Genomic DNA, 120,434 nt, shown 5'->3' with positions numbered 1-120,434 from the left:
ACATGTTGATAAGTTCCAGTCCCTCGTTCAAGTCTCCGTTTCTCCCCTGCTCTCCTTGCTGCTTCTCGGACTCGCCGCGCCTTCCGCTTCTTCCATTGTTTCTTCTTCCCCTCCTCGTCTTCGTCCGTCGTTCGCGTTTCGGCGATTCGTTCTGTCTGTTCCTCCCCCGTTCTTCAGCGCTCTTCGTCGCTGCGTCTTCCTTTCTCCGTCGCTTCCCTTCGCTTCGCTGACGATGATGGTCGGTGGCGTTTTCGGGTGTTTCATCACTCGACAGGGTCTGGAGGAGCTCCGGCGCTACGAGTACCGCGGGGGCGGCAGCACTCCCATTGATCGGTTGATGAATCCTTGGTGGGATTACGTCGCGGGCAAACTTCCTCTTGTAAGAAACTGCAGAACCAGACTCCGCTTCTCTCTCTTTGAGTCTCTTCTCACAGGCCCCTCTCGTCTTTTTCCCTCTTTTCTGTTCGCTTCTCCTCTGTCGCTCTCCCGCGTCTTCTCTCTTCCTCGTGATTCGCTGTTCTTCTCGGTCGAAGCTTCTTGTTTCCCTCCCTCTCTCGACTTCGTCTCTCTCTCTACTTCGTCTCTCTCTCTCTCTACTTCGTCTCTCTCTCTCTCGACTTCGTCTCTCTCTCGACTTCGTCTCTCTCTCTCGACTTCGTCTCTCTCTCGACTTCGTCTCTCTCTCGACTTCGTCTCTCTCTCTACTTCGTCTCTCTCTCGACTTCGTCTCTCTCTCTACTTCGTCTCTCTCTCGACTTCGTCTCTCTCTCTACTTCGTCTCTCTCTCGACTTCGTCTCTCTCTCGACTTCGTCTCTCTCTCTACTTCGTCTCTCTCTCTCGACGTCGTCTCTCTCTCGACTTCGTCTCTCTCTCTACTTCGTCTCTCTCTCTCGACGTCGTCTCTCTCTCGACTTCGTCTCTCTCTCGACTTCGTCTCTCTGCTCCTCTCCCTCTCTCGTGCTTCCGCGTTCGGCGCTTCCCTCCGAGGCGAGTTCCGCCTCTCATCGTTTTCTGGGCAGACGCTGAACTGAGGAGCTTCCCTGCGTGCGTCGTTCCTCCTGCAGTGGCTCAGTCCGAACCTCCTGACCGTCTTCGGCTTCGGCTGCACTCTCTTGTGCATGCTGCTGGTCATGAGCTGGATGCCCCACTTGAGAGAGGCCGCGCCCCGCTGGGTGTACTTCGCCATGTGCCTCCTTCTCTTCGTCTACCAAGTAGGTCGTCTCCAGGGACTTGCTGCCCGTCGCGCGCGCCGTCCCTCTTCAGTGTCGAGAGCCAAACTTCTCTTCTCTCGTTCCGCGCCGGGGGCGAACGTCTCTCTCTCCAGGTCCTCGCTCGTACACACAGGACCGCCTCCCAATCTGCATGCATGCAGAGCGAGGCATACGAGAAAAAGAAAACAGACGCGAGGGGCTCTAACGCGTCTCCACAGGTGATGTGCATGGACGCAGATGCATGCAACCATATACATACATATATACATATACACATATATACATATTCACATATATACATATGCATATATATATATATATATTTGTACATGCATATGTATATATTCGTGCGTGAGTGCGAGAGTCTCTTTGTGAGTTGTGTGAGAAGTGGGACTGGAGAGAAGGGCAGAGTTGAGTCTGTGACTTTTTTCTACAGACTCTGGACGCTGTTGACGGGAAGCAAGCGCGAAGAACAAATTCGTCGACGCCTCTGGGGCAACTGTTTGACCACGGCTGCGACTCGTTCAGCACAGTAAGCAGCTCTCGAGTCACACTTGGGGGAAAAAGAACTTCATCTCGCCGCCTGGGTCTCGAAGCGCATGCGCAGAAGAGGCCGGACTGGCATTTGGGCCGGGAGCGTCTGTGCTTCACCTTGAGGGGTCTTCAACTTTCTGCCGTTTCGCTCCGAAGAAGAGGGGATGTCGTGGAGAACGAACTTTCCTAGACAGCGCTTCCGTTCAGACCTACGTTTCTCTTCGCAAGCTCACCCAGGAGTATCCCTTGGTTCCGGTGGAAGACGCGCGAAAGCTTTTCGAGGAAGGCGTCGACCTTTCAAGCACAGTGAGCTTCACTGCGTGTGGGCGAAGTAGAGAGCGGGGGACCTCCCGAACCTCCGAGGTCCGTTTGCCCTCAACTGGGCTCTCCTCTCCCCTCACAGGAGTCCAGGCGTTCGTTTCTGAGAGGTCTCGGGACTTTGCAGGTATTCGCTGTCTTCATCAACGCCGCGACCGCGCGCATGGGCGTCTGCATGTTTTCCTACGTCCTCTTGGCCATTCTGCAAATGCAAATGTTCATCTATTCGGTGAGTTCACATCGGGGCAACAGAAACGCATCGAAGCCAAAAGCGCCGTCTCCAGAGCCGACGCCAGTGCCGAACCGCTTTCCATCTCGCAGATCTCTGTCCTCTCGCCGAGACACAGCAACTTTTGTGATCACTGGCGTGTGGTAAAGCGTTAACCCATTCATCTGGATTTCTACGCAAGCATCCCTACATACATGCCTGTGTGTCAGCGCATGTATAAATATATATATATATATAAATGTTATATATATATGCATATATGTTGTATATATATACATCTATGTATATATATGTATATATATGTATATATATGTATATATATGTATATGTATGTATTTATACATGTATACATGTGTGTGTACGCAGATATTTGTGCAGGTATGAACCTGTGTGTAGAAGAGTGGGCGTTGATGTTTTTGGAAGTTGTGGAGGGAAGCCTTGTCTGTTTTTTGTGCATTCCTCGCATTCGATTTCTTTGATTCTTGGATTTCTGCAGTGGTGGGAGATCCACTTCCACGTTTATCGCTGTCACACAGGCGTCACCGGCGTCACGGAGGGCCAGCTTGTCGTAAGTTCACGACGGAAGAAGCAATTGTAGTCGGAGTTCCGACAGTTGTCCCTGTGTATCTGTCGAAACTCTCGATTGTGTCGAATCCCTACGTCATACTCGAATGCGCAGACGCACAGAGGTATATGCTGCGTAACACTGTGTAATCTCTTCTACCTGCATATATCTGTTTTCTTGAGTTGTATGTGACCAGGAAGTGCATACGCTTCTCTATATGCATGTCTCCATACATGCAGTTCATCCCGTGCATGAGCCTAGATCGCCATGAGAGGAGCGCTGTGGCCTGTTCCTCAATGTTGTATTTGTGTGTTTTTCTGTTTTTCTGTAAATGCATGCTTCCAGACGATGGGTGTGAATCTGCTCGGAGCTATTTTCGGTCCTGACATTTTTCTCCTCACCTTCGGCCAGTGCCTCGCCCTCACTTATAGGTAAGTCAAGGCTCTTCTTGACCGACGCACATCTGCACATATCTTCGTATGTTTGTTTACACATACACTTCTTTATTTATTTACGTATTTACACATACCTACATCCCGTATATAGATATACATATATACATGCATTTATGTATTTATATGTTTATGCACATACAGTTGTCTATGTGCATTTCTAAATGTGAATCCATGTTGATCCCTGTATTTATGTAAATGGATTTACAGAAGCCTTCTGTGCGCACACCTGCAAGCAGTTTTCCAGCTGTCGATGCGTTTCCTTGTTCACATGTCCGCATGATGTGTACGTCTTTCTCTGTATTGTCTCCACATGTAACCGCGGAAGTCTGCAACGCACGCGTCTACTGTCTGTACACGAGATTGGAAACGGAAAAGTTCGTCGTATGCTTCTGCAGAGTTATTTGCGTAGAGACAGGCAACTAGAGACATGGACAAAGATACGCAGGCACACACAGCCATCTTCAACCATGTGTGCAAATATTTATGTAGATACGCATTTCTGCAGGTAGACAAGGAGTTCCTTCCCTACGTCTGTTGATACGTTTTTTTGTGTTTTCGCTTGAAAACTGAGAGGTTCCTCGAGCGTCCGCTGTCGGTGAAGGTCTCCCGCCGAGGTTGTGTCTCTTCATCTCACGAAGCGTTTGTCGATGTATGTGTGGATCCTCGGATGCAGCTCAGCCGCTGCTTTCTTCCCCGACTGTCTGTTGAACACTCCGATGCAGTACATCATATCCTTCCCCTTCTACCTTCTGTAAGCTCAAAGGAAGACGCTTTGTTTGTTCACACTCTCACTTCACGAGATGAAGAGAAAGAGACTTCAGTTCCGTCCTTTATCGTACACGACGAAAAGAGAGACACTGCAGTCGCGTCGATTCTCTGTCTGTCTCGGGAGAAGAAGGTAGCACACGGAACTCCAGATGCCTGCAGGCCGTTGTTTCATTTGGACGGCCTCACACATCACCCCGCAACAGTGCGGCCGCATGCAGACTGTCGGTCCAGGTGCTTTACCGCTGCCGATTTGGAGGTTCCTGTCTCTGCAACTCTGTTTCGAGAGATGCTGTTGTGTGACTGTCCCTTAGTTTAACCTACATGCTGGTGTCCGACATCTTCAATGGGTGCCGACTCGTCAACGACAAAGCGCTTGCCATTCGTGAGTTTCGTCTGGTCCACGACTGCCTCTCCTCACCAAAGTTGAGCACAGAGGGGAGCTGGAGTTGCCCCGTCTCCTGCGTCGTCGAGTGTCTTCCCCAAAGAGAGAGACGAACGCAAGGACTTCTCAGCTCTCTCTCCCCACGGCTGCAGGTCTCTCCCAAGAAGACAGCTAGACGTAGAGAGGCGCATCTACGTCTAGCTGCATGTGCATCTACATACACACGCATCTATGTGTGTGCGTCTTCATGCATGGATCTGGAGATAGAGCTCGACGCGTTTCTCGGGCAACAACTGCATGCAGGCAGATGTGTGGCGCCTAGACAGAGAAGATCTTTGACAGGGGTCTCGACCTTTGTCTTTTAGACATATATAGAACCTATATATATATATATATATTTATATATAACATATATACATATATACATATATATATAGATATATGCATATACACATGTTGTGTTCTATATGTGGATGGGACGGTGTGGGGGCGCGGAGGGCAGAGGCAGGTGTGGGTTGTCAGTGGGGCAGTGTGAATTGCGTTTTTCGTTTTTCCGGCGTTTCCTTGAACTCTGCAGCGCAACTGATTGGCTGCTTTTCGCACGTACTCTTCCAGTTCGCTTTCTTCTGCTCGGGTGAGTCTAACAAGCGTCCATCGGACAGAATTTTCAGACAGCAAAGCTCGAGGCGGGATAGAGGAGGCGGGGTCTCTAGGGTCCACGGCGTGAGAGAGAATGGGCAGAGGACGCCAGAGAAGCTGCGCGTCTTTGTGCGGTGTGCTGAACTTGACGGCTTGAAAAACGAAGCAGAGAGGAGGGCAGGGGGAAGAAAACTGGGAAGGTGAGAGGAGGAAAAGCAAGCGGAATCTGGCTGCCGAAGGGTCGGCGCTGGAAACGAATCATCCGGACCTCGTGCCGTTCGCTCCCTTGACTTCGCTGTTCGTTGCATGCATGATCCATAGGTCTTTGGTTTCGAACCGCTGTAGAGAAGAATCCAGCAACGTCTTGGCGCTCTACGTTTTTGCTGCACAGGTCTCATGCAGACCCACCCTGCGGTGTGCTACTCCCTCATCATCATTAATTCGTCAATCGTCGTCCTGCGCATGAATATTGCAGCGACGTGCAGGGTGAGCGAGACTCGCTTTGCCTTCGAGGCGCTGCGCTCTGGATGGCCAGTTCCAGGGCGAGTGTCTTTGGTTTCTGATGAGGATTTCCATGCAGATCGGAGGGTCCGACCCCGACAGGTCTCCTCGAAGCGAGTTGCACATTCTCACCTGCGAAGTGACAATTCTTTTCACATGCCGAGCATGTATTGCACCCTCTCGTTCTCCCCGTGAGGCGCAGAGCCTGCAGAGCCATGAAGAAATGTATGCGATTTGTGTGTGAGTGTGTGTGCGTCCAGTTGCTACAGCGTCTGTCTCTAAAGCTGCGACTGGTGTTCTCTTCTTTTCCTTCTGGACGTGGGCGGTCTGTGCTCTCTCCCTTCGCGCTCTGTGTTGTCGCGAGTTCTTCTCACTTCTTTTCCTGTGTTGCGACTTTCTTCAGCTGCGCTTCTACCCCGTTCAGTGGCCGGCGCTGCCGTTCTACGCGACGAGTCTCTACTTCTACTTGGCATGTCCGAATCCGTCTTCTCCGCTTGCGGCGGTTCTCTCCTCGCCGCTCTCTGAAGCGCAACAGGCGTACCAGCAGAAGCATGTGATTCCCTGGGTGTTGACTGCCGTAAGTCTCTGGAGTGTCTTCTACCTGTACGACTTCCTGCTCAGCACCATCACAGCGATATGCAGTCACCTCGACATCACATGTTTCTGTGTGAACGCGAAGGAAGAGAAAGGGAAGGGAAGAGGCCGAGGACCCTCCGCAGGGTCGCCGAAGCTCGAGGGACTGCAAGGAGACAGTCCAGTCGCGGCGCGGGGAGGCACGAGCCCTATGCAGACGAGGCGCCGAGCACAGGCCGCTGTGAATGCTCAAGAGCTTAATGCTCTCAAAAAGAGCTCCTAAGCGAGTGCTCGGAGAAACACTACGAAGTAAAACGGTGCAGAAGGCGAATCTGTGTCGTGAAACACAGCTCGAGAGAAGTGGAAGAAGCCGCGGCTCTGCAGCAGACTACGGACGCGACAGAAGAGAGAAGCGACGAACATGCACTTGTCGGTGCACAGAGACGGCCTGCAAAAGAGATAAAAAGGAGGAAGAAGACAGAGATGAGCTGCGGACAGAGAGGTCACGTTGCGCATGTTGCCAGGCTCGAAATAAAACTGAAGGCTGCAACAGAGGAAAGAGGAGAGGAACGCGGAAGGTCAGTCACTTCCAAGAATGGTGGGTGGCGGATATGTGGAGCGTATGACGCGTTTCCGGGAGGAATTTGGAGGCAGGAGGAGAAGACGAAACAGAACGAAGAGTGGGGAAAACAGATGCCAAGTCGTAGGTGAGAGGTGTCAGGTTTAACAGGAAGGAAGAGAGGGAGAGGTACAAACCAGGCGGATGGCCTAAAGAGTAGAGAAGGGTGATAGTAGCCTCGAACCACACGACGAGTTAACATACAGCACGCTGTATGTATATGGAATTTGTCTCCAGTGGGGACTGTGAGCAGCGGTGTACGCCCGCGAACGAGCTGGGTGGTCCTCTACTCGATTTTTTTCGCTCTCTCAGACACGCCCAACCACGCATTTGTTGATTAAGGGGGGACGAATGGAGCAGCGGCAGTGAAGATTTTTTCCAGCTTTGCATGCGTCTGCTTCGGTCTTACACAGCCTTTGTGCAGAGTCGTCGCTGCCGCGTTCAGAGGGCGTGTTTGTCACTCGAGCAGTGTTTTTTTAAGGCGAAATGCAATCCTTTTTTCTGTGGCTTTTCTGGGAGTCTGAATTAACTTTTCGTGCAGTCTCGCTCGCCTCTCCTTGTTTTTCCTCCTCTGTCCAGTGCATCTTTGTTTGCCTGGCCGCGTCTGCGGAGAACGCAGCCGTCGCGACGGGGTGCGAGAAATCCGACGGGCCGAGACAGGCGCGTGCATGTGTGCGCCTACGATGCAGCGCCCGTAGGCGAAACAGGACAAGCACACGAGCATGTATGTATGTATTTATTTATTTGTGTGTATATCTATGTATCCATATGGATGTATTTGTCTACATTCGCTCAGCAAGCATATCCACATGGGGGTTCTTTAATTTGTAATCTGGGTTCTGCAACCAACTCTTCGGCAGCACTCCGTTTCTTCGACCGGGCAACGCAGCGAAACGAAGAACTGTGTTTCGGCTCTCCGCAACTTAGAGGCAATTCACCCCGCGGTGTTCACGCAAACTCAACACACCTGCTTGGAGGGGAGACGCAGACCTAGAGAATCCTGACACGCACCACACGGCTGAGAGTGACAAGACGAGCAAGGTCAACATGCATGCGTTCTGGCAGGTGCCCGGCGAGGTCGTGTACGTATTGAGCCATCTACTGATTCACGGCAGTACGCACTCTCGTGAGAGTAATACGAGCTGTTCAGGGTTCGGTTGTCCAGCTTCTGTTCCTACGTATCGTGGAGGGAGGGGGGAGGGAGGGCGACGAAGTTGAAGAGTGTTTTTCGTAGTATAAAAGCCACTGCAGCAGTTTCTTCTTCCACGCTTCTGTCCGACGCCGGGCGAGTCCTCGTTTCAAGAAAACCGCTCGGCTCGGATTTTTAGCGCTCCCTCACACCTTGGGCCTACCACATAACTGACGTATTTATACGCCACTTCTCTTGTCATACAGATTCTCCCAGCGCTTATCCCGAGAAACTGAGAGTTGGACTGCTGGCTTTATCTTTAAGCTCTTTGCTTACCGGGTCGAAGATCTCTTTGTTAGCATACCAGAGTCAAAGTGATAATTGTCGTTGTCACCCACACTTCTCAGAGACAGAGGTATGCAGTTAGGTTGTCTGTGGCGTGTGGTGCGCACTTCGTCGAAGTGTCGAAGACCACTCAGCGTGTCGACAAACGGACGGGTGTGCCTTTGTGGGCACACAGTCAACAGAGCTTTTAGTGGTCGTACTAGAGACAAAGAGGACCTTTGTAAGCACCTGACACGAAGAGGAGGCTCTTCACATCGGCCACTGTGTCGGCAGCTCTCGGAGCTACACGGTATGTGCTCTGTCGGGACATGTGCGTTTTCTGAGGGTGGCGAAAGCCAGCATACTCGGAATCTAATCAAGTGGTTTTCTCTATGTTGTACGGGGTGTAATAACTTTCAAAGTTGCAACGGAAACAGCGGTGCGCGTCTGAGCTGAAACCAGCTCGCTGGTGTTTCAGAAAAACTCGGGAAAAGAACGGTCACATGGGCCGAACGCGAAGCAGCAGGCCAACCCACGAGTAGTTCCACGACGGCGAGACGAAACCGCCTTTATATCGAAGTGTTACCTTTTCCCACAATCAATCAAAGCATGTTTCTGCTGAAAATCACAATTATCAGCCGGTATTAGAAACAGGCGCCAGATGCAGTGCAACTCTCCCTCACTGGGAAGGTCCCCTCACTTGAAACCGCGGTCTGCGTCTCCTCGACAGACACGCCAGAAGAGAATTGATGTCCAACAAGAGGCTCGGTTGAAGCAACACCCGTATCTCGACGAGTCTCTCCCGCATACATCGCCTTTGAGATCAAAATTAAAGCCTATGTTCGGCGGATATGCCGTTTCCAAACACAAACCTGAGTCGACTGGCGGCAGCATTCCCACCTTTTCTTAACGCCACAGTGTCTCTGTAGACCACTGCAGAGGGACCGGGCGACTCCCTACGTGTATCTGTACGGAGGAGCGTCGTCCAGTTGAAAGCAGCTTACATAAGCATGCATGTTCCAACAGCAGAGGCAGTGCTTGTCGCAGGGGTTTCCAAATCCTGCCTGCAAACACACCTCTCTCGTTTATCCTCCACGAGAGATACAAGTCACAGAATGCTCACAAAAGACCCGAAGTGTGCGCGAAGAAAAAGCGCGAGGAAGCCACTCTGCAAAGCGCCTCGACGAGAAAAAACTCCTACTTTTTCGAATCGGAAAGGAGGTTGACAACGACGTAAATCAAATAAGCCAATGTAGCGGCAAAGGCAATGCACAGCATCACAGTCAGTTTTATCCTCTGCCACCGCATGGACTGGTTCACGTCTCCAGCGGTGCGTTTGAAAGTTTTCGCGCTCTCCGCCAGCTGTCCGGTTTTCGTTTCGAGACTCTCCAAGTTCGCGTGGTTCTGAAGAACGATTTGCACGTTCTTCTCCATCTCAATCTTCACGTCCTCAACTTTCTTCAGAACCTCCGTCGTCTTGTCGACACTCGCGGGCTGGTCAAACCTCGAAATGAGGCCCTTCACAGCCTGACGCAGCCGGGTCTCCAGTAATCCTGGCTTCGTCCCGCATGCTGGTTGATCTTTGACTGCCTCAGATACCAGCTGATGGACTTCCTGAGCGGAAAAAGCAATGTGAAAGACACAGAAACGCCCTTTCGTGTAGTCCAGACACGGACATGAGGACACCAGCGTTCACTTGGCATCGAGGCACAGCTCGTCTACCAGGCAAGGTGTACGTCGTTTGTAGAAAAGGTCTATTAGTATCACCAAGAAGATCTGCCACGGAAAAGGAGCAGTGTTACACAGACAAAAGGATCGAAAACTGCGAACGCGACAGTGGGTGGGAGACCCTGTGCGTGCAACAAACTACCACCAGGCATTGAAGCGTGCCACGACAACAAGCAAGGTGCAGTTGTTGCATGCAACCCTTACTTTTCCTTCCCCACGCGCCACCAAAACAACTCTAGAAACGAAGCACGGCGGCGTTGATGGCAAACAACAGACAGAAAAAAAGACAACAACCCAACAGCGAGACGCCACGACCCGCAAGCACGCGCCGCCCACTGCTCCACGGATTTGGAAAAATGACTGTGTGTTTCGGCAGTTCGTTATTCTAACATATTTTACGCCTGCACAATTATGTTTGAACGAAAGTGAGTGTTGGCTCCACCTTCAGCGAGCTCACGACGCAGCCTCACAACGGCCCCCTTCGCACTTACTGTGAGAAAAGTGAAAGCTACCCGCTCTGGATACTGCTTGTCGTGGGTGTAAAGTCCAAATAGAAAAGATCCCGTTGGGTCGGAAGCAAGAAACATGATTCCTCCATCATCTACAGGGAACTTTCTGCGCAGCCCAGGCATAGCGTCGGGGGCGGTTTTCAGAACTTGAGGGAAAAGCGGGGCGAGCGCATTCTTCTCCTTCGACGTCAGCCGGTTGTAGAATGTATCAAGGACCGTCTTTGACTTGAGATTTCCCACGGCAACAAACCCAATATTCCAGGGCAGATTCGTTTTTCCGGAAGCCGAAACGGCGGAGCCCGCCACGCTCACGGTACCCGCGACACCCGGCGTGGCGGGCAGCGCTGTGCTCGTTGACCCCTTCATCACCGAACCTTCCACAGACACTTGTCGCACTGGAGCTTTTAGGAGCGTTTTCGACAAAACAAGCAAGAGTCAAATAATGTGTTTCGCTTGCATGTGCGAAGCTCCTGGCATGGAAAATAGAACCGTACGCGCTGGACGATGGGCGTTTGAGGTGACGGCTCCAGACGATCCCCTCCAAAGCAACTTAAATCGATACGGACAACGTGTGTAGTCCCGTTTCGGTAAACACATTGCAGTCATCTTCCATCTCAAAAATCCCTCGTGGCCGGAAAAGAGTGAAAAGCTGACAAAGCAACGGTCATGGGAAGGCGCGAGCCAGCGTTCGAGGTCTCCGTGCCTGGTGTCACCGGGAGGTGCGCAGCCCAAAGACGTCGGCGTTTCGTTGCCGCCGAAAAAAGGCACCGCAATAAAGAAGTTGAAAAAAATTCGTTGTGTTTCGAGAAGGGTACGCGGGCGGGCCGCATACTCAGTGGTTTCATCTATTCAAGTCGGCATGTGGAACAACCGGGCAAAGCGCAAAGACGCGGCCGCCATGCCCGGCCGTCTCCTAGTCCATACCGCTAGAAGCATGTGAAACAACTTGCAAAAGTCGTTTTTGTCCGGAGAGATAACAGGAAACTCAGACCTTGGTTTCCGGCGTCTGCTTCGTCTAGCGTGTTCCTTATTCGTATAGCTGAGACGCTGGGAAAGCAGAGAGTGTATTTCCCCGTCCCTACGGGTCGGGTCGGCAACAGTCACCTCGATCAGATGCCGCAGTCTGCGGGGTTTTATCCCCAAATGACTTCACAAAGGACAGTCTTAGTCAGAGTGGCGATTGACTGCACCAAGGGGACAAACGGGGCCGACAACGCCTTTGGTTTTCTGATGCAGTCAGGAGCTTGTGACGATTGATGGCTCACCCCCTTTTTGCCTGCGCTGTAGGCGGCCGCGCCCTTAGGCCACAATCTGCGGCACGCTGGCTCGCACGAAGTTGGTGACCAGAGTTTTCCCCACCTTCAGTTTTATGAATTCATTTCGCACGGTTTCTAGTCCGAAAACTCCTTGTGTATGTCGGCTTCCTCCCTGAAGGGGGCATCAGGGAAAAGAAGCGCGCAGCCTGACCCTTCCACATAGTGGTGTTTCCACAATCAAACTAGATTTCCTGGGGAAAAAAACAACCTGCCGTCATTGGGTAGTATGGGAGTAGAACCTCCTGCACGAAGAGGTTGGTGCGGTACCACAGCCATCTGATACTCAGCTGAAGGCGTGCTGGCAATACTGTGGACGAGAGCATATGCCAGCACACGAGTTAAAAGGATTTGAAATCACTGCAGACATGCGGCAGCAATGAGTGTCTTACTTCCCAAAACATATTCAAAATGGGCTATGACACATATCTACTCACCCACCACCACACCGTCTGGTACTGACGCCTGCCTCTTTTTTCTCACCAGACTGCCGCGAGACGCGCCGCCTCTTGTTTGTACTAAAGTGCCGACGTGGAAACTGGAGTCCGAAGGTGACCGAATCAAATACCGTCACCTAAAGGGCGAATTATAGATGCAGTGGCGCTCCGGTTTTTCCAGTCGTCTAGAAGGTAAGCCACTGGACACCAGTCACAGTTGACCCCCCGAAAGAAGTGAGCACTCTGATGCGCGTTCATACTATTTCTCTTGTTCTACCGAAGCTGCACGTAGCTCCTATCAGTCCGAGCATTTCGGTAGCTGTTCTGCCTCGAGTTCATCCGTGGCCCCATGCATAGAGGAAACGCCGTTTACGTGGAAAGCTACCCGCCTACCCACTTGCTCACAGATTCACCCACCGCGTGGCCTCTCGCGCCGAAAACGACCTTCGTTCACTAGGAACGTCGAAGGCTGGCGTCGCTTCCCACTCCCCCCCCTTTCGTTTTGCTCGTTTCATTGATGGTATTCAACACTTATCTTGCTTCGTGCCACATTTCTGTAGAGGCAGATAACGTTTACGGCTTGTACCAGACAGGAGACAAAAGCTACACAGAAGACACCCCTCTGGAGGGAACTCGGTACACAAGTCCGAAACCATGCGTGGCACCAGCCGCGAAAACGGTCCAGCTGCAGACGCATCTCGAGCCTCGGCACTCACTAGGAAATCGGCGACGAACCCGATATACGTACAACTGCTGCTGCCCTGTTCGACAGCACGCAGCGCCCAGGGCGCCTATCATTCTGCTTCTTTAGGATTGACGAGTGTTAACCATAAAGTGGTGCCCTCTAGTGTTGGGTCGATCGAGATGCAAAGGAATGGTGACGCTGTCGCTAACACAGGAGACAGCATGCGAGAGAAAGAGCTACGAGCGCCGTGAGAAGGTCAAGTGTCGGGAAGACTGGCAACAGAAAACATAAAAAGAGGGATTCCGGGTAGATCTGTTTCCTCACGAATCAAGGGCGCATGCGTAAACCAGTGCAAAACTCCCTGAAATTGGAGTTCCCTTCTGCTCTACTCCTCTTCTGCTGCGAGGAGCAACGCGAGATTCCAGCACGGGATCACCGCTTACAACCATGTCCCGCAGTACTCTCTGAATCTACAGTCTCACGACAGGCTGACTTAGAGAACTTCCCGCGGCGGCCTCGATGGGTACGGTTTGGGGGACGTGGTATTAACAACGTATCACGGCTACCGTCGGTCTCTGCAGGGTTTGGGGATCTGAAACGACAACAGTTAAGCAAAACTCTGCGTTCTATGTAAAACCTGCGGCGGGTGGCGATTTCTATACAGCGACTGACGACTTCTGCGCACGTCCGTGTTTTTGCGTTATCCCTCGGAATACTCACGTTGAAAGCAGTAGAAGAGTCTAAAAATCTGACGAGCCCCTCTACTGGAAACCCGTTATAAATATGTTTTTTCAGCGGCAGTGAATCATCACGAACGCCCACAACTGAAGGTGCTGTAGGAACACTCGTTCGTGGAGCTAAGCCTTTCGGAGTAACTTGTTCGGAGTATCCTTGTGGCTACAGTAACAACAGAGCAGGCCAGGTTCATCGTGGGGCGGAAGCAATCCCGATCACGTTCCGGCGCGTGTCTAGGTCATGCAACCACGAAGACGCGCATTTTCAAAAGCGGACGCAGGCAGTCAGCTGAGTGAGTCGCCACGCTTTTCTGCTGTTCATGCATCGCAGACGCACCTTCACCGCCCGCGGTTCCTGTCCACAGACAAAGCACACGGTGGTTATCCACCCCTTATGGACGTTACCCACGTGCAACGAACACGAAGGAGCTGAGTCGACCCACTGCCTTGCTTCCGGAGGCAGCGGTAATGGCTTTGCAACAACAGCGAGGTGGCGGTTGCTACAATCACCACACCGGCGTCGCGACGCGAGACTCTCCCGGGTTCTCCCGAAAAAAGGGACGCAGCCTCTCCCCCGCGTTCCAATTCGCCGTTGCCGTGTGCCGGGATTCCGCCCGCGAGCATTCAGAGGCAACTCACGGACGGAGAAGTTCCCCACACGGTCCGGCGGCCGGCGTCCACTCCCGACGTCTCCGGCAGGCCGGCTGGTTTTGCCCAAGCGAGTCAGTATTTAAAACTGTTGTCTTTTCAGAGCATTCCTTTTGAATTTTTCCTTAGGGCTAGAAATTAGTTTGAAAAAGCACAAAATCCACTTTCCCCTTGCGCGACGTGCAGAATCGTTCCGTGTTTACAGGCCGTTCTGCTTCCAACGGTTTTAGAATTGCCCGAGAGTGGCTCTGCGAGTGATTTGTGCAGAGGCCCACTTTTTTATTTAGGAAAAACTCTAGTTTTCCGTGTCTGCTGTTTCCTGTTGTCACACTCGGTGGCCTGGCTGGTCAATTTCGAGCTGTTGTTTGGACGACCCACCTCTGACGCCACCACCCGAAGCCGTGCATCCCGTTAGGGCACTGCTTCCGTTTGCGTCAAAAGAGATTTCCACGTTGCGGGTGCGTCACCGTTGTGAGCATCTTTCTGCAAATCTTCGCGGGTCCTTACTCGTTCGGACACAGCTTTTCCCCCCTGCCAAAAGTGCAGCAGAAACTCCGTCCCAAAACGCGAACGAATTACGTTGTGGTCCTGCCGTTATCATGGAGTCGACCGAGGCGACTATGGTGGAGAGGAAAGCCGAGAGCCCGAGCTCGGGAGACCGAGCGAGAAGCATTGAACTGGCGCACCAACCGGTAAGCATCTTTTTGCAGGGTCCGGCTCGGGAGATGAGGGACTTTGACGGGGAGCCGTTGTGCAGTCGACAAAGACAGGCGGTCGTTATCGAAGTTGTGTTGCTCGTGTGTCTTTTGTCTGCAGACTGGCGCTGGAGCCAGCCTCTCCAGCTTCGAAGTCGGAGGCGCGAAGCAGGGCGTGAACAAAGCCCAAGACTCCGCGGTTAATAAGGGTGTGGCGAACACGCCGCCTCGCGTTGCTTTCGGGCTGTCTCGTTATGTTGTGCTGGTCGCCTACTGTCTGTACTGTCTGCTGTCTGGACCATCTTTTATGAACTGGACAACGATTGCGGACTCACTGTACAAGTCCGGTGCGTTCGAGTGGGAGTGCAAGCCCGGCGAGATCGACCAAACAGTCCTTCCGCACGAACCCAAGTGCCCAGAGCAGGAGGTTTCTGTAAACCATTTGTTCACTGTTGCGTCGTGCTCTTACTTCGTGTTTGCGATGCTCGGGGGGATCATGCTCGACTTCGCAGGTCCGAAGTTCGGTGCACTCACAGGTCTTGCCTGTTTGATCACCGGCTGGACTCTGTTTGGTTTCTCCTCGGAAAGCTTCCGGGCGTACGTCCCTGCAATGGTGTTCATGGGCGCCGGTATTGATATGGCGTTCTTCCCCTGCCTGTGTGGAGCAAATTTGTTTCCGGGAATGGTTGCAACGATCATCGCTGTCTACGGTTCCTTTAGGTCGATCTCGTTCATTGTCGGCCTTTCACTCCGGACGATATACATCAATGTGGAAGGCGCAACGTTCCGAGGCGTCATGCTAGGCTACGTCGGTGCCGGTCTTGGCTTTTGCCTGCTGGTTGCGCTGTTCATTATCCCGCGGCGCGCGTGGCCCGCGCCTGATGAGGCCCCGAGTGCATCTGCAGAGCAAGATGTGGAAGCGGGTGCCGATGCTTTGGCTCAGAAGGGCGAGAAGAATTTGACGGCGATTCAGTCGATGAAGCGTGACTTCTTGTCTCTTTCCTTCCTGCCGCTGTTCCCGTACTTCGTTCTGGTGCTTATTACGATCCTTTTCTTTGCACCGTCAGCGAAACGCCTTATCCCCAGCGCGTACGAAGCCAATCAGATCATTTCTATTTTCTCGTTCGTCCCGTGCATCATTCTCGGCGGGATTGCTGACCGTCTTGGCATTGTCCCCGTGATGATGATCTGCAACACGTGCGGTCTTCTCTCGTGGATTCTCATGTTGATCCCGGGAATCCCCTGCTTTGCTGCATCGCAGTACATTGTGTCTATCTTGATTTCCATCCAAATGTCGTTCTTGGTTTCGCAGGTTTACTGCTACGTCACCGAGATCTTCTATCCAGAAAATCTGGGGAAAATGATCGGGTTTTTATGCTCCGTGGGGGGTATTATCTCTCTTGTAACGGACCCCATGAGAAAGTACAGTGTTGACAACGGATTTTATACAATGACAGTGTTGTGCCTCATTTTTGCACTCATCAATGAGGGACTTCTTTTGTTCATGTATGTGAGGAAGAGAAAAGTCCCGAAGGTGCTGTAAATTGCTGTGCGCAATCCAGGCGGAGTCACGTGCTCGCGTGTAAAGATGTCAAGACGCACGCGCGCTCTCGAAATCTGTCAGTTCACCCGGAGATAATTGCGCAGGTGCAGTCGTCTCCGGTCCCTGTTGTCAAAGAGTTCCGTGGACGGGGGTGATATGAATGGACTTCAAGATCTTTTGACGATGCGCCCTCCCATTCCTCGCTTCACCGTCGGCAGTCTTGTCTGCAACGTATTGCTTGTGCGAACTAGAAGGCCACGGAATCTGGTCTTTCTTGTTTCCAAATACGCATTGCTGGGTTGGTGTGTATGGGTTGAATCAGTGACGGGTTGTTCAGCAGAGGTTGGTCCACGTCCCGCCTGTTTTAATCCATGTTTATTCAGCGGAGCCCAGCTTTTTTCTCGCACGACGTGGACGAGATACTGGAATGTCAGACTGCTGTTTCTGCCTGGACGAACCTGCATGTGTTCTCAGTCTTGTGCACCGAGAACGTGTGTCGATGAATCCGAATTTGGTGAGAAACAGCAGGTCGTTGCATTAGTCGAGTTACGCAGCGGCTCTAGTGCGTGTACTTGGTCGTACAAGAGCTTTTGCTTCGTCTTTCGTCGTGTGTGACAGCCGTCTTTTTGCGCGATGAGTCCTTGACGCCGTGGTAAAGAAATGCCAACGTGAATAGCAAATCAACCTGTTTGTGGCGCATCTTTTATTTGCTATCGGGTGGCACCCGTCTGCCCAATAGTTGGTCTGAACCGTTGTTGAATGTCTCCGCGTTCGGTAGGCTACCGCCTGTCAGCAGTTATGTTGACAGTGGAGGTCTGTAGTGTGCTTGAAAGGGGTCTTCCGCGTGTGGGATTTGCAGTCTTCTTACTCCCGCAGCTGGATCCTCTTTGAGGCGCTTTACCTTCCTTGTGAAGGTCCGTGTGCTATGGGGTCTAACCGTGTTACAGTTACGAGGCTTCGCAATCCGTGTATATTAGTTTTGTGAGTTCTTCGAAAGAGCAAATCACAGACTCGGATTGGAAGCCGATGCCACGAGGGGGGAGTAGCGGTTATCCGGGTATCGCGGTCAGACGACTCGCGTATCTGGTATCTCTTCCAATGTAACCGCAAACCCCCATCGTGATTTATTACTCGACCCAGAATCTCAGTGGCTCTGAGCAAGTTTCATTCTCTCGTTGCATCGCATATCGTATATTTTTATGTTGAGGGTTGTATTATAGGCGAACTGTATTGCCATGTGTGTCTGGCTACGCGATGTAGTGCACGCATAGTAGATCCCTCTGTTCTTGTCTCGTGTTATAATTGCACCCATCTCTGGCAACAAATGTTGCTGTTCAGCGCAGTTGGCTTTACGGTTGTTGGCCTTCAGCGTGAGAGATGCTTCATGTGAACAACAGGACAATGTTAAATGTTTTTCCGAGTCCCTGTCAGGGAAGAGGAGCACCACGCTCACTGCTGTACGACTACCAAGTTTCAACCGCCTTCGTGGTCGGTTACGCCGTTTAGTGCAATTAAACCGGACATGGTTCCAGTCTCCAGCGCGCGGAAATTCTCTGCTAAGGTTCCGGGTTGGATAGTTGCACATTTCAGCGTATAGCTGACTGGTCTCGAGAGTATTGCAAGCACACGTGCAAGTGCGTTTAGTACCTAGGTCTCGCATAGCTTTTTCCAGTGTTCCCTTGCATGGAGCCAGCGGAGCCTATAATTTAGTGAACTATAACCGATTTTGAACCGCTTGGGACAGTTTGGTTTCCGTGTAGAGTTGAGGTTTTATTGTATGTGTAGCGTAGCATCCACGTCATTTTTAAATTTAATACGTTTACCGTATTCATGGAATATATTTGTATTAGTAGTACCTATATGTCCTAGGGTACAACTTATGATAGAGAGGTAGTTTATTTGCAATATGATAGAATGCATTGTAATATTGAATAGGTTTGTCTTTTTGTAAAGATTAAGAAGGTAACATAATCAGAAGGAAGTAAATCACTACCCATGTTGTTACTGATATCCGATCCAGGAAGTATAGGTGATCTGACTAAAAAGTTATTTTTCGTAAAGGGTATTGTGGCTGACAAGACGCAGTGCAAACTGCACACTTGTAGCTTTCTGTCATGTAGAAAGGTGTGAATATAGGAATAGTTATTGGCGAACTCATCGCGTTCTGTACTACTGGAGTTGCTTTATATGAGGAACACTCCATGGTCTACAGGAACGCTAGCGGGATAAATTTAGGGCTTTAGAGTTGGGTGATTCGCAACGCATTGGCCGTAAGCGCATTCTGTCATTCTACACGTACCTTTGTTCCCAACATCAAAGTTTCGGAACGCTGCAGATCTGAGCGTAACGGTACGAGCGAATTTATGGACCCTCCGGTACCTCCAAACATTGTGACGTGGTAGGTGAGATTTCGCGATTTTCATCATCGTAGCAGTAGAAGGATTCATCTAGCACTGAGATTTCTCTGAAGAGAAGCCAACGCTTGCCTCTGGGAGTCTACGCTTACGACCATGGTAAAATGGTAGAGTGGCTCTTATTTGATGGGGCGGGTAGTCAAAGCTAAGGGGGACGGGACCATGTATTTTTCAGGAAGACGATAGCTGCGACCCCAGGGGTAACCAGGAACACATCAAGACAGTCAGAAATATACAACGAGAGGCTTTTAGCAGGCGAAGGCAGGAACCATTACGATGTCGCCAAGCAGCTGTACAGACGCCCCTGACTCTTCACGAGGGTGAGACTCATAACCATTGCGGCACATGGGAAAGCGGTGACGTGAGAAATTAAAGGCAACGTTGTTTCCTACATTGCAAGACGTTAATCGATTATCGGGTATCAGAAGAAAACGACATGGCTGTTTAACACTCACTGGAACTTCTCAGTAACACAGCAAGATGACCTCAGCACTTCGAAACAGTACGCATGGTTATAAGGAAGCGCAGTTCTTCGTAGGTTTCTACGTAAAACCACAACGCTGTGTACGTCCCTGCTTGCGGCGGTCCCACACCAAGATCAGATCCTCTCCTTTATCGATTCTCCACCCAGCCGGTTCACTGGCACGAAACGCCGATCATCACTTGACCATGCCACGCAGCATGTCGGCTTCTACGCGGAATTGGTTGCTCAGTATTCATGGAACTCACATATGTTCGCTCAGAGCTTCCCCCACGTTGTAAACGCTATTCTGTCGCTCCTGATGTTTCTTAAAAACGTTGAGGAATGATGACTCGTGGGCTCCCTTCGTCGTCCCTAAAGGATAGTTCTGCTGTCCACGTGTTCTTGAAAAAGCCGACAGATTTTTTCGGCTCTAGCTCTTCCGATTTTCAACGCACGAATAGGCACAACTGTCGCCCCTGCTTGTGTCCTTGCCGAGCCGGTGAAGGCGGAAGGCGCTTTCAGATTAGCCATTTCATTGACGACCTCCATCAGACCTTCATTTGTGACAGTTTTCCGTCGACAACCTCTGGACTGTTTTTTTGCCTCGTGCCCACTCCTTTTTCCGCGTATGAACGAACGCGTAGATCCGTGCGAGTCATGCTCTTCCCCAACCAGCTCACTCGGTCTGTTACTCCTGGCCTCAGCAGTTTGAAGGGCAGCTAGTAGCGCCGCTGGCCTCCTGAATCGGCAAATAACGGCACTGGCAACTTTATCTGTAACACCTGCAATTTGCATCAGCTGCTCCGCCCACAACCGACATGCAAAGGTCCAGACGTGGTGGGAGCTGGACATTTTCGCTCCCCTCTCCTGTTGCCCTTGTTCATCAGTTCGCTCGATGTCGTCCCAGTCGTTTCCAGCGTAGGAAGTTGCCGAGGCTTCTCTTTCAGGCGACGGTGGAGGCACGGCGAACGACGCATCGTGCGAGAGTCCCGACCCGGAAGAAACTGGAGGACCGTCCGACGCAAGTTTGTTGACAATTGCGGCAGAGGCCAGGGACATTTGCCTGCGTTTCTTCGGTCTCTGCTGCAAGTCAACAGGCAACGCCGACAGCTGGGACGCTGTACGGAGTTGTTTCACTGCCCCTAAGAGAAACACTGCAGTGCCAGCGGGGTTGAGGGGCTCCTGCGTGTCTATACCCCAGTCGATGAGGAGCATGCAAATTAACTCATCGAGATTTTCTGCAGAAAACGAACAAGAAACAGGCATCGACTCCGCGTTCTCTCCTCCTGCGCTTCCTGGAGTGAGTGTGTCACCCGGGAGCTGTGATCCGACCGCAAGAGCCGGAGAGCCACAAGCGTCCAGCCTCCCAGAACTGGGCATGTCCAAGCAGCCAGCTTGAAAGCCATCAGAGAACAGAGCTGTTGTCGTAACGTGCGGCTGCGGTATGGTGAGAGCAGCTCGAACGCCTTCCAGAACACAAACGATTCGCGCCTCACACTTCAATTCGCGCATCAGATTGTACAACCGGCGGGGAAGATCTTCGATTTCGCTTCTTGTGTGTGTAGCATTTGCTGCTACGTGGCTTAGCCTGGGCTCGCTAACAGCCTCCCTGACGAGGTCGGAAGACGTGTAGAGAGGAAGAAGCAGCATGCGCCTGTACGGACTCCTGTCCTGGGCATTTCCTTGCTGCTCTTCTGCGTCCAAGCCACCGTGGGCGCGTTGTCGGTGCACCCGTTCAGAGTGTGTGATAATTTCCGATGGCATGCACAACACACAGGTGTGTGGCGCAATACTCATCAGTTTTTCGACAGCCAACAACTCGGAGAGATTGCGAGGATTCTCCTCCACGTCTTCCGAGACAGACGCACTTTTGTGGCGGCGCTCAGCATCACGCAGATCGCGAAGCCACGCCTGGCGCACCTCATGCGTAACGATCGTCACAAAACGCCATAGCTGCTGTTGCCCCTCTTGTCGAAGAAGGTTTTCTAAGAGCAGTGGTAACTCTGAGTTGGAGAGATGCTTCGGGAAATGCACGTTTACATGATGTGACTCACTGTGCGGCCAGTTCACGTGCCTCCTTTTGTTGTCTCGCTTTTCCCCTGGCGCCTGTCGACTTCCCCGCGAAGGCCGCAGCAGGCTCAGGTCTTCTTCCTCTCTGATGCCACCACCCCCCGGTTCAAGGGTGACCTCAAGGTCGGCAGAAGTTTCGCTTGACACCTCAGACGGATCGCAAGACATGGCGGTTGCATCTCGTCTCAAGCCTGCTGGGAGCGTGTTTCCGTCGCTTATTTCCAGTGAAACCCCATCGCATGACGAAATAAGGGGTAATGTATGCAAGAATAAAACATCCGCTCAAAAACGTCAAAGGAAGTGGTGACATTCGGTCTCAACAAAGAGGAAACGCTGCTACACTGCCGTGCTCGGGGGTTTGGCCAACCCATGATCTGCACATCGCATGCAGCCGGGGGAAGACACGAGCCAATAGAGCTTCCTTCCCTTGTCAGTTAGGCACAAGTCGAACAATAACAATGAATAGAGACAGTTCAACAATGAGCAAAATACTACATCATGACCAATAGACTGATACCGATGACGGCTGACCCACAAGAGGAGGCTATCAAAATCGCGTTCAAGGCACACGTGGAGGATGGATGCATGCAGCTGGCCAATGGAGACGATGGTACATAGGTCGCGGTCTCTCTGCATCTTGCATCTTCATAAAGAACTTGAGTAAAAATGGGCTAGCTCACTGTGTCAAATATAGGACCCCATGTGAACTAGGGAATTTCAATTTCTGCTGAAAGCAACGTTCACATGCATACGGTAAGCTGCCAGACAGAACAAGGAGCGCGTACTAACAAAACGAAGACGGTCATACTCATTTGCCACACTAATCCGAATCTAGAGCTACCCCTCAAGTCTGGTGTTGATCGCGCTGCGTCTCCGATGGCTTTCTTCGCAAAGAATGAGATATTCCATTTTGATTCGTCCCATATAGATCTGAAAGAACGGTAGCATCGGACCAAGCTGCCTTCCTCGGAAGCGTTATGTGGTACCAGAAGTGAACGTGTTATATGTAGCGCTCTTTCTTCAATGGAACTTACCTCCTTACAGACAAGGAACAACATACACGGTATTTTTTGAGCATACGCGGACTCACGCGGCTACGTTGCAGAGACCCAGGGTAACAACTCGCCTAACTCGGATATTCGCTGTCAGTGAGGGGAGGGCATTACCGGTCTAAGGCTGCTCGCCATCGGCTTTATTGTGTCCTCAAACCAGCAGGTCTTTGGTGCAGAGAAGACTACTGATTGCTAGCTTCTTGTGATAGTCCATTTCCACTTTTGCTGAGCAATTTAGAGTCAGGGACGGTTGTCTCAGTTTCCTAGGAGGCTGGGGCTACTTGCTTCACTGTCGTGCCTGAGGGGATTACTATTATTTTGTCGACTACTCCGCAAACTACTGATCTCTCCAAGGTGACTTGCCACGAAATAGTGCTCTGTATCGAAGTGATGACTTGGTGACAAATGACAAGCACACTAAGCGTCCAGGACGGTGGCTGGACCCTGCGTTCGTGGTAAAACAGGAAAAATGCATGATGGAGGACACGCCCTCACTGCTAACCACCAGGAGGAAGGATCACACATCGGCTCAAATCCAGTTCTATTCATAAAACTGAAATTATGCTCTAAGCAAAAAAGGTGGCTGAGAGGGCGCGAGCAACCTAAGACTGTGACGCCAGTATGATCAGCACCATCGTACCCTAAATCTGTTGATTTCATGGACGGAGTTACATAGTATATTATCTTCGCCTTCGACTATTCTGTAGTTTAACTGATACTGTTGTGTTTCTCTTCCACCTTCAGCTACAGTTAAAATAAATACATCTTTTTCTTTCTTCTCTTAAACTTATCAAATACGCTGTGTGATGGGTGTTGTGTACAAATATCGAAGCCTTACTCACCGCCGTGATGCTGATCATACCTGGATTTTGATTTTCTTTGTATTGAATTAAAAAAAAGAATTAGTACCTATTAAAAGAGGCAGTTTCTTTTTTCCATTTTTGAAACCAAACCGCTTGAGATACTACACCGAAAACAGGTAAGAGTAGAACGTATACTTCTAGACGTCCCGGCTCCCGAACCACCAATATAGATTGGTACAAAGAAGTTATCATATCCGCCGTATAGAGCCGGGTGAGATCTTGGGTTAAGTCCGCTACGAGGGCACTTCTCGGCTAAACTTTAAGTTCTCAAACCGCAGCTATCATAATATACGTAAAAAAGGTTAAAGCACCTTTGTGGATACCTCCGTGTTTGATATAAAAACTCAGAAATCCTAAACCGGGCAATATTTCGAGGGAATTACGTCCGCCCCCCCTCCAAGACGGCTCTTCGTGGCCTGGGAGAAGTGAATGCCCGACTGTGTTGTGTAGCCTGACACAGCGTGTAGCCAGGTGATTCGACGAACGGTATACGCACTTTCAAACGTTCATAACACATTCAGATCTGACAGACTTTCGCGCCGATGATGATCTCTCGTTTAGGTAGAAAGAAAGCGTTGTCTCCTTAAATTCCAGGGAGCCGAGAGCGTAGGTGCCTGAGTTACTTTTGACAGTAACATCATTCCATATGGTATCAGGTGTAGTAGCTCTAGGTGAGTTCCAGCGAATAGGGACGTTTGTTCATTTGACATTACCTCCTAGAACCAGCCCAGAAAACAACTATAGCGTAGACAGCACATCCACACTATCAACGTAGGCCAATACACAACTGCATATTAATCTGTTTAAGTTTGATGCCTCACTTGTACCCTTGTCTCACCACATACATGGCTTTAGTTTCAGTACACATATAACCTTCAGCTGTCGTCGCAGATGTTTTCGTGTGTTCACGTCCATAGAGAGTCGACCTTCAATTCAGTGGCGCCACGACTTCACAAAACTTTAATCCATCAGAGAGCAAATCACGACCTTCACAAAGCTCTGCTTCACTGATGCTACAGAACGGAATCGGTATTGCTTCGAACGGAAAGACAGACACCCTAAGACATCTGACGAAGAGTTTCCTGTCGACAGAAGTCGTGGAAGTCTTGCACTGAGGAACAAAGCTTCTTGACAACCCACAAGTTTCCATGGTTTCAGCCCTGCAAACTGCGCTCATGGATGCATGGGACACTGCCGCATTTTGAACGAAGGCGATTGTGCTGCGAAACAAATTCTGACACCGTACGAGGTTGTTAGTAGACTAGTTCCGAACCACAGCTTCAGATTTTCTACTGAACACTCTACGATCGATCCACTACTCTCTAAGCTGCCCCGAACATCTTCTTTCGGCAATTGTGGCAGTTGGCTTGTGACACTAGCCACTCACGAGCCAGCAATCCCGGACGCTGGTACCGCAGCTGCTACGCATTCCTTGCTGAAGTATAACTAAAGTACAACAAGTAAGAATCACTTTCGACCTTGGCTTTAGCACAAGTTATTCATTTGGTAACGCTCTTTCGCAGGGAAGCCGAGGACGGGGCTCTTCTGTCCGCAAAATACTCCGACATTAATGCCTTGCGGAGCATTTCTCAATGATACAGACAAGCGAATTCTTTTTTGCCTTCACAAGCTTTGTCTGGAGTTTAAAGCGATACCGAGTGTGCAGTTGCTTCCTCAATCCCCTCAGCGTAGCACTGCGCCAGCGGCGTTTTCCAACCTCCTTCTCGCTATCCAAGAGGTATATATGGACATATACGATCCTTTTCTCTGTCTGAAAGGCATCGAAGTGAACCACACCAGAACCTGCTCCCCTTCCGAACTCGGTTTTTCCCTCGTCAACGACCGGGTGAGACCCAAGTTGCCCTCGCTGTCACCGTGACGTTAATTTGCCGCGGGCATTGCTGGCAAGAAGACGCTTCTCAGTGGAGCAATCCAGTCCGATTGCGAGAGTGACAGAAGCCTTTCTGCCGCCCCCTGAAAAGCGAGAGGATAAGTGGTTTCGTCCCCAGAAATATCACATCGTCACGTGTGCCGTTAGCCACTCCGTCTGCTGACAGCCACCCGCCAGGGCTAGGGGGGGGGGGGCGCGTGTCTTGTAGTTTCGGCGCGACACCTGCATCCTCCCCTGTAGCTCAGGGGACCTATTCTGTCCTTTTCCGAATAGGTTTTCTTGCAGATGCAGCTTTAATTAACGTGGTGAAAAAAAGACTAGTTCGGCTCTGGTCGGGGCGCTTTACCTGTGTTCCTCTTGACTTCGCGGTAAAGCACTACTCTCTCCAGGAGTTCAAGAGTCGCCCGCCTGCATGCCGCTTCGCCTCTCGCATGCCTGCGCGCTTCGACCCTCGTCATCCATCCCTTCACTGCGCCACGATATCCTTCGTCAGATCTGTGGTTCTGCTAGCTTTCTTAACACACTTGTTTCGCGGTTTGAGTGTCTCTGCATCGCCAGAGCATACTCGGAAAAAGCGGCCGCTCTCCTTCAAGAAAACGGATAGGTGTTCGCGGAGGCGTGCTGCCACTGCCTCTGGCTAGTTGACAGACCACGGGGTGGTCTCGTCCTTTCCGTATCAGCCTTTCACTAGACGCGAATGTCCGCCCGAGCAGCTCCGTCTGCGCTCCCACCTCACCTTGGGTGGCACTTTAGCACACTGTCAGTGCACGCGTTCTCTGGATCTTTGCGTCTCAACTCCGGCCGAGAGGCTCAAGGGCGAAGACACACATGGACCCTCCTTTTCCGCATCTCCCCAAAGCCCCATTTCTCCGGATTGGTTCCCATTCACTCGTCCTCGAAACGTCGCCAAGACTCTCGCCTTACGCGGCCCCCCCCCACCGACAATACATGACTGAAATGAATACCAGGACAGATAAGTAGACCATTCTACCAAATCCACTGTCACTCACACTGATAGTTCGACCTCAGTTTTCCTCTGTACCCAGCGACGTCGAGCGTGCCCCTTTGTTCCCCAATGGCGTCTCCCAACCTGACGACAGAGCTGGGTTTGGGATTCACTCGAGGAAGTGAACAAGGCTGCGATTCGTCAGATACTTTTGTTTCTCGGGAGTGCGACGAAGGCAGTCTGACGTCGACCTCTGGCCTATCTCATTGCGGGACTTCTCTGCGTCCACTGCGATGTAGCGGCTCTCTGCGCACTGTCTCGTACGGTGGTTCAAAGATGTCGAGCACGGCTATGCATGGACCAATTCGCTCAGGTGAGTTCGCCGGTGAGGCCCACCGTATTCAGCCCGCCGTTTCCTCTTCGTTCCTTGTCTCCACGTCGCCCTCCCTGTCGTCAACTACCGTGTCAGGTGGCGCCATGAGTCTCTCCTCGCTTCTGAACCAGATGACTCGGAGCGGAGCGACTCTCCAGCAGCTCCAGAGTGCCTCGGAACGCCATCGGGACCAGGAACCCAGATCGCCTGCCGAAGGAGGCCCAGCTGCTTCGGGCACCACTTTTTCGTCGGACATGACATGCACTGGTAAAGAACCCAAGGTCGCTGACTCCGAATCTCCGGCTAAGGCGGTGGTGCGGGAGGCGGCCTCGTCGAAGGCTTCGCAGGAAATTCTAGGCAGAGAGGTCGAACAGCTCAGGGGGAAAGTGCTGGAGCATGAAGAGGAGTTGTATCGTCAAAAGGAGCAAAACCAAATGTGCCATCGGCAGCTACAGACTCTTCAAGAGGAGTTGCTGGCCTCTCGGGAAAGCCTGCAGCCGGCTGTGGAGAGTCTCACAGACCGCGTCTCAGCCGTTCGCACGCAAATGCAACAGCACGAAACACTGCTCGATGCCCAGCGGCAAGCTCTCATTGACCAGCAGCAAGTGCTGCAGGCAGAGGTCATCGAGGTCGCTTCTCTCATATCAAGTTGTGAAACCGCTTTCAAAGAATTTGAAGAAAGAGAAGCTGCAATGCGGGCTGAAGTCGATCAGCGCATTCGCAACTCGCAGAGCCACCAGGAAGAGAAAATGAAGAAACATCACGAGGAACAGAAGCAAGAACTTTTAAAATTTAAGGAGGAGCAACTCCCTTTGCGAAATCTGCCGGAAGTCCTTGACGAACTTGGTCGGCGTATACAAGCAAATGCATCCACACAGAAAGACTCGCAGCTTGCCTTCCAAGCGGAGCTCTGCCAGAATCAAAGGGAATATCGAGATCTTCGGGACCGACTGGAAAATATGGAAGAACAGAGTCGCGCCCACATTAAGACTAATCACGAAACTTTGCGTCTCCTCGAGGAGCATAAACTGGCTACTCAGCAGCTGCGCGAGACACATGAAGAGTTGCTACGGGCGCAGGAACTCCGTCTAAGAGATGAGTTTCAGCTTCAACTTGCTGAGTTTTCAAAAAACCAGTCCCAGGAAGTCTCGACTCAAATGCAAGACCTGCGCAAGGCACTGGACGAACTGAGAAGAGAGACTTTGATGTCGCAGCAGAAGGCATCAGAACCAGAGAGACTGGACCTGATGAGAGAGGCAGCGGAGAAAAGGTGTTCAGAGGGGGAACAGCAACTGTGGAAAGAGCTTGAAGTGATAAAGAAACAGCAACTGGAGCTTCTTCGTCAACAAGACTCTTTGGCACATCAAAAAAGCCAACAGGAAAAAGCGGAACGCGTTGAGAAGAAACTTGAGGATATTCGAAGCTTTGTGTCGGACCGGGAGAAAGATGCTCAAAAGCGTAAGCGGGTCTTGCGAGTCTGGTAGAGTTCACGTCGACTCGAAGGAACACAAATTTTCTAAACGAATGCAGAAGCGTATTTTTCTGTTCTCACCTCTGGGATGTTCTCAACGCGTTGTCGGCAGGTTGAAGAGAACTCCGTTAGTGCGGCTCGATAAAGCTCGGTAACGGTAAAACAGTTCCTACGCTTTCACTTCACATCGAAACTATGTGGCTGAACGAATTTGTGCAATGGCCTTTGCCTGGTAAGGCTTTCTTGTCCTGTTCATAGCTCTGAAGCGCCCGCTTCATGATTTGCTCCACGACCTCCTTCAACGCCTCATTTCCCGCTTCCTCCAGTGTGTATCCTGCGTTGCTTTCTTCTGCAGACTACCTTGACTTGATGGCGGCACTGTCGTGTACCGCTTCCTCCTCACCATCGAATGGACATTTTCGTGCGCCTCTGTACTCCTCGTCCCAGAAGGAAGTGGCGTTGCATGCAGCCCTGCTTCTCCGGTGTACGTTCGACGCAATCCACGCAGCGGCCACTGCGTCCTTTTCAGAAGAGTCTTCTTGTTCAGATTCTCAGGTCCCTCGGAACGGAACTTCCGTGTCGGTCGAGGCGTCCGACAGACAAACCGTTGCGGTTGCCCGCTCGGCTGAGGAAGGCGCTGAAGACATTCCTCTCAAGAGAAGTGACTCCACAGATACTTCTGCTGGCCAATCTACAGACCGTCTCGCAAACAGAATGACACCTGCGAGTGAGACATTTCTTGCGGCAGGAGCAAATGCGGCGCTAGGCTCGAGGGTCGACTCGCCGAGAGGCGAGGCGTCTGACAACTCTGCCGCTCTCGGGCAGAGCTGGAAGGCAGCCGTGCGAACCTCCCAGGCAGCTTCCTCGGGAGTAGGAGGAACATCCGGAGTCCTCTCACCTGGAGGGGAATTGGAAAGCGCCTTTTGCAGCGACGATGGAAAAACGAAGGAGAGTGTACGGACACTGACCCTGACGACACATTCATCTGGCACATCTTCGCTGTGTTCCACGCGGCACACGACAACGTCGGCCAGCTCCCTGGAGCCCCTTGGCGCATGCGCCGTCGGCGTTTTATCTGGTCCAGGCGATTCTGCATGCACGCCAAGCCAGGAACAGGGAGCCGGCTCCCGGGGAAACGAGGGAGAGACCGTCAAAGTTGATTCCTTCGCATCGCTCTCAGAGAGACTAGGGGGCGAACCAGGCGTTGGCGCCTCCGAAGACAGACGCACAACCTACACACATTCAGTGCACCGACCAGATTTCGAACCAGACAAGCAGGAAGCTGACCAAAACTCGAGTTCGAGAGCGCCTGGCGTCTCCAGTCTAGCGCTTATGGAAAGAGTGCCTATCGAGGCCATGGGACGGGGAGACCAGGCGAAGAAGCTCCCTCGTTCGCCTTGCAGCCTGTCACCCATTTCAGACTCAGCAGCTAGACAGAGAGGCGCCACAACTTTTCAGGCGAACGCCCTCCCCAGTGCTTCCTTTGCGGCTCCTCTTCCGGAGGATGGGGAAGTGTGGATTCGTGGCCACGACTGTCAACAGACGACAACGCGAGTTCGTGCCTCCGAGCCAGTTAGGCGTGTCTTCAGAGACTTTTCTCTGGACGGGAAAATGCCAAGAAAAATCGGCACTGAAGAACTCGACATAGCCCGGCACGGAGACGACTCGAAAGGTGACCTTTCCGGCGAGAGAGACGCTGGAAACCCGCGTTTCAGTGAAGCGCGCCGAAGCCAGCACTTGGAGAGAGCATGCAACGAACGCAGCGTTGATCGGAATCCGTCTGCTTTGATTCCGATGCCACCCTTGGGCGTTGGAAGCCGAGGCTCCGAGCTGTGGGGAGGAGAGGGGCAAGGAGAGAGAATGGAGTGGCGAATCGACAACTTTATCGAGGTGAGTTCGTGTCAGTGAAATTTGTCTTTACTGGCGTGCGGCAAGGCGCGTCAAAGACTGGCGTTTCTGAAGTTAGTGTACAGAGACAACTCGCACTTGTCTAGAGTCCTGTTTCATATTCTCAGACAGTTGCACTTCCTTTTCCGTCGTCTATCCGTTGTTTCGTGGCAACTGGTTGATTTTCTCTGAACATTTTCAGGTTTGCGTGTTCTGTTGACGGATGGTTTACCGCTTTTAGGCGAAGGGAAGCCGGCTATTCTTGGTCTTTTTGTCCTTTTCTTCTGCTGCGTGTTACAGACCCTTCGTGGAGCTCTCGAGAGTGGCACCGACGCACTGTGGTCTCCCTTCTTCTCGTTCAACGGAGTGCAGGAGCTTCAGATGCAGTTCCTTCCAAACGTCCTGTCTTGCCTGAAGTAAGAATTCTTAGCACTTGATGTGCTTGCACATATGCGCCCGCACAGGTGTACATTTACTTGGACATGTGCGTCCGTATACTGTCTTGGCCGACTACCTCAGTGCCACAGGCTGCAGAGAAAAGTGCCGCGTTGTTGTTTCGTCAGTACTGCCGTGAGAGATGCCGGCCGCAAGATTGTGAGCCGCCAGCGTAGTGTTTCAGACAGATTTTCATTTGTCATTTTTCGCAGAATCTTTGAAGACGATATTTTTTTATTGGACATGGGTTTTGTCTTTCTTCGTTTCTGACGTTTTTTCTTTTGCTGCGCATTCCATCACTCCGATCCTGTAGCAGAACTTCGTTTTATCACGGTCGAATGAACGGTAACTCTGTGTTTCATGGTTTCCACGCAAGCCGAGTTTTGTCTGTGCTATGGCAGCTAACACCCTTCCCCCCTTCCTTGTTCCCGTACTCTACTTTTTTCGTCCCCTGTTTATCTTCTTTCTTTTCGTGTCAGTCGCGGAGAGAAGCTTAGCCAAGAGGAGAAGCTCAGGCGCGTCCTCGATGACCGTGCATGCATCTGTGGGCTCTTTCTCTGGTCTTCTTCTCCGCGGATCTTCAAATGCACGCTGTGCATCGGGAGTGAGAAGCGGGAAGTTGTCGTCCGCCCTGCGCAGCGTCCTGGTCAAGCGGTGAGACGGGATGCACAGAGGGGTAAAGGCGCGATAGGCAGACACGGAGCAAATGCGTGAGCAAAAGATGAAGTAACGGATGAGCTTTGGTAACGAAGTGGAAGATACATCTCGTTTGATGGTTTCTTCGAGACATGAGCAGGCAATAAGAAAGGTTCATTCTGAGCTGTGATGTGGTCCTGCTTTGTGGTCTACAGCGGAGCTCGTCGACGGAGCCTTGCAACGCGGCGCTGTGGGAGCATTTTGACTCTCGCGAGAATACCCTGACTGTTGGAGTGACGGATTTTGTGATTCTCGGCTAAGGAGCACCGGACACAGCTCCAGGTATTCTGTATGGTTTCATCTATTCCTGCTTCGTCGTTGCTGTGTTGACTCAAGTATTTCGTATGTCCCCAAAGCGTGACACATGTGAAGTGCTGCTTTGGTGTTGTCAGCTGTCACCTCGTGCGATATCTCACCCGAGAGTTGCTGTTCGTGTCTTGCCGCCCAAACTGCATTATTATTCCAGACTTATGCTCAGTGCCTTTTCTCGCGTGAGGAGAGGCTGAGAATAACAACCACATGGTATTCTGCACAGCAACTCGTGTGAAGGGCGAACAGTTGCCTCGGCTTTTCAAGGACTATTCTAAAACTTTTGAGAGATCCTACAGAAACGTGGCAGAAACAAGCAATCACTAGAGACAGTCCGATCTCACACAAACCGACTTCGCTCGCATGAGTCTGCACGCGCTTTGGCGATCCTCAGTTTGCTTCCTAAGGAGCGTCTTGCCGCAACCTCTACTAAGTACCGGGGGTTGAGGAAGGATAGCGCGTGGCAAAAGTCATTGTTACATTATAAGACCCTTTCCACCCCCTCGGCATTTACGTATATCTCACTCGGTAGCAGTCTTCGTTAAAAACTCTCTCAAGTCCGTCCCCAAGGTTATTAGCAGCCATCGAATGCACCCGTTTACAGCGATGATGAGGCACCCGATGCCGATGCGAGCAGCGCCTCCAAGGAATTCACGCGCCTCAAAGGATATGGTCTGACTTCCCTGTGTCCTGAGGTCGCCCACACGACCTACAGGTCAGTTTCTTTTGAAACTCGCAGTTCCAAGCGAGGGTGCTTTCTTCACGTTCTACGAGTGCGCATCGCATCCTCCTCCCACATTTCGTCATAGTTGTCTGCCCCACTACAGCTGCGGTCACTGCGTGTGCGACCAGGGTCTGGGCTTTTCTGTAGCTGTGCTAAGGGGTGTATGTGTTGAACTACAAACACGCATCCCGTGGCCGTCCCACCGCCGTCGTTTTTCTCTTAGATTTCCCTCGCGACGGGCGGGCACACACTGACTGGGCTTTCGCGCCTGCTGCGTGTATGAGCTGCGATAAGAAGAATCGATCAAGAACTAAAGCCTAGCCTGTTCTCTATCAAGGAGTTGCCACCTCAGTCAGTCACGTCTCAGCAACAAACAGGAGAAAAACGTACATCCCTGCTCCGGAAGAAACGCGGACGGGCATTTGCGTTCCTCCTCGTTCCGTCACACTTTTCAGACAACACAGACGTCTCGAAACTTGATTAGGGTGCAGCGTGGCAGACGAGGAAGCTTCTCGAGGCCGGATGTTCGCACCAAAGTACTTGGTTTGGTGTATTCTTGAATACGCTGTCATTTCTGCTAATGCGGCTGCACCTGCCCAGGAAACAGTGTGGCAACTCCAGCGAGGACCCCTTTCGTGTCGCTGTTCGCTGTGTCTGTGTAGCACGGACGGCAAGAATTATTTCGCTCTTCCATCGATTCCTTCTCTCAGATCGTGCGCGCTTTGTTCTGTTCGTGGTGTCATCCTGTCGAGTGTGAGCGTTCCTTGCCGGCGTTCTGCCGCAAGTGTTCGTAGCCACAAATTTGAGCCTCGGCAAGCGAACTTGCACAATGGCTTCGTTGCTTGTTCCTGTCTTTCCTGTTTTCCACCCTTCGCTGTGGCGGATCTTCATCTCGCTCTTCCGTTACCTTCTCTCTACGTGCTCCGCTGCTGCCGTCCGTTGTTTCTTCTTCCCCCTGTCGGGACTGTCGCCTCTACAGCCTGCACCCCGTTTCTCCATTTCCTCCATGTAGCCACACTGGCACATGCGCAGCGCACATCGTGGACACCTTTCTCGGTGTTTCAGGAATTCGTCTTCGTCTTCCTCCTCCATGTCTGCATTGAGCACAGGATTCGGCTGCGTCACCGCATACGCGCGGCTGATCAACTGGCTCTCTAACCCTGCCTTCTCGGTCTTCGCCGCGTACGCCCTCAGGGCCTCGACGGGGTCCCGCTCCTCTTCCTGACGCAGTTTCTCCGGATCCAAAAGTCCCAACTTCTTCAGCAAGTGCTGACTTCTATTCCCACCGCCGACATTCGCGCCTCCGTAGCCCTCCTTGGCCGGTCGAGGCGGCACAGAGGTTTTCTGCGTCTCCAGAAAGCGGCGCAGCCGCTCCTTCCCTCGGGGTTTGACCTTGATGATTTTTCCGTCGAAGGTCTCTTTGTAGCCGTCTGGAAGCTGGCCCGGGACGAAAATGTACTCTTTCGCGAAGACGAGACTTTCGCCAGCCTCCTCTTCCTCGCGGCGTCGGCGTCCCTGTGGTGTGTCCACAAAGAGCAGGGCGCCCTTCTGCGAGAGCGTTCGGTCGAAGAAAATCGAAACACTGCCATCGGAGCAGGAACACAACACTTGGTTCGTCTCCTGAGGCCACTCGACGCGCAGCGGCTGAACCCCGGGAGCCAGAGGGAACGCAGCGACCCGAGACAAGTTGTCTGCACTGAAGACTTCCAGCGATCCACTCGCCTCGTCGAGAGACGACGAAACCGACGCAGAGGAGCCGTCGAATGGCTTTTCCTTCCTCGACCTCCCTCCGCGTTGACTGGTTGTGCAGACGTACTTTTCATCGGGGGAGAGACAAACTCCCGCTCGGTGACTAGCTGTGGGCAGGCCCTCGACGAGTTTCACAGGCGTTTTGAACTTCCGGAGGTCCCAGAGAGCCAAAAGTCCATCGCCCCCTCGAGACACGAACCGGTAGTCGTCCCGAAAACTCCTCAGCGACAAAATCGCATTTTCGAATCCGCCCTCGCCTCCTCGCCAGGTTTGCAAGCCGGTGACCCCCCCTCTGGCCATGTTGCTCCTGCTCCCTGCGGCCGCAGACGCTCCGCTGGCCGACATCTGGATATCTCGAACGATCGCGTCAGGGCGACCGAAGTTCTTCTTGCTTCCGACGTTACCCCACATCTGGAGAGAGCCGTCCGCACATCCCACCACGACTATCTTCGCTGCAGTAGGGGTGAACATGCAACTCGTGCAGTGGGTCGCGCTGCTGTTCAGGCCTCGTCGATCAACGGCTTTGAGACAAGCGACATGGGGAAGCGTCTGCAGCATGCCGTACAGCGGCGCATTCAAGTCCCACAGGCGTACACTCGCGTCGAGGCCGCAAGACACAAACAGGTTCTTGTCCAGCGGGTGGAAGTGACAGTCGAGAACCTTGTGTGTGTGACCTTTGGTGTGCGAGACATCTCGAATGTACATGTCTCCCTTTGTCGTGGTCACTATTGGCTGCGACGGATCTTGAGAGTTGTACACACGACACTGAGAATCGCCGCTGGCCACTAAGAGAAGGTCGTTCCGGCTGCTGAAAGCCATCGCCTCGACAGTGTGCTTCTCCACAGGAGTCACTTGCCTGTAACTCCGCATTCGGCTTGTCATGCCTTGGAAATCCCAGAAACGCACGACTCCGTCGCTGCCGCCCGTTGCCTAAAAAACAAAAGCAACAAGACATCAAAAACGAACTGGCGTCCTCCACTACAACGCGCGGAACTGGCGAACCGACTTCCGCGCTCCCCCTTGTGATTCCAGACCCAAGACCCTGGACTTTTGTCTGGCGTCGTGCATGCAGCGGGCGTCCCCACTGAAGTCGTCGTTCCACGCTTCGCAGGCCCCGCAGTCTTCTCAGTCACGACGACTGTGACTCCGCAGTCTACAGAGAGCCGGACGCGTTCCACAGCGAAAAAAGCACTGAGAGCCGTCGCGTGAGGTGCTCAAGGTCTTGTGACTTCTTCGCTCGCGACTTCGTCTAGGGAACGTCAGGTCGCCTTCGATACGAACTGGGAGAGGTTCATGCGACAGGCCGGAGAACGGACGGAGATGCACCACACACGGCGCCCACCCCAACGCCTGCACACGAGAAATAACGAATCAGTGACTCGTAAAACAGTGGCGTCACGAATGCAGAAATCATAGGGACTGACAACGGCGAACGCACCATTCGGTTTGCCTTGGGGTTGAGAGCAAGAGCACTCGCCAGAGACGGCTGATGCGCCGGGACTGAAACTTCCAGGGAAACGGGCAAGCCCAGAGACCGCCACATTTCGTCTTCTGCAGACTCGCCGGGACGCGCGGCTTGTTCGCTTTCGTCTTCGTCGGAATCCTGCTTGAGTGACCCCCGCGCGCCTTCCTTCTTTGCCTCTCCATCTTCTTCGCTTCCATCTTCTTCGCTTCTCTTCAACTGCTTCCCCTCTGCGGACTGAGAGGGCGAGGACGCGCCGGCGACTCCACTCGACGCCTTCCACTTCGACCTCGCTTTCACGATGCTGTCTCTGCACTCCGGCTTCCTCGCTCCCGCTAAACCGAAGGCAGAGGGGAGGCCGATCGCGGTCCTCAGCGCTGCAGCTTCTGCTTCTTCTGGATCGACAAGGTCGTCCTCTCCTTCGTCATCTTCATCTGCCTCATCTTGTTCCTCTTCGGAGGCGCTTCCTTTTCGTCTGCTGCTCCGACTGGAGCCTTGAGGGACTCTGAACTTGGGTTCGTCTGTCTCGTTCCTCCTTCCGTTATCTCCCGAGCAGCTGGTCGCTGCGGAGGAAGCGGCCAAGGCGGCTGGGGAGGCGGAAGGCTCGGGTGCCAGGCCCAGAAGGAAGTCCTCGTCATCGTCGAAGGAGAGAGGCGCGAGTCGGGAGGAGGCGCGTTCAGGCTCAGAAGCGTCTGACTGCGATCCTTCTTCTCCCGAGGAAGGCGCCTTGGCGGCGATCCCGGTGGTCTTGTCGGGGACGCACCCCGCGCGCGAGGAGACAGAAACAGACGAGTGAGGAGACTCAGACGGAGAGGAACGAAGCGGCTGCGGACCAAAGGAGGCGTCATCATCTGAATCCTCTTCGGCTGTACAAGAGGTGGGTCGACGGAGGCACCATTTCTCCGCTCTGACAGGCGAAGAAGTCGCAGCCGACGCGAGCGGCTGGGGTCCGAAGTCCTCATCTGAATCCTCGTCGCTCGGCGTCTCGGCGGCGATTCTTCCTCCTTTAGTTAGAGAGGAAGGAAATCCAGAGTGACGGGCTCTTCGAAGAGCCGACGGACCGAAGGAAGCGTCGGCGTCGCTCTCGCGGTCCTCTCCAGCTTCTCCTTCGTCGCCCGCTGAGTCTTCCTCTTCCACAATGCGCTGAACATGCGCTGCTCTTGCTCGCGCTGCATCCTCCTCCCGCCGCTCCGCCCGAGTTTTGAACTGACGGCCCACACGGATGGCGCGCATTTCCTCTTCGTCACTCGACATGTTTTCGAAAACGCGGTGGAAACAGACGGGAAGACGGGGGTGCAGGCTAGACGGTGCCCTGCACGAGGGAAACGCAGCACGTAGACAGCCCACAGAAACTAGGAACAGAAAGCTGGAGCACTTTCTTCGAGAAACAGACAGAAAACCAGCATAGACCACGTGTAAAGAAAACAGACCGCAACCCTGGCGGTTCGAAACCGATGAGACACTAAACCGCGTCAGCCAAAACAATAGCTGCAGACTCGACCGCAGACGGGTTTCAACGAAGACTTTTTCGCCTCCAGGGGCGGACGAAAAACACTCCCTATCCGACTGAGTTGTCACGTTGCGGGTCCCTCGACCCTCGGGAGAAAGAGAGATCACACCGCAAACGGAAAACGCAGGAACATAAAAGGGGATGAAGCAACGCGAGAACGGGTCCTGACTGTACTGTCTGCGAAGAGGAAAGCGCACGTGACAACGAGGAAATTCCTTACAGACACAAGTGAAGGCTTTAACTTTTTGGGCTGTCCAGAACAGGTCCCGAAAATCGACTGAACAGCGCTGTGGCGGGTTGTTTGCATGCACGCGTGAGAAGAGGTCTTTGGCACAGCGCGTCCAGACTATCCGCGCTCATCGATTCTTGGGTCTCTCGCGACGCGAACAGGTCCTCTTCCAGCAGTCGCAGCCGCTCACAGGATGCTGCAAACACCAGCAGGTCGTTTCACTAGTTCGGTTTACGCATTAGCGCTACGTTTCTGCGCAGGCGACCTGACAGTCGCCCAGAAAACGAAGGAGATTGCACGGGCGTCCGTTGTTGATCCTTCGAACCTTTGCAGACAACACGAAACGCCGGGAGAAACTGAGACAACGCAGCAGATGAAGACATCACTCGCACAGAGACGATGCTGGAGCTGTCGCCGTTTTAACCGATGCAGAGGCAGCATGCATCATCAAACTTAACGCAGCTGCGGAACTATTCCAGTCCTTCGGTGAACAAGAGAAATGTTCATTTGTGGCAACTCTTGCTCTCTTGAGAACCGGAGGGGGGACTCTTGCTATTCCTGTTCTGCCAATGAATCACGCTTGAGAGACTGCTAGAGGAGACCTTGCTTCTTGTCCTTCTGGCCCACAATGTGCTACACAAAGTCTCGAGCTGAGACGAGGTGCCAATGTACAAGTGCCGTCCAAGTCTTTGAACTGGCCGTACCGGTGCACCGCTGCAAACGTTCGAGGATGGACAGTCCCTTACCGTGTACCTATATAAAAGGAAATGGTTTTCTCGGACCTAGATGGGCATGCGAGTGAACTTCAGGCACGAAAATTGTCATGATGGTGACGGCCGCTATCCGTTGACTACATCTGAAACAGTGGCGTCGGCATGGGTTCATTCATGTAGTTAGCAAAGAGGGGAAAACCAGTTCTCGTGTTGTCAATACCAAGTTTCAACGGATTCTGCGGGGCCTCGTGACATCGCCAACTGTCGCAGGTGATGCGAACCGTACCCGGGGAAACACTTACAACGTTGTCGAGCATAGATGCTTATATTTGGATTTTCCTGGAAAATGTCGTGGGTGTGTATTGGTCAGCACATATAGAGAAGCTGGCGATCTCGAGCAAGCTTTTTTCTTGGTGTTACAGACTCCCGTTCGTCATTACCACGCCCACGTTTAAAATGGAAGCTGCGGAAACAAGGCCCCCTTCAGAATATTAGAAAGTCGATCTCTGTGTCCTCCGACTCACGCAGGGTTCAGTGGCTTGCCTGAGCGCGAATGGACAACGACACGCAAAAACTGTACAGCTGAAATGCTCTGCTCGTTGGTTTTTGTGAAAAGCCTGTAGGGTCTTAGCTGTTGTTGCATGTGGTAACCAAGGCTCGCGCTGAAGTGAACGTGCTTTCCCCACGTTTGTCTCTTTCAAACTGAGACTTTCCAAAAAATTCAAAAACCAGCACCATGTTCAAGTGTGCAAACATCCATGAACACTACGTTGACAGCAGGTCATCAGCACCGAACTTGCCGTACAGGCGTGCTGGTCGGGTTCATATTTCCTGCAAACGACCCTTTCTTGGGTGAGAAGAATCATGCGTTCGTATTATCGTAAACTGCATCTTTTAGAGACACATTCACAGAAGTCTTTAGTTGCTTTTCAGGAACGTTGAGTGACCTCCCGTTCTCTGTCGCAGACAGGGGCTCTTGAATGCAACGGTACAAGCTCTAAGGCTGTAATCAGAGGACTTCTTGGCGTAAACTGAAAGGAGCCCAGAAAGTACAAAACGTACAAGGATTAATGCTGTCCGTCGGCGCATCTGCGTGGACACTCAGTCTCCAGTCCCATGCTTGGAGTGTTGAGACGAGCAGCGCAACAAGTGACGAATCCTACGTACATGTACGCCAACCAGTGATGTTCAGTGGTGGCATCTCTACTAGGAGCTGCTGCGATCCTATGCGGAACACTCCTCTTGAATTCTCCTTTGACTTCGAGCACCTTCTTTATTCTGCCCGCAGTTTCCCGGTCCCTTGTTTTCGTTACCACACTAACTTTTGTCAGCTGCCTGACTGTGCCACCACTGCTGCCACAGCATTTTTACGCCAGGAACATCCTGGTGGGTTTAAGCGGTACCGATGTTTAAGTACACAACAGTTGTGTGAGCACTGTTTCCTGCTCTGGTTTCCATTATTAAATGTTATTTGGCCCCGGGGTTCCCAACGCTGTGTGTTGCGCCACTTTGTCTCTCCGAACTTGTGTAAGAAAAATCTTATCCGGGCAGGCGTAAAACCTTTCATTCGCCACTTCCTTCACAAATCCTTCCCGTGTCTCGCAGACAGAAGCGGCAGCGAAGGAAGTGTCAGATTTTGCCCGGCGAAGCAACCCGCGAGAGCCGTTTCCCTCTGTGAAAACCACCTCCTGAAATCTCGTGCGTGCTCTCCGCTGTTGCTTTGCATTGCTTTGCATCGGGACCCTTTCGCCTTCCACTGGGGCGTCCGGGCCTCTTCTTCGTCCACTTTCTTTTCCGCTTGGCACTGTTCTGCCGGTCTACACTACGCTTTTTTCTGCGCGCCTCGCACGCGCGTTCCTCGGAAATCCCGGATCGACGAGGAGTTGCCCCCTGCGTGCACCCGTGATCCGTTCTGGGTATACCGGGTCTGGAAGTTTATGCGGGGGCGGTCTTCCGTCTCTCCGGTGGGAGACGGCCTGCGCTGCGCCCCCATCGTTGACCTGTCGTGTCTGTCCGTTTTCCGGGCAGGGGCATTCTCAGACTTCTTCGCCTCTCCACAGTTCGTTCCTTTTTTTCTCGGTTTGCGGATTGCGAATGGCCCGTGTCTGACTCGCGGGCTGAAGCTGCGGGATCTTGATCGAGAGGGCGACACGATCCCGAGCGTCTCCAACGCGGCCCCGTCACACAGAGAAGTCGAATGTGGTATATGGGGTCCGCGTGGCGGCACCCAGTTCTTCGCTCTCTTGATCTGTAGCACAGGCGCCCAAAGCGCTCTCCAGGTCGCAACCTCAGCTCCTTTTTTCTCGAGAGAAACAAGTGCAAGCCGGAAGTCAGGCGCCTCCGGTGGCACTGCTGATCGGGCTGCGCCGCCGAAAACAGCGCCTCTCCCCCCGGCCGGAGAAACTCGACACGGGAAGGTCACGGAATGACAAATTCTTGTTCATGATGCAAAACGTTGTTTGAACGGCCTTTTCTCTTCAGCGCATTCTTTCCAGAAGAGGTTGGGTCGCCTCGACGGGGCACAGAGGGCCCACCCCTGTGTTTCTGAAAGATGATGACCGTTTTCCGGGTCTGCCGACTGACAGCGATTCGCCGGTAACCGTCTCCTCGCCCTCCTCCCGCCCCGCGAAGTCTTGCAAGAAGAATGGGAGATTGCCTCATGGGCGACTGCCTCTCTCTTGTGGACATCGCTCTCTTCTTCCATTTCTGTCTGTAGGGGCCCATTTCTCGTTTCCCCAAGATGCGTTCTCCCTCGCCGGCGCCGCTCTCGGTCCCGCCTTCGCGGGTCGAGCACACTCAGGGGGGGCGCCGGACGCTCGCTCCGGCGTTTGACCGTCAAACTCGCTCCAGCTCCCTTCTCCCGAAACTCCTTCGTTCTCCCATCCTCTCCGTCTGCTCCAGGTCTGCGTCGACCTTGTTTGTGGCTCTGGTTGCGTTCGTCCTACTCAGTTCTTCCGTGACCCGCGCGCCGCTCGGCCAGGCCGCCACCCTCGACGAATCCCAAGATGTGTCGTCGTGGCTAAACGTAGATGAGGCCCCGCTGTGGCCAACGACAAAGAATTTGCATCCCGAAGACTTCGTCCAAGAAACCGAAAACGTCACCCAGAGCAAGGGCTCCTCTGACACTGTCACATCATCCCTCACTCGCACCGGTCCCTGGCGATTACCCGCCTCACCCCTCGAAGAACTCGGCCTGGTTCGAGGTCAAAATTTGGGGGGGGGAGGCCAGACATGGGGGAGCCCTGCATCCAGTCACGGTTACCGTCCGCTGCGCCTCTCCGGCCGAAACAGGGCGGCGTCTCGATCTGTTGCAGCCTTGGCCGTGATGATGTCACTGGTCTTCCTCACTGTCTTCTTGGCGCATCGCTTCACGACCCGAGGGCGGAAGCCCAAAGCGCTCCTGAACATGGTTGCGAACTCGCTTCCGCGACTCGGCACCGGGTCGAGAGCTGACGCTCAGCGAACTGCGCGCCGTTCTGCCCTGCGACTTTTTGCTGGCATCTCCGTCTTGCTCGGACTCGCCGTCGCGACCGCCATCTTCGCCTTCGATGATGAGACGCTGCCTATCCTGAAACCAGTGCGCGAAGCTGTGCAACCGTATGTGGACGAGTGGGCACCGGTGGTCGAGGCCTACTTGCGTCAACTGTATGACAGTGTCGGAGCCTTTATGCCAGCGAACGTCTCGTCGAAGACGACCGGACGGCCGCCTTCGTCGCAGTCGAGACAGTGAAGGCTGAAGAGAGCCTGAAGACGAGGAGGCGCGAGGGTGTCGACTCCAGTGTAGAAGCATCGTGGTGCAGCGGGGGCGAGGGACGAGAGGCGGAAGGCATTCCACACGCGTCCCCGTGACACCAAACCGAGACGCCGACGTTTTGGTGCAGAAAAGGCACTAACCTGCCATGTCGGTTCGTCTCTCGGAAGGCCACCCAGCGACGGCTGCCCCGTCACAGCGCTCTGTGGAGCAGCCAGCCAGGAGGGTCGCAGAGATGCATTCCAGACGTCTCGCGTGAAAAGGAGCAGCCGAAAGAGAAGCTCGTGACGTTATTTGTTAGATTTTTAAGCTCACGTGACGCTTTCGAAATATGTGATTTCGAACCTCGGGTACTGAACAAAGTCCATTGTTGAGGACGCGCTCACGCGTACTTGTGATTCTCAGTTTCTTTGGGCGAACGTCCGTGACATCGAGTAACTGCTTTGTGCACCTTTCGTTTAGAGGCCCTGAAAAACAACGTTTGTCAAGGTGCTCATTGGTCCGCGTAGAACGGCAAACGTCTTGCGAACCGACCCCGCCAAACCAGCTGCACAACTAACTGGCTTGCCCGTAAAGGAAAAGACGGCCTTGTCACGGGACCGACTTCGCATAAAAAACGCCTGCGCCAAGAATAAGCCTCTCCTTTGCCACAGGAGTTCGGTGCACACTCGTTCAGCCAAGGGCAACTAAGCGACGCTGCAGGCAGTGGGGGACGGCGGTCGCAGTTCGACCGGAACTGCGTTTGTCCATTTCTCGGTTTCTCAATAGACAGGAGACGTTGCTCGTCTTGCCCTCAGCTAGACTGCACTTGTCTTCGGCAGCGGATCCTCAGCACACATCGCAGTTCAGCCCTTTTTAGACGTTGGCTGCTGACTCTGTCTCAGAGATGATTATTTCTAGGATACAATGGTATCGATCATGCCCGTATGTGGATAGTCGTTTTCTCTCGCTGTGAATACGAGTGAGAAAGAATGAAGCCGTAGACGACACGTAGACCCTAGTCGACGCGGAGTAACCTTAAAATGGCGTAGGAAATCGAAGTACAACTCTAGTTTGGCGGTAGTGTGGCAGCAATCACAAAGAGCTTGGCTGTATGCGAAAGAAATCGACTCCTCAAATGCTCCGATGCATCGGTCGTACCATCGTACGAATACTTGTTGGATCAGACAAATGGACTTTGAATACTGCACCTTGTTGCGTAACCACGCCAGGCGGAAGAACATGTTCGCTTTAAGTCTGACATGATGTCGACACGAACCTTTGCCGGCTTATTCGTGTTCACCGTTTGGAGTGCACCGGGCAAAAGATCTTCGCCAGACCTTGGAACTTCCATGCCCAGGTGTGGAGACGGACCAGATCAGTTGCTGGCCCCCCCCCCCTCCGTGCTGTCCGTCGTTCGCCTGACAGAGAGGTGTGTACACTTCACTTGCCGTTGTTCTCGACGAATCACACGCGTTTCCTTCTTTTCCTTCTCTTTTAGCCTCTGACTCACTGTGTTCCTCCACTCAGCCAGAACCAGACAGAACGAATGGACAAAGACGCGTCTTCAACTCTGGCGCCTCGGAAGCCGCTGGACCTTGCGCCGCGTTGGCGGCTGGTCTGCAAGCGTTCGGGTGTGTCTTCTTCATTTTTCTCGGGGGTTTGCGCTTCTTTTCGTATTTTGTCCACGGCTCTCTCCGGCGCTTTTGACTCAGTCCTTCTTCCCCTTCCTTTTTTCGTCTCCTGCTTTATGCACGTTTTCTTCCCTTTTCGTGCCTTGGGGCAAAAGCAAAGCGACGGGCAAGTGACAGCACCCGCCAGAACGCGTTTTTGTTTGCAGTCCCGCGCGCGTGCCACTCCTCTCCCGGTTCTTTTCTCCCTTCTCAAGCAGCCGTGCAACAGCCGTTCCATCTGTACCAGTTCTTCCGGCTCTTTCCTTTCCTTCTTCTGTCTTCCTGTGGCGAAACAGACGCCGCAATTCACTGGACTCTGGCGGGCGGACCTGCTCCTGAGCGCTCTGCGCGTGTTCGACGAGACTCGTCTAAGTTTCTTTTTCCCCGTCTCCGGTTCTTCTCATCCCCTCTTCATCTTTCGTTTTCGCAGCGACGTCTGTGTCCACTTTTCTCCCTGCTCCGGCCTTTCTCAGCCACTGCACACTTGCCCCTGTACGCATGCGTGGTTCGGAACTCGCGAATTCCTGCCTCAGCTGGACAAGAGAGGCTGCCAGACCTTTTCTGCGGTCGTTTCGCTGCACTTTCTCTCCCCACTTCTGTCTGCGTTTTTGCTTTGTCCTCCAGGAGCGCATAACTTCTGCGTTTTCGTCAGACTCGGTTCCGGGAAGTAACTCGAAGATCGAAACCTGTATTTCACCTTGAAGTACGAACTCCCCAGAAAAGCGCCTAGATCGTCTTCATCAGCCATGATTCCTCACAAGACGCCGGCGCTGACCGCAAGACTCGCATCTGAGTTCTCGTTGTCTCTCGGCGCGAAAATCCAGCTGGGGCGGTAATCGTCCACTCCCTCTCCTGAAAAGTTAGACGCCGCGTGGAGGGTCTCTGTCCCGGTGAGACCACCGGAAGGATTTTAGGGGATATTGAAAGGTTACCGACCTGCTCTGTGCTGGCATCTCCGGCCTTTTTTCCGCGTACTTTTCTTCCCCTCAACTTCGTTCCTGACTCCTCGGATATGTACCCCCATGAGGGCAAGTACGTTTCTGGGGTAAACGGCTGGACTGTGTCAGCAGTGTGCCGTTTTTTGGATGGAATTCCTTTTTCAAGACCGCACCTTTGCAGAAACCACGGCAAGTCGTAGCGACATCCGATTCCTTCGAAACACATTGACTCATCGTTCACATGCCTGGAGCTTTACGCGGCGAATTGTCTCTCCATTTCGTTGTGGACATCCCGATGCATGGGAGTTCTTTCAGCTGGCCCTGCATCCTTTTCTTTTCTTCCGTTCAATCTCCGACGCACCTCTCTGCTCGGCACAATGGGATCTGCTTCGCCGCGGCACTCACCGTCGGGGAGGGAATCGTTGACTCACGATGTCTCTCCTCCCTGTGAACAAGATGTGGACGTTCCACCCGTCTCCTCGCCACACCAGCCTTTCGTAGAAGAGCAGCTGCGTCCCTCCCCACCCCAACCTTCGGCCTCTCCTCCGCACATGTCGTTCCCTGCCTCTTCCCCCGCTTCTTCATCTTCTTGTTCATCGTCGTCTTCGTCGCCTTTGCCTTTTTCCTCTGCGTCTTCCACACCTGCGCCACTTGCTTCGTTTGCTCCTCCTCCGCCTCTTTCCGCTTCCGTTTCTTGTCCGTTTGCGTCTTCGGCCTCCTCGTCTTCTCCGTCGTCTTCGTCGTCTGCCGCGGTCTCGGCTCCTTGTGCACCTCCTCTCAGTCTGTCCTCCTCAGCTCTTTCTTCTTCTTCTGCGTCTGCAGCGGCTTCGGCGCCTTCTTCGGCTTCGCTTTCTGCATCTGCGTTCTTGTCTTCGCTCTCCTCGCCCTCGTCCTTCTTCCCCTCCTCCTTTTCTTCTCCGTCTTCGTTCGTCTCGCGTCGCGGGGATCCCGTCTGCGGCGCACCCTCCGAGTTGGGCGTGGAGATGCTCTTGGCGGGGGACTCTCCGAGCGACAGCAGTACGGCGGACGAGAGCGACGTCGCGTCGACCGCGCCTTCGGTGTCTCTGCTGCAGCACTCTCACGCGTCGCTCTCCTCTGCGGCCGCGCTTCACGGTCTTTCTCCCCGGACCTCATCGACGCCGCCAACGGTGGGGAACCGGTCGCTCGAGGGCTCTCTGGACAACAATCCGAGCCTGTCTGAGAGAGGAGACGCGAGCGAGCGCGAGCGCGACGGCGAAGAGCGAGGCTGGAACGGCACAGTCGAGGAGCGAGAAGGAAGGCGAGGCAGAAGAAAGGGGGACAGAAAGGTGGGCAAACGGGGACGGCGGTCGAACGCGTCGCTGTTCCTCTCGCCTGCCTTCCGCGCCGGTTGTGCCCAGGGCGCAGGCGTCGGCAGAAACGTCGCAGCGACCGCGTGGAGAGAGAGGGAAGGACGCATGTGTACTTTCAACGCTCCCGTCCCCCTCTCCGCTTCAGCGTTTCTTCGAGGTGTCGTGACGCCTCCGCCTCTCCGCCCGGCGGGTCTCGGAGAAGTGGACGAGAGGAACCGCCTTCCGTCGCGCTTCTCTTCTTCGTCTTCTTCGCCATGCAGGTCTCCGGCACCCTTCTCGCCGCCTTCGCACCTTTCGTCCCCAGGGGGGCATGAAGGCGGAGAAGCGACCAGTGGCGAGACCGGACTGACGGACTCTCCAGGGAACAGACCCGACCGAGGCAGACGGTGCAGACTGCAGGGCGGCGAGACAGAACGACGGACAGACGGCGACTCCTGCGGCGCCTCGCTCTCGCAGGGGTCGTTTGACGGTGCAGCGTCTCTCTCGTCGTCAAACGCTCGCCGCGCTCAGCATGTCACCGACGCGGGAAGGCGCGAGGAAGACGAAGGAGAGCTGGAGAGCCGATCTTGGGAGAGAAGGAGCAGAGGGAGACAGCGAGGAAGCGAAGAGGCGAAGAAGCACGACGGCCGAGGCAGAGAAAACAGCTGGAAAGAACGGAGACACAGCGACGGACAAGACAGCGAGACCCTTGACGGACGAGAGACACACTGCGCCGGACTCGCGACAGGAAACGAGGCAGAAGGCATCGCTCGCGGTGTAACGCGGCAAACACAAGCGGAAGCGCCGAGTGAAGAGACGGAACAGCACCACGGGAGACAGCCGACGGGGGAAGAGAACTTGGAAGCAGAAGGACGACCAGTGAGAAAAGACTTCGCGGCCGAGCAATGAATACGCAGTTTTTGCCTCAAATCGTAACGCCTAGACAGACCTAACGGCTCTTCTGCAGCGCATCTTACAACAGCTTCCCTTTTTTCTCCACACCGCATATGCGCTCCTTCGTTATCCATCCCCTTCGTCATCTCTGTCGCCTCCATGACATTCTTTGTGATGTCGTTTCCACCATTCTTGCCATCTCCGTCGCCCCTCTCTGCTCATCTCCTTGATCCCGCTCGTGTTCGTCTTCCTGACCCCCGTCTTGCGCTCCTTCTTGACCTTCCTGTTGCTCTCCTTCGACTGGTTGCATGCGAAAGAAGCCTCTGGAAGTGTACAGTTGGAGACGCCCCGCGTGCTCGAAGAGGACGACGCCGAGCAAGCCGCGTTGTGGATCGCGTCACCTCTGGGCTCTCTCCTCTGGCGAAGAACAGTGATGCGTTCATGCTTGGCTTGTTTGACGCCTGGCGGCGCGTTTCTCCGTGTCACCTGGAAAGAAGGCTTCTCTCCGCGAGAACGGGAAGTCCTCCGAGAGTGAAGAAAGAGAGCGTGGAGTCCTCGCGTTTCAGTGAGTCCGTCTTGCTTCATCCATCACAGAGAACGAGCCGCCGCAAAAGCCGTCGGCCGGAGACGCGCGAAAGGAACCGCAGGGAGATACGTCTCGCCACAGCGCGGAAGCGAAGGCGCAGACGAAGGACTCACACACGGTGGAGCACAGAAGGAGACGGGAAGGAGAGGCGAAAGGATGTGTGTGCGCTTCTCATGCTTCCAGTTGGTCAGGGAGCTTCTTTGTGTCTTTGTTAGAGAAGGAGGAACTGGCGTGGAGCGGAAATCTCCAGTTCCTCGTGGGGAGACACTCACAGAGAGAGGGAGTCAGGGAAGCAACGAGGGAGAGAGGCGGGAAGGACGACCATGAAGAACGCGAGAAGGTGAGAGCGAGAGAGCGGCGCCGACGGAGTATGCCATACATCCACACAAAAAGCCTCAGAGAGAGAGAGAGGTTGTGCAACGACCCCGGTGCGTGAGACCGGAGGCAGAAGAGTGCGACAAGCAGGGAACAGAGGAAGAGCGGACAAGGGCAGGAGAGGAGAGATGGCCGGAGAGGCGACAGCGGGAGACGAGAGATCGGTGAAAACCACGAAGACCCGCCCATGCTTTCGTGAGGGCGCCCGACGATCTTTTTTTGTGATGTGCGGCGTGCATGCGTCTTTTCAACGCCAGGGAAGCGAAGGTGAAGAGAGGATCCTGCTCTCACCAGGTGCAGTGCGGCCATGTTGACTGCGTTTCGGCAACCAAGTTCAGCCGAGATCCAGTTGTCTTCAACGTTTCGAAAAGCGAAGTCTGTCAGCTGCTCCCGCTGCTACTCTACAGCCTGGCGCTCGAGCAGCCACCGACTCTCCCTGTGTCGTGGACGTCCGTCGAAACCTATGTACATCCCTGGCCCTCCGTACATCTCTGTGCATGCATGCAGATGGAGATGTGGAAGTCGACAGATCGGGAGCGGCGCAGTGACGCACTGTTCCGTTGAAACGCATACACATACACATGCAAATGCATCTTTATGTGCTCGAAGCGAGGCGAAAGAAACTCGAAAGTACGGCCTCGTCGAATGAGTTCTCAACTCATTCAGGATCTGGAGAGTGCGCCGCCGAAGCGATCGTGCCTCCAGCTGGAGTTTCGCTTTCTGCTTTGTTGAAAAAAGCGAGAGAAGACGAAAGTTCCTCTTTCACAACTTCAAGGTTGAGGTTTTTCTCGTTTCCACGCAAGTGCGGCGCCCCGGCCTTGTGGCTGTGAAGCCGCAGGCTCTGGCTGGGGGAGAAGAGCAATCAAAGAGCAATCAAAGAAAGAGAGTTTGGCGAAGCAACGGTGTCCAGCGACAAGGCACAGAACAACAGACGGGCAAAAAGAGCAAAGAACGACCGTGGAAGAGGGGCGACAGCATAGACGGTCGTACAGACCGAACGAGGATGACGAGAAACCTCCTTTCGCGAGACTTGTTGAACGCCGCTCGACGTTGGCGTGGTGGCGAAGAGTTCGCGCGAAGGCGCTCCGGGAGACGCTGGTTCTCTAACGGACAACTGGTGACCCAAGTTTTTCTCGCTTTTCCTCTTCCGCTGCCGCTTTCCACTTCTGCTCTCGAGCGAAGTTCTCGCAGTCCTCGAGGGTGAGAGCACCGGCTTGAATCAACCGCCACCCCGCTGAGGCGTCGCGACAAAGAATGCACGAACACTGGAAGCGGTACTGGTGTGTCATGCATTCGTATCGATTCTTGAGAAATGGAGGAAGAGCGAGGAGCCCACCGTTCGTCGGCAGCTGAGAACCTCGATCTCCTGAAGCTCCGTTTCCTCCCTCGCCGTTGTGCATTCTCTGGAATCTCCTGTTCTCTCTCTCTCCTCGCTCTTCTTGTTCGGCGCTTTCCTCGGTCTCCGCCGTCTGTGGGCGTTCCTCTCCGACACCGCACCCCGATTGGTTTGCTGTCGGCGGTTCCTCTGCCCTGGCGTCGTCCGCTGGGTCGCCGCAGACCGCATCCGTTGCCGGCTCGGCCTTCTCGGGGAGACAAGGCGAAAGGACGGAGAGCTCGAGAGACGGAGGTCCTGCACCCGGTTCGAGAAAAACTCTTCTCTCGCGTGTCTCGCACGGCCGAAAGTAGTCGGCGCTGAGTTCTTCTCCAGGAAGAATGGCTCTGCATGCAACAATTGCCAAGCGAAAGTAACTAGGCGTCAAAGGCCAAATCCTTGAAAAGACGCGTCGCGTCTCGTGCAATGAATGGACTTCACATGCGTCTTCCTCGTCTTCTCCCCGGTGCGCAGTTTCTTCTTCCATGTCTTCGGTGTCTTGCATCACGCATCCTTTTTCTGCTCCTCTCGAGCTCTTGCCTTCTTCTGTGCGCTCGCTTGTGGCCGCCGCCGGCACTCCAGGCAGCTCTTCGGTTCTGCGGCTCTTTGTTTTTCGCCTCCTCGCTTTATCCCGAGGTCCTTCGCCAGCTGCTCGGTGTGCGTCGCGCCCAGCCAACGGCGTCTCTTGGAGGAACCAGCGACAGTTCGGCAGACACGCATGGTTCATGCAGCTTTGGATCGGAAAGAGCGCGAGGCCTTCCACGGAGCACAGCGACGATAAGTCGGTTTGACTGTTCCTGTCCGGAAGAAGGTCAGCGCTGCTGCAGCCGTATTCGGCTACCTGCGCGTGGAAATCGGGAGATGTTTTTCTCCCTCGCCTGTCTCCTCGTCTGCGTCTCGCCCTGTCTCCCGAGTGTCGCCGCTCTTCTCGAGGACGCCTCTCCTCGATGCGACCTCTGGTAGACGCCGCCAACTCTTGCCTTTTCCTCGCTCGGCTTCCTGCCTCGTTCGCCTGTCTCTCTCCGGAGTCTGGGCTCTTCGTCTCCTCGCCTCCTGGCCTCTCGTTCTTCTTTGTCTCTCCCTTCTGCGCCGAGGCGGCTTGCAGGAGACTCGCCAGATCGTGGTGGTCGACGCGATACGCAGTAGCGTTCATGCGAATGAGGCCAATCACGTTGGAGAAGTTCCTGAGTGTTAAGATGCCCGCTTCGCTCAGCTCCGGTAGGAGCTGCGCGAGAACGGACAGAACTTCTCGCGTCTGCTTTCGAATTTGCGAGCGAAAAAACTGCTCAAGGGAACAGTTCGCAGCCGCTCGCGTCGCCCGACGTTTCGCCTGTTCTCTCTCGTCGTTTTGGGAGTCTTCTCCCTCGTCTCTTTTCGATGCATCGTCTCCCTGTTTTGCGGCGCCTTCTGCCTCTGCGGCTCTCAATTCTGCTTCGCTAACGTTCTCGTCTGCTCCATTTCCCTCCTGCAGACTGGGAGGCAGAGAGAGCAAAGGAACGCCCGACCGCTCTGGGCTTCGTCGCGCGGCCTTGGCTTGTTTCGTCTCTTCTAAAAGTGCATGCGCTGCATCCTCGGCCGCCTGTTTCGCCCCCCGACAGATCAAAGCATGTGCCATCGCTCGGAGACAGCCTGACTCCGTTGCTGCTTCTTCCTCGCGTCTTGATCTCGTCTTGCGCTGGATCTCTGATCTTCTCGTCCTTTTCTTCTTCAGTCCTGACGACGGCGAACGACGCAAGTCGCGACTCTTGCTTTCTCCGGCTTCTCCTCTTCCCCTCTCCTGCAGTTGCCGTCTGATAAGGGCGGTTCCGTCGCCGGCCTGCTGTCTCGGCGTCTCCTTCTTCTCCTCTCTGGAAGCAGTTCTGCGTTGCGGACTCGAAGAAGCGAGAGAACAAGGACGCGACCGAGAGGCCGAAGGACGAGACGAAGGTGACGAGGAAGAGGAGGAAGGAGACAACAAGGAGAGAGAGGACCGAGAAGAAGAACGAGAGGAAATGGGTGAAGAAGGAGACGAACGAGAAGAAGTGTGAGACAAGGCGGAATTCCGACTGTTTGAAAGTCCAAGGCTCCGCCTTGCTTCCTCAGCGCCTGCGAGCGCAGCGGCGTAGAAATGTCGATATTCTTCTGCGTTTTGAGTGCCCAGTGCGCCCGGTTTCTCACGAGAGGCCGAAGAAACGTCTGTCGACACTTTGCTCGGAGATGGACTTTCGTCGCCGCTTTCCTCTCCGCTGTTCTCCGCATCTCCCTCACTCGTCGAAGACGCTGCGTAGCGCGGCATCTTCATGGTATCCCACCTGCAAAGAAAGTGGAACGGCGCAAAGAATAAAAGGCAGGGAAAAGACGGGGAGAAACCGCGAGTGAGGAGCAGAGCGACAGGGAGAACTGGGTGTGCGGACGTGGAAAGAGAGACGAAGAAAACGAGAGAAGGCAGCGGAGGAAAGTAGAGCGAGAGAAAAGGAGATGGAGTAAAAGAGAAAAGCGAGGGAGACAGAGACAGAGACAGCGAGTACCGGAGGTTTGAAAGCGCACACCGGCACGGAGGGCAACCACGTATGTTTGGTGTGGATGAACCATGGAGGCGCATGGCCCCCGAGCAGATTGCATGCGGTGTTCAAACAACACAATCCTGTCTCTTGAAGTCTCGCTTCTGGGTTGCCTGCCCCTCGGTCGACGCAGAGAAAGGCAAACTTTCCTTCGACGCGCAAGGCTCCTCTGGGGAATCTTACGAGAGACAGATGAACAGAGAGACACTTGCACAGTGCAGCTGTTGCTACATCAGAACGTCTCCGCTCTTGCTCTTCTCGCTACAGAGCAACCCCTGAACATCTATCACCAGCACACATACATAATTATCTGCGTATATATATATATATATATACATATATATAATATATGTATATCTACATATGCATATATGTATACATGTATGCGTATGGGGATACGCCGGCCTCGGTGAGTTGTTCAGTGCCTCTTTTCTTTTGTACGCATGCAGTTATGTCCAGTCCCCGCATACACTGATACTCCACAAACACACACACATGTATAGATGCACATGTATAAATGCGTATAGGTATTATCCATGTATAGGCAGGACATGTGTAAATCGGTATGTCTATCTGGATCCACAAACGCAGGTACATGCATATTTAAGTACAATTCAAAAATGTATCTCAGTTTTTCGATGTGCCTGTCTGTCTACTTGTGTCCTGGAAGGCGACTGAGAAATGGCCAACGATGACGACAAGTTAATTTTAGGGAACCTCGTGATTTTTCTGCTTGTTTTTGAGGCCTTTTTGTGGCTTACCAAGGTCGCTGGTGCCACCCTGCCCATGGGAAAACCCACGCTTCTCTGTTTTCTTCACCGTTTTTTCCTTGCCTTTCTTCTTCTTCTGTTCCACCTTGTTCTTTTCCTCCTTCTCGTTCTTGTCTTCTTTCTCCTCCCCGAGACTCTCTGCTTCCGCCGTGACTGTTCCGCGCGCCACGAGGCGTTTCGCAGTTTTCTTCTCTTCGCTGTCGGTGCTTCGCGTTCAACTCCGTCGAGCCTGAAGGAGCGCGCTTCGACCGCGGAGTGAGGCGACGCGCGGCCTGCAGATCTTCTCGCGCTTCTCTCTCACCACGGAAGTTTGTCTGTAGCGGACCCTCTTGAGCATCGCACGCGGTGCGACCTCCGCTAGCAGGACGACTTTCGCGTTGTTTCTGACGGCGAGAGCGAGCAGAGGCGGAGAAGTTACGCATGCAGCAAAGACCCGCAAACATCTTTGCCGCAACTACGTAATATTCGTTGTCTGCTTCTGAGGCCAGGCGAAGCAGCTCGACGTACGCGGACGAGAAGCCGACACAGAGACGACTGTGGTACTGCGAAGAAGAAGGCGAGGAGCAGAAAGAAAGACAGCACAAGAAGCTGTGCAGAGAGCAGAGACTGGGGGCCTCTCACTGTGGAGGAAACGAGAGAAAAGACGAGCGTGAAGAGGAAAAAGACGAATGCGTCACAACGAAGGCATCTGCACTCTGACGAGACAACAGTGGTCTACGTAACGCGTCTGCCGATCCTCTCCACTCTTCGATTTGAGGCTCTCGACACTGCAGGCGAATCCTCGTTGTCACTGACTCCAGCTTCCAAGCCAACAGGAGCACCCGCAGGATACTGAAATCCAGAACTTCCAGTTGTCTGTGCCTGTCGAAAATGCGTTGCGAGTGCGTGCTCGTGAGAGTCTTCGTGAAACGTTCGATTCCGTGGAGTTACGCGCATTCAATGAGTGAGTCCCCAGCTGCAAGACGCGCGCCAGCTTCGCGCTGACTCCGGGAGAAGCGACAAAGTGCCTCCTTTTGAACGGCCTCTGAGAGAGAAGGTCTTCCCTCGCAGGGCGCCGATCCAGAATCCAGTTAAATGCCAGAATCCAGTTAAGTGTGTCTCGCTGAACAAGCTCGGAACCTGAGCAACTGGAGTAATCTCCACCGTCGGTCCTGTATCAACGCAGACGCCGTCTGGGGTGAGGCCCGAGCCGATCGCTGCTTCTGCGTCTCTTTTTCGTTCTCAGCTGGAAGTGTGTCGGCTCTTTGCTATCGATTTCTTCAGTTTTTTGCGAGCTAAAGTTGGGAACGCTTTGCAAGTCGAGAGCGCATGTCTTGTTCCAACAGAGAGAAGCCTTGCTTCCTCACTAAGGACATGATGAAAGATCAAGAGCTCTTCACACACACAGCCGGATGACGCTCCGCGCCTCTACAGCTTGAAGACCTTGGTTGGCTGTGTCTCACTGTCTCACTGTGTTACGGTTCTATCGCGGAAACGCCTGAGACGACGACGGTGCGCTTTTCGACTCTCTGAAACCGTGATGTCCACTGGCCGTTGATATCACTCGAGTACCGCTTGTCGAGTTTTGTGTATCTAAGCAGTTCACTGCTCACTTGAAAACCGACTCCTCGAGTTCACTAATGGTTTTTCCACGCTCCGCGCCACTGGCGCTAGCGTCAACCGTGCTCAGCCAGTCCTGAACAGGCGCCAGGCCAACAAGAAGTCAACCTGAGTCCTCCGTACCGACGCACTTTAGAAAGGAGACTCGCTGCAAAGAGAGTGGAGAAAACTTCTTTCGTGTCTCCTTGATCTGAGGCAGGCACTCAGCGTCGCGTCGCCTCGATTGCTCGAGATTCGCTGTCTGTCTGACAGCTAAAATGCACGACTTGGCTGTCCTCCAGTTCCCAGCAGCGGGTCTGTCCGAGGTCCACGTAAATCCAGAAGCCTATTATGGTCCTCTGAGCCCTCTGGTGATGGTGTGATGTGTGTGTGTGTGTGAAGAATTCGCTTTTTTTTTCTTTTCTGCATGCGTCTGGGGCATCTCTCGTCCCTCTGCTCCCTGTTCCAAAGATTCTGCCTGCTTTGAAGCGACTCCTAAAGTCAAGCCATCACGACAGACAGCTCCTGGAGTTCACCTCCGTCTCCCCGAGTTGGAAGTTGCCAGACTCACCAAGAACTCCGCCTCTGCGCGACATTTCCGACTGCAGAATTTCTGCGCACAGCCGCGCCGCCATCGCCAGCATCGCACTCCTCCGACGTATCTCCCCAAATCTCTGCAAATGTCGCCTTTCTCAGAGGCCTCAGTCTCCTGCTCTTTTCCTCTCCCGTTCGCGTTCGTCGCCTGGCTCTCGTTCGGGGAAGACGCCCGGACGCTCACCTTACGCGGGGGCGACCGCGCGTCTGACGCGTTCCTCGAGTTCCGCCTCAAAGAAGAGGAACCCGAAGAAGAAGGCGAAGGAGAACGCGAGCAAGAAGGACGAGAAGAAGAAGGCGAAGGAGAACGCGAGCAAGAAGGACGAGAAGAAGAAGGCGAAGGAGAACGCGTAGACGGAAAGAGCGGACGAGAAGGACGAGAAGAGGAATGAGGGGGAGAACAGAAAGAGGAAGCAGGGTCGCCACAAGCGGACTTGTGGAGTGAGGAGGGAAGATGTTGCTCTGTCATGGAGGCGCTGCGCTCTTGCGCAGTTCTGGCTTCTTCTTTGACTTGGTCTGCTTTTTCTTCTGCTTCTCCGTCTGCTCTCGCAGGTCTCTCTGCAGAAGAGCCATCGTGTGTGTTTGAGCTTCCTCGTTCTCGCGTTGCATGCGCTGGTGAGAATCTTCTTCGGAGAGGTAGGGGGGCGCTGCAGTGACAGCAGAAGGCGGGGAAGACGAAGTCCGTTGAGAAATGGTGAAGGCTCCCCTGCCGAAAGAGAGGAGAAAACCAGCCTCGCGAAGCGCGGTCGACGAAGACAGTTTCGCCTTCTCGAAGGAGACGCCTCGCCCGCAGGCCCAAGCCGCTCTTGGGAGAGCTGAACGAAAGAGAGACACTGTCAGGCCACCGCCGACCCTCAGATGCACACAGAGCCGAGCGCGAGGCGAAAGAGAGCGAAGAAGAAGCAGAAGAAGAAGCAGAAAAAGAGGGAGAAGAAGAAGCAGAAAAAGGAGAAGAAGGAGCAGAAGACGTAGAGGTAGATGAGGAAGAAGAGGTAGAGGTAGATGAGGAAGAAGAGGTAGAGGACAACACAGGCGAAGGCGAGCAGGAGGAGATTTGCATCTTGCATCCCTTCGCCATTTTGGAAGGAGAACGAGGGAAGACGGAGGAGAAAGTCGTAGAGAACGAGAGAAAGAGGAAGATGGAAGGGAGAGGGCAGAGAGAGACGAAGAAAGAGAAGGGGAAGCACAGAGATAGAGCAAGAACGACAGATGCAGGGCGGTAGCAACTGGCACATGACAGAGTGTGGACGATCGCGAATCCAAGAGTCTCCAGTGCAGGGTGGAGATGAAGAAAAAATATGAGTCTTCCGTTTCTAAAAGAAACCGGAAACACGAGTTTCGGAAATCAGGGAAATCTGCTTCCGCATTCTTTGCGGTCGCCCGCAGCCTCGAGAGTGCATGCGCGCGCACTGGGCGAGGACAGCCAGCCATGCAACGGTGGCATGCAGGTCTTCACAACTTTTATGGCATTCCTCTCTTTAATCTTAAAAGCGCTCTTTTCCAACATCAGCGGCTGACGACTGAATTATTTAGGATCCCTTGCGCCGGGCAGAAGGGAGAGCGAACTGCAGACGCGGGGGTCGTCCAATGTTCTTCTCGCGTCTCTCCAAGAAACCAAGTGTGTCTCGCGCTCTGCATGCGCGGAGACGCTCTGAAGATGGCCTCGAGAGGAGTTAGCGCGCATTCTTGCGAGAACAGAAGGTCCCTGAGAGGCCTTGAGAGAACCACGACGAGAACGGTTCTTCGAAGAACGCGTTTTTGACAAACAACTGCTCTAACTTGCAAGTTTCCGTTGCGCAAGTGATCTTGCAAGGCAACAGCAGAGACGAGAGAAACCGCGCGAAAAAACCAGCAGATGTCGTCGCGAAGCTCTCCATTCTCTCGCGTTTCTTCTTTCTCTTGTTCTCTCGCTCTTTCGGCCAATCATTCTCTCATCTCCTTCTCTCGACTCCTCACTCTTTTATTTTCTTCTCTCATTTCGATCTACAGCGTGCTGTGTATCTCCTTCTTTCTGCCTTTTTCTCTTAAGCTCCTGACTGCTGCGGTGTTCCCCGTTCTCTGCGTTCCCTATTCTCTCCACCTCTGTGCTTCCCCAAGAGCAAAGATTGGGGGGAAGGGGGGGGGGGTATCGAGGATAACGCCCACAAAGAGAAGAACAAGATTGACTGCAGGCGCGTTTCACTGTTTTCCACACAGCACCAGTTTTTCGAGAAAAGAAAGTCTTGTCACCCTCATAGTCGTCGAAATCTTAACTGTGAAATTTCAGCCGGCCTCACAAACCGGAAACGCTGAGGTCCAGACCGGAACGGGGGTTTCGCTCCCCTTCTTCACTGCCTCCGCATGGGCGCATGCTTTTGGGAGAGACACAAAAGAAGGAAGGCTTTGACAAGGCGAAACGCGTTGTTATCCATTCTTGTTGAAAAATAGCCAGTTTCAGTTCCAAACGTCGCGCAGCTTAATCTTCTGTTTTGGACTGTGTGAGTTTAGTTTCGTTGTTACGTCTGTTCTCCCATGTAGATTCCTTTTCATCTTCGTCATCAAGCACGAAGCGAATGAGCCCTGAGGCGTTTGCGTGGTGGTGAGGCCCGGGGACTGCAGGAACAGGCAATTTATTTCTGAAAAGGAGAGTCTTTTCGGACGATCTGTTTTCTTTTCACAAGCTCACACTCCTGCATGCACAGATGGAACAAAGCAGTTCCCTTTGAACGAGAAATCGGTTTCTTCTCGCTGCTCGACACAAGCAGACCAAACAAAGAACACGGAAAAACAATGACAAAGTACGACCGAGAGCGGCACCCCGCCGTCGCCACCCACTTGTTGAAAATGAAAAGCTCGCGTGAGAGAACAAGAAGAGACCAAAATGCTTTGCATGTTGGGTCGTGAAAAACACAAAACGCGCACAGATCCGGCGAGAGGAACGCTGCGGCCTCTCACGACGGCGGCCAGCGCGCTCAGGGTCAAAGCCGGTGGCCATGTCGATCCCCTTGAAGTCAACACAACAGATCGACTTCGAAAAGCTCTACCGAAAACACTGGAGAAAACTCGGACTCTTTTCTGTGGAAAACGATGTGTACCCAGGATCCTAGCGGATTCGGTTAACATAGGTACGGGGACAGTTCTTCTTGGAGAAACTTGGAAAAAAGGGAGCATACAGAATACTTCGCATTCATAGAACAACACCACAGGGAACCAGTGCCCCGCGCGGTACCGCTGGCGATTAACACCCATTCCACCTTTTAACTTTTGAAAAAGACAGCCAACTTCGCGTTTAAGAATCATGCTCAATTGCACCAATGTGTGATGGCACCTCTACCGATTCATGTGCGAGCGCTGACGGCTCTGCAGCTCTCTGCGGCCATCTCTGTTAACCTTTCCGTGTCTCTGTATCTCCCCAGGAAACTCATATTTGCATCCTCCTTTCAGTCGTATTATCGCTTTCTCGCATTGCTTTTTCAGCCTCTCTATCCCTCTCCTATTTGGAGAGTCGTCGAGTGCATTTACCTCCACGTTCTTGTCGTTGAGTGTCGACCTTTCTTTATGCCTCGCTCTACCTCACTCTCCTTTCCTCGTTTTTCCAGCCTTCTGTGAGTCTCGCGTTTCTGCAGCTCCGCCGTTTTCTCGCTCTCTCGAATCAGCGGTGCAAGTGTCTTACATTTTCTGTGTTCTTTCGCTTTTGCTGTTTTTCTCTGGAAAGCTGCGTGTCAGTGGATGATGGTTGGCAGCGCGACTTTTACTCCAGACTCCGCCGCGAGTCTCTGGATCACATGCATGCATGTGGGGAATCTTTTTAGCCATCTAAGGAGGACATCGGTGAGAACTGCTTTGAAGCTTGCTCGACTGTCCCCAAGCACAGCACTGTAAATGAAGAGCCTCGGAGGCCAGGTCGTTTCCGCTGCTCTCGCGTGAGGCTCTCTCGAGGCCTTTGCTCGTTCAAAACGTTCTTCACTTTCCTCGCCTATCTCTCCCTCTCCTCCGCGCTCTCCTTTTTTCCTTGCCACTAAAGTTTCGCGTTCAATCCCTTCGTTCCAGTCTCCTTTCTTCCGAGGAAGAGAGCCTTCCGACTCAGAGACCCAGACGGCCCTCTGCGCTCCAGAAACGCCGGCGCGGTGGTGTCTCCCAAGCGACGCTCGTGTTCTTGTCCCCGCGACCGCTTGAGAAGGGGGTGTGGTTCCCTCGACGCGCATGCAAGGAAGGCGAAAGGCGAGGCTCCACCAGTTCTCCGGGTCACCGGTTTGCAAGGGAGAATTTCGAATGACTTCCTTCAAGGCGACTGCGACGTAGACGCGGCCGAAGAGAGCACAGTCCCGCCGGAGGGCCTCGAGAAGAGACACCTCGGATTGTCCGATTCGCCGATTCAAGTTCACTGCCACCGTCACTTCGTTGTAGCCGCCCTTGAAGCCTGTCCAGTCTAGCCAAGGCGTCACAGCCAACATCTGCTCGCCTGCGGGAGCAGGGATAAGAGAAGAAGAAGAGGAAGGGGGGAAAGAACACACACGGGCAGAAGAAGGAAGAGAAGACGAAGCCGTTGCGGAATTTGCAGAGGTATTTGCGTTTGCAGACGCGTCTTGGCCTCGGGCGGCTGGGCGACGGTTTGCTGAGTCTTTTTGAGCGAGCAACGTTTTCAGTTTTCGAGTGAAAGTAGCATCCAGCACGACCTGCCGCAGAGCGGGGCGGCCGAGGTGACTCTCGCGGGAGCCTTCGGAGATGGCGAGAGGGAGCAGAAAGGAGGAGGAGAACGAGGACTCCCAGATGGCCCGACAGAGACTCTCCGCCTCAGTGCTTGCACAGCCGACGGGAGTCTCGCGAGGACCAGCGGAGTCGAGAGTCGAGAGAGACAGGCGGCGCAGTGCTGCGGCCGAACTGCGGAGTGACTTCGATGTTCCAGACAGAGCGCTGGACTGGAGACTTAGGGAGCTTCGCGCCTCACTGACCTCTGGTAGCAGGTGAACGTCGGAGCCCTCAGGTGCGAAGCATAGGGATGAAGCGGCCTGGCCGATGTCATTTGCGGGGAGATATGTGAGTTCCAGAAGCGCCGAGAAGTTCGTCTTGATCCCTGAGAGGTGTGTCAAGACAGAGTCGCCGAAACGCGATAGAGTCTCACGAAGAAGACTTCAAAAACACAGAAACGAAGACCGAAGCACAGGCGATTAAACGCATCAAGACACTTTGGAAACAACTGTATGCAGAACCTCCGACACTCATCGCTTTTCCCTCCTCGCGTTCCTCTTCGTTCACTTTCACTTGCGCTCCAGCCTGTTCTCTTCCCCAGGTTGATACGACGCCGGTGGCCTATGTATCGTACGCGTCTTCGTCCTGTAGGTCGTCGTGTCTTTGTCGTTTCAACTTCCAGGACATCGGATGGCCCATTCTGCCACCGCGCCTCTCCTCTCGAGCTCCGACATCTTCCCCGAGAGTGTCGGTGCCCTCTGAGAACGCCTTCGAGTTTTCCGCCATCGCGCGCCCGCAACAGGTTCCACTCTCCGCGTCTCCGTCTCAGGCTGCCCTGATTGACGTTCCTCTCAGCGCGAAACTCTGAACCGTTTTTTTAGCTCCTCGTCTGTGTGCGCCTGCGACCGGACGGTAGTCTGCTGGAGCTCGCTCTGACGCCCGAGGTCCCTGTGCATGCTCACCGCTTGTCGAGAGGCCTCAATTCGCTCTGTTTGCTGGCGCGTTTCGCCTCTCGCGTTCCCCCCGCCCCCCGTCTCCCCAGAACTCACCTTGGTTGTGGACGGCGAGCGTCACGACAAAGCCCCCTGTGAGGACTCCAGCGACATCCGTTGTGTCTCCTGAGGCAGGCGGAAGGAGGAGAACGAGAGAGTTGAGACTCGAGATCGAGATGTCCGTTGTCGACTGAGAAGCCTGTTTTTTAGTAGCTGACTCCGCCGTTCGTCCTACTTGTCCTGTGTTTCGCACTCGGCCTGCCTGACCGATTTGTCCTGCATTGCGTCTCTCGCCTATCTCCTGTGTCGCGTCTGTGTCTCTGGAATTCCTTGCGTCGGCCTCGTCTCTCCAGGCGCTGTCGAGTCGGGAGTCTTGGCGGAACGGTTCTTCTGTATCGGAGACTGACGGCAGAGCGAAGGAGACGCGGAGAAGCGCGCCAGACGGACTGGGCGTTGACGAGGCCATGACGATGCCTGCGACGATTCCGGCGGCGACGGCGCACAAGAGGACTCCGACGGTGACGACGAAGCAAAGGAACCCCTGGAATTTCTCTTCTGAAAAAAACACAAAGAAACGGTGGCGCGTACAGGGGAATCCTCGACTCTTCGTGTCTCCATAAAGCAACGAAGAGACACAGAAGAGGACAGAGAGAAACGCTCGAGACAGCGAGGCTCGAGGCAAACCAAGCACCTGACGAGAGCAGAGACCCTGGACGCTCCGCAGCCAGGAAACGGCTGGGCGTGAGAAACGGTTTCCAAGTTGCGTCGAACTCCACTTGAGAGGGGAGACTCCAGAAGACGATGCTCCTGGACCTACTGAACCGCTTTCCCCCCGGCTTTCAGAGAGACACATTTAAAACCATAGAGAGACTCCAGATCCAGAACCGCCTCCACGTCGAGACTAAGCGAGTGAATCTGTTCTCTCCTCCGTTTCGTACCTGTCTGACGAAGAGCGCGTTTGACACCTCCGCTCCCCAGAGCGTCTGACGCCTCGTTATCAGCGTCTTCCACCTGCCAGGCCTCGAATTCTCCGCTTGCAACTGCCTCTGCAATTTCCCGGAGCCGAGAGCCTGTGCGTCGCTCCGAGACACTCGCCCCACTGAGGGTCCGGCCGCCGCAGGAGGGGACGCGTCGCCAGCAGGTCTCGAAGGGATGCATGCCCGGCGAGGTATGTCCTCGCTTCTCGAGGAGGCGGGAGAGGTCTTCTCGCAACTCTTCGCCGCAAGCCTGGCGCAAGCGCTCCAGCGCCGACGCCCACCCACTGGCCTGCCGGCCCCACAGAGGCGCGGAGCAGGAGGAGTCTCTCTCGCTTCCTCGCCGCTCACCCAGAGCGCAGAGGCCTCCGCAGGCCCCTTCGCGAGCGGAGACACGCCTGGACAGGCCTTGTCTCTCGGCCACAAACAAGCTGCAGCGGAGACCGCCCTCAGTGTCTCTCCGCCCAAGCGCAGGCGCCTCGCGCCGCGCGCCGACAGAAGTCCCTGAGGCCCGGCGCGAAGCAGCTAGCTGCAGCGACCGGAAACCGTCCTGGTGTAGGTACACCGCGTTGAGCGCAGCAGAGGGCGCAGAGGCCCGCCTCTGGAAGAGACGCGCGCCGGAGGGCGAGCGGGAAGGCCTGGGGACCTCGCTGCAACGGAGCGGACTCAGCCGCTCGTATCTGCGCGAGGCGTCGTGTCTTCTGGATAACCAAGCGACAAGCGGCTCGCCGGAAGACACCCGAGACAGGCGGTTCGTTCGCGCGGCGGCTCTGGCTCGCTGTGGAGAGACAGCAGGGGCAGGATGGACTTCTGGACGCTGGGGGGCTGTGGCGGAGACTCTCAGCCGGACTTTGTGGGGTCTTTCTCCACAGGAGGATTGGACGTCGCACCTCACGCGAGAGCGAGGAGCTAGCCGGGATGCTCCCGTGACGGTGGGAGGAGATGCAGAGACAGACAGAAAGGACGCGGGCGAGGAAGACGCAGAATGGGGACTGCACGTTGACGGAGACAGTCTCGGCCGATTCAAGCGCGAAGCGGCAGGAACCGAGAGCGTTGTGGGGTTCGAAGACCGGGAGAAAGGACTGCGGACTGGAGCGTTCTGCGAGCAGACATCCGCCAGGTGGCTCGGCCGGCGATCGCGAAGTGGACGTACGGCCGAGGCTCCGCACTGCGTAGAGCGCGCCGCTAGATCGGGCGGGAGGTGAGGAGCGGCTGCATACAGTCGGAAGGTCGGGATTTCGTCGATGGCTTTGACGCGACCTTCGTCTTTCCGTCCAACGGCGGGCGGCCTGTCTTGAACAAGCAGGGGCGCGCTGCGATCAGAGGAACAAGGCGATAGAGGTGAGCTCCCCGACGCACAGAGAGCCTCGGGACTCGAGAGAGCCGAGGTCGGGGAGGTGAAGGGGGAAGCCTCGTTCTTCTCGTCTTGCATTTTCTTGCTTGCAAGCACCCTGGGGACAGAGCGCCTCTCCGCTGGGGTCTTCCACAGAAGCGGCCAGGCAGGGAAACGAAAGGAGCTTCGCTTCGATCGGCATTCTCGTGGAGAAGCTCTGAAGACTCGAGTGGAGGAGAGGAGGCGAAGACGCCCCGCGGACTCTGCGTCTGTGTCGCGTCGCCGGTGAGGTGTACGTCCAGCCGGAGCATGTGGCGGTCGAGGCGCGGGCACCTGTGCAGGGAGGTGCCGAGGCGCCGACGGCGCGCATGCCTTTTTCGGACTCGTTCTCTCGCTTTTTGTCGCTCGTCTTTGCTCCCCTCCGGCGCGGACAGAACTTGGCAGGGGGCCAGCGTCTGTCTTGCGGGGCTTACGAACGACAGAGGCCGAGGAAGCGGCGCTTGAGAGCCGCGCAGTTGGAGCGCTTTGCGTGAGAGGAGGCGGCAGCGCGGCAGGGGGAGGAGGCGGAGGCGAAGGCAAGCCAGAAGGCGCAGATGGAGAGGCGACAGACGCCGAGGAGGAAGCAGGTGACCAAGCAGAAGAAGCGGGCGTCGAGAGAAGAGAAGAGCAAGAGATGACAGGGGGGGCTTCTTTCGGACGACTCGGACGAGTTGGGGAGACGCATGGTGCGGATGCAGACGTTTCTCCACACACATAAGCTCCCCGCGGTCGATGGCTTGTGATGCAAGAAGCAGAGGCCGCGGAAAGATGCTCTTCACCAAGAGCCGCTGACGCTTGCGCCTGCTTCGCACGCGAACAGAAAGCGAGGACAAAGGAGGGAGAGGAGAAAGAGGAAGAAGTCGGGGAAGAGAAGGGATGGCGAGAAGAGGCAAGATCGTGGGGCGAGGAAGCAGAAGGGTGAGGACTGTGGAGAGAGGACAGGTGGAAAGAAGAGGAAGGGAGAAAAGAAGAAGGGGACAATGTCGGGAGTTTGCGTTCAGTTACAGCTACAACGACTTGGTGGCCGTTTGCGGTGGAGCGGCAAGAGGAAAAGGGACCCGGACATGTCGGTTGATTGTCCAAGCGCCGCTTCGGAGACGCGCTGGCACTTCTGCGTCTGGCGCCTGGAGGAGACCTTGGAGAGCCGCGAGAGAGCTCGCAGGACCGCGGGGCGACTTTAGCCTCCATGGAGTGGATGCGGAGACCGGAGTGAAGCAACTGCAGAACGCAAGAGGGCCGCTTCGCTGTGGGGACAGCGCCTTCGGTCCCGACCTTGAGTAGCGTGGAAATAGAGAGTTGAAGGTGCACTGGAGGTTAGACTGCATTTCGCGGAGCCATCGTGGAAGTGGTTTCTGACGAAACTGGCCGAGCAGTCAAGAGAACGGAGATCGACGAGAACATCGCTGAGGAGGTAGCGAGTTTCTGCTGAGGTTACGAAGCCAATGCACCAGCGCTTCAGCGTGGAGCATGCTCTGCGCTCTTCAAGGTCACGGCTTTCTCTTTGTTCTTACCTCAACAAACACGCACCAGCATGTTACGCCCCACCTGGAGTCCGTCCATCGTACACTGGCACTGTGATGGCCGCAGAGAGAAACAACGCGCGCAAGAGGCGGCGCCGGCAGGGCGAGAAAGTATGAGAAACGGAGAAGTGAAGCAGGGAGCTGTCAATCATTCCGACATGTTGAGGTTAAGCAGTTTATAGAGGTGACGAGACTCTCTTCTCGAGGCCAGCGAAGCCGGAGGAACAGTGGGGGGGGGGAAGGGGGGGAAGGGGCACCAACTGGCGAAGGGAAATCTCGGGGAAGCAGCAGAACGAGAGAAGGATACAAGGCCTACAAAAGGATGTAGAAACGCCTGCATGGCACAGCACAGTTCAAGAGTTGTTTCCTCGCGGTCTTGCTGTGAAAAACGCAAGGCGTTCCAGGAGACAGCTCGACACCAAAAAAGTCTGCGCGATGTCTCTGTCAGAGCGCGCAGTCACCGACGACTTAGAAAAGGAAAACTCGGGGGCAGCAACAGCAGAAAAGATGCCAGAAGGAGTCCATTGTCCGTTGTCTAGCGCAGCGAGTTCTTCTCGAGGACCCAGAAAAACGGAAGACAGGGCCAAAGAGCTGGGCGTCCAGGGAGTGGAAAGCCAAATAGCGCTGTCGCCTAAAAGCCTCCAAAAGCAGAGAGCATGCAGAAGCGAATAAAAAGCTCGGATGTGCGCCGAAGTTGATCATCAGTTGTCTCGCCGCACCTCGGGCCTCCTCGAGAGCAAGGGGCGCGGGAACTCGCGGGAGCGCTTCCCCAGTGGCGAAGCGGGAGACACCTTGCAAGCCAGGAGGAAACGAAGCACAGAAGAGGGGATGCCAGGCGCGAATCGTCAACCTCGTTGTTTATCTAGAAGATGCCTTTTGTAACGACTCTCGTTCTCACCACACATTCCCTTGGAAAGCCGTATAGTTGCTTGCGTCTGTATCGACAGCTCTCTACCGCGGCGTCGTCCGAGCGCTGGCGTCCGCCGCAGGCACTGACCAGCCCCGGAAGAGCATACTTGGGCGAAGAGAAACGGGGAAAAGGGTCCTCTCAAACCACAGAATGTAGCGAACAATTTGCAGCGGTTTTCAGTTGGAAAACAGCGATGATGGCGGTCAAATCGAGGCCGAAACCTCCCAGAAAAGGTTCGCCTGCAGAACCCCCGAGAGTGCCTCACCGTCCCGATTTCGGGTGTACGTACACCCGGAGGAAGTCGTGACGAGGCACGGGAGTTCCTCGAAAGGAGTTGCAGGAACTTTTTCTTTCCTTTTGCCGCTCAGACTCTGCGGAGGCGTTCTCTGTTTCGTTTCCTTTGCTCTCTCGCCGCCTCCGTCCGTTGTCTCTCGTGAGGCTCAGAAGAGACGGAGACAGCGCTGCTTGCAACAGCAGCGCGCTGGGGGTTGGACGCGACGAGACACACCGCGCTGCTGTCAGAAGACAAGGAAGCGCAAGTGGTTCTCTCTCGTTTCCGGTTTCTTCTTTTCTTATTTCTCTTGTTCCTTTCCTCGTTCTGTATCGGGGAAACGCCTGAAACCATTTCTGGAACCCTCGGTTCCCTCCCCGTTTCACACGCACTGGCTCTTCTTCGAGCGAGGGCCGTTTCAAGCACTCGCATGCGCCCGCGTCTTCCAGGCTCAGCTGGACTTTTCCCCCGTTTTCTCGTTTTCCCTTTGTCTGTGCAAGTTTCTTTCTCTCTTGACTGCGCAGTCTTCCAGTCCGTTCCACATTTTTTCGTTGTCGCGCGAAAAGAGGCGGGGTGTCGCAGCGTCTCTCCCTCCCTCTGCCAGGCAGCTGAGAGCGCCGCGAGGGTCGAAGGCCTCGCCAGGATGCTTAGATTTTGGAGGACTCGCTGTTCGTCATCCTGGTCGAGCACCTGCCAAAGTGGCGGACGACGCGCGTCAACTTGCGTTCTTAATAGAACAGGCGTCTTAAGCCTGAAGTGAGAGAGGCCTGTGGCTCTTCCGGCTGGACTCGCGAGCTCGCACCCATGCTTCTCCACTGACGGGAATGAGAAAGTTTCTTGAACTTGCTCTTTTCTCCCCGGCTGTATGTCTGTAGACCTTTCCTCCGCTCCCAGACGCTTGCCATCTCCTCAGTGTTTCTTTACTAGCCTGTCGACCTCCGGAGATTCTGTACGCGCCAGCATCAGCCAAGCGGCTCTCTGAGAGGCGCCTTTGTGCGAGTTTGCGGACTTTCGCAGTCCCCTTTTCCAGGTTACTTCCACTTTGTTCTCTCTGCTCAGAGACGCCTCCTTCAGACCTGCAACGTACAGAGAGGCCTTCGCCTCTGCACCTTTCTTGACACCTAACCGTGTGGCGATCCCTCTGAAAATGGAGACAACACAGGGAGAAACGCTTCAGGCAACAGACGCTTCTCTCACGGCAGCCGAAGGAAGGAGACGCCAGCCAGCTCCTCCGGACGACTGTCAGGTTCCGTCTTGCAGAGAAATTGCGCAAAACATCCTCGAGAAAGTCCGCAAAGGCGTCCTCGCTCTCCGCGAACTTGGAGAGCAACGCGCTTTTGCACACTCTTCTTCTTTCTCTTCTTCTTCTGACTCTTCTTCTTCTGCATCCGACTTGCGTTCTCGTGCTTCCTGCGGCTCTGCGCCTCCTGCTCCTTCTTCTGACTCTTCTTCTCTTTCGTCCCTGTTCCGTCGCGCTCCCAGTTCTTTCTGCGCGTCTTCGGGAGCGACCTGCAGGGCCGCTGAAGGGGGTCTGCGAGCTGCATGCACAGGAGGCGGAAGTGAAGATGAAGAAAGACATGGAGACGGACCGGAGGGCGGCTGTTCGAAGGCGAGCGAAGAGGGAGAGTATCCAGGCTCGTCTGAAGAAGGATTGGCGGAGGAAGAGAGAGTATGGCATGCATTTCTCGAGAGAGCGAGAGCTCCTCCCCAGCTGGTAGCGGTGGCTGTCGGAACGGAGGACGCAGGCGCCGCATTTCTTCGGTCGCAGAAGAGAGCTGCAGCGGCTTCTGGCGTCTGCCTGTCTCTGCTCGAGTTCGGTGGTCAGTTGAGCTTACCTTCCACTCACTACGCTGCCCACATAAAGGTTCTTTTCTTCTAGTTGGTCGAATGCACTTTTTCGAGAGAAAACCTGAGTCCCAATTCCCTTGCATCTGCTCTGCATCTTACGTCTTTGACTTCCCCGTTTCCACCTTCTGCCCGCGCTCTCTTCCTCTCGTCCTCTCTGGGGCCGACGGTCTCTCCTCGCACTCTCTACCGTTTGCTTCGCTTGATTGCCCATAAATCCGTCCGATTCTCTCGAACTTGCGCTTTTTGTCGAGTCCTCAAAGTGTTCTCGGCTTTCGCGCTTACGGCCGACCTCTCCGCCATGGCGGAGGTTCTTGCATCTGTCGCGCGCTCTGGTTTCTCTGATTTCTTCTCGCCCCTGGAGTTTTCCTTCTTGCATGTGCTCAGGTTCTGTGTCTCTCGGTGAGTTGAGAGAGCAGCTCCGGTGTCTAGACGCCTCTCCTGAAGTCGACGGTGTTATTCTACTGTCTCCCGTCGGCCGAACCTCCCGGGTGGCGTCGCCCTCGACTTCGGTGTCGTCTCCCGCTCTCTCGTCGAAAGCGGTTTCTTGTCCATCTTCGTCCTCTCTATCCTCCTCGTCCTCTTCTTCCCCGTCTTCCTCGTCCTCTTCTTCCCCGTCTTCCTCGTCGTTTTCTTCGCCTCCATCCCCGTCTTTGCCGTACCCTTCATCTGCTTCTTTTGTTTCTTCACCTTTGCACGGTCCTCGGTCGTGTGAACGTCGCGATGAAGAGTCCGGAGTCGAAGATCCGCAGACCGGCTTCTCTCAAACGCTGCTTGCGCCCTGCCCGCAGAAAGATATCGACTGCATGCACCCTGAGAATTACGGCGCGATGGCCATGTTCAGAACGAAGAGAGCACACGACAGCGGCGAGCAACGCCCTGAGACGGCACCTGCTGGCGAGGGAGACTCTCGCGAGACAGCGTCTCGCTTAGCTAGCGCAGGCAGTTTCTCTTTTTCTTCTTCACCATGCGGCGACAGACACAGCGGTGCAGGAGGAGGAGAAGCCAAGAGAGCCGCAGGAGCAGAAGCAACCGATTCAGGAGACAGAGATGCAAGAAAGACAGACAAAGGGGAGGCCAATGAAGACAGAGAACAAGGAGAAGACAGAGAACAAGGAGAAGACAGAGAACAAGGAGAAGGAAGAGAAGGTGCAAGGAGGAAGAAAGACAACGAAGATGGAGAAGAAAGGAAGAATGGGTGTCTGTTGCCTGAGATCGGAGCCGAGTCGGGCAGTGGAAGAAAGAGGAGAAGACTGGAGGCCGTGCAGACAGAGTCGGAGAGAGGAACGAGAAGGCGAAAGTCACTGCGTGAAGAGAGGAGAGAGATGAAGAGACACCTTCGACGAATTCTAAGAGATCTCGAAGATGAGACCGCAGGTCGACTCCTTCCTTTCCCCGCGCCATGTGTGGCTCTAGCCGTACTGGACATTTTGAAAGCGTGAGGAGAAGAGTTAGGAGAAGTCGCACAGGAAGAAAGCAAGAACCACCAAGTCTGGTGCATTAAGCGAAGCGGTAGAATCTATACACATATATGCATATTTTATATTCATGTATATACAAATATATATATATATATATATATCTGTGCGTAGATGTTCTCCTGCTTCAGAAAGCGAGGAGGGCCGAAAGCTCGAGGGAGTCCGGAGATGAACACACTGAAGAGAGAGAAAAAGGGAACTCACAGGGCTGTCTGTCTTCACGAGAGGAAGTGTGATTTTCTATCGAGGTACTTCACTCTTTTGCTCCCATTTGCCTGGATTTTTCTTTTCTCTAGATGGGACATGTCGCTGGCAGGGGCGGCTGTGGCGGTGGTGGGAGCGAGCCCCCGCGTCGGCCAGGCGATTGCGCTTCTTCTGCTGCAGCGTCAAGCGACGGTCTGTCTTTGTCACAGCCGCACAAGAGATCTGAAGGGAATCTTACTGCGGTCAGACGTCATCATCGCCGCCGCAGGTGAGACGCAAAAGAGAGGAGAGAGAAGAGATGAGGAAGAGGAAGAGAAGACACCAAGAATAGAGAGGAGGGGAGAGAGAACGAGAGCGAAGACGACAGACTGAGAGAAAGAGAGAGAGAGGGAAGGGGAGAGAGAGAGAGGGAAGAGGAGAGAGAAAGTGGTAGGGTACGATGGAGAGAGGAAGAGAGTTTGTGTCATTATAAATTCCATAAAGTCCCTAGAAGAATGAAGCAGCAAAGAAGCCGCTTAGACAGTTTCTGCATTCAAAAGATGAGAAATCGGCGGTTTTTCTTGTTGAAAGTGACACTCGATGTTCTGTGCCTCTGTGCAGGCTCCCCGCACCTGATTTCCAGCGACATGGTCCGGCCGAATGCCGCGGTAATCGACGTCGGTGTGAATGTGCTGGAGAGCTCCATCGAAAAGAAACCGGTCTTCGTTTCGGAGCAAGACACTGGTGAACGCTTCAGGCAAGATGCAGGGAGCTTGCAAGTTAGAGAAGGCTCGCGCGTAGCGGGAGAAGACATGGGGGAGACGAGACCTCGAGCGGAGTGTCGAGAGCGAGGCAGCGTTGCGCGAGAAGAGAAGCGAGGCCCAGAAGAAGGAAAAAAGGCCGGATTCACGAAGGAGATGGAGAGAGAGCGAGTTGGAAATGAAAAGTCGACGCAGAAGAGAGGTGACCCGAGAGAGAGACAAGACTTGGAGAAGGAACAGAGAACGACCAGTTTAGGCGGAAAACCACAGTTCGGGCCGCGCGCCATAGTAGTGGGAGATGTGGACTTGGACGTGAACAGAAAAACCAAATTCATCACACCTGTCCCCCAAGGCGTCGGACTGGTGACGAGCGCCGTGCTCATGCGCCAGGTCCTCAAAGCAAAGCTTCTGCAGCTTCTTCGCAGCTTGCAAAAAAATGAAAAAAGTGAAAAAAATGGGGATAATTAAATGGAAAAACGAAAAAACGGAGAGAAACTTTGGGGCACAAAACGAGCCAAGCACAAGCCACAAACACTCGCGCGCTGCGAGGACGCAAAGACGGATGCATCTCTGCTTCAGTGCATACGTGCATATACATTTTTAGTATATTTATTCGTGAATATCTATATATACTATTTATGAAGACATATACGTATATGAAATATCTGTTTCTCCGCATGAATATATGTGTATATATGGAAATCAAAATATAAGTGAAAATATATGGAAATGGATGCATGTACATGTGTATAGTTCTGTACACGTGGATGTCCTTGTGAGTATACATATGTTCCCTTGGAGAGAATTGACATGAATATAGAAACTGTGTCTGAGTTTGAAATGTGTATGGCATGTTTGTGGCCTTGATTCTTGCTGGTGTAGCCGCTTCTGCAGAAGATTGTCAGGTTTTCTCTCTCGGCGTATTGTGTTCAGAAAAAGAGTGCTTCAGCCTCCTTTCGAATGCGCAGCCAGCCTTGGTCACTCCCGTTTCTCGCATCGCTGCACAAGGACTCGAGTGTCCTCGTATTTTCGTTGAGTTTTAAAAACTGAATTTCCGCAGTTGAACGGAGAGCTCTCAGATGCGCAGCTGCTCTCTTGGAACTCACCACACTTGTGCACAACGTCCGCCCAAGCTCCCCCTACGTATCCTAACACAAATGTATACATACATATACACTCATATATATATATATATATATATATATATATATATGTATGTATGTAAATATGTAAATCTATATAGGTATATCTATGTAAATATATATATATATATATATATATTTATATTTACACCCATGTTGGTATGTGTAGTCGTACATGTACAAGTGTAAGTCTTCACAGATCGTCTGATAACTACGTTCTCGGTATTTATGTTTAGAGGTGCAGGTGCCTGCACACTTGATCCCCTTGCTTGTCTTAGAAAATGCACAGCAGCAAAGCCGTCATATGCTGCAAAGATTTCGACTGCGAGAAGATCAGACATGACCGACTCTAAAAACGACAAGAAGCTCCACGCTCAACAAAACTGCTCCCTTTTATCCATATATATATATATATATATATATATATATGCAGATATGTCATTATATACGTAAATGTATACAGATGCATAATTATAAATGTGTATGCAGATATAAAGAAAAATGTATGTGTATCTAATATGACACCAAAGAGGGAGAAGAGAGAAACTCGAGTAGCTACACGACAATGCATGCATGGGATATGTATATAGGTAAATAGATGCGTATATGTATATGTAGAACGAAGGGAGAGAGCGAGAAGACGAAGAGAGAAACGGCAGAGGAAAGAAGAGAATTCGTAGAATTCGGATGTTTCACCAGTCGGGAGAAATACAGCAAAGTAGTTCGCTAGTTTTGTCCGCAGCATTGAGAAAAGTAAAAATCGTGACACACCGTTGGAGTCTCCGAAGAAACCGGCGTTTCTGTAGACTCTTCTGCCCCTCTCGCCTTGAACTCTCGAGGCCGTTCTCAGAGGATGCACACTCCACCAGTGTTTCTCGCATTCTTTGCGGGATTTGTCTCTCTGCTCTTTCTCTTTTCTTTCTTCCTCTCCTGATTGTTCTTCTCCTCCTCTTTCCCCTCGCTCTGCCTCTTCTCCTCCACCTTTTCCTTCTTCTTGTTCTTCTCCAATTCCCTATTCTCTGCCTTTTTCTGATCTGGCCTCCGGGTCCGTGGGCTTGCAAAGCAGCGTGAGGAGATTCTTTTTCTTTTTCAGGCGCGCGTCCACCTGCGACGCGCAGAAAAGGAGAGCGCAGAAGCGAGATAGAGCGGGAGCAGACGCAGGCGCATTCAGAAAAGAGTTCCCTTCCTCTTATCGCTGCCTCTCTCACACCCCCGCGACGGCAAGTGCAGAGCCTGCGTTGACAACGCGCTGCATTCTTCTCTTTTAAGACGTCGCTACCTTCTTTCCACTCCCTCACCTCATGTACAAGTCACTCTCACAACCCAAATGAAACACAAACGCATGCAACGTTCCCCCCACCTACTCCTCACAACAGCGTTCTGCTTATACTCTGATATTATACATATATATATATATATATAGAGAGAGAGAGAGAGATGTACAAGGATGTATTGTCTATGTATGAGCACACGAATATATATATATATATATATACATGCATATGCATACAAACGTGTACGCATTTACATTCAGATGTATGCGTTTCTGTTGTCTGATCGGTTCCACTTATGTTCGATGGATCTTCTTAGACTCCGGTCTCTGAGGCCTTCATTTCGCTCTCTTCTTCTACCTTTTCTGGGTCCACTGCGTAAGGCAGTGGAATGCGAATGCAGAAGGACCTGGCCGACTCCGACAGGTCTTCTCCTGCACGCGTCGCGCCGTCTGAAGCAGAGAAGCATCCAGCAACTTCGATCTCTCGCTCACTTCCTGCAACTTCCAGAGAGAGGGGATCGACCGGGCGGGAGAAGCACACACAAACCTCTCGAATCGCTTCTTCTCTCTCTCCCTTCTCCGCCGACCGCTCTCGACTCCGGTGCACAACTCGCCACAGCGGAGCCCCGGGTGCCTCAGCAGACTCAGCCTCCGCAGGCGGGCGAGAAGAAGAGCAGGAAGAAGAGCATGACGAAGAGCAGGAAGAAGACGAGGAAGGAGAGGAAGAAGAAGATAACGAAGACGGTGAAGAAGATGCAAGAGAAGCAGAATGTTGTGGAGGGTGGCAGTCGGAAGAGAAAGCTGTTGCTCGAGAGTGAAGGCGTCTTGTGGAGACCTGATTCATGTAGAATTCATCGGCACCCTGTTTCGTTGGGTTTGGTTCTCCTTTGTCAGCTTCCTCCTCTTCCTTTTTCTTCGCCTTTTCCTCATTCCTCTCAGTCTGTCGTCGAGTTTCTTGTTCCTCCGTGTCGTCGCTCTCTTCTTCCACAGGGAATGCCTCCTCCGCGAGAACTTGAATCAAAGGCGCAGGCGCTCCGCTTCCCTTGCCCCCCTCTACTGCACCGCTCTGATGGTGGTCTCGCCGCCGTGTCTGCGCCGCACCTTCCCTCGCCTTGAGCGCTGCGGCAATAAGGTCTCTGTTCTCCGCCTCCTTCTCCTCCCTTCTCCGTTTCTCTTCCTCCAGTCTCTTCACTTCCTCTCGAAACCTCTCTACTTCTTCTGCCGACGGAATAATCACTTCGGCCCTCGAGCGCCCCTCCTCCTCGTCTCTCTCATCTCTCTCATCTCTCTCGTCTCTCTTCTCTTTCTTCTCCCTCTCCTCTTTCTTCTCTTTCTTCTCTCTCTTGTTCTCGCTCTTGATCTCGTTTGTCTTGGTGCTGTGTGGGGTCTTCGCTTCCTGAGTTGCTTCGGACTTCTCTTCATGCGCGGGAGTCTCCTTTTTCTCTCGAGGAGACTCGCCCACGCAGTCGCCTTGAAGCCGGTGGAGACACGCCTCCTTTCCTCCTTTGTAGAGCAGCTTGGGGAATCGAATCGACTGCGGCGCAACGGCAATCTCACCCGCGGCGCGGGCGAGGGCACCGGGGTCTGCGCCTGTGACGGCGGCGTGAGTCGCGATGTTCTCGAGGGCCTCTCTCTCCTTGTCTCCGAAGAATCCTGGAGCTGCTGTCTCCCCGCGGCTCTTGTCCCCACAAGCCTTGGGCTGGACGATCTGCAGCAGCGAAGCGAGAGAAGAGTTCTCGCTTTCTCTCGCCTCCTCGTCGGAGAGCGCCGCCGACAGCGGCATTCCGGAGGTGGAGAGGCCCGGTAGGGGCGACGCCTGCCTCGCGTGCTCTCTCTGAAGGAGAAGGAGCTGCTCGAGAGGAAGAAGACGATTCAGACAAACAGAGGAAAAGTAAAACTTGAACCGAAGATCCAGCTGGCATCTCTGCACCACGAGGGGATGCACGCAGACGTCCACACAGACTCGCGAGCTCCGCCCCGCAGATGGTTCCGCTGTCTCCTGCGTCTCGTCGCGATCGAGAAAGAGCGGCACAGAGCGCCGCAGAGATTTATTCTCCCTTTCGAGACCTGCGTCTGCGGGTTTCTCCGACGAAGACAAGAGAGGAGTCTTCTCCTTCTTCTGCAGAAGGCGGCGCACCCCGACACTGATGGGCAAAAACGCCGCGTCCAGCTCCTCCGGCAGTGTACAGACACCTGGGGGCTCTCTGCGGGTCGGCGCCTTGGTGAGTGGCGAGGAGCAGACGTTCACGAAGTACTCGAGCGTCTCCGAGATCTCTCGCGCCTCTCCAGCTTCTTCGGCGCCTTCTGCTGCCTCGGTGGAGTCCCCCGCAGGGAGTTCGACGATCAGTGGCGGCGCAGAAGGCGAGGAGACAGAGCGTTCCTGCTTGCTCTGCTGGGGGGGTGAGATCTTCAGCTGAGCACGAATGACGAAGCCTGGCCGAGGGCGAAACGGTGGCAGCGAACGCGGAGCCGCGCGGGATGATGCCTCGCTCTCTGCTCTCTGCTCTCTTATCGTGCTTCTGCGAGACACAGAAGAAGAGGAAGAACAAGAGGAAGAACAAGAGGAAGAACAAGAGGAAGAAGAGGAAGAAAAGGCCGAAGAAGAAGACGGCTGGCTCTGTCCTCTGGCTGCATGCAATTGCTCTTGAATGAAACGTTGATATCTTTCTGGGTCACTCTCTGCGAGGTCGTCGAGCGCCGCCCAGAGCGCTTGAGCCTGGACCGCGAGGCCGCCGGTCGGAGACGGAGAAAACTCCATCTTCAGAGACTGTCTCTTCGCCTCGAATGGCGACGAAACGGAAACTAAAAAGCGAGAACAAAGGAGGAGATCCGGACGAAGAGGAGCGAAGACAAGGACGAAGAAGAGAGACAACAAGGAAGAAGGACTGAAGATCAAGAGGCCTTGTCAACGGCGACCTTCCAGGTGAGAAGAGAGGAGTAGGTGCGGCATGGTAAAAGAGAAAGGAGAGTTTTTGAGAAAGAGAAAGGGGAAGGCGACGACTGTCAGGAGGGAACAGAAGAGAGAAGAAGGTACGGAGAATCGTGATTCTGAGTGCACTAGTAGGTATATGGACGATGAAGAGGAAATAGAGAAAAGAGAAAATTCGCGTAGATGCGCTGAGTCGCACTGAAACGCTGGTGCAAGCCACGGCAAAGCTGTACTCTGCCTGTCAAGCATGCATCCGAACTCCTCGTCCGACGAACGGCAGGCGAAAAGTTAAAAACGAATCTCTCACTTGTTTCAGGTTTTCATGTTGTGCGTCTCACCACCTGTTCTTTAAGGTCGTTTTTCTCTCGCGTTGTTCTGTTCTGCGTCTGTGTCTGGAGTCGTCGCTCCTTACGTCAAAAACAGGGGCGTCCCTATTCTTGCTTTGTAAAATCTTTCATTTTTTCTCTCTCCTTTCTGTTCTCAATTCTATCCTATCGTCCCCCCCTTCTCTATTTCTTGTCTTGTCTTATTCGCTTCCCCGACTTTTTTCTCCTCCCGTCTCTTCTCTTCTTTCTTGTCTCCGTCTTTGTAAAAAGATGGCGGGGAAGAGCCTGGAGGCTCGCTGCCTCCTCACCATGAAGAGAAGGTTCGTCGCCTCTCCAGTTTGCTACAAATCCTTTCTTCCTTCATCTCTTCTGTCTTCACTTTCTTCTCCTTCTCACTCTGCCTATCCTCCCTCCGCTTCTCCTTCTTCTTCTTCTTCTCACTCTCTCTCTTGTCCACCTCACTCCCTGTCCTCTCCTTTCTCGCTCTCTTCTCGCTCTCTTTCTTCTTCTTCTCCTCTTCGCTCTTCTCCTTCGTCTTCTCGCTCTTCTCCTGCTTCTTCCAGTTCGTCTCCTCCCTCGCCTGCGTTTCCTGCGGGGTCTGTTGTGTCTGCTTTCTGTGCTTCTTCACTCGCTGCTGTCTTCGCTCTCCCGGGCGCTCTCTCTGGACTCGGGAGAGACAGGCTCTGGGCTTGTGTCTCTTCGCGCTCTGTCTCCTTCAAGAACCGCGCCGAGTGGCGCGCCTTCATGCGCCTTCCGCCGTAAGTTAATTCTGTTGGGTGTTCGCTCTAGGCGAGAAAGGCGTCTCGAAGAGAGACAGTAAAGCGCAGACGAGTCCTGTCCTGCCGCTTGCTTTCGACTTCGAGCACTTTCAGTTGCATCAATCAGTTGAGGGGGACGATTGTGTCTTGGAACGCGATCTCAGAGACCTTGTTTGACTGTTCCGCCAAAGGAGAGTCGCCATCTCTCGCTTCACGTTTCAAGTTTAAGTCGGAAGCAGTTGATGTCTTCATTTGTAAATAAAAAATAGTGAATTGGCAATCTTCTTCCGTCTCTCCTGTCTGCCTCGCCCAGAGCGGGGAGAGCCTGGAATATCTGCCCCAGGCGTCTAGAAACTCGTAAACAAGGTCTCCAAGCGGCGTTTTTCATGTCTGAAAATAAAATCAGAGTGGAGCTCGAGATTTTCAGCGTCTCTTGCTGTGCTTCGCCTTGCTGAGCTTCTCCACTTTCTCTCGCCGTAGCCGAGGCAGCGAGCAAGCGCTTCTTTCGCGCCTGTCGCCTTTCCTTCTTTCTTGTCTCTCCAGATGTTTGCTATTTCCTGACGCTCAGACTGACAGACCCTTCGGTTTTCGGGTGAAAGGCCTTTCAACACCGCATGTTTCGTTTGCGAAGGCGAACGTTGTCATTCTGTAATTTCCTTCCAGGTTTTCCCCGTTTTTTGCCGGAAGCGAATTTTTCGAACAAGAAGGCCAACTCGCTTTCCTCCTTTCCGTGTTTTTCCCTCATTTTTGTTTTTTCTGGTCATTTTTCTTTCCTCTGCACTGTCCTTTTTTTGTCATTTTTCGGCTTGTTTTTCTTTTCTTGTCATTTTTTTGTGCTTTTCAGGAAATCTCGAGTGGAGCCCCGGCGCCCAATTCCGCGCATCTTTCCTTGGCGCATGGCTCATAATCCCTTGCCTAGGCGGTACCCTCTGTACAAACATCGAACGCTTTTTCTTCCTCTCTCTCTGCCCTCTTACTCCCCGCAGCCGGCCATCTCAGGTGTCGCTGTTGCTCCTCTCACCATCACAACCAATGCTGCTCAGCTTCCGCGAACTTTGCTTTTGCAAAGTGCCGTCCGGCAACTGCGTCCGCTCTCTGCTCCTCAGTCGCCGTCTCCTTCTTCTCCGCAGTCGTCGCCTTCTCAGGCTTCCTCGGAGCCGTCGTTTCCGTTGAACTTGCCTGGCGTTCTTCGGGAAGGGGGTCTGCGCAGGCGAGAAGGCGCTCGCTCTTCTTCCTGGCTTGCCTCGCTGGCGACTTCGCTCCAGGACGACGCGGCGCAGCTCGCCGGACAGTGCTTCCCGAGTGCGTCTCCGAATATAAGCCGACCCGCGAGCTGCGCCTTCGCGGGGACGTTTCTTGCGGTCTACTCGTCAGACGAGTTTCCGGCGATCTGCGTCGTGCGCGAGGCTCTGGGGAGAGTTGCGCCTGGCGTCCGGCTGGCTCTGCGGCAAGAGGCGGGTGAGGGCCTTCTGAAGATCTTTCGTGACGACGGCATGGCGGTGTTTGTCAAAGACGAGGTGAATCGCCTGGACAGAACTCGGAAAACTGGTGAGCAGGCCGACGTGAGAGTCCGGAAAAACGCGAACGTTCCGACGAGCTCGAGGCGGGAGGAAGGGAACCAAACACGAGGGAGAGATGCACAAGTGGGTTGACATGCAGACATGCACAGGAAATCCATGGACAAAACAACGCTTTCAAGTTCAAGAATTTACATCGGATTCGTTGCTTTCGTCCCTGGATGGTCCTCTGTTCCAAACCAGTTGACACGCACCCTTATGTCAGTTCTTTTTTAGCTATATACACATCGTAATATCAATACATATATATATATATATATATGTGAATAGCTGTGTCTAGTGTCCTATATTTATACGCATATATATATATATATATATCGGATATAAATATAACCGCGTACGCCTCTTTATATCAATGTATATGTAGTCGTGTAATCTTTAATTCATATATATATATATATATTTAGATATATAGATAGATATAGATATAGCTTTGAACACATCCGTATATCTGTATATGTCTCTTTATGTCTTCGTGAACATCTTCGTATGAGTCCCCTTACATTGCTACGCAACGTGTAAATCAATAGGCATGCATGTTTATGTATAGATCGTTCAGACAGACGTCCAAATCTGTGCAGGCATCGTGTGGGTTTGGAACTCGAGGTATGTGCGTTGTCCAAGTGGAGAGTGAGGGAAGGGTCTCCACAGAGAAACAGCGATTTCATCTCGAGCACATGAAGAAAGCCTCGGGGGTGCGTTGTGTATCTGCAGCTCTCGCAAAGAGAGAGGCGGGCAGGGCCGCGGTGCAGAGCATTCTTCTCGCCTGCGGAGTCGCCGTTGGTTAGACGGCGCGAAGGAAGAGGGCGTCGGTGATGTGTCAAGAGAACGAGAATAGATGAGATGGCGATCCGACATCGAATCCCTCGAGAGGAGACGGAATACCCGGAGGAGACAGACTTCTGGAGTTTCTGGTGCATTCCCTGAGACAGGGAGTAAAAGAAGCTGAGGGGGTGACTGAGAGAAGAAGAAGAAAGGTTTGAACGCATGCGGGACAGGAGGGTGGGTGTCTCCCTTTTCTCTCGTTTTTTGTGCGTCTCCGCTCTTTCTCGCGTTGTGTGCTCTGATCGTGTTCTGCGGTCTCTACTCTTCTTCTCTCTTCTCAAGGAACAGAAAAGTGGAAGCCGAAAGGGGGCGGGGGAGGTTGGACCGGGTATTTGTGTTTTTGAGCCTGAGCCAGGCTGCTCTGAAAGAAAGGAACCCTCCAGGCACAGTCGATTCTGTTTCTGTCTCTCTCTTCGTCTTTCTCTTTCTCCGTCTGCGTGTCTGTCTCTTCCCCTCTGTGTCCTTTCCTGTGCTCTTTCTCTCTCCCTTCTTTTGTCTCTCTTTCTCGCTGTGTCCTCTCCTCTTTCTCCATTCCTCTGTCTCACTCCTTCTCTCCTGCTCTATCTTTCCGCTCTCTTTTTCGCTTCTTCTCCGTCTTCTCTCTGTATCGACAGCGGACGCTCTACGTCTGTCGATCGCTCAGACCTCGATCCATAGTTTAACTTATTTAGTATGAAATTGATTGATTTTTGTTCGAGAAAAATCAGCGCATAAACATGTTTTTCGATGCAACTGAAAAAATCCGTCTGCGCACTTGTTGTGTGACTCCATGATCTCTCCTGCCTCGGCCCTGCGTGTGTATCCTTTTCCTTTCTGCACCCTCTCTCTGATCCCGGGCGGGAGAACTTAACTGCCTTCCTTTCTCTCGCCAGGCGTTCCTGCGAATGCGCTCAACGCTGAACGACAGAGACGAGGAGAGAAAATGTCGCAGAGAAGAGAGTCGAGAAGACACAGAGAGAAAAATCAAAGAAGAGACAAAGCGGAGCGCGCACAAGAGTGAAAAGGAGAGGTTCCCGAGGCAGAAGAGGAGGAAGAAAGAGCTTCGAAAAGCGAGAGTCGAGCAAGGGCAACTGTGCTGCCTGGTCCCTGCATGTAGCTTGTGTGGGTTTTGAAGGACGTCGTAGACTTCAGCCGTTTCGGCAAGTTGCATTTCGAATAGTTTCTCCAACACTTCCCCCGTTGTGTTTTTTACCGACTTATGTAACCTTTTTAGTTCTGCAGAGGCGAGGCAAACGTGTGAGAGGGCGAGAGCCGATATCGGGAAGTAGTCCGTTTCGGTGGAAGTTCACAGCAGAGACTGAGGGTGTACAGCGCATGCAGCAGGCTGTTGACGTTGCCGAAAACACGACAGAAAGAGCGTTTTCTCGGCGAAGAAAGGTGATGTGACGTTTGCCGGGAGCTTCTGAGGCGAGAAGAGGCTGTTTACAAGGAGAAAGCAGACGCGCACCGCGAGACTGGCCGAAGGAGAGACAGGAAAACAGAAAGGAGCGCAAGCGCGACGGAAAAGCCAGTGGTGAAGGGAAGAGAGAAAGACGGAGAACTGCCGAGGAAGAAGTAGACGCAAAGCCCACCAATAGAGATGGCTACAAAGAGGTTACCGTATCCTCCGCACAAAGCCGATACAGAAAGCGAGCGACATGTACCAAGAGAGAAAGAAAGAGCAAACTGGAGAGAAAGAGAGAAAGGCGGGGAGACACACGAAAGCACAAAGAGAGGATCGGAGAGAGAACTGGAAGGAGGAAAGGTCTAAAGAGTCGACCACCACACACTCTTTCGATCAGAGAGTTCCGAGAGCTTGAGGAGCACATGCATATCTCTTTTTCAGTATACCTTGTGAACGAGAAGGCACCTCGACGCAGAAGCGCGGTTGGTGGAACGGACTCGAGAAGGAGAATCACGATTTCTTGAGGGAAGATCTTTGCGCCTCCGTCAAAAATCGAAAGCGGTCGAGCAAGGTGTGTTTCGGTTGTTTGCGTCTCAGTGTCCCGGCAAGACTCTTTGACAGAAGGAAGAGCAGGAGCTGCTCTCACTGCAGGCAAATGCAAGCGCCAGCCACTTGCTGCTTTTCCATTCTCTTTCTTTTCTCTCCACGGCAGCCTGTGGAGGAACTTCCTTCCACGTGTATGTCTCGGTCCGTGTGTATATATCTTTGTTGTGTGTGTGTAGGTGTGTGTAGGTGTACGAGCAGATTCTTGAGCACATGCAGAAAGGCGTCTTCTGCTCGAGAAAAAAGGATCTCAAGTCTGAGGAGGCGCTTTTTGTGAAGTCTGGGGGGGGAGCGCGTCCTGGGTGTCGGCGGGAGGCGTTGCGCTCTCCCGCATGTCTCAAAAAGTGACGGAAAGAAAGTGGAGAGAGTGTGGCGTCTGCTCAGGTTTTCCGCGTTTCTTTGCTGCGTTCACACTTTGTCGCCCCCCTGTCTTTCCTCTTCCTTAGCTCTCTTTCTGTTTTTCTCCGTTTCAAGTCCTCTTTTCCGTTTTCCTTCCCGGTTCACTCTGCTCTGCGTTCTGGGCCGCGCCTCCCCTCCGCGTCATTTTCGACCTCGCCGGCAAAGCGCAGGTAGACAGCGCGGCCGCCGCCACAGATGGCGTTCGTTCCTCTCGACTTCCTTCCTTCCTCCGTCCGTTTTTCCTCTTCCGCCCGCCACTTTGAGCGCGACCGCTCCTTCTTTCCGGGACCTGAGTCTCGCGAGCACGAACTAGGAAAGCGAAACTCTCCGCTTCCTCGCCTTGTCTGCCGAGCAAGTCTCGTGCCTCGCGGTTGCACGTGACTTCGGGCAGGGACCCGGGTCGCGCCACGAGATCCGCGCAAGCCAGACGGTGATTCTTTCCCCCCTGGCGAGAGAAGCAACGCAGGGAGTCTTTTGGACCTGAAAACAAAGAAAAAGCAAAGTTCCAGCCAGAAAACAGGCGAATTTCTGCGAAGGTTCCCGCGGCGGTTTCCGCGCCCGCGGCCACGCCCGCCGGCGTCCAAGGTGTACGTACACCGCATGCGGGCGGGTCACCACGCCGGGCTGAGCATTTGGAGGTCGAAAAAAAGCCAAGACAACCCTGCGAAAAAAGTAGGCTTCCCGTAGAAAGCGAGGTGGCAGCAAAGGCAAGGAAGGCGTACTGGTCCTTGGAAGAAAACGCAGGAAAAAAACACGTTTCCTTCGGTGTCTTGCGACGTTCTCTGCCCAGCTCACGCAGTGAAAAAAGCCGCTGCGAGCTGAGTTGCGGCGACGGAGGAAGGCCGCCTTTTTTTCGCATACTCCCGTGAAATTCTATCTGAAGGCTTCGAAGATTCTGTCTAGCGCTAGTTGCAGCTTTTCAGCCGTGGACAACGGGAGAAGGAGGGATTTGCGTAGTTCCGTCTCCATGGGGGTTCGCGCAGCGGAAAGCGAACGGTAGAAGAAGGACTGCGTGTCTCTCTCTGTGCATGAGCATGAGGCTCAGGCCTACGGTAAAAGAACGCTGAACTCGCGCGACAATGCATCCCAGAAGAACCAGCAGAGTTCGCAGAAAAGGGAGAGCGAAAAGCTGGACGCTTGGCAGCGGGAGTTGGCGGACACAGCCGAGACTCTCGAGAGCATTCGCGCTGCGCTTCCGCCTACCGCGGGCATGGTTCCGGACCTCCCTCGCGTGCTGCGCGTCGACAGGTGAGGAGGAAGTTTCGAGACCGAAGAGACTTCGAGAAAAGAATTCTCCGTAGAAACCCAGACTGCATGCGACGAAAGCAGACACTGAAAGGCGTCCGCAGCGCGCCTTGAGCTGCGGCTTTCTGCTGTCAAGACACCCGAGCGACCGAACCAAGGCAAAGGAGGAGAGACACCGCGGAATCGCGAAGAAGAGAGGAGCGTCGGGGCAGGAGCAACAGACAGTGAAACTAGGAAAACAGAAGAAGCGAAGGAAAAAAGATGACAAGAAATGTATCGGATGACATGTATGTGTCTGCGTGATTAGGGGAGAGAGGGGAAGAGGACCGAGGTCGAAGATGGAAGTTGAAGAAGATGCTACTCTCAGAGACTTCCAGCCTTGGAGCAGCGGAGGCGCTGATCTCTGCAGTCTTCTCCTCAGAGGTGACCCTCTCCGCCAAGCCAAGCAACAGGTAGCCAGGTATGGTTCTTTCTTTTCAGGTCTCGCATGGCCCTCTCGAACGAGTCGTTCCGCCTTCCCTTCTTGCAAACGTTCTTCTTTCAGTCTCGCCTTCTCTCTCATGTGCTTCCTTTCTGCTTTTCAGGTGTCGTCGCGCTCTCTCTTGCTTTCCATCTTCTTTCTCGCTTCCTTGTCCTTTCTTCGATCCTTTGCTCTCCATCTTCTTTCTCGCTTCCTCGTCCTTCACATGGACCATTCTGACTCCCTTGGTTCTCATTTTGTCATGAGGGTTCACCTGCCCGTTTTGTCGCCTGTGTATTTCCCTCGATACTTCCCCCGGCGCCTTTAGAACACATAGAAAAGTATCTGAATCTGTGCATATATCTATGTTTCCACCTTCGCTTTGAACCGCTTCTCTGTTCCTGTCTTTCTCTCTTTTCCTTCTGCTGGCGACTTTTTCTCGTCTTCCTGTCACCGTTGAAACCTTTCTCTGTTTCTTCTCTCCCTCGCACTCTCCTCGTCCCTCTCTTGCTCTCACGCCCTCCTGTGGTTCTCGCCATTCCGGAGGCTGCTCTCGTTTCTGTGCGTCCAGCATGCGCGAGAGCGTAGCGGTTGTCGAGGACTTGCTTCAGCAAGTCTCTGGATTCCACCAGCTGCTGCTCGCGGAGTTGAAGACGAAGTCCAGAGACATCCGAGCCTTCGTCGCCGCCCTCACGCACCGCGGCCTCCAACTGCCGGTCGCGACGAAGCGCCCTGGGCTCCCTACGCCGCCGCCGCTGCGCAGACTCCGCCGGAGGCTTCTCTCCAAGCAGAAAGCGGAGACACGCGGCTTTGACCTGGCGGCAAAAGCCGGAATCGCGGAAGAGAAGAATGCCTGCAGCGAGGGAGGAAAAAAAGAGAAAGCGAAGGAGAAGAAAGAGGGAAAGGCAGCGGAGGAACGCGAAGAAGGAAGGGAGGAAGAAGAGGAGGAGAGAACCGAAGAGAAAGACGCGGAAGGAGATGAGGAAGATGACGTGGAAAGAGGGCGAGGAGAAAACGGGGAGGAAGAAGGAGATGCCGCAGGAGAGAGAAAAGGAAAAGAAGAAGACAGGGAGAAAGAAGGAGATGCCGAAGGGAAGGGGGAAGCGAGGAGCGACGGAGAGAGAAAAGAGCGACGAGGGGAGTTGAGAAGAAGAGGTGGAAACGCGGGAGAGAGATGCGGAGACAAGGCGACAAGTCTCAAAGAGGAAGAGAACGAGAAGCGGAAAGAGAGTTTATCCTTTGGCTTTGAGGCTTCTCCAAAGACACCCCAGCATAGAAAGAAAGAGCGAAGCAGACAATGCGAGAGGAGTACGTCTCCTTTCTCGGTCTCCGCCCCTTTCGCCGGCACTGCTCTGAGGAACGCGACACCAGGCTACAAAGATGAAACGCCCTGCCGTTCTCTGCTGTTCCTCTCTTCTCACTCTTCTTCTCCTCACTCTCCATCTTCTCCGTCCCGACCTTTGTCTCTTCCTTCTTCCTGTTCCTCTCCTCCTCAGTCGTCTTCCCTCTTGCCTTGTGCTTCCTCGGCTGTCCAGAACATTTCTCCTTCTCTGCGAAGCGACGACTCTGCCTGTTGGCATCCTCATGCTGTCTGTACGGCTTCTTCTCTGGGCGCAGAGCGGGAGGAAAGCAGAGACGCAAGCGGAGAGGGGGGAGAGACAAGTCTTCTTCAAGAGCGACAGAGAGAGAGACAGGCCCAGAGGAAAAGGCGAGGAGACGCCGGAGGAGCACAGCGAACTGTGCGAACTCTGCCGGCCGCTCCCGCCTCCTTAGCGATCACCGATGTCTCTCCAGGAGCGGCGACAGAAGCCGAGAGACTCCGCAGGCGTCACAGGCGAAGAATGAGTCCTCTTGCGTCTCCCTCGAACTCAGTTGAGGGGGTGAAAGAGCTTAAGAGAGAGAAGGAGTCGACCGCACTCTGGAGACAGCATCCCTCACTTGCTCTGCCAAGCAGAGAGACAGACAGCCCCTCCGGCTCTGTGGTTCATATGGGAGAAAGAGAGTCGAAAACGAGGGGGGAAGAGGCGGACACATGCAAGGCTCTGGAGGGGTCTTCGCCTTCCGAGTCTTTGGCACCTTCGCGCTCGATGTCTGCCTCTTCTTGTGCGTCTGGGGCTTCTCCTTTCTCTGCGACGGAAACCTCTTCCTTGCTTGTTCCCTCGCCATCCACCCGCTCTCACAAGCGAAAAAGAACTCCGCAGGCTTCCGCGCTGACTTCTTCGAGTCTCTCGCCTTCTTGCGACGCGGAGGAAAAGGAAAAGACAAACGACAGGGGAACGGTCAAGTCGCGACGCGTCCTCCCGCCCTCCACGCTTTCATCTCCTTCTTCTCTCTCTTCTTCTCTCTCGTCTTCCTCCTCCGCCTCTTCAGTCTCTTTTTCCTCCACTTCAGTCTCGGAGACAGCTAGCCGGCCTGACAGGGCCGTCGCAAGCGACGCGTTGGACGGAGGAGTAGCGGCGGAGAAGCTGTGCGAGAGCGGAGACGTCAGTCGTTCTTCTCAGCAGGAGGGTACCATGGGTCCCTGCCCTTTCTCGGATGCTGGAGCAAGAGAATCTTCTTCCACTCTTTCTCACTCTGCTCCTTCTGCTTCTTCGTCTCTCTCTTCTTTTGCATTGATTCACGCAACTTCATCTCGAAGAAAGTCAACTCGTGGGGGGAGACTTCAGAGGCCGAGTCTGCAGTGCGGGTCAGGCGGAGAAAGCTGTCTCTCGGCGAGTGCAGAAGAGACAGGTATCTCCGCGGACGCCCCCTGGGAACCAGCCTCCGAGGGGGGCCGCGGACAGCCAGCCGCGTGGACCGAGCTACCTCCAGCTGCTAGCCAGTCTGTGAAGACGCGGAAGACAGGCAGAAGCTCCGCGAGACGCAGCAAGACAGGTGACAGCGGCTGCGCGGAGGGGGCAGGCGAGGGAGAGACCAGCGATGGTCTTCTGGGTACTCGGGGCGGCGGAAGTCGGGAAGAAGAGAAGGCGAGGAAGGAGGCAATGGAGACAGAGGCGAGCGGCGACAGAGAAAGGCTGGCGACAGAGGCGACCGCCAAAGGCCGGCGCAGAGAGAACGGGGAGACCGAAAACTTCTGTTGCTCTGCGTCTGCGTCTTCAAAAGCAGAACGGGGGAGATCGGAGAAAACGCGCCGAGAGAAAGCTTCTCGGCAGAAAGAGAGAGTTATGAGCTCGAGCTCGACAGACTCCTCGAGCGAGGACGCACCAGTGTCTCGGAGGCGCCTCTCTCTTTGTCTCTCGTGTGAGCCAGGACTCCGCAAATCTCGAAACCGGAAAACGTCACCCCACCCCCGTGCGGGGATCTCTCCTTCTGTCTCTTTCTCACCTCAGTCTCTTCTTTCCTCAGGTCCTCCTGCTTACGCTTCTCACTTGTCGTCTCCTTCGGATGCCGCTTCGTCTTGCGCGTCGGCGTCAGCATCTGTCTCTGCGCCGGACTGCGGGGTCGAGGCGAGAGCGCCTGCCTCAGCTGTCTCGAGGAAAGGCGAAGAGAAGAGTCCACAGGCGGGCTCGATCGCAGAGGAAACGACGCCGGGAAATCGAGTTATCCAGCGTGGGGGCCGCGCCAGCTGCCGCCAACGAGGCGCAGAGCGACGCGCGAACTCGGGGAGACCCGGCGTCCAGAAGGTTTCGCGGAGTTCTCCTCGAGGGAGCAAAGGAAGCGACGGAAAGGCAAGGAAGGGAACAGCTGACGATCTTGTCCCTTCGAAGGAGAAGCGTCTTCGCCTCGGCGACGAGAAGGATCCGTGGCTCCCCTCGGGAGGTCAGACCCCCCGGTCGCGAATGGAACCACGTTCGAGCGCGTCGGGCTCCAAAGGGCCTTCGGACGCGTTGGGCTCCAAAAGGCCTTCGGACACGTTGGGCTCCAAAGGGCCTTCGGACGCGTTGGGCTCCAAAGGGCCTTCGGACACGTTGGGCTCCAAAGGACCTTCGGACGCGTTGGGCTCCAAAGGGCCTCCCCTGGGCGGCGAGGGCGACGGCCCTCTTTGCAGAGATGTGCTGAAGAGAGAGACCTCAAACAGCGCCCCTGGCGGGGCGGAAGCGAGGGCTCACGTACAGAGCCAACGGTCCGCCCAGAGTGTTTCTCCTCCGTCTTCCGATTTTTCTCTTCCCTCTTCGCTTTCGGTGGAGCCGATGTCGGCGTCCTCGCCGCAGGCGTCCGACTCTGTTCGAGGCGCTGGAACGCACAAACAGGAGACAGACAAGAAAGGAAAAGAGACAGACGGACAAGGAACGGAGAAGGGCGAAGGCGCGAGTCGAGAACATGGAGGAAGGCACGAGCAGAAACTGGCGAGAGAAGGAGTTTGTGAGGGGAGACAAGCGGAGAGAGTGGAGACACTGGCGCCATGTCTCCCAGACCTTCCTTCTGTTCAGCTGGCTTCAGCCGGCGTCCTCGATCTGGGACAAGCGCGAGAAAGAAGTGGAGACAGACAGGTTGAAGGGAGCCATTCAGGTTTGCAGCTGTCGAGCAGCGACGCGGAGACTCTCGGCGTCTCTGCATTGACCGATGGAGCCTCTTCAGAGCGTGAAAAGGCTCCGTGCAGAGAAGAAGCGAGAGCCGGCAGGAGAGAGGGAGAAGAAGAGCAGACAACGGGAGAAGAGTTAGAAGAAGAGACAACAAAGAAAAGAAAGAGAGAAGACACGCGAACGTCTGAACTGAGGCCCAGAGATCAGGCAGGCGAAGCACCGCCTACTCAGAGAGACGCTGCAGAAGCAACGAGGCAGGCGACCAGAGTGGAACAAGTTGAGGCTGCAGAGGAGGTCGAAGAGTGGGACATGGAGAGAGGGTCGGAGTCCGGCAGGAGTCGAAGAAAATGTGCCGAGGAGGAGACGAAAAGACACAGCGAGAGAGAAACAGAGAGAGAGAAAGAACAAACGGAACTCAAAGAAGAAGCAGGAGGAGAGAGGGGAGCGAAAGGAGACAGAGGAGAGAAAGGAGAGAGACGAGGGAAAGGAAACACCGGAGAGGAAGGAGAAAGAGAGAGAGGAGAGAAGGGCGAACGAGAGAGAGACAACACAGACAGAAGAGGAGACAGAGGGAAGTCGCACGGCAGCATTGGTCACGGTCGGCGCCTCGAGGGAGGCGAAGAAGCTGCAGAAAGTCGAAGATGGAGGCGAGAGGAAGAAGAAAGAAGTGGAGGGGACAGGAGAGACATCTTTAGTGCGCAGCGGAGTCAAAGAAGCTTTTTTTCTTTTTCTCAAAGGCCTTGCCCGTACCAGCCGCTCTGGGCGGCGCAACAGCAAGAGCGACGTCGATGCTTCTCCTCTCGCCGTGGCTCCGGCTCCGGGCCGGCGGACAGGGGCGACTCCGGGTGTACGTACACTTCAGTGGACAGGCGGTCGTGGAGCAGAGCGGACAGAAGCCGGGAGGGGAACTGGCGCAGCTCACCGCCGCGCCGAGACGAGGGAAGTCGAGGGAGAGGCGAAGAGAAAGCTCGCCACCGAGAAGGCTGCGCCACCCACTCTGCTGCCGCCTGTCGGCCTTCCTACGGCGAAGATTCTCGGCGCGACGAAGGAAAATGGTGGCTGGAACAAGGCAGACCAGAAAGACATGAAAGCCGAAACTTCCTTCCGTCTCGGATGTATCTGCGGCGGGAAGACGCGGACTCTCGCTCTTCATGGGACAGACGCCTTCCTCCCGCTTCCTTTTATCAAAGCAAATCTCTCAAATCACGATCTTTCTCCTATTCGCTTCAGTCCTCTTCCTTCTCTTCATCCTCTTCTTCCTTCTCTTCGTCCTCTTCTTCCTTCTCTGGATCATCTTCTTCCTTCTCTGGATCATCTTCTTCCTTCTCCTCGTCCTCGTCCTCTTCTTCCTTCTCTTCGTCCGCGTCCTCTTCTTCCTTCTCTTCGTCCGCGACCTCTTCTTCCTTCTCTTCGTCCGCGTCCTCTTCTGTCACTTCATCCTCTTGTTCATCCTCTGCTTCCTTCTCTTCGTCCACTTCCACGTCTTCGTCTCCTTCGTTGTCTGCTGTCATCTCTCCTCACTCGCCTGGTCTCTCCGCGCGCCCTTCGGCCTCCCGCACTCCTTTTCTCGAGTCGCGTGGACTCGCAGATGCAGCTGCAGGCGCCAAGGACTCAGAAGAGACCAGGCGTCCTCGGACTTTGTCCTTGTATGCGTCTTCTCAGTCTTCTCTCTCTGTCCCTTCGTCTTCGTCTGTCTTCTCCTCGCCTATCTCCTCTTCCACAGTTTCTTCCTTCGCCTCTGCATCTTCCTGTCTTTCTTCGTCCTCTGCTTCGTCTGCTTCTTTCTCTGCCTCTTCTCGTCTTCCCTCGTCTTCCTCCTCCTCTGCCTCTGCTTCCTCTCTTGTTGACTCGTTTCCTGCTGCGCCTGAAGCACTCGAGCCAGGTTCATCGAGGGTCGCCCAATACCTTCTGAGACTCTGCGCGTCGGGCGTCTCCAAGTCTGTCTCCGCTAAGGAGTCTCTGCGGGCGCCTATGGCGAAACCGCCTCTTGATCCTCCCTGTGATCCGCCTGGCGACGGACGCAGCGAGGAGGTGCAAAGGCAGAAGCTCAGTTCCACTGACTGTTTCTCCTGCGAAGCAGAGAAAGAAAACAAAGAGGAAGCGAAGTCGCACTCCGGTCACTTGCCGTTTTCTCTTCCGTCCTCCAATTTTCACCTCTGCTCTCCTTTCTCTTCTTCTCTCGCATCTGCATTCGCTTCCTCGTCTCCTTCCTCTTCATTTTCTTCCACGTTTTCCTCTTCCTCCTCTGCATCTTCTACTTCTTCATCTTCCTTTTCTTCATCTGTTTCCAGCTATTCGTTTTCATCTTCTCCACTGTCTTCGTCTTCCTCCTCGTCCTCTTCTGTCTCGTCGTTTCGTTCCGAGTCAAAAGGGCACCGGTGCTCTCCAGCGCGGCTAGCGGGACCTGCTCTGGGGTCCTTGGGATACGAGCGAAGGCCCTCTCCAACGAAGTCTGTCTCCTCGAAAGCTGCAACGACGAGTGAGAACGCTCGTGAAGTGGAGGAAGGCGGCAGAGCCTGGGGAGTAGTGACAGAGAGAGGAGACGGAGTTCCGGAAAAGTCAGAGAGCGGTGAGGGCGGGTGGCGAGAGCACGCTCGTCGACTGGAGGCGAAGACACCTCGTCTGTTTTCCGACGAACTGTCGTTTCGACTCCGCGAAGAGTCTCGGCCGGAGAGCGACCGAGGGGAGAGAACCAAGCGTTTCTCTCCAGACGAGGTGGAGACGCTTGATGTGGAGAGCAAGACGCGCGAAGAGAAACGAACAGAGAAACCAGAAGAGAGTCGCGGAAAACGAGGCACTGCTGTGGAAGCGCACAAAACGTCTACGCAGGTCCAAACTCGGGAGGCATGCGACGAGGGAACGGCAGAAGAGAGGACGAAAAAGAAGAAAGAAGAGGGAGAAGAAGATGGGAGAGAACAGCAGGCGAAAGAGGAAGAAGAGGAAGAAGAGGAAGGGGAAGTGAAGGAAGATGCGCCTGGTGTGCAGAGAGAAGAGGGGAAGAAAGCTTGTCCGGGAGAGACACTCGAGGAGGCAGCGGGGGAGGCGAGTCCTTGGGAGAAACAGGTGAAGCCTTCGCTTACGCTTTTTGGGGCTTTTCGGACGATGACTTTGCAGGTGAAGGGAATGAAAGCGCGGAGAAAAGTTTCTCGAGACACAAAGAAGAAGGAGATTTTGGAAGGGGAAAAAGAGAAGGACGCTACGCGACAGAGTCAGTCAAACCACCCAGAGACGCGAACACACACTGTCTCGCTCTCTTCCTCTGATTCCGTCTGTGCATCTGCTTCTTCATTTTCTCGCTCTTCGACATCTGCATCCTCTTCATCTTCTGCCTCTCCGCCGTCTTCCTCGTCGTCTTCGCCTGCCTTCCCTTCCTGTTCTTCTTCGTCGCCTTCGTCTTTCCTTTCAACTCCTAAGAACGAGGAAGGAGAGAGAGGGAGCGAACGGGGACCAGACGGTGGGGAAGAGAAGGAGACGACGGAGGCGAAAGTCGCGAAGACGGAGGAAAAGAAGGAGAAAGCCGAGCATGGTGAGGAGAAAGGAGACGGGGAGAAAGATCCTGAAGAGGGTCCCAGAGGCTTCGCTGCTTTGCACAAAGACGACAGAGATGCCCGCGCAAGAACCGTCGGCGTTGCTCGAATTGAACTTTTAGGAAAGAAGGAAGAAAACCGCATGCACGCAGAGCCAGCCAGAGGGCGGACGACGACAGACCGCGGAAAGAGGGAGGAGGAGCCCAGCGAGAAGACAGCAAAGGAGGCAGAGACCAAGGGAGACCCGCCTGTTTGGAGTCCAAAAAGAGAAGGTCCTCTTTCTCTCCCTCGATTCACCGGAACAGGGGAGACGAAGGGCAAAACTGAGGAGACGAAACGGTGTTCTTCTTTCTCGTCTTCCCCTTCCCATTGTGCTCTGCTCGCTGTGGAGCAAGTGGCGAGGGTGCTGGAGTACTCTGCGTCGGAAAAGTATGAAAAAGAGAAAGAGGCGTTTCTGGGGAACTCGCCTTTGCGGCAAGCTTCCTCCGTCGAGTTAGGAAGGGCGCACATCGAGGAGTTGCCAGAACGCATGGCGCAGAGAGAAGCGAAAGGAGACAAGGGCACAGGCGCAGAGTGTGGCGGGGTGTCTGTACAGCTGACGGAGAGCGAAGGCGAAGAGGGGCAGACTGCAGAGGCGCAGAGAGAAGACGAAGAGTCCGAGAGCTCCGTTAACGAGGCAGAGTTAAAGAACGTCTGTTTGACGCTCAAAAAAGAACTTGAAGAAACTCTGGAGTGCAACGTAAGAACTGCTGAAGTTCACATCCGAAGGGTTCCCCCCAATAAGAGGCGCGCGACGCCGTCGACGTGGAGAGAACTTGCCGTTCCATAATTGAAGGCAGCTGCGGCAGGAACTGTATATTGACGAGGTTCATGAGTGCGAAGCAGCCTCCCTTGTCAGCTGTCTGTCCTAAAACAACACTCACGTCGCGTCCATGCCTGGCCGTCCTCCTCTGCTTTTCGGCGGCAACTTTTCGGAATGCCTTCATCAAGGTCGCTGGAGCTCTCCACGGCGTCTCCAGTTCTCTCTTTCTTAGTAGCTCGCCTTCTCTCGTATCTGTTCAGCTAGCCTGCGGCGCGTGGATCTGTGGGGTTTCTCGAATAGAGAAATGCGTTGCACTCTGGAAACGCGGGTGTCTCTGCAGCTTGTGGCCATGCACTGTCACGTTCCGCTGTTTTCTGCGCACTCAGCTCTCATCTCGGAGACACAAAGCGACCTGTTCATGCTTGATTTTTATCTGGCTGCGGGTGCATGCGCGTCTGTGTGTATGTGTGTTGGACTTACTTGACCCTCACTCTCGGTTCACAGCCTCCTCGTCGCTGTGGCTTCAGATTTTGCGGCGCCATAGAAGAGAGACCCTGTTCTGCACAGGGCACAGTCAGACAGGTCGAACACCCTCGAAACAGGCGATCTCGATCGTACCTCGGTGCAGTTTCTCTGTGCAGGGATTCAGTTCCAGCGAGTCCGTATGTCCAGTTGTCCCCCTAAGTTGATTGTTGGCTACGGCGGCTTGCTGCCTCAAAGGGAAGGCTTAACGAGGAATGAGTGCGATGGAAACTGTGTTGCAGGACGCGGAAACCACGCGACAACTCCTGGTGGAAACGCACCGCCTTCTCGTCCACCAACTCCCGGTCCCCCTCATGCTTCGGATTCTTAAAGTAAGCGGCGCACATGTAGTTGATGCATGTACAAGTGTGTATATACGTGGATGTGTGTTGAGAGAGATAGACATATATGGAGACATAGAGATAGGGATACAAATAGATCTAAGAGGGAGATAAAGTGATGGAGATAAGCTCATAAAAATCTATGTATGGAACGATAGATAGATAGATAGACAGACAGATTGATATATATATATATATATGTATTTGCGTTCTGTTGAATCAGCACAATTCGATCGAAAAGGAACGACGCATTGGAGATTTTTCTTGTTTTTTATGTTGCTCGACTCTGTGCAACTCCTCTCTGCACAAGTGGAGACAATGTGGCGCTCAAAGTCATGCGTCCAAATACCCTTGCATGATCTGCGCATAGGCATATACACATTACACCTCAATCCGTATCTAGATACATGTGCGTATCTATAGACATGATTGTAAATATGTACACACACGTATGTATATATATATATATATATATTTGCTTGCGCGAACTAAATCTTGTTGGAGGATGTCCTCTCTTGACTGCTTGATCCTTCTGTCAGGACTGCTCTGTGTAGCTTTTCTTGAGATAGGAGAGTTCAGACCTACCTGTAGTTTTATGTCGGAGGACGTTGTCTCCTTCGAAGCTGGCTTACTGGTATCTGTCTGTCGCGTTTGATCACTTTGTGAATTCAAGTTCCTGAAGGATTTTAATATCTGTATCTCCTAACAATTGTCCGATACGTATTCGCTCTGGGAGTGCCGGCTCCCGGGTCCTTGCTCTTTCTCTGAGTCTCCACTTCGTGCTTCCGAATCGCTCTGTGACGTTTTTTTGATGTGGTTCTTCTCTGTTTTGTGTTGGATTCCTCGACTATAAGCCGACAGGTCTAGGACGGACAGTTCAGGCAGTCGTCCGCCATCGAGACGCGAGTCTCGCCTCTCTCGCCAGGCGCATTGTGACGGTGTTGAAAGGGCGCATAGCTCTGCAGGCTCAGCGAGAGCAAGAGTAGAGAAGTCGTCACCTCTGGGTCGAGAGAAACAGGCCGTTCTTTCGAGAAACAGGCCGTTCTTTCGAGAAACAGGCCATCGGTTTCTGTGACCGGCTGAGATCACCTGTCGAGTTCGGCGTCTGCGATTGACAGACAGAAGCATTTGCTTGAGGGAGAGGCAATAAGATGAAAGAAGACGAGACACTGAGGAAAAAAGATTGGACCTTTGAAAGCGATTGGTACATAATATCAAACCTGATACTAATCAACTGAGTTAAATGATGCAGGGTGGGTGGAAACTGAAACCTCAGAACGCCGCACAAATCGCAGACAGGGCTGCTGCTGCACGCAGTCCCCAAAAGTGGATCTTACTTTTTAGCGCATGCATTCACGAATTATCGGTGCCATCTTCGCGTAACAAACGCGGTTGAATATGTAATTCGGATTCAAATACGGATATACGTATATATCTGCAGGAGGTGTGTCATCTCCGTTCTCATAAAAAAGAGGAAAGGCTCGAACGAGCGCTCTGTTGTGTACAGTCCTCAGGGAGAAGAAAATGATTTGAGAGCCATGCTTTCTATGCAGAACAATATGGATTCGTTGAAACCAGTCCGCTAGGGAATTATATCGGGGCAAATCAGACGAACGACGTTGGTGTGACTATCTGCACGTATCGATGTTCATACTCAAGCAAAACGAATACATATTTACGTTCATGTATCTGTATATATAATATATACATATATACAAGTACATAGAGATACATATGATTGTATGTATAAATGTATATGCATGGGTGTGTACATGTATTTGTTGATACAAACGTATATGTGTGGATCTGCATTTGTATACTTATGTATAGAAGACACACGTATGAATGTGCACATGTATATGTGTGTATAGAGGATCCACGTATGGATATATATTTACATGTTGTATATGCTGTATTTGCTTGAATCTCGTGGGAGAGAAGCTGTAAGAGGTTGAAAATAGGTTATCATCAAGAGTCGGGTTCGTTTGCGGCCTGTGTCGTTTTGCGAGCGGACATTGTTTCTTGGGTCTCTCCAGAAAGGCTTTCTGTTTCGAGCAAAGACGGTGACGGTGCTCAGAGATTTGACACATAGGTCGTCTCTTCCCTCCCTAGTGTCCTTTTCACTGCATGCAGCAGTTTTGTGGTCCCTGGAAAGGAACGGAGAGACCCAGCGCTAACGCACGAGTCGCGCTCCCAAGGATTCTTTTCGCTTCCCAAGGCTAGTGAAATTGGATCGCGTGAGCAGGTACGAGAACCTCTCTTGTCCTCATCTGAAGGCCCGCCGCGAAGACGTCAGACTCGCCCCACCTGTGTCTCACTTTATCGACTCGGTTGTCTTATGTCCTCCCCAATCGAAAATACTTCCGTTTCGATGAGGATGCACGTCTGCACACCTCCTTGCCCGTGTGAATGCAGCCATGCCTTCACGCAAGCCTCAACGTATACGCGATATGTATGTGTATATATATATATATATGTATATATATTTCTACGCGGGCATGACTGCATGACTTACGGGCGCTTTATTCTCGTGTACATGTAGATGTATGTATGTGGGGCTGACGTTTGTGCAGTTTGCTCTCGCGCGTGGACGCGATTCGATACATTTGTGTAACTTCGGACGCAAGGGATTGTGGGGAATGCTTGTGAGAAGCGGTTCGGGAGATCGGCAAAACGCGAGGGGTCGAAGAGCCCGTTGTTTGCTCTGCTCGACGAATTGAAACCTTTCAAGTCCGTTCGCAACCTGTAAGCCCCAGCCTCCCAAAAACGGCAAAGACGTTCCAGCCAGGATCCACTGTTAACTTGAGAAGGCATATTCTCCACCGCTCTCTCTAATCAAGCATGCAAGACACACATCTCACGTGTCCTAGGCGTCCCAGTCGAAGTGGGTAACCAAAGAGAATGTGCATGCTTTCCAATGTGGAGAAGTGCCTGTCTCGATAGGAGACGTATCTGGTTTGTCAGGAAAGTCATAAACATCGTGCATGCCCACATGGGGGCAAATGCACGCGCGTAAGCGACACCCTGGTAGAAAACGTTTTCCAGACATGCTTCCGCTCTCAGCGAATGCAACATCCTGTGCACTACTGTCTGTCAACGGGACTTGGAACGCGAAGGCCTGCTTCTCAAGTCCGCCCTTGTTGGTCAGCTTATATTCGGGTGGTGTCGGACTCTGCCTGGAAGTAGAGTTGTCGGCGGAGCAATACGCAATCTCAGCTGTGGTTTCTGCGCAGAATTTCTCTACCGAGAGACCCGCTGTCTCTAGTTCACTGCACAGCTGTGCTGGCTGATCGAGAGCCGCCGGGTTTCTTCGCAAAATGCACGCGTCCACTGTCACCTAAAGCGCGAGCGCGCGGTTCGTTCGAACAAAATGCACATGAAAGTTGCAGAAGTTGGAGAACGCGCAATCGCCTTTCACACGTCAGTCATGTGCAGGTTTCTCCCCCGACTCTAGACGTTTGGTGGAGGCGAAACGATATCTCCGCGACAGCACGCAGCCCTCGCGTGTAGAACCCCCCGAAACAGCTGTCCACACACAAAGACGAGAAATGCCGGCCAAAATTTCGATCCAACTTTACTCCCTTCGCTCGAGCATTCTGCACAGAGAATCGCACACAAAGCAACAAAGGTCGCTCAAGAACCGGGTTTATCAGTACCTACTGAATTTAAGCTATTATCCCTTGATAATTCAGAAGATCTGAGACGAGTTCGCCGAAAAATCAACGCAGACGTCTGGCCTACTGGACACCTTAGGCTCCACGAAAACCCGCCCGGCAAGAAAAAAAGATCTGCGACAACCATGCATGCACTTCTCGCTGCAGACGCAGCAACTCTCGCGGTTTCCACGCACAGACGCACCATTCTTCCCGGCCAAACTGTAAAGAGACAAATCTGCAGAGAATGGGTCCAGCGCAAGCGCGACCGTGCATCTGTGAGTGCATGCGTTCGACAGAGTCATTTCTCACCAACCAGCCAAGACGAAGCAGAGGTTTTTCCTCTCCCGATCTATCGGTGCATTTGACTCTCACGCCAAAGATTAGTGTGCGTTTGATCGGATTCACGCATGCAGATGCACGAAAAAAAGGTCCGTTTTCACGACTGGCGCAACACAAGAGCTACGACGACATACGCGGGTGGCTCACGGATGTCCCCCATCCTTCTCGTATCATGTCTACACGAAGGATCTTCTGAATATGTGGGCTGCGCTGCCGAGGCAAGCCGGAAAGACACCTGAGTGAACCGAGAAACGAAGGTGAAGGCTTCCTACGACTTACGCCTTGCAGAATTGCCTGTAGTCGATCTGGTCACTTGTGAAGTACTCCCTGCAGACGCAGAAACGCGAGCAGGAAAGTGAGTTGGACGGTTGTCCTCACGGGTCACGCGCAAGGCAGACACTCGGCAGAAATGCGAAATTCAGCAGCGCACGACACGGCAGACTCGGGTGTTGGAAACTTCCAGAGTCTCCAGGTCTCTAAAAATGTCGTTAGATGTCCAGGCAGAAACGCGCATCTCTACAGTGGAGACCGCAGAGACGTCGTGACTCCTTTCTGGAAAGTTCCCCCTATTCAGGAGACTCTGGGGAACGACTACTCTAAGCCTAATGCTCTCTCGCTCTATCGCCGCAACTGGCGATTCGAGTTCAAGAACAGAAGTCGACACTATCGGAGCCGCCTCCCACAGCACACAACTTGTGTGAAATATTGCAGCACTCGCAACACACAAAAAACTCGTGTACGTTACCCCGCATGGAGAGATGTGTAGAGAGACAGTGGAAAGGGTTCTGCGAGCACACGCGTAGCGTCTCTTCTCTGTTCGCTCGGCTGTATGTGCACTTACGCAGCCAAGGCATTAAACTCTTCTGTGGTGAGAGGCTCTCCGTAGGTCATGAGGATGTTCCCCATCTGCTTGCGCGTCAGGTAACCGTGCTTCTGAAGAGAAAGAGCGGAAAATGCGCAGAGGAAAAATGCGGAGAGAGATCACGAAGGGGAGACGCCAGGGAAAAAGGGGCAGCCTTCTCCCCACTTCAGGCGCCCCTCGAGAAAAAACGCCGCTCTGGCCACCTAGAAGACGACCAGGTGTACACGCACAGCAAACACACGCGTTCTCCCCAAGGCGAATAAGATGCGCAAATGTCTGCGCATCTTTTCGAGTCCGATTTTTTTATCCGTGCCTGTCGAAAACAGTTACCTCCACCTCCGTGGATGGGATTCTACGAAACAAACACTCATCAACGCACTCACCCTGACAGCCACCCCGATGGTTCGTAGCTAAAGCCAAACCCTCCACATATACTTCCCTACACATATGCCCATATATATATATATATATATATATGTATATCAAAAGTGTATACGTATACCCACACATAATGATGAGTGTTTTGCATTTCGTGCTTACAGAGACGTCAAAGTATGCGAAGGCTTCGACGAGGTCCTCGATGTTGTCTTCGGGGTGGGTGCTGGTGCCAACGAATTTCTGGAAGCTGGCGTAGTCAAGGTTGTCGCCGCTCTTTTCCTCAAAGGCCTGTTTGTCTGCGTAGGACGGGGCAAGTCCGAGCTGGCGCGCGAGAATCATGGCGTCTCCCGTGGATACCTTTCCTCCCGAAGCTCTCGCGTTGAAGCGCGCATACATTTCGTCGGCCTCCACCATCTCCTCGAGAGCCTCCTGCATGTCTTCGTCTGCCGCAGGGCGCCCCCCCTCGCGGCAAGAGGGCGACTCACAGGCACCATCGTACTCCCCCACCTTCGGTTCCGGGCGCCACTCGAAGCCTGGCATCCACATGAAATAGTTCAACTCCTTGTCCATCGGACCCAGAACATCTGCCGGGTTCGGCAGCTTCTGGTAGCACACCGGGCATTTCTTCTCGACCTTGCTCATCTTGAGACCAGTTGGCAGGCGCAACGCGAAAGGCTGGACAATTTCGTTCCGCGCGGACGAAGGACCGACCGACAGGCGGAGACGCGCAAGCAGGCGCAGAGAGGCGAGAAGAGGGCGACGGCGCAAGGGGTGCGAGAACCACGAAGCGCGTAGACAAAAAGACGAGAGAATGCGAGAGGTGGAGACAGAGTGTGTTCAGAGAACTTCCTCAGGCGAGAGCGAACAGAGACCGGGAGGAAAAAACTGTCGAAAAAAGGCGGTGGCGACAAGCGATCCCTAAACACGAAGCAGACGAAGGCGCTGAAAAACAGTTCGCCCTCTCCTGGCCCTTCTGCTGAACACACACACAAAAAGAAAACGATCGCAACGGACTCGGTGAGGTACTCCCCAGAAGAAGACCTGTAAATGTCACACACGGAAGGACTGGGACGACCGACAAGAAAGAATGGGAGTGACAAGAAGAGCCGTGGAGAGAGAAGAGCTCTCCAGAGAACTGCAGAAGGCAACGCACGAGGAGAGACGAGGACAGGAGAGAGGCGAATGCTCAAAAAAGGAAATCAGAAAAGGAGGAAACGCACATGACCGGAAACGGAAGGGACAACCAGAAAGACACTCGGCACATACAAGAGAAAAAACAAGTCCATACACGAGCTGGGAAGAGAAGCAAGTTGCATGTGAAGAAGATATCGAGAAAAAAGCAGACGCGAAACAGAGTGGATGGCGGAACCGAAAGAAGTCCTGTCTCACTCAAAGGCTGCACAACTCGCGCGCCGAGAGAGAGGGCAACACACACGGGAAAGAAGCGAGAGAAGTGGAGAACATACACACTATCAGAGAACCTCGTCAGCAGGAAACTCGACAACTATTCTTATTCTTTGCATTCCAAAGCCGTTGCAGAAAGACGCCCTGCCGCCGAAGCCAAAGGCAGCTATGCGCATGCACAGCCTGCTTCATTCACTTTTCGCACCGAAACACTGATTTCGTCCCTTTCCACCTCGTACGGAGAAGCACAGTCTCAATAGGTCCCCCGGAGCAGAAGAATCCGTACAGGCACTTCTAGATTCGCTCCCGGGTCTTTGGTATGACGGGCAGAACGGACAGAAAGACGACGCGGTAATACACCTGTGCTTGCGGGGACAGCAACGTATTCACACGTTTTCTCATTCTCCTGGTGACCCCGTCTTCCACTGTCGCCTGTCAACGGCATGTGTATCTAACTCACGGGTACGCGGCGTACAAACCCTCTGGGATCCACCGCAGAAATGCATGTCGAGAGCACATGCGAGAAACAGGCACGGACTGGGGCCGGCGAGAGCGCACACGCAGAAGTCAAACAGGAAGATATAACGGCAAATAGAGGGCTATACTGGAAAAAGAAAACATCAGGACTTTCTGAGGAAACCTAAACTGAACACTGTGCGAAGGCTGGTTCTGAACGCGTTGCCTTCGATTCTGCCTGCTGCCCACGCTCATCCCCTGCTGCTGCCTGCTACGGACGCTGTGTGTCTGACTCTCTTCCAATATGTTTCCTCTCCCAAGAAAAAAAACGAAAGGGTGAGTGAATTCCGTCCCACGTGCTGTTTGCCGTCACAGCAAGCCAGAAGTCACGTGCGGAAGTCCGTTTACTTTCTGCGCACGTTGGGCGACGCACCTGAAGACGGGACTAGAAAAGCTGACGTATCGAGGTCGCACGAAAGTACGCGGAAATAGAACGAAAAACTTTTAAAGAGATCCCGGGAAACTGCCATCTCTTGCACAAACGAGGGAACGCTCTCGCGTAAAAACTCGGGGAACGCAGCGAAGCTCCATGGTTTCTGGGCCGGTTCTCTCCCGTGTAATGCGCACGAGTGGACGCCGCGCACGCAAACACTGGAGGGCTCAGTTCGTTTCGGAAAAAATGCACGCGTGTTTCTCCAGCGTTCGCCAGCTCAAGGGAAATTTTCGACCCTTCGTTTCGCGCCGGAACCGCCAAAAATCCTGTTTTTCCCTCACTCTTTCCCCAGAGCGAGACTTTGGCCCACGGCGCAGAAAACGGACGGTTGAACCACCGGCACGCACGGGGAAGTAGAAACAAATCGCTTACCGGGAAAATTTGCAGTGACGTCGACCGGAAAATGAACAGAATGGCTTCCTGGAGAGAAACCTGGGTTTTCAGGTCTGCAGCACACAAAAAACAACTGGCGAATCGACAGCCTGCCCAGAGAGGCCTTCTGTGCAGAGTTGCGACTTTGTATGTGTACAGCTCAGCGCTGTGACACGCGCGACGCCCGCTGTGCGGAGATGAATGCTTGGCCTGTGCTCTCCAGAATTGGGGGTCCCTGCGGACAAAAACCCTAAATGTGCCTGTGTTCATGTACCAGGTCTTGGTAAGAGGACCACGGAATCGCGAGAGACCCTGTTTCGGGAAGAAGACCGTAGAACAGTGAGAGGCCGGCGTCAGGTAAAGCAAGTCTTGTTTCTGGAGAATACAAGAATTCGAGGACGGCTACGTCGCGCGGGCAGCAAGTCTAGCCATTGTGTGGAAAAGAGACGGGCCAATGCCACAGATACAGAAAAAGCGGATTTTCGATCAAGAAATACAGTAACCGAAACGTCAAGTCGGGGGCATTTTCGGGGTCGCTTACAACGCTTCCCGGTGTGTCCAACCGCCTGTGTGCATCGGATGTTTGAATTCGGTTTTCGTCTAGCAAGCTACACTACATTGAACTTTTCTGGTTATCTGGCTGGCCGGAGAATGCACAGTTCGTTACCCTCAGATGTACCCAGGCAGTCTTTTGAAGTAGCACAGTCATGAGGTTCCTCATTCGCAAGCAGAATTTCTTGCAGTTCTTCCGGGAGGGAAAACTCCAGGGGTGCTTCGTATATCCACCAGTTATCGAGCACAGAACCTACGACGAGGCAGGCTTCCGGGGGAAAGATCAAGGTTGAGAGTTCGAAAAGAATCTGTGTGCGGTTTCGTACTCACACTGTCCTGCCAGCGATTTTACCGGGTTTGTCTGAAAGTGAATTTGACGCAGCATGATGACCGTACATGATTGTGTAGGACGACCCGATAGAGAGAGCGTTTCTCGTGTAAACTATTCATCACGAGGGACAAGACACGGCGTCAAAGATGCGGATGCTAGCCCCGCAGTGCCTTAACAGAAACCCTTCTGAAGTCAAACAGGGCTTCCACAGCGTACAGTCACTACCCTCAAGAGAACTAAGGGGTTGGATCGTTAGACACAAGAGCTCGTTCAAAAAAGAGACCGCCAGTCGGTTCGTAACGGGGAAACCCTGCCATGTAGCCCCTTGCTAGCTGGCTACAACTTTGCAGAGGAACGATAGTTCTGTAACACCAAACGAGAACTGTTGCACTCATTCCGTGGCTAAGCCCGCTGCTGGCGACAGCAGAGCTGTGAAACAAAGAATAGAAGCATGAACGCACAGCGACGCTGCTTTTCTTCACGCGTCACTGCTCTGTCGTTTGCTGCCGGTTCCAATTCGGCTGTTGTTACGTCACCGCGCTTCCCTTTAGAACGAGTCCTTTTGACGTCGGCTTCTTTTTCTGCTTTAACGCCGAACTTCCGTCGTTGTTTGTTGGCTAAAGCTGAGAAGCTGACAGCACGCAGAAGCGCCTTCCAGCTCGACTGCCGAGCCTCCACACCATGGGAACAACAACGAAGCACAGAGTAACGCAGCCTTTGCGGCCCTCTGTGTATGACCAGGGTTCTGGCAGCATGGTTCCTCTCTGCAGGAGAAATGTCCTGGGGAGAGGAACCTGGAAAAGGAGGCACAAGGCAAGATGAAGTGCCGGCTATTAGAGGCGGCGTGAAAGCAATGGAGGGGACAGCTTCACCCGATGACATGCAGGCAGTGTCCAAATGCAAAGTAGCAAGGAATAACACTAAATGATATCCCTAACTGCGACGAATTTTCGATTGTGTAGAGCTGCAATCTACGTATAACGCATATACATGTCAATATATGTGTACATACCCATGCCAGATCACTTGTATACTCTCACAGGGAATGGGGCTTAGTGTTGTTCTATCTATTCTTTTTTCTGGCGTACACAAGCCGCAACGGTTACACATGTTTGGCTGAGTGTATATTTTCTGCGGGCAGACGGAACGTACGCTTCCGAAAACCACTTTCCCCTCAGCCCCTTTAGGGAAGCGATATCGCGTGTGCCGCATATGACCCCCTGCAAAACATGTCAGTGGTCCACTCGCAAAAGCCTACCTCTTTCGGTTTCAGTAGTCCCACCGACCGGTTTTTGTTTGTGATCATGTGTGTTCAAATGGCAAAAGTTCCTTCGTTACCAATTCCTTGACGCGGGTCATGTCCTCTCGGGATTTGGAGAATCTTCAGGCGGAAAGAAACAGACACACATGTACGGACGAGTGTACGCCTGCAGCAACCACCCCACCTGTGCACTGATCCAGTGACAAGTGACTATTGCTGTTCCTTCTCGGCTACCGAATCTTTTGGTTCCTGTCCATGGACTAAGCAACATCTGCAATAGATTCCTCGCAGCACATGCGACTCCTCCTATGCCTAGCTGGCTATTCTTTACATAGTCCAGCTTCGTTTTCCTCTCCGTCTCTTAGAGTCCACCGGTATTCGCACAAGCAAAAAGCTGGAACTCGAAGGAGTTTCATATTCATCTGAAAACTTGGTTAACGTACCGACAGACTAATAGAGTGATTGCTGTCTTTATCCGTCGCTGATTTTCGTGAATAGCAACCGGTCTCTTCTTCACGTGTAAAGTCTCGCTTCTCCCTTTCTAGTAGGCTTGTGGTTTCGTCCGACAACAAAGTACCGGCCTTTTGCCAGCGGACGCATTCCGCTTCCACTGTTGCTTCTACTGTCTACCAAGATACGATCCCTGCGGTGTTTTGACTTTCTAGGCGTTCGTGGACGATTGTCCTTCCCCGCAACAACGGACGAGGACCCTAGCTCCGCGCGTGTTTGTTTCCAGTCTCGTTCTGCCGTGGGAAACAATGGAGAAAGCCACAGCTGCTTCAGAAGTGAAGGGAGGCGAGGTTCGAAAATCCGACTATTCGCAGAACAGAAAGAGTCGCTCTCCTCGTCCTTCTCCTCAGGGTCCCTCATCTCCGAACAAACCTTGCAAAGCCACAGATCTTCTGCCCGCTGATGAAGTTCCTTCTGGGTGGACTGCAGGGGAGTCGAGCGTATGGCTGGCATTCTTGTGCAGCTGTTTAGTTGGATATCTGTGTCTTTCCGACGGAGAAATATCTGCCCTTCTAACACTTTCAGCAGCCTTTTACACGCTATCGATCTTTTTCCTCGTGTCCAATGCCCGTGTCTGCTCTATAACTACGCAGGCTTTCTGCAAGTGGCACAGTGCTTCAGGGGCGGCACAGCCTCAATCCGCGAGCTCTTCTTCCGAGTCGCTCCAATTATTTTCTATTTCTCATCTTTTGTGTGGAGGGTGTATGCGTCCTGGAAGTGCTGGACTCTTCGCGATCGCTCTTCTTGCTCGAGTCGCCTGCAATCTCCGCCGTCCTGCTTACCTGCCCAACGATCGGACAGGCGACTGGCTGTACCAGACTCTGGAGGTCTTGTCTGCGCTTCTGCTGCTGCTGCTCGTGGGTGTTGTCTCTGCTAATTCTCGTTTCTGTCGAGATTTCGCAAAGCAAACAAAAGGCGCTACTTCCCAGGCCGACGGCAACGACCAAACGGAAGGAAAGCTCGCGGAAACAACCTTCATTTCTGGGTGCCATTTTGCCCTGGTGACAGCTGTGGCTTGTGGGCTCGTCCTCAAGCACGACATGAATGAAAGTTTCTTCGATGATTTTGCGTGGGCATTCGCTCTGTACGCTGAGACTTTGGCGTTCATTCCTTTCATCTCGCACCAGCCATTTGTGATTTCTGAGCAGAAGGCGGGTGCCTGCGCGAAGAAGGAACAAACGTCCTCCTTGACACCTGAGGGGAAGCAGCTCGTTGACTATCGATATCGGAAGAACCCCGTTCTCGCTCGCAGGCTCTGGAGACAGTTCCTCTTTGCCCTTGTTATTTCACGCGCGATTCAAATGGTCTTCTGGGCGGTAACGTTCGAGGAATTCGCTCGAGAGATGGACATGGACGCGGTTTCTGAGCGGCTGACAGAGCAGAGCGGCGATTTGTCGCAGGAGTTCAAAAACAATACGCTCGACAGACAAGGAGTACCCGGCTCCTCTGCCGCTACTCTGAATATCCGTGGCTGGTGTAGTCTCGTTGCGACAGTAGCACAGTTGTGCTTTTCTCTCTATCTCATGAAGGTGTACTGCTTCACCCAGGGTCAGCTAGAACGGGAGTATTTCGACAATCGAAAGAATACCTCGGAGAGAAAAGACAAGACAGAAACTTCCTCCTGCGCAGCGATTGGGACAAGTGCGTCATCCACCGCAGACGCCGCGGGCGAAGATGAAGTAAAACCCCGCAGTTTGGTTCGCAAGCGCTTTGTGCCGTCACCCAAGTGAGGAGCTCGCGATGAGTAAATGCGCCAGCGGAGGGCCTAACGACTAGCGAGAACGCGAAAGCAGCTATTTTTCTTCGAGGTCAGTGCCTCTTTACCTCGGACGACAAAGGGAAAGTACAGGAGCAACGAACGTGAAATGGTGGTCACATTCGTACCAGAGCGGCGCAAACGCGGAGCGAGCGTTAGACCAGCCACAAACGCAGCAGTAACGCGCGTGGCTACTCGGTTTTTCAGTGGTGAATGAATCAGCGAGTTTCACAAAGTAAACAGGTTTCTGGTGATGTGCCTGCCTTGGGCTGTTTCTGATCTGTTGGAGAAACGGTTGAAAACAAGTCCTACGCTGACACGAAAGCAGCCGGACCCAATAGAGAGACAGTGAGAAATTCAACCGCCTAGAACAAACGAGGGAATTCGCTGTGACAGTTGTGACTGCACCGTTTGGAGACTCAAATAGACAACTCGAAGATCACCATCCACTCGTTTACCTATATTGGTATGTCACACAAAGCTGCACACCTCCAGTCACACGAGTGTGCAGCTCTGTGTGAATCTCGGCCTGCAGAGCTAAGATCATTCTTTGACCTTGCCCTTTCCTCTTCGTGCCACATCGACAGTATCCGCCTTAACTTATGGAAGAGCTTTCGTTCGTCTTTGTTTGACCCTGTGGAACCGAATCCTTTTCTTTCTGTGCATGCGCGGGGGCCGACGCGCCTCTATGAAGACGGTCTCGTTCCCCCCTCGCCGAGGTCGTGCGTGGCGGTATCCTTTTTCGTGTGGTGCGACGAAGAGAAAGAACAGGCATTAGTAAACCTCGTCGAACCGCTCTTGCCTCCCCTGAAAGCTTTTAAACCGCTTTCCAACATCTGCAGTCTCCACCTTTTGCACCATCCGAGACTACTGTGCCTCCCATCTGCATTTGGATGTTCTGTCGCTAGCTTTTCCCTAATCTGTATCCGCCACATGGTAGGTGAAGCTTTCCGCTGTTCATCTATTTGTGTCTTAAACATCGAGCGGCCATGGACTCCGGAACACATTGCGGCTTTCACTCGGTGTCCTTTTCGTCGAGCGAGAAATATACAAAAGAAGCGTGGAAGGTCAACAAGTTTCTAGGCAATCCACCTGGCCAACATCGACATAATCGCATGCATGTGTACATGCGGATGTTGAAGAAAAAACATCCGACCAGCGGTAAACAGTTGAACAGACGTGTTCCACGTTGTGATGATGGCTGCACTTCAATCTAAAGACAAAGGCAACAACCCGCAGTCGAGTCCTGTCACCTCGACTCCCATGACGGGTCGCGTCGACGCGAAAGGAGAGGCACGCGCCAAGAGACCAAAAGGGGAGAAACGGCAGCCGACAAAACACTCACAAACCCGAGAAGGGACAAGAAAAAACACAGGCCACACCGCACCTCGGCGAGCTGTGCACAAAGGAAGTGGATACGCCAACAATTTGCTTTCACACGACGGCCGAAAATCTTGAGGAACGTCGCCAATTGCCATCGCACTTGAACAACGGAAAAATCAAAAAACTCATTAAAAGTACCTCGCTTAGCTCTTCAGTTCCCACATGGAAGCCCAGCGACACGGTTGTCAATCTTTTGTCACGCAAATTCCAACCCACCTTGTCTCTCTCCCCCAGGGCTAGCATGCGCTCCATTCTGCTGTCTCGCCCTCGTCTTTCTCTGTCTTCCTCGTTTTCTCCTTCCTTCTCTTCTCTTTCTGTTCAGCGTCGCTTCTCTCCCTTCCCTCGCTTTTCCCGTTCTCTTTCACCGACCAAAGCGTAGATCTCGGAACTGAAAGTCTCTCAGACACTCTCGCAGGTCTTGAGCGACCTTCCTTTCGCTTTTGAACACTGTCTGTGTTTGTCTTGTTCTCTGTCTCTGTGTCTGTCTCTTTGTCGTTCCGTTTTCGCCGTTGTCTTCGCCACTTTCAACGTTCGATTTCCACGAGCTGCTGTGAGAGAACTCGCGCAACGAGTTCCTTCTCCGACAGAGAGACAAAAGGCCTAGAGGTTGCTTCTCGTGCAAGCAGTTTTGCCCACACGCTTCTCTGGAGGAGAACGGGAAGAAAGACACTGAAGAAACAAAAGACACTCCTGCGAAAAAGAGAGACATTGCTGAAGAACACAGAGATACTGCTGTCGAGTAGAGAGGACCGAGATAGTCGTCTGTTTCCTTCCGCCTTTGTTCAAAGGATTGGCCCTGACTCCAAATCCCCGTCTGTCTTGGCCAGCAAAGCTCCGCATCGGCCAACACGAAGGGCGGCACCCCACATAGCCCAAAGGGCGGCAGGTAGTCATAGGGGGCGAGAAGAGAAACCAGTCTCCGCGCGAGTGCCTGCAGCAGAAGGTTGGCTAGCTGGGAGACAGAGACAGCCGGGAGAGGCGACAGAAGAGAGTACGAAGAGTCCCGGGAAGAGAGAGGTCGAGGTGGAAAACCACCGGCCAAGCCAAGAGTCGTTCTTCCTTTCGGCTCGAGAGAAATAACGTCTCGATTCCTCACTTCCTCGGTAGCGACGGCGCGCCTGCGTCGGAGAGTACATACACCAGGGTCGTGGGAGTTGCCCGGCGGTCTCCCCCGTGCGGCGGTGTTGTCTTGATCACCCGGTTGTTCCGTCCTTCTCCCAAGCTGCATGCGCAGGAACCCCGGACGATGCAGGAGACATATGCTCTGCGCGGCTCGTACAACCGTTCCCAGGAGAGACTTCACCAGCCCAGAGAGGCTTTCCACTGTTGTCGGCGCATGCGCGCGGTCGCCTGCATCTGTGTGATCTTCGTGAAAAGAGGCGAAACCACCTTCAGGACTTTCGGAATGTCTTTTGAAGCTGAAAAAGCAGCGAACGACGAGGCCGAGGCGCCTGCTGCTGGCTGCGACGAAGGCATGCACGAGATCCGTCACCGACGGACCCAAGAGGAACACGCAAAGCGGAGGAGGAAATACAGTGCCGCCGCACGCGAGCTGTCTGTACACCTCTGGCTGTTGAATCACCGTTCGTGATGGAACGCGGTAGCTCGGCATCGGAGCTTTCTTCTTTCCTTTCGCTGAGCCGCATGAAATGCCACAGACCCTGTGCTTCAACTGATCTCTCTCTCCATCGCCTGTGCTCGCTGGGGCCTCAGAGGAACTTCCTTTCTCTCCTCCATTCTCCTCCTCCTCCTTTCTCAACTCTGGTCTCCCCGCATCTCGTCGGTTCGATTCTTCTGTCTGGCTACTCAGAGCGAGACCATGCGGGCAGGCTTGCGCTGGAGACCCTCGATCGCTCTTCTCCAGACTCGCAAAAGAACTGCTTTCACTGATTCTTGTACTAGCGCTGTCTTTTGTGCTTTCTCTGCTTGTTGTACTTTCTCTGCTGTCTGTGCGCCTGCTCGAGGCGCGCGTCTCCCTTCGAGCTCTCTCTTCTCCCCACTGCTCGGAAGAGAGAGAACAGGACCTTACAAAAAAACAGGAAGAAACAGATGGAGAAGAGGAAAAACAAGAAGCCAAAGAAGAGGGAGAGGCGTTGGGATCGTCGCGAGAGGACTCGCACGAAGTGGAGGAGAGATACGAGGAGGGCGAACTGGACGGCAAGTCTGGAGTGAGCTGAGGGAGACTCGATGTCTCCGATCGGTTCTGTCTCTGTTGCGCTTTGCTTTGCGTCTGGCCATCGCAGGCAGCCTGCGAAGGCTGATCTGTAGAAGGCGCTGCGAACGGAGATAAAATTGAAGAGTTCGACCCGACGTTGAAATGCCGGAAGAGGTCTTCGTGGGCGCAACAGCCACACATAATCCGCACCAGCATGCTCTGTTCCTCGCTTCCTTCTTCACCTTGTGTGTCCAATTCTTCTTCGTTCAGCGCAGACAAAAGACCGCGCCTTTCTTCTCGCTCTCTTCCCTTCTCGCCCTCAAAGAATCCCCGTTTTCGCGACCACCCATGCATTCGTGAGAGACGGAAACACACCGGCCGATGAAAGGCTCCGCAGGCCGGCAAAGCCAGGCTCGGCACAGACCCAGCAGCGGCCTGTTCCGCCGTCACTCCTGCCTCACCACGCTGTGCAGAAACTTCTGGAATCAGGGCATCTTGGACTGAAAAGAGAAAAGACGAAGAAGATGCAGGGGAAGAGGAAGAAGAGGAGGAAGAGGAGGGAAGTGACGAAGGAGGTGAAGAGAAAGAATAACAAGATGAAGAGGGAGAAGATAAAGACACGGGTGAAGCCGTGGAAGGAGCGGCAGAGATTGAAGACATCGCAGGGGTAGAAGAAATGGGGGGGGAAGAAACGAGAGAGACAGACGAGGCCGTTGTTGAGAAGCAAGCTAAGGACTGAGGCGGATCGAGAGACAGAGGGTTGTCCTGAGAGAGGCAGGAGAGGCACCCAGAGGGCGAGAGTCGACGGTGGTCCCTGCAGTTTCGTTTTTCGCCTCGGGTGCAGCATGCAACGGTCTCCTCTTGTCGCATGCAAGCATTCAAGCTCCTGCCGTCTTCTTCTTCAGTATTTCTTCTCGAGGAAGAACTGAACTTCCTTGAGAAGGAAGAGCACCGAGAGCAGCCAGGCAGCGAAGCAGCCGAAGCAGTCACAGAGCCAGGTCCTTCCGTAGTGGACTGCCGCTGAGCAGGTCGCGAAGAAGAAGAGAGAGAATGAGAAGGGGAGGAAGAGAGCGAATGAGAAGGAGAGGACGAGCAAGAATGAAGAGCGGACGGAGCATCCCGAGACGCAGAAGAAAAAGCAGGGAGAGAAGCAGGGTGCGAAGAGGCTGCAGGGCAGTGAGAGCGACAAGAAGGATGCGAGTCTCGCAGAGAGGCGGTTCCTGAGGATCGAGGGGACTGGCCGCCGAGAGGCGTCAGACCGGGAAGGCAGACCCACCCGTCTCGAGACAAGAGGGCAGAGAGGCGCGAGAGAGAAGGCTCTCGACAGCAGACTCCGGCCGCGTCGAAGAGCGTCAGGAAGCGAACTCCGCAGTCGAAGGCGCTCTCAATGCACGGGAGCAGCAGCGCGTCTGCAGGTCCGAGCCGAAGCGTCTGAGAGAGAGAAGACGCACGCGAGGCCCAAGACGCGCTCTGCGAAGAAGAGCCGCTCGAAAGAGTCGCTGCCGCAGAGAGAAGGAGCAACTCCTCGCTTCGGAAGAGAACGAACGCATGCAGAGCGAAACTTCGCGGAACACTCCCCCCTGTCTCTGGCGCCAGAAGGTTCCCGGGCTCCGGCTTGTCGCGGCGAGGCTCTTCAGACTCTCCCTGCCCTCGGACCTGACGGCTCCAGGGAAAGAGCGAGAGAAACGCATGCGAAACGACTCGCACTTTCCTTGTCGCCACTCCACGCCACCACGCGCATGCGGACCGCAGCGCCGTGCATCTTCTGACGGCGCCCCCGATCAGCAGCAGAGACAGCTGCAGGAGGACGAGGAGGACGTGGAAGAGGTGATGCCATAGGCAAACTGTTTCTTCTTCTCTACGAAGAGGGAGAGGGAGAGGAGAAGGCCTCTCTTCTCGCTTCAATTCTCTCTCCGAAACGAGGTGAAGCGAGCAAGAACCGCTTCTCTGCGGCTGTCCAGGAAGCGTCGGAAACACCCCAAAAATCGCCGCGCCCTGCGAAACAAGCTCTTCGTCTTCAGAGCCGTCGCCCGCCTTCGCGTCTCCCTCAGTTTTTTCTGCGTCTCCGGCTTCTGCGTACCGACGGCTATCCAGGGAAGCTGACATCTCACGGCTTCGTGCCTCCTCGCCTACCGTGAGAGTGGCGGCACCCCGCTCTGCTCCACAGCCGCCCCCGTCCAGCACAGGCGAGACGGCGTCCATCGCGAGGAAAACTCGAGACGGCAAACACACATCTACACCCGAACAACAACATGCAGAAACACGATGTGCCTCCGCTTATATACATATACATATATTATATATTATATATGTACATATATGCTAACATTATATAGATACACACATACTATATATGTATGTATATATACATTTATATATGTATACTATTTGTGGACAGATTGGTTACTGTGTATGCGCATTTATATCCGTACACACCCCTTTGTGTGAACAGCTTTGTTTAACTGTGCAGACGAACGAGACAACCGAGGAGACGAGACGCGCCAGACATCTTCTTTTTTTTGCAGCAGTGATTCCCTCTCGATGCAGACTTCTCTGCCTTCGTCTGCGTTCAGTGAAGTCCGGGGAGTGAACGCGAGGAGAGACATGTCAGAAGGCGAAGAAGGAAGGAAGGCGTCTAGGCACCTCTCGTTCTCTGTTCCTGCAGATTCGCATGCGGCGCCCTCGGCGAACGCTGCCCGGAAACAGAGAAGCAGCAGAGAGAATCGACCGACAACACACTCCGGAGGTCTCCCGAGTTTCGAGAGACCGCAGACACACAGGAAATGCAGGTAAAGTAGGTGGAGCATGCATGCGAGACACACGGGACGAGAACTGTATCAAAGACTCGCTCGCTCGTCTCGCCTTTGGAAGAGGAAGGAAGAAGTAACCTCGGCCGCCTATCGCGCGCTTCGCCGCGGAAGCCGACGAGAGACAAGAGACTTCTTTTCCGAAGACCTGAGAGACTCTTCTCCAGCCGACACACAGAACGGAGGGCACGAGGAGCAAATGCGCGGAGAAGAAGAGAAAGACAAAGATGCGAGGAACGGAGAACGGAAGAAAGGCAGAGAGAGGAACAGAAAGACAAGGAAGGGCAGAAGAGACCGGGGAAGGAGAGAGACAGGACGACACGGGGCATGTTTCGTGGAAGGAGGCGCCGTCACTCTGACACACAAGCCACCCCACTCACTGCTGTCTCCTTCGGTGATTTTTTAGAGTGAAATTCGCCGAGAGAAAGGACAGAAACCGAAGTGCGAAACCTGGGAGATGCCGCAGGTCCCTGGAAGACCTACGAAAAGGCGCATGCAGACACGCGTCGTGTGCGTCTGAGCAAACAGCATGCGTTCGGAAGACAGAACATTGCAATGTGACGTTCCTGTCTCCTTCCTCTTTCACTTTTCAAACAGGCTCTTTTCCTTCTCTTGAGGCAGAAGCCTCTGAGTGGTGCGCTGCTTGTGCATGAGATGCGCCAGTGTGTGAGAAGTCGCGTCTCGAAATTCGCTTCTCTTGCTTCCTCTCTTCTCTGTGTCTCCCTTTCTCTACTCTTCTTCTTTTTCCGCTGTGCAGTTTTTTTGTCCACTGCATGCAGTTCTCCTTCTCTCTGTCGAGGCTTTTCGCCTTCGTCTTCCCGACTGGAAAATCTCGGACGTCTCATCTCCTCATGGTGGACTCTGGAGAATGTGAAATCACAGTTCGTGGTCGAGCGGCCGCGCTTCTTCTCGCCGCTGCTTCTCCGCGCGTCCTGCTGTCTGTCTCAGCTTGTGCTGCAGAGCTCTGCATTCACCTGTCAGTCGTCTTGCGCAGAGCTGTGTCGAAAGCGGTGTCTGTCCCAGCTGTATCTACAGCGAAGTCTGCAACCGTGAATATCTTCACTTCCTTCATGTATTTGTTGCATTCACCTTCCTTGTTTCCATGTCGAGTTAAACGCGGGTGTCTGCATCCGACAAAAAGGGGGCGAAAGGCTTCACGGGCCTCTTCTTTGGCTGCGTCTTTGACACAATAAGAGAAGGAGAGGCAGACGGCCTCCCTCCGCTCATCTGCAAAGAACGCGACGACGTGTCTCTTTTGTCTCCCTTCATTTCTCTCGCTCCTCTTTGCGTCTGTCGCTTCTCTCTGTCTCTCTCTCTCGTTCAGGTCAGACTCTATCTCCTCGACCTTTCTCTTCTTCCTCTCTTTCTTTTCTCTCCCTCCTCTCTCTCTCCTCTCCGCTCTCACCAACGCCCTCTCTCCGCTCTCACCAACGCCCTCTCTCCGCTCTCTCCAACGCCCTCTCTCCGCTCTCTCCAACGCCCTCTCTCTTTCTCCTTTTTCTGCGAGCATGCTGGCCTATGACTCTGCTCCAGCGGTGGTTCTGGACAATGGCACTGGCTGCTTGAAGGTGGGCTTCGCGGGAGAGGCGCGGCCTCTCCACACTCTGAACTCCTGCGTGGGCCAAGTCCGCGAGCGACAGAACCAAGGCATGCTGTTGTACGGCGACGATGTTTTGCTTTCTTCGAACTACTTTTGTCTGAGGCCCTCAGCCTCTGCCTCCTCAGCGCCTTCGCCGCTCTTCTCCGACGTCGAGATGCTTCGCGACCTCTGGGAAGTTCTCTTCTCCCACAAGCGATACATGAACCTGTCGGCCGCGCAGATCGCCGAGAAAGGCGTCATCGTCACCGAGCCGTTCCTCGCGCCGCCGGGCGTCCGACATGCCCTTAGCGAAGTCCTCTTCGAAGACTTTCAGTTCAAGCAGGTCCTTTTCGTCCCCGCGCAACAGGCCGTCCCCTTCGCCTTCCTCAGCGGACCCATCGAAGAAGAAGAGGACGGAGGGGAGAACTTCTTGTGCAGAGACACGGGCGACTCGCCGGATGCTCCACTGGGTGTACGTACCTCCCAGAAACCGGGGAGACAGCCCCTCGCCCCCGACGTCGTGAGGTGGTACAGAGGGCCGAGACTGGAGACAGAGAGGGCAGAGAGAGGCAGTCGAGGCTTCGAGGGACACTCAGGACTTGAGGAAAAGCGAGAAAGTGAGGGACAGGGACAGGTGGGTTCGCAGACCAACGGGCGTCGCCCTATAGTCGGAGAAGTCCAGAGGGACGCCGGACGGAAACCTGCGAGCGGGGGACCGCGGAGACGCAAGAGCGACTTTCGCGACGAAGCCTCAATGCGACTCGGCGTGAAGTCTGCGAGTCTCCTTTCCTCTTCGTCGTCTCTGTCTGGCGCTTCTTTCTCCGACTTCTCAAGTTCTCCAGAAAACTCGGTTTTCAAAGGAAAGCTGTGCGGCCTCGTGGTGGATGTCGGCTTCAGCGGCTCGATGGTGGTGCCGTACATGGACCTGCAGCCTGTCGAGAGAGCGGCGCTCCGGACCTCTGTCGGGGGGAATTTGTTGACGACTGTTCTGAAAAACTTGTGTGGATTCCGATCTCTCAACCTCGAGAGGAACGAACTTCTTGTCCAGCGGGTGAGCATACAGTGCCCACCTACGCTATATATATATATATATATATATATATATATATATATATATATATATATATGTATACATGCATAGAGTCGTAGATGTAGTTGTAGATACATCTGAAAAAAGTTACTGTCATGTACTGGCATATATATATATATATATATATATATGCATATGTGTGTTGCTGTGCACATATAGACATGCATACATCTCCACAAGTAGGAATGGCTTGGTCGAGATCATTTTCAATATCTGAATGCATACACGTTTGTGGATGTTTGTATGCTGGGATGCACACCCGTGTTGATATGTGTGTGTATCTGTCTCTCTCTCTCTCTCTCTCTATATATATATATATATGTATATGCATATATATGTAAACATATGTAAATATATGTATACATATGTGTATACCTATTTGCCTTTGCATATGCGTTTGCATTTGTAGAGATATACGCGAAGTGCTGGAGCACATGTACATGCGTGTGTGGGTGACTTTGCGGACATGCATGCTGACGTTTCTGGATTCAGGTTCTGACTGGGTTTGAGCTCTGAAGGCGGGGCGTCCCTTTTCGCTGGGTGGAGACGGCTGTCTCGCCCAGGAGAGGCGTTCCTCACGAGACCACCTGTGCGGCCGCGTTCTCCTGAGTTTTTCTTTTTCAGATGAAAGAGACGAGTTGCTTTGTGTCGAGACACTTCGACGCTCAACTGGAGAGAGCGCGGAGAGAAGCGACGGTCGCAGGTGGGGGGGCGCCTTGCCTCGAGCGCTCTCACCTCTTCAAGGAAGTCGTTCTGCCCGAGTACGGACCCGGAGCCTCGGTAAGCGAATCTCGAACCTGAAGAGGAAACGAACGAAAGGAATTGCCAAACGGAGGAAGGAGCAGGGAAGAAGGTGGAAAAGAGGAGAGCGGAGAGGAAAAGGAACCGTGAAGAACAAGGAGCGAGAGAGAGAAAGAGAAAGAAGGAGGAGCGAAGAAGAGGCGATGGGAAGAGAAGGACACACAGAGAAGAAGGAGTGGGCATGGAAAAAAGCAAAGAGAAAATGAATGCAACCGAAGAACAGAAGACACGTGGAAGGTGAAGCAAGGAAGCGACAAAGAAAGGCAACCGCGCAGAACCGCTTGAAGATGATGCTGTGAGTCACCGAGGTCTGCTAACCCCCTCAAGGGCGAAGCCGCTTCAGGGAACACCAGGTGGGTATCTCGTCGGCGACTTTGTATTTGATCAAGCTAAACGCTGAAAAGAAAACCAATAAAAGTGGGGAGAGGCTATGAAATTCAAAGAAGACGGTATGCAAGACTTAAAGCAAGAGGAGATCCGAGGGAAGCTCGAGAGAGGTCTTCAAGACAGAGGTCTGCGAAAGAAGTTGCGAAGCAGGGAGCAGACTGCGTGTCTGTCTGCCGCTTCTTGTTAGGTCTCTTCCGCGTTTGAGAGAGCTGTCGAAACGGATTTCTTCGATCCCTGTGGACTCTGTTGTGTCCCAGAATGCAGCAATTCTCTCATTCTTCAAGGCGCCTCTCTCTGAGAACGAGACCCAAGTGGAGACGAGCGACTCTGTCTCAAGCGTTTCTGCCCAGGGCGCTTCTCCAGGTGGTGGAAGTTCGAAGGAAGAACGAACGGTTCGACTCTGCACAGAGCGCATCTCTGTCCCAGAAGTCCTTTTTCATCCTCCCGGTAAGGACCGGAAGTTCCTGCGTTCTCTCTTTCTCCCCTGTCTTCTTCCTTCTGTTCACCTCCGTTCCCCGTCGGTTCTTTTTCCGTCCCTCACCTCCATGTCTCCTTCTCTTTCCCTTTCTTCTCCTGTCTCCTTTCTCTTTCCTCTCTTCTCTCCTGCTGTTCTACGTGAACGTTTCGTAAACGGATCGTCCGACAGAAGGAGTGTCTCTTCTCATCGAGGCACACACACAGAGAGGCGGCCGTCGTGTTTGTGGATGGAGAGACAGGGACATACGTCGGCCTGCAGATCTCCAAATGGCAATCTATGTTCCTTCTTTCGTCATCTTTCCTCTTTGCCTTTTCCTGTAGCTTCTCTCCGTCTTCATCTCTCCTCTCTGCGTTCTCTCCTCTCGCCTCGCTCTCTCTTCTCGCCCATCTCCTTTCTTCTCTTCTGTGTCTTACCTCCTTTCTCGTAGTTCTGCTGTCTCTTCTCGTCTGCCTTCTCTTTGCCTGGCTTGTCGCTTCTGCCTTCTCCCTCTCTGCGTCTCCACCTCTGTTTTGCCTCCCCCTTCGAGTCCAGCTTCTCGTTCACGTGGAGGATCAACCTCTTCTTTCTCTGCCTTGTCCGCTTCTCTCCTCTTCTCCTCCGCTACGCTCGACTAGCAGCGTCGTCTTATTCAGTGGGGTCAGTGTGACGAAAGAAGAGCTGACTTGTAGACTATGGCGAGTGTCGCTGGAAATGCATCCACGGATCGGTCGTCTGAGGTCACTCTCCTTTTTCAATGTTTCTCAGTGTCTATCCCCTCGCGCGATGTCATGCCGCGATTCGTCGAGGCCTCGGTAGACCAAGAGTAGGTCAGCGGTATTTTTACCTCTCGGTCCTGTTTTTCGTGAACCATGTTCGGATTGTAAATTTTTTCTTTCGGTTACGTTTTAGACGACGCTCGATAAGGCGTCGAAATCCATCTTCCAAGCGAGTGGTCTATGAACTCTTGTAGGACACTGAATCCACACACGTCTTTCTTTTTCCTGTCCCTAAATCTTTATTCGATTCTCTCCTTTTCTCCCATTTTTCTCCCCTTCTTTCGCTCCTTTGTTATGTCCAGAGGCGCGTTTCGTTATTCTCGTCTTAGGACCGTTTTTTATTCAAGACTCTTCTAGGTGAATCCCGTTGGAACGTACCGGTCACCAGCCCACCCGAGAGTCCTCCCCGGCATTGACACGTCTCGAATTTGAGACTTATATTTCTGTCAAAAGATGAGTATTCTGGAAAATACCACGAATCCTTTTCTGTTTTTCCTCAGACGTCGGAAGCTCAGAGTGCGGCATCGTCGAACTGATTCAGCGCTCGATTTCTCTCCTACCGCGAGAGTTGCAGCCTTTCGCATGCAGCGAAATCCTCCTCGTCGGCGGATCGTCTCAGTTCCCAGGTTTGCGCCAGCGCCTTTGGCAAGAACTCCGCGCTGTTCTCCCTGAGGTAAGTCTGAGGTTTTCTTTGTCTCCGCATTTGCCGTGCAACTCTTTTCTCCAGAGCCATTCCTCATTCGTTTCTTGGGCCTTTCCTCGTTTGTTTCTTTCGTGTGTCAGAGCCTGTTCGACGACGTGCTGGGCTCCGATTTCTTGGGTGTCTCCTTGATGTTGTTGAGAGAGCTCCCGGATACTTTTTCTTGATTCTCTCGTGGACTGCTTTCAGTAAACATCGTCGTGGATCTTAGAAGAGCTCTTTTCATCGAGCAGCTGTAGGTTCCCGTCTACGTTATCCCGGGCGCATGGGTGCATCTGTGTGTTTTGCTGACTTTTCTCTTGTCTCCGGTGTTCATACAGTCGCCCTTTACACAGACGCTCCTTCTTTCTCTTCGTGATCTATGCACTCTCTTTAGTGTCCCCCTTTCTTCTTTTCTTTCGCTTAATTTCCGTCTTCCCGTCTTTCTTTCGGCCGCTTCATCAGCACTGGGACGTGAACATCTACACTGAGGCGGAGCCGCAGTTCTCAGTCTGGAGAGGCGCCAGTTGTTCATACGCAGATCGAGCTCTTTTCGATTTAAACGCTGTGACGAGAGAACAATTCAGCGAAGCCGGAACTCCTCTCTGTCGCTCCAATGGCAAACACACAGGTCGAGGTGCTCTGGACGGAGGCCTTTACTAGAAGAGCAGCGAGAGTTTCAGCTTCGAGAACGGTTGCGAACCAAGCGGGGAGACAAGGAAGAGAACTAGGGAGGCACCGGGCACAGAAGTCGAAAGTGAGACTTCAGATGAAGTTTCCATGAGACGAACGTATTTCCAAAGGGTGAGATGGAGACTCTTGTCGACCTATGGGCAGCTTGAATGCAGATGGTACACATGAATTGGCTGTTCAGTTCGTGGACAGTCTTGGAAAGTTCACTGAGTTCCGACAGAACGGAACTGAGCCTTGGATCTAAAAACATATATATATATATATAGAGAGAGAGAGATGCATATATATAAATATATATGTATATGCATGTGTCTTTGAATAAATATTAACATATATATATATATATATATATATATATATATGATGTTTTTTGGATGAAGGACACGGGGTGGGCGTCTTTTGATAGTTGTGTCGGTGGCGTATGTCAGTCTGTGCCGGTTGCCGTGTTAATTAAACGGGAAGCAAGCAACTGGATGCATGGATGTATTTCTATCAATAGCCGTCGTTGTCTATATTCAGATGGATATGTGTAGAGCTGTACGGTTTGGCGGACGCAAAGATCGGACGCTCGCTCTCGGATTTCTGCTTTCTCGAACGAGTGGCTGAATAAAACGTTTAATGGAACCTTGATTCGAGTAACTGCAGTTCCGACTACACTGAGAACTCAAGGAGGTGCACACCCGAATTCGTTCAACCACGTTTTTTCCACTGATCCCCGCAGCCTCTCTGCCACATCAACACCTGCGGAAGTTCTCGACTCAAGCCGCCTCGTTCGGCCTGGCCGGCGTTCGCCTGAGGCGCGCCAGTGATACTCTAAGACACTCTTCCACACACACCTATACACGAATATTCATATATATATATATGCATATATCTAGATATCTTTTTATACATTTGAGTCTATCGAAATGCATGTGTAGATCAGTCAGTATTTATGAATACACATGTGCGTGGCGGAAGAGAACGGTAGCAAAAAAGAGATGTGGGTACGTCTTGTTTTTCATTCGGGACAGCGGGGAAGGCACCTCCGAGGCGTCTTGAAAGAAGTGCAAAAGACAACCGAACGCACGAAGCGAAGAGCAAGAGAATCTTAAACTGCTTTGAAACAGAGTGGTGACTGACACCGGAGCGTTGCGGTGTCTCGGCAGCGAAGCCGGTTCCAAGATCACGGTTTCGTGTTTTTGTGCAGTGTGGCACCCACCAGACCCGTCTTTTCTTGCACCTTCCCCGTGACAACTGCAGAATTGTATTTTATACAACCTCTCGCTTGGAAGTTGTAGTCACTGGAAACGCCGCTTTAGTCTAGCGTAGAGCCAATCCGCCAGGATCTAAGGTAGTAGCTAATCTACTGGACGATAAACGTTGCTCAAGGAATCGCAGGCCTTGTGATATTCGAGATGGGCGAAGTTGGAATCCTATACTGAAGATTAGCACAAGCAGGATCCATAAAACAACCATGGCTTTGTTTGCAGGATCCTGAGGTGCGACGTAGTAGCTGACTGCGTCTACAGTGAGACCGACCGTGCTTTTGGCACAAAAGTAGATCAACTGCTGTGGAAATTGATCTTCTATTTCAGTGATTAGCGTCAATTTCCGGGGTGCGCTGACAGGCGCGTTTCACCCCGACATACGGCTAATAGCTTTCCCTGGGATGCGGAAGGCGCCAAATCTGTTTCACCGTTGCATCGAGGGATGCTCCGCTTGGGTTACGACAACTTTTGGGCAAGCGCATCCCCTGCGACGGTAACGCTTCAGTCTGTTCGGAGCAGTTTGTATCTATTTTGCAGTTGACTTCACGAACCCCGCTCATAAACAGCACTAGTTTTGTTGCATACCATTCTCCCATATGGATGATAATGCCAGCGCCTATCTCTCTTCAGAGGAACTGTCGTATCCATAGCACGTTCATTCAGGCAAAAGTGCGTCAATCCCATCTGTCATGCTTCGTGACATCAAAAGCATTAGGTGTGCCCAAAGATTTTCGGAAAGCAGAGAGAGGATCCTCTGAGAAGCAAAAGTATGACCTCTATCGCTGATAGCTGCTCATATTAACAGTCTGCGGACAGAAGTCTTCACATCCCTGTCGTAACCCTATCCTTACGAGGCATTGGGGCACTCTGTCATTCACGAGTTAGGGTTGCGTACGAATGAAACACCGATGTTTAACAGAATGGACTCTGGTTGCCCACGTTACAGTTATCTGACTGTGGAAAAGTGGTCCTGTCACTTTCCTGACACCGGGCTTGAACACCTATTTCCACACTTTCACCGTCTATCGATTTTGTGATCCCCTGTACAAATGCGTCTGGTCACCGTTTACGTGGCAACAGCAGAATGCAGTCCCCCCTTGGAAATGTGCTGATGGGCTGTATCCTGCCGAAGACACGTTATTTCCAATCAAACGCTCTGGAGTTCCTATCAAGGGATTTTCAACAGCAACGCCGAAAGCATTTCTTGCTTCAACGCGCATAGCGGATAAAGGTTGACCCGAGGGGCCACATCCACGATCCATCCTAAACGTGGCACGGCTCAGTTATTCACACAAGGTTGTGATATAAATTCAATCACAGCGTCCCCAGGCAGGCGACACCCCGACATTGGGACGTGCCATGCCAGACGAAGCGGGATACTTGTGAGGGGGCTGTTTACAGCAAACACACTACATGCGCGAATGACGAAAGCGCCTTCTTGGACATCCACACACGACTGCCATGTCTGTGAACTGTCCCTTGCCCCAAAACAGTATGAGCAGACGTAACGAGATGAACTGGCAAGAAACGTAGAGGTTTTGTTGTGAGGGCTACTGCTACATGCAGAGACCGGTAGGGTCGAATGGTCGAGTGGGCAAGGATATGTGTGTGCTGGCGAGAACAACAGAGCAGCGCAAGCACCAGATGAAAACCCAGTGGAATTCGCACGTCTGTGACTGAGGAACAACTGGCCTGGAACCTGTTTGGAATGTGTGGCTGGAGGCCTGCCTTGTACAGGAACGCTGTGTACTGAAAATTCCCTGGCAGAGGCATGCATCTCTTGAGTGACCGCTGGATCCCCTTTTATGGGTGTGGAGATACTGTATAGAATTTTTAACGCTCAGCAAGTATCCTGTTTTGAAAATCACCAATTCACCAAGAACAAGAGGCATAGCCGCGCCGTTGGCAGGAAACGGATTATTCGAAACAATCGAAGCAGCTCAGGCTTGCCGGTAAACCCACGCTATCGACTGTGAACGCGCTGTCTTTTTCACCGTTTCTCCAGAGGCTGCAGCTTCTGCGTGAATCCCGACGTGCAGCGGATATACGTTGCGTCGCATGTTTTGTTTCTGGGAAGGCCTTTGGTAACGACATTGAGGTAGGAATGACAGTAGTGTAATAGTACAGCGATGGGGATGAAAAGACCCCCGGTCTGGAAGTAAACGGAGAATGAAATTTTGATCGGATTTGTCTGCAATTTATAGATTTCCATATCTTATGCACAACACAGTCTTACCACTAGTACCAGCAAGAATGACAGTAACATACCATGGCAACAGAACATGAATGACACCATAAAA

General features: G+C 53.4%; 20 protein-coding genes across 20 annotated transcripts; 11 read left to right on the top strand and 9 right to left on the bottom strand.

The window, feature by feature from the left end:
* Positions 1-232: 232 nt before the first annotated feature.
* On the top strand, positions 233-6,459 carry TGME49_257510 (CDP-alcohol phosphatidyltransferase superfamily protein; the record flags this gene model as incomplete). Its single annotated transcript, XM_002364944.2, has 11 exons — positions 233-379; positions 1,066-1,212; positions 1,649-1,744; positions 2,192-2,293; positions 2,790-2,861; positions 3,204-3,289; positions 3,987-4,064; positions 4,393-4,463; positions 5,041-5,097; positions 5,494-5,588; positions 6,007-6,459. 11 exons carry the CDS (start codon positions 233-235, stop codon positions 6,457-6,459), a joined length of 1,404 nt encoding a protein of 467 aa, XP_002364985.1.
* Positions 6,460-8,664: 2,205 nt separating this feature from the next.
* On the bottom strand, positions 8,665-11,286 carry TGME49_257520 (synaptobrevin protein). The gene is made up of 2 exons (XM_002364945.1): positions 10,468-11,286; positions 8,665-9,862 (listed from the first exon to the last, which is right to left on the bottom strand). The coding sequence occupies exons 1-2, from the start codon at positions 10,849-10,851 to the stop codon at positions 9,446-9,448; spliced, it is 801 nt and encodes a 266-aa protein (XP_002364986.1). The 5' UTR covers positions 10,852-11,286; the 3' UTR covers positions 8,665-9,445.
* Positions 11,287-14,379: 3,093 nt separating this feature from the next.
* TGME49_257530 (transporter, major facilitator family protein) lies at positions 14,380-17,965 on the top strand. Its single transcript, XM_002364946.1, has 2 exons — positions 14,380-14,994; positions 15,119-17,965. The coding sequence occupies exons 1-2, from the start codon at positions 14,902-14,904 to the stop codon at positions 16,538-16,540; spliced, it is 1,515 nt and encodes a 504-aa protein (XP_002364987.1). The 5' UTR covers positions 14,380-14,901; the 3' UTR covers positions 16,541-17,965.
* Positions 17,966-19,679: 1,714 nt separating this feature from the next.
* On the bottom strand, positions 19,680-21,984 carry TGME49_257540 (hypothetical protein). The gene has a single exon (XM_002364947.1). It carries the CDS (start codon positions 21,653-21,655, stop codon positions 19,790-19,792), a length of 1,866 nt encoding a protein of 621 aa, XP_002364988.1. The 5' UTR covers positions 21,656-21,984; the 3' UTR covers positions 19,680-19,789.
* A 4,384-nt stretch (positions 21,985-26,368) lies between these two features.
* Positions 26,369-31,361, top strand: TGME49_257550 (hypothetical protein; the record flags this gene model as incomplete). Its single annotated transcript, XM_002364948.2, has 5 exons — positions 26,369-28,070; positions 28,439-29,973; positions 30,271-30,386; positions 30,885-31,059; positions 31,257-31,361. The coding sequence occupies 5 exons, from the start codon at positions 26,369-26,371 to the stop codon at positions 31,359-31,361; spliced, it is 3,633 nt and encodes a 1,210-aa protein (XP_002364989.2).
* Positions 31,362-33,037: 1,676 nt separating this feature from the next.
* On the bottom strand, positions 33,038-36,599 carry TGME49_257560 (WD domain, G-beta repeat-containing protein; the record flags this gene model as incomplete). Its single annotated transcript, XM_002364949.1, has 2 exons — positions 33,038-34,813; positions 35,322-36,599. 2 exons carry the CDS (start codon positions 36,597-36,599, stop codon positions 33,038-33,040), a joined length of 3,054 nt encoding a protein of 1,017 aa, XP_002364990.1.
* Positions 36,600-38,867: 2,268 nt separating this feature from the next.
* On the top strand, positions 38,868-40,226 carry TGME49_257568 (hypothetical protein; the record flags this gene model as incomplete). Its single annotated transcript, XM_018781141.1, has 1 exon — positions 38,868-40,226. The coding sequence occupies one exon, from the start codon at positions 38,868-38,870 to the stop codon at positions 40,224-40,226; it is 1,359 nt and encodes a 452-aa protein (XP_018636976.1).
* Positions 40,227-40,537: 311 nt separating this feature from the next.
* Positions 40,538-41,527, top strand: TGME49_257572 (hypothetical protein; the record flags this gene model as incomplete). Its single annotated transcript, XM_002364950.1, has 1 exon — positions 40,538-41,527. The coding sequence occupies one exon, from the start codon at positions 40,538-40,540 to the stop codon at positions 41,525-41,527; it is 990 nt and encodes a 329-aa protein (XP_002364991.1).
* A 2,910-nt stretch (positions 41,528-44,437) lies between these two features.
* On the top strand, positions 44,438-46,357 carry TGME49_257580 (hypothetical protein; the record flags this gene model as incomplete). The annotated part of the gene is made up of 1 exon (XM_002364951.2): positions 44,438-46,357. The coding sequence occupies one exon, from the start codon at positions 44,438-44,440 to the stop codon at positions 46,355-46,357; it is 1,920 nt and encodes a 639-aa protein (XP_002364992.2).
* Positions 46,358-48,406: 2,049 nt separating this feature from the next.
* On the bottom strand, positions 48,407-55,235 carry TGME49_257595 (hypothetical protein; the record flags this gene model as incomplete). The annotated part of the gene is made up of 3 exons (XM_018781142.1): positions 48,407-50,966; positions 51,977-52,527; positions 54,135-55,235. The coding sequence occupies 3 exons, from the start codon at positions 55,233-55,235 to the stop codon at positions 48,407-48,409; spliced, it is 4,212 nt and encodes a 1,403-aa protein (XP_018636977.1).
* Positions 55,236-57,858: 2,623 nt separating this feature from the next.
* Positions 57,859-63,351, bottom strand: TGME49_257610 (hypothetical protein; the record flags this gene model as incomplete). The annotated part of the gene is made up of 3 exons (XM_018781143.1): positions 57,859-59,210; positions 59,875-60,372; positions 60,756-63,351. The coding sequence occupies 3 exons, from the start codon at positions 63,349-63,351 to the stop codon at positions 57,859-57,861; spliced, it is 4,446 nt and encodes a 1,481-aa protein (XP_018636978.1).
* Positions 63,352-66,011: 2,660 nt separating this feature from the next.
* On the top strand, positions 66,012-70,189 carry TGME49_257625 (tetrahydrofolate dehydrogenase/cyclohydrolase, NAD(P)-binding domain-containing protein; the record flags this gene model as incomplete). Its single annotated transcript, XM_018781144.1, has 4 exons — positions 66,012-66,684; positions 67,097-68,147; positions 68,484-68,659; positions 68,992-70,189. The coding sequence occupies 4 exons, from the start codon at positions 66,012-66,014 to the stop codon at positions 69,597-69,599; spliced, it is 2,508 nt and encodes an 835-aa protein (XP_018636979.1). The 3' UTR covers positions 69,600-70,189.
* A 1,096-nt stretch (positions 70,190-71,285) lies between these two features.
* TGME49_257640 (hypothetical protein) lies at positions 71,286-74,304 on the bottom strand (the record flags this gene model as incomplete). The annotated part of the gene is made up of 2 exons (XM_018781145.1): positions 71,286-71,378; positions 71,905-74,304. The coding sequence occupies 2 exons, from the start codon at positions 74,302-74,304 to the stop codon at positions 71,286-71,288; spliced, it is 2,493 nt and encodes an 830-aa protein (XP_018636980.1).
* A 767-nt stretch (positions 74,305-75,071) lies between these two features.
* Positions 75,072-77,924, top strand: TGME49_257650 (hypothetical protein; the record flags this gene model as incomplete). The annotated part of the gene is made up of 3 exons (XM_018781146.1): positions 75,072-75,559; positions 76,404-77,107; positions 77,851-77,924. 3 exons carry the CDS (start codon positions 75,072-75,074, stop codon positions 77,922-77,924), a joined length of 1,266 nt encoding a protein of 421 aa, XP_018636981.1.
* A 2,976-nt stretch (positions 77,925-80,900) lies between these two features.
* On the top strand, positions 80,901-92,693 carry TGME49_257670 (hypothetical protein; the record flags this gene model as incomplete). The annotated part of the gene is made up of 5 exons (XM_018781147.1): positions 80,901-81,595; positions 81,900-82,052; positions 82,624-90,781; positions 91,609-91,698; positions 92,562-92,693. Exons 1-5 carry the CDS (start codon positions 81,558-81,560, stop codon positions 92,691-92,693), a joined length of 8,571 nt encoding a protein of 2,856 aa, XP_018636982.1. The 5' UTR covers positions 80,901-81,557.
* A 2,588-nt stretch (positions 92,694-95,281) lies between these two features.
* Positions 95,282-97,584, bottom strand: TGME49_257680 (myosin light chain MLC1; the record flags this gene model as incomplete). Its single annotated transcript, XM_002364961.2, has 4 exons — positions 95,282-95,303; positions 95,982-96,029; positions 96,544-96,635; positions 97,105-97,584. The coding sequence occupies 4 exons, from the start codon at positions 97,582-97,584 to the stop codon at positions 95,282-95,284; spliced, it is 642 nt and encodes a 213-aa protein (XP_002365002.1).
* Positions 97,585-97,792: 208 nt separating this feature from the next.
* On the bottom strand, positions 97,793-99,937 carry TGME49_257685 (hypothetical protein; the record flags this gene model as incomplete). Its single annotated transcript, XM_018781148.1, has 2 exons — positions 97,793-97,918; positions 99,668-99,937. 2 exons carry the CDS (start codon positions 99,935-99,937, stop codon positions 97,793-97,795), a joined length of 396 nt encoding a protein of 131 aa, XP_018636983.1.
* Positions 99,938-102,569: 2,632 nt separating this feature from the next.
* TGME49_257690 (hypothetical protein) lies at positions 102,570-104,051 on the top strand (the record flags this gene model as incomplete). Its single annotated transcript, XM_002364962.2, has 1 exon — positions 102,570-104,051. One exon carries the CDS (start codon positions 102,570-102,572, stop codon positions 104,049-104,051), a length of 1,482 nt encoding a protein of 493 aa, XP_002365003.2.
* A 2,009-nt stretch (positions 104,052-106,060) lies between these two features.
* On the bottom strand, positions 106,061-109,817 carry TGME49_257700 (hypothetical protein; the record flags this gene model as incomplete). The annotated part of the gene is made up of 2 exons (XM_018781149.1): positions 106,061-106,129; positions 106,740-109,817. 2 exons carry the CDS (start codon positions 109,815-109,817, stop codon positions 106,061-106,063), a joined length of 3,147 nt encoding a protein of 1,048 aa, XP_018636984.1.
* Positions 109,818-111,930: 2,113 nt separating this feature from the next.
* Positions 111,931-117,300, top strand: ALP5 (actin-like protein ALP 5; the record flags this gene model as incomplete). The annotated part of the gene is made up of 5 exons (XM_002364964.2): positions 111,931-113,052; positions 113,716-113,871; positions 114,537-114,726; positions 116,013-116,185; positions 116,657-117,300. The coding sequence occupies 5 exons, from the start codon at positions 111,931-111,933 to the stop codon at positions 116,852-116,854; spliced, it is 1,839 nt and encodes a 612-aa protein (XP_002365005.2). The 3' UTR covers positions 116,855-117,300.
* Between the last annotated feature and the right edge of the window lie 3,134 nt (positions 117,301-120,434).

This window comes from Toxoplasma gondii, chromosome VIIb (assembly GCF_000006565.2).
Source record: "Toxoplasma gondii ME49 chromosome VIIb, whole genome shotgun sequence".
Taxonomy (NCBI): domain Eukaryota; phylum Apicomplexa; class Conoidasida; order Eucoccidiorida; family Sarcocystidae; genus Toxoplasma; species Toxoplasma gondii.
This window is presented reverse-complemented; position numbering and strand designations above follow the sequence as displayed.

What these genes read in the sequence shown, in the direction of transcription:
- TGME49_257540 (XM_002364947.1), bottom strand. Translation starts at nt 21,655, where the DNA reads ATGTCTTGCGATCCGTCTGAGGTGTCAAGCGAAACTTCTGCCGACCTT.
- TGME49_257520 (XM_002364945.1), bottom strand. Translation starts at nt 10,851, where the DNA reads ATGAAGGGGTCAACGAGCACAGCGCTGCCCGCCACGCCGGGTGTCGCG. An exon ending in TAGCTTTCACTTTTCTCACA is followed by an intron (nt 9,863 to 10,467) that starts GTAAGTGCGAAG and finishes TTTTCCGCTCAG; the next exon opens with GAAGTCCATCAGCTGGTATC.
- TGME49_257530 (XM_002364946.1), top strand. Translation starts at nt 14,902, where the DNA reads ATGGAGTCGACCGAGGCGACTATGGTGGAGAGGAAAGCCGAGAGCCCG. An exon ending in TTGAACTGGCGCACCAACCG is followed by an intron (nt 14,995 to 15,118) that starts GTAAGCATCTTT and finishes TTTTGTCTGCAG; the next exon opens with ACTGGCGCTGGAGCCAGCCT.